The following is a 121,896-nucleotide window of genomic DNA, read 5'->3' as shown; positions in this document are numbered from 1 at the left end:
GTAAGGAAGTCCAGGTACTGTTGAAACTGTACCGCTAGAGTTTTCACTGCCAGGACAAGTAGAAGACTTGATCTTGAAAGAGTTTAGGTGTTTGATTTTGTTAATAAAAATTGTAAATTTTGTGAATAGATAACACTACAGTAACTTTTTGTTCAGTGTTATTTTTAATTTACATAATTTTTTTGTAACTAACCTGTAACTCATTCTATATAGTTTCATTATTTATTTTATTTTAAAATATTTCAACTACATAAAATATTCAATTATAAAATGCAAAATGAATCTAAACTCATTTTACTAACAGCATTAAGTATCAAAAGTACCAAGGGTTCCAATCTGAAAACAGTATTAAGTATTGAGCATCAAAATAATGGTACTGTCCCAACTTTAATGATAAGCAATCAGAAAATACATATTACACAAGCAATAAATAACTTATATTTACTGCTTAAAAAGAAAATATTAGGTAAAAGTAATCAATATTCAGCTGGGCAAAACATAAGTGGTTTCAAAATAAAAATAAATACACATTCATAACTTTTTAAGTTTTTAAAAACAGAATACAATAACAAGTACATTAACAAACTGAAATCAAAATAAAATAAAAAATCTAAACCACTTTCCATTTTGAACAAAGTTATGAAGGATGGGCATGTGACGAATCCTTTTCTTTGAAGGGGTTCATCTTGGAAAACCAAGACTCCGACCTGTGAAAGAATGCAAAACCAAAGCTAAATGCCTTGTTTCTGTCTGGAATACATTATTACATGGAACCTTTTATATAGATATTCTCCTTTTTATATGAGTTACTTCCCCTGCTAAGAAAAAACATTATTTATTCAAACTTTAGTATACATGTTTTGAGGTAATTAGTTTTTAATCATGTAAATGGAACAAAAATATATTACAAAAGTAAAAATCCTCAAAAGAAAGCTACACAATTAGAACAATAGAAAAACAGAGGAAAAGGTCCTGTGAAACCTAAGGAATATATGGATAATTTGATGGAAAAAAGATATATGTTAAGAAGGAAAGGGAGGATAACATAGCAGGAGGGTAGTAAGGGAGTGAGTGAAGACACCTTGTAGTCACGTTCGAAGGAAAACATCTGGTGAGAGATAAGTGCTCCCCTTAAACTGGTACATCAACCTTTCAGATTAGATTACAATTTGTATACATTATATTACTGATAAATTCTTTATAGTCTCCTTAACTAAAATAATAGTTACTGATTAACTGTTTTACATTTTAAAATATGTAGTGTAAGTTTCGTAATTCCGATATTGGTTTACAATTAACAAATTAACAAAAGTTATTGACATGATAACGTCTTATAAATCGATGAACACCGGCTGCACGCACAAAAAAGCATGACTCATTGTCACGTTTCACCTGAGTCGAGCGTGTAAGCAAGAGCGCGGAACAAGCTATAGAGTGGCACGATCGGCTTGTGACGCATCTATCTCTCTTCCACTCCATCGGCGGATGCGTCCGAGTAGAAGAGACACAGCGGCAGCACACAACCTACACGTGAACTGTTTTGTCAACTGTTTATAAAGTGAAGTGAAAAGTTAATGTGGTTTGTATGCAATTTTTCATAAATGTTTTCTTATGACGTTATCATGGAAAATTATCATCTGTAAACCGACTTTACAGACAACCCCCTTTTTTTACAAAATTTGTTGATGATGAGTAAACAATTACATGAATCCATAACTACTTAATACAAGTGTTCCTCTTCCACAGATCTTTATTGCTGTTCTCCTTTCACCACCACATTAAAAAAAATAGGTATAGAACAAACTATACACCTGATAGTTATAAAAGAGCACTATTGCCCTTGGTAGTACAACCAACACGAGGAAGATACACTATCCTACACTATTTTATTGCTACCATTCAACATTCCCTGTCAATGGAATACGTGTTATCACCCCTAGCTTCTGTCTGAACCTTGACGTTATACAGGGCTACGCCCACTTGAGCCCGATGTGCCGCCACCTCCCTCTTTACCCATGATCCCCCGGCTCTATGTACATGTGGCACAAGCCTAGGAGGAGGGTGCAAGTGATTACCGCTAGGAGCAGTGCGACGTTCCCATAAATATGTTTGAATATAACTTTGCAATTTGTTTTCTTTATCTCCCAAGGGCTCTAACTTCTTTTCAGCTACGAGCAACCTTCAATTAAATAATATAATTAATTTTGTTATACTCAAGTAGACTCAGACATTCTGGAACACACACCTGAGAAGCCAGCACTATTATTTGCAAACTATAGATATTCAAATACAGTTATTGTAATGGGTTTTAGAATGTAACTTAATTTATTTTAATCATTTGAAGTGTCTTAATGTACAAATTTCATGACGTAGGCGGAACAGATCTAGTAAATAATAAATGTCATCAGCAAGGCTGGAAGAGTTCTGTCAGTGGCCATTTTCTGATGTCCGACCCAGTCTTCAACCAACACTGCTCGAGGTACAAAGCATCTGTACCACAGGGACTTCGTCACTTGCATCACTGACCCATTACTTCTGTTATTTCAATTTAATTTTCTAAATCACTTTATTATTATCTTAGGGACCAGTCTCGGGAGGCAGACTGTTTAAATAATAGTTTTGAACCCTTTCTAAAGACTTTTAACTTAACTTGTCTGCCACGAGAATGACCGACTAAAATCATACAATTCCTGCCAGGAGGCTTTTACAGTATTATAGAAAGAGATATGTAAGTAAATGATGCCTATAAATCATGTTAACAGTGAGATGCATTCAGTTCTTGATCACGCAAACACTTCTGCTATCAGGTGTGTGTGATGCCTCTAAGAGCCCACTCTTTGTGTAAGTGTGTCCGACACTCCGAGTGAACCAGGTCTGGAAGGGTTGCGGAGGTTTAAGTACGGCAGTTTAAGTGTTGACCTTTTATGGAGTGTCTGCCAGGTCATGCCCATTAAACATCTCGTGGTGCCCAGGCACACACTACCGACATTCTCATGTGTCTCATTATGAATTAAGGAATCTGTAAAGGCTGTTTTTACCCGATAAAAGACAGATTAAGTTCTTATAAATCATGCATTCAGTGAAATCTTACGAAGTACAGTTTGATTCTATGTAGCTGTATGGATGAAAAAAGAACATAAATCAGCCTCTAGTTACAGGAAAAAAAAAGTTTTGGTGTTAGATTTTCCCATACTCCATTAATAACCACCCGTCCCCCACTTAAAACCAGCTTATAAAATCAATTTATCTGAGGTTATATACTTAACTTAGCTTCAGATATTTTAGAGACCCACAACTGAAATCATTTTAGCACATGATAGCTTGCCTCAAATCTAAGTGGCCTTCATATAGGGAGTTTTAGTGCAGACCACGAGCTAGACACCCAATTATTTTGTTGAATATTGCTAAATGCAAAACCATGAGAACTTTATCGAATTGGAATTCATTTGATATTATCTGGAATTTGAAATTAATGACTGCACATTTTATTTAAACATGCCCTCCCTAGTAATTAGGAAATCATTATTGATTTTAATATTTCTATATTATTGGAGGAATTTATGGTTTTAATTAAATGTAATTAACAGAACGTTTTATGTTATGTTTGCTGATTAGTATTTGTAGTGTTTCGTGTACTTGTCTGTCAATCTAATTGTCTATGTGATGTACTATATTCTGTTTATATGTAATTTCATGAATTCAAATCATTATTTCTGAGTAAGGAAAATCTTTAAGGTACTAAACATTGTTTTAATGAAATGATATAGATAAACCATTGTAAATTTATCATTGCAATAAAGTCACAGTAAACTTACTAAAAGCAAAAAAAGAAAACAAATAGTAAGTAAACAGATGATAAGGTTTTGTTTAATATGATATTGTATGTGTACTAAAATCTATATTATAAATATTAATTACAAAAATAAAAAAACATTAAGATAACAATAACAAATATAAACAAAGGTATGCCATCCTGGATTAAAACTTTTCATATTTATCCAAGCAAAACCATGTTATATGATTGCAAAGATAATAACAGAGGGACTAGGTTAAAATCATAAGGTAAATAAAGCATCAACAATGCAATAGCAGATGCCAGGGGATAAAGAAAGCATTAACAATACAATAACAGTTTGCAGGGGATGGAGAAAGAATAAACAATGCAATAGCAGTTTCCAAAAGACAAAGAAATAATCAACAATACAATAGAATTTGTCAAGGGATAAAAAAAAGCAACAATGCATTAGCAGTTGTAAGGGGAAGAACAAAGAATCAACAATACAAAAGTAGTTGCCATGGGCCAAATTAAAAATTAACAATGCAATAGTAGTTGCCAGGGGATGAAGAGAGCATCAACAATAGCATTTTTCAGCGGACTAAGAAAGCAACGATAAAGCAATAACAGTTGGTATAGGAAGAAAAAATAATCAACAATGCAATAGTAGTTGCCACAGGATGAAGAAAGCATCAACAATGCAATAGCAGTTGCCAAGGAATGAAAAAAGCATTAAAATCGCAATAGCAGATGCCAGGGGGACAAATAAAGAATTAACAATACAAGAAATTTCCTAAGGGACAAATAAAGCAACAACAATGCTATAGGAGGTGCCACGGGACAAAGAAAACATTAACAAAACAATGCAGTTTCAAGGGGATGAATAAAGCAACAACAATAGAATAGCAGTTGCCAGGGGATAAAAAAAACCATCAAAAATGCAATAGCATTTGACGGGGGATGAACAACGCATTAACAATGAAATAGCATAGCCAGGGGACGAAGAAAGAATAAACGATGCAATAGCAGTTGTCAGGGTACGAAAAAAGCATCGACAAAGAAATAACAGTTAGTAGGGGAAGAAAAAATAATAAAAAATTCAATAGCAGTTGCCAGAGAACAAAGAAAGCATTAATAATGCAATAGCAGAAGCCAGAGGACAAAGAAAGCTTCAATGATGCAATAGCAGTTGCCAGGAGACGTAGTAAAAATCAACAATACATTAGCAGTTGCCAAGGGACGAAGAAAGAATAAACAATTCAATAACAGTAGATAGGGGACCAAGAAGGAATCAACGATGCAATAGTAATATATAGGCGATGAAGAAAGACTAACAATGCACTAGCAGATGCCAGTTGACCAAGAAAGAATTAACAATACTATAGCAGTTGCTAAGGGACGGAGAAAGAATCAACAATTCAATAGCAGTTGCCAGGTGACAAAGAAAGACTTAACAATACTATAGCAGTTGCCAGGGTACGAAGAAAGAATCAACAATAATAGATTCTTTCTTCGTACCCTGCAACAATGCAATATCAGTTGCCAAGGGGTGATGAAAGCATCAACAATAGAATAGTATTTGCCAGGGGATGAAGAAAGCATCAATGTTGTAATTGATTTTCTAGGAGACAAAGAAGGTACATGCAATGCAATGGCTGTTGTCAAAGGTTATTGGGAAAATATGATTGTTTATAAAAAAAAATCTAAACAAATTTCGAGGGAAAAAAATCATTTTGAGTAGGAAATGAAACCCCCGAAACTCTCCCTCCCCCCCTCAACCCAACAAATGTCACAGCTCTAGGCCTTACAGTCTCCATACTGTGAATTAGACAAACAAAAGATAGACAGCCAAACTTTCTCTTTAATAATTAATTAATATGTTGAAATTGAAAAAACTTCAAGATACAAAAATTGCAGTGTAAAAGTATGTTTGATACAGAATGTCCAATATACATAGGAGATAATATAGCGAATTATCAGTGTGTGTTCCATACCTTCCAACTGCCTACAAGTTTTAACAATAGAATGTTGAAGCATAAGTTTTCTGATCTTTGTAACAAAATGGAATGTAACATATTCATATTTATTTATTATAATGGCAAGCTTGTAAATGCTTAAATATATATTATTCCTAAATATAATGTTTACCTTACTCTATGGTAGATAAGTTAAATAAGCAGAATTTTACAGTGTAATATTTAGGAATATATACAATTACTTAACTGTGATCATGTTCAAAAATGTGACACTTCTATAATTCCAATTCCAAAACAAGAAAAGAGCTTTCTTAAGTAATTACAACCGCAAAGTTGCACAATGCCTAACAGGAAAACATTGCAGCAGGATGCCATGTGCAGCTATGAAGGATTTAGAAAAATGAGTTAGTAAAAGTGATACTATATGAGGGAAAAATATTTTTTTTTTGTATTTCGGTGTTGGGACATCAAAATAAAGGGTTTGCAATCGAGGTTGGCCTGTATTCAGGTAAATACGGTAAAACAGCTGAATGTCTTGTGAGACATATCATCGCTGGTACACAGACTCAGCAAGCTGCCTAACCTGGAAGTGCTTCCCACGGAATCACACTGGCTACTGCTCTCTCTCTCGATTCCTACTGAATTCCAGGTTATCGCGGAACTGGCTTTATCCCCACTCCTGCTAAAACTTTCTCATTTCTTAAAGTCTGTCTCCAGCATGACATAACAGAAGTTATGAACTACTCCCGGGATGTAGAGTCCACTACTTACTGCTCAGGGGTGTCCACAACCTCTGGTATTGTGCCGTCTCGTAGCTTCTGCAGCAGTTGTGCTCTGTACAGGTGCTTCAGAGGCTTTGGCTTGAACAACTCTGCTTCTAGGTTCATTTGCTTCTTGATGGCTTCAAACATGGTCAGGCCATACCACTCTATTTCCTCCTCTGTGTACTGAAACAAACACTCTTCTCTTATCAAATATCAACTTGATGAGCTATAAAGTGGACTGATTTTAATCATCCTTCATAATTTTCAAAGTGCATCAAAATCTTATAGTTATCTTATGGACACAAAGAAATTCCAATCAAAAGAAGCACACTTAAGCAAACATACTTTGCACGTAGTGACTTTCGAGAACTTTTCTACAATTTTTGACTCTTTGGGAAATTCATAGACTTTTATTACCCAGCAGACACACTGTTTAAAATACAGTTTCGAGAATTTAGCTCCAAAATATCTTTTCCCTCTATCTTTATAACACTTTCATAGTTAATATCTGTAAATTAATTAAGGTTAAGCACGTGAGGAAAATAACACTAAATCTACTTCTTACCAGATACTGACAACAAAAAGTCAAGGAATGTAAAACTTTTTAAGATGAGATAATTTTTATTTTTCGGACATACACCATTAGCAGCTTTGCACTGTTTGTCATGGAAAAAAATTAAGAATGCAAATTAAGAAATAAAAATGAAAACATAAACCCACAATTAACATACTTAAAACAGCTATGTCGAACAGATAAACCGAACAAACAGCCTAAACAGGTATTATGGACAACAAAATAATAACATCACAGACAAACACAGTGGGCTAACAAGACAGTTTCAACAATAACAGTAAATGCAGGCAGACAACAAAACCTAGACAACGCAGCAAATATACAAACAAAATGATGAAAATAATACTGTGTTTTATTGCATAATCTAGCACATTTTATACTAAAATCAAGTTTGAAAAGTAGGGGTGCAATTTTTATGTGAAAAAAAATTTTTTTGTTAGGTAAAGTTATTCATAAAAACAAAACCCATTCATGGAAAGTATGTTCGTTTAAAAAGTGGTGTATACAAGAGCACGCCAAACAATTTAAACTAATTAGTCATGCAACAAAAATCTTTCTTCAACTTTAAATAGAAAAACAAAATGTGCATGTGAATGCGAGCCTGAACTAACACATAACTATCACCGTAGTAGACACCACAAAAGAGAGCGGGCCATCAAATGTAGTAAACTCGGCACTCGACAGAGAGCATGCGTTGCATGAAATCGGTGAGATATCAAAATTGATATTCGAATACATGTGTGCGCTCTATACGGGAAGCAACATAACCAAACATGAATGATGCCAAATAGCGCTGACTACATTTTTATAAGCGGTACACCGCGGCGACACAGACAAACAGATAAAGGATATAATGTTTAATCCTTAACTAGTGATGTGCAGCTTTGTAACACAAAGAATATTGTTGGGTCCCTGGGGGCCCGATTTAAAAAAAAAATCTAAATAATATTACTTTATTTTAACAAATTGCAGTTGCATCTCTCAAACATTCTCCACATTCTTAGGGTTGCAAAAAATACAATTGGGTAATTTTTAATTTATGTACACATTACCAATACATATTTTTACTGACCATCATATAAAAAGTTAATGAATTGTTAAGCTAACTATTTAGTTGTGCTAATATAATAATTAGTTGGGCTATACTCGATAGATTCACGATTTGTAGTATGAGAAAGTACTGAAAAGCTAAATTTTAGTAAAATTTAAAAACTAAAAAATTTCAACTATATATGATTAATGTTTTTTTTTTTTTTTCAGCCAAAAAACATTTGATATCACAATTTCCAGTCAAGCCTTAAATTATTTATTCCATGCAAATTTATTTTTTAATGACCGAAATATGTTATAATAAAAGTTTATGAACAAGAATAAACAGTAAATAAATAAAGCTACAGTCACAGATTACAAAAATATTACAAAAACTGAATTTCTATGTGCTCTGTTCATAATTGAAATGTACGTACACTTTTATGTCTGTTCAAATAAACATTCTTGAGTAATAAAAAAATAGGCAGTCTTTATGTGGCAGAAGTGTTGTTGATTCACAAATAAATTTCTTGAAAAGGCTGGAAATATGTGATGCTAATAAACACAGTATCGTTATCTTTCAAAACACAATTGGGTAAGGAAAGAAGGAAGATACTACAGTTCTTGAACAATTCTAGAAGCAAAGAAATATAATGTTTCAGCCTATTCATCACCAGAATCTTCTGCACAGCTTGGGCAGACCTTCTTGGTGCACTGAAGACAAACTGGACTTCTACACGATGCACAAATATATGTTGTCTTCTTTCTCTTAGAAGCAGGGCAGGACTGAGATCTTTTCCGACTTTCTCGTGACAGTCTCTCTTCCCTTTGGCTCTGTTCTGGTAGTGCAGTTCCAAGAGTACGCCCTATTGCTTGCCCCAGTGAACGAGGTAGCCGAGTATTCACAACTCGAAGTTTCAGGTAGGGCTCAATTAGCTTTCATGAAGTACGCTCTTTCCATTACCTTTCTCTTCTTGTAGGATTGGCGAAGAATAAATCCATCGACAGCACTAATATCAAGGTTTCTAAAGAAAACAGCCACTGTCCATCGCCTAGTTCGCCGACTGCTGGAGTAGTTTGCGCACATCTGATCTACTGTATCAACTCCACCTTTAGTGTTATTGTAGAAACTGATAATTTCAGGCTTGTTGGAGGATGTGTCATCTTCTTTGCTGTGACACATAGATGATATTAGTAGCACTGCTTTTCCTTTCTTGGTACGTGTGAAAGTAGTGTCATTTGATTTGTGAACCCATATACGGACGATCCAAATTCCCGCTCTCTTGATGGTAAGAACTGTTTTGGTATTTGAGGTTTGTTTTTCTTCAGAGTGCCAACAAAGTCAACCCATTCTCTAGGAATGTCTCTACTAGTTCAATTGATGAATACCAATTGTCTCTGGTGACATTTCTGTTAGTTTGAATAATAGGCTGGCAGAGATGGAGGGCCGCTTGAGTTAGAATGGAAAGTTTTCTTTCCTCGGCAGAAAGGCCTCTTCCATCACTGCCTTTCCCATAGTATAAATAAGTGTTGTAAACATAATGGTTTCTTTCATCTGTTAGGCACTGAACTTTTAGCCCATATTTCTCTGGCTTGCTGGGCATATACATTTTAAAAAGACATTGACCCCTGAATGAAACTAGTATCTCATCGATTGCAGCATATGCACCAATACAAAAAAGCCGCTTGCGAGTTGCGGTTGTATTGCTCCAACAATGCAGATACAGCACATGCTGGATCATATTTCTTTTTTTCTCTCCTTTCTATGATATCATCAAATCTTAGGCACACCAAAAGAACATGGAATCTTTGAGCTGACATTGCCATTCTAAATATTTCTCTGCCTGTTCCATCAGTTGCAAAAATTGTACTCACATTTTCATGGTTAGACTTGAATACAGCTGTGTATATCAACAGTCCAAGAAGTGCTCTCATTTCAGTAATGTCACAATCTCTCAGTATTTTTCTCGTGCTCCCCGAATTTTTACGTTGGTCCATTTGACTATGTCAGTGACCATATCATCAGTAAAAATGTAACTCCATGCGGTGATCGGGTCAACTTCACTTTCTTTCTGCTGAGGACCTTGCAATCCTGGAAGTTTCACAATGTTATGAGCAAGTACTCTAAATTTCTCTTTGGCTCTTCTGCTGACCATTAAAATTCATTCTTACAATAAAAAGCCTTAACCTGTTTATTTTCACATTCCTTGACATATCCATCACCACTTTCTTGAGAATCAGTGTCATGTTCACTTTCTATAACAGTCGCTTTCCTCGCGAGAGTCTTCAACACTTGAAATGTCACTGTCTATCTGATTCAACCACCCTGTCACTACACTCGAAAAATTTGTGTTATCTGCTCGTATTTTTAAAACTTTAGACCGTTCAGACATCGTAATTTAGAACAAAAACATCCATAAAAAAATTATATCAGTATGGAAAAAAGTCACCTTAATTGTGTTGTGGGGTCCCACGGGGCCAGTGGCACACGGAGCACAAAGGAGGACACCAGTGTTGGACTAGCCACGTCGGGTGAGCATTCGAGAGCAACTGGAGGCCAGCTGCCTCAGCGGAAACAGAGATAAGATAACAGGACACAAACATCTACCCTGCCCACAGGGACCCCACGACAGCAGTTAAGGGTTAAAAATGTCTTTAAAAAAAAATTTACACATCTATCAACTTCGTATTCCCGTTAATTAAATAAATGGTTATTTCCGAATAAATATTAGATTTTTACTTTAAAATACATAGTTTTATACGGAAAAGATACCTACACAAAGCACTTGGAATCTAATAGCGGGACCAAAAACATCATGCGACGTCTACGCGAGAGGTTTTTTTCTATCCAAATTTTGACGCCCTAAAATATTTGTGCGACTATTATGCAATAAAACAGGGCAGATGTTATGGACAATACAACGACTACAACAACAACGAACACAGAAGGTTTCCTATGACAAAATAGTTGCGATGTTTCGGGATCTGAGATCTGTTCCTATCATCAGGCACAAACAGACTGATATCAGCCAGTGGAAAACAGGAGGTTTATATATGATCGACCTAGTGGGTTTGTGCCTGATGATAACAGATGCCAATTGCAGAAACATTGCAACTGTTTTGTCATACGAAATCTACTATGTTCGCCAGTGTTGTTATCTGTTCATCTTCACTGTTGGGTTCGTATATTTGCTGCGTTGTCCAAGGTTTTGTTGCCTGTCTTGTCGTTGTTAGACTACTGTGTCCGTCTGTGTTGTTATTATCTTTTCCATTACTAAAATTCCTTCCACTGAATTTTTGTGATGTCTGATATTTAAAATTGAATGTGTTCATCTGTGCTGTCATTGTCGTGTTGTACAAAATACCTGTTTAGGTTCAATGTTTGTTTATCTGTTTGACATAGCGGATTTAGGCTTGTTGATTGTGGGTTTGTGTTTTAATTTTTATTTCTTAATTTTCATTCCTGAATTTTTTTCCATGACAAACAGCGCAAAACTACAATGGTGTTATGTCCAAAAATTGCAAAATTCATAATTCCCCAGTGCATGAATCATTTAAAGAAAAGTATTATTTGTACTGTTAAAGTTGGTGTTTTATGCACATAAATATAAACACATATATATGTGTGTGTGAAAGAAAGCATAACTAAAAAATAATATAACATTAGTATGACTTTTCTCTTTGAAATATTTTTTTGCAGTGGCAAATATTTAATATAGTACTCTCATATCTCTATGCATTACCTAATCAAGCAAAGCGATTTCGTGGATAATCCGTTAGTTAATATTAGTGGTGGGCAGTGAAATCCATACCAGTTACTTCTTCACCAGAATCAAAATTTCACAGGTATACCTGTGACCAGTTTCTACAGGTAGCAGTGACATTCGGTGAAATCTGCTACCTACAGTGATACCACCAAACAATGAAAAAAAAATCAAAGTTCACCAAATGAAAGTTTAGCAGAATATTTTTAAATAATGAAAATAAAACAAGACCAAATTAAATGTGGAGACCATGACAGAAGAACCAAAAAGAAGAAAAATGAGTAAAATAATTGCAAATATTTTATCAGAGCCATCAAAATCAACAAGTTCAACAAATTAATAAGTTGAAGCCAAGGACATAAAAACTTAAGTAACAAATTTTTAATGTGTTAAAAATCATTATTCTAAGACCATTTATATGGGCTACTGTAAGAATATATGTATAAGACCATTTATATACAATTTAAACTGCTATTGCTTAATCTTAATAATGTCATTTTATTTTAATTTAAATAAATTTTCTAAAATTAACCATCCAAAACTTGGTGTTAATCAAGTTCCCATATATGTTTTAAAATTAAGATGTGCTTGTTACATTATTGAGCTAAAAGAACAATGATATAATAAATAAGGAATCAATATTATTTTATCTATAAAACAAAAATTTAGTATGTAAAATTTTTCAAATTAAACTCAAAATAAATTCCAAACAATATGAAAGGTTTCGTTTAAAAACACTGCAAAGGTTTAATTTCACCCTTCACCGGGAGGCAGTAGCAGCTGTAAGGTCTAGTCAGCAGTGATTTAATTTCACCAGTCGTCAGTGCGAGGAAGCAGTTATGAGCACTAATACACTAGAGTCCCGTTATAGCGAGGTGTCACGGTTTCGGGTTTGATCCTCGCTATAACCGTGTCCTCGCTATAACCGAATTGGACAAATTTTGGCCCCCAAAAAATAAAAAATTAACCGAAAATAGCATAAAAATTGTGTTTAAACCTGTATAATTGGAAAATAGCAGGTTGTCGTCGCCCAGGTTTTTCCCCAGGAAAAGTGCAGCTGCCCGGCTGCTCGTGGTAGAGGGGGTTCAGGCCTCGTGGCCTCCGGGGAACGTCAACCTGGTGCCCGAAATGACTAATACCAAATTCAACGATCGACTCATGATTTATTAGCCCACTAACACGGAATACTTGGGGCTGGCCCCGTTCCTGCCTGCGTCCGTCTGGGGTGAAGCCCGGCTCCGTGGGCTGTGCCACGCCGTTCCGTACCGCACCGAAAGTCCGTGCGACGCTGGCACTGACACGATAACTATTAACTTCCCGATGTTCAGGATAGGTTTTAAGTCTCTGTAGGTTGCAAGCCTTCTCCCGCGTCTCAATCGTGACCGCTTGTTAGGCAACCGCGCCACGAGAATCTCCCGCGATTCACGCGACTCTCCGCGACTACTCCTCGGGGCCGCCTGCCCAGCGACTACTCCGCGACTACTCCTCGGGGCCGTCTGCCCAGCGACTACTCCGCGACTACTCCTCGGGGCCGTCTGCCCAGCGACTACTCCGCGACTACTCCTCGGGGCCGTCTGCCCAGCGACTACTCCGCGACTACTCCTCGGGACCGTCTGCCCAGCGACTACTCCGCGACTACTCCTCGGGGCCGTCTGCCCAGCGACTACTCCGCGACTACTCCTCGGGACCGCCTGCCCAGCGACTACTCCGCGACTACTCCTCGGGGCCGTCTGCCCAGCGACTACTCCGCGACTACTCCTCGGGACCGCCTGCCCAGCGACTACTCCGCGACTACTCCTCGGGGCCGTCTGCCCAGCGACTACTCCGCGACTACTCCTCGGGGCCGTCTGCCCAGCGACTACTCCGCGACTACTCCTCGGGACCGCCTGCCCAGCGACTACTCCGCGACTACTCCTCGGGGCCGTCTGCCCAGCGACTACTCCGCGACTACTCCTCGGGACCGTCTGCCCAGCGACTACTCCGCGACTACTCCTCGGGGCCGTCTGCCCAGCGACTACTCCGCGACTACTCCTCGGGGCCGTCTGCCCAGCGACTACTCCGCGACTACTCCTCGGGACCGCCTGCCCAGCGACTACTCCGCGACTACTCCTCGGGACCGTCTGCCCAGCGACTACTCCGCGACTACTCCTCGGGGCCGTCTGCCCAGCGACTACTCCGCGACTACTCCTCGGGACCGTCTGCCCAGCGACTACTCCGCGACTACTCCTCGGGGCCGTCTGCCCAGCGACTGTGCGACTACTCGCGACCGTGTCTCCCTCGCGACTGACTCGACTGAGCGCTCCGCGCGCGGCGCTTCCCCTCCCGGCGCGTCTCTCCCTCCCGTCAACGTCTCCCACGGAGCACATGACGTTTCGCAGGCAGGGCGGGACCTCAGTCGCCCGGTGTACAAACACAACAATACCCTTCAAAAATATAAAAGATTACAGTCCGCTGAAAAAAAAAACAACACACACTGGTATATCATTATGCCTAACTGGCAGGAGAGGCGTTGCCTCGTCATAACGGCCTGTAGGGAGCTAGGTAGGCACTTGGGTCGACGTCAAATGCCCCCCCTCCCACGAGGCCGCTATGCGCGGCAACGTCTCTCAGTTAGGTATCACTCGACGCACTTGGGGATAATTCAAACACTGTGTGGTCACACTGGGGGTCAACCTCGCACTGCTCCCAGGAGGGTAACAGGCTCATCACGCTGCACCTGGGTATGGGTACGTCGCGGCGCACTGGCATGGTCAGAGTGGGGCACACGTAATCTTTCAGATATTCAGGGGCCCTGCGGGTCCTGGAGGGACGAGATGGTGTAGCGGGTTTGCTTACTACGAGCGCGGCGGGGCCTGCCTGAGGGGGAAAATCTGCGTGCGGACTCGCCTTAGGTGTGGATGCAGCCTGTGGAAACAGGTCGAACAGGGTGGGGGTCGGGTCATCCGAACGGCACTCACCCCCGGTCCACTGCATCTGTTGGCGCAGGCGGCGCTCCTCCTCGTCCCCTGTGTTCGCCTCAACATCTGTTCCCAGACACTCAGAAATGTCGCAACCGCCCCCAGAGATATGGCGGGGAAGGCCCTGCTCCTCACTGACCCCCTCCCCTTCATCATCCGACTCTGGTTCCGTGACAATTTCCCGTGACCCGTCCCGGTACGCCTGCCGCCCCGTGTCAAGGGCGGGCCACCCCTTCCAACCCCTCTCCAGAGAGTCCAACGTTGTCTCCAGGTACTGCCACAGCTCCCGGCTATAAGGCCACTGCTCTGCCTCCTCCCCTTCAGCCCTGCCTGGTGTCCTGTCTCCCGCAGCCGCGGAAGTCACGTCTCGTGTCTCGTCATCCGGGATCACGTCCTCTGTCGCGTCTGTTGGCCTTGTCTCCAGTATGTCCGTGGACGTTGGTGCTGGAGTGATGTCTGTGGGAGTAACGTCTGGCACATTTTCCCTTGCCTCCCCCGGGGCCTGGGGGCCTATCGGACCACGTGGCTCTGACGTCCGGGACGCTCCCTGGGGCGTGTTCGCCGGCAATGCTGGCGGCCAATCCGGACTCCCGGGCTGCTCTGTGTCCGTTTCCACGTCCGTTGCACGTCTGAGGTCGTCCCTATGAATTTTGGTACGCCCTCCATTGGGCGTCCGTACTATGTACGACGTTGGTCCTGCCTGACGTAGAATGGGCCGGGGCCCCGCCCATTTTGGCGCTAACCCAGCGCAGAACTTTTTGGCTCCGGATGACAGGTGGTGTTGGCGCACAAACACCTGCTCCCCCGGCGCTAGCACGGGCGGTGGCCTATCCGTCTGTGGCGTGTGCTTGCGGAGGTAGGTTTCCTGATGTTGCCTTGCCTGCTCCCGTTTCTCCGACAGCTCTGCCCGCAGCGACTCGCCCCACTCCCCTGCTGTAGCGGCCGCCGCCACGCGGCACTCGCCTGGCAGCGCCAAGTTCTGCCCCTGGACTAGTTCTGCCGGTGTGTACCCCGTAACCGCATTCGTCCTTCGTCTCAGACTGTACAGGAGAGCCGGAATATGCAAGTCCCACTTGCTGTGGTCCTCGCCCAACCGGAGACGGAGCTGCGCCTTAATTTCCTGGTTCCGTCTCTCGGTTGGGTTGGCCCTTGGGTGGTATGTGGGGGTAGTATGATGGTCCACCCCCCATCTTCGACATGCCTGCTTCCATCTGGCACCCGTGAACTGGCATCCATTATCACTCAAAACTACTGCCGGGTATCCAAACCGGGGAAAAACCTCCCCGTCCAACAGGGCGATTAGTGTACCCGAACGGACGTTGGAGACAGGGTAGGCCTCCACCCACCTGGTGAACAAGTCTGTGACTACCACGAGGAACCTCCTTCCCTTGCTGCTCCGAGGATAAGGACCCATGATGTCTAGCGCTATGGTGTGGAAGGGGTGTTGGGGCCGCCTCGGTCGCTGCTGCTCCTCACCATCTGTCCTCCTCGCCTTGCAGTGTTGACAGCGGAGACAATTCCTCACATACTCCCGGACGTCCCGGGCCACCCCCGGCCAGTGAAACGTGGTGCGCAGCGCCTCCGCCGTCTGCTCTGCGCCGGGGTGACCCGCGAGCCGGTGGTCATGGAAGTAGGCGAGGATGGCGGATCGGGCTCCCTCCGGGGCGTAAATTCGCCATGACTCCATATCCCCAGGTGCCCTACTCTGCAGGACCCCGTCTACCACCCTCTGGTACGGTGTCACCTGGGCGCCACACGCCTCGACAGCGGCCCTGGCGGCGGCGTCTCCCAGCTGTACCTGCTGGACAGCATTGATGAGGTCGGCTAGTGTGTCTACAGACTCGCGACCGAGTCTCTGGGGCTGGTGAGTCACAGCGTACAGGGCGGCACGCCCGGATGACTCCCCTATAGCTGAGGAGTGACCCTGTGGAGGAAGCAGGTCCTCCCAGGATCCTCCGTCCTCGTAGACGTTTGCCGGGTCAGGGTGCCGGGAAAGCTCGTCCGCGAGCTGGTTCGCTTTCCCCGGCACATGCTCGACTTGGAAGGCATAGTTCTGTAGCGTCATGGCCCACCTGGTAAATTTAGACTTGCGGCCCTGCATCGTGTTTAGCCATTTGAGGCATTGACTGTCTGTCCTAAGAGTGAACTCTTTGCCCTCAAGGTAGTGCCGGTAGCGACTAACCGCCCACACTACCGCCAAGCATTCCTGCTCATTTACGTCATAGTTCCTCGCGGCCGGCCCGAATTTGGAGCTGGCATACTCCAACACTCTCCGCTCGCCGTCGGGGCCGACCTGGTATAGCACCGCCCCCATACCCACCTTGCTGGCATCCGTCTGCAGGTACAGGGGCTCCCCTGGTGCCATACGGGCGAGGACATGACTTCTCCGGAACAGGCGCTTGACGGCCTCCAGGGCGCAGTCTGCCTCGGCTGTCCACCTGTACTTTGTCTTGGGCGAGAGCAAGTCGGTGATAGGAGCAGTCACCGTCGCGAAATCCGGAACGAAGGAGCGTAGCCAATTTAAGAGGCCCATTAAGCGCTGCAACTCCTTCCTCGTGCGTGGTGCTGACTTAGTTTCTATGAGGTCTAAGTGCTTCGGTAGAGGTCGGCAACCCGCGGCATCCACCATATGCCCCAGGTATTCGAGCTCCGCCGCCCCGATGTGACACTTATGTGGTGCGCAGGTGAGGCCGTGCCTGGCCAACCGTTCGAGGACCAAAGCAAGATGTCGTGCATGGTCCTCCCACGATCTGGACCAGACGATCACGTCGTCCAGGTAGGCCGTGACGAATTCGCCCACGAACCCATCCAGGACGCGGACCATCATGGTCTGAAACGTCGTGGGGGCGTCCATCAGCCCGAACGGCATGGCGCAGAACTGGAATCGGCGACCATCCGGGGCGGTAAAGGCTGTTTTGGGGCGGTCCTCGGGTTTGACAGGGACCTGCCAGTACCCGTTCTTTAAGTCTAGTGATGTGAAAATAGTGGCGTCCCCCAATCCCGCTAGGGAATCTGCAATGTTTATGAGGGGTGGGGGTGCAGGGATTGTTACTGAGTTCACTGGCTTAAAGTTCACACAAAAACGAAGAGACCCATCCTTCTTGCTTGCCATAACCACTTGACTATTGTATGGGGACTCGCTCGGCTCGATCACCCCGTCCCTGAGCATTTCTGTAATCTGTTTCTGTATGACTCCCCGCTCGACTGGTCCAAAACCGCGGGGCTTTACAAAAATAGGTTGGTGGGGCCTGGTAGGTATAGAATGTTCTGCCATTGTCGTGCGCCTTAGCATGTCCGTGGCTGCGAAGACTTGGGGGTGCTGTGACAACATGTCCTCGAACAGGGTGACGTACTCAGGGGGCACGTCATTGGCAATGTCCGCCAGTCGGACTAGGTTGGCTGGCGGGGCGGGAACTGCTCGACCCACGCCGTACACCGTGCGACGGCCCCGTCGACCCACGTGCAGCCTACCTTGTCTGATGTCGATGGTGGCGTCCTCCTGGACCAACCAGGGTAGGCCCAGGATCAGGTCATCTCGGAGTCCTTGGACGACTAGGGCGCTCGTCTGACTAGACTGGTCACGTATGCCGATGGTTACCTGGGCGCGCCCAGAGGTGGGCGCGCTGGTCCCCTCGGTGGCCAGTAGGACGGTCCCCTCGTACTGCTCCAGTTCCCCTCCGGCACCAGGTGAGCAGCGACGTACGAGTGGCTCGCCGCCGTGTCCACCAGAGCATGGACGGGGTGCCCGTTCAGGAGCACCGGGACTCGGAGCAGAGCAGCCTCGTCTTCCCCCAGCCGTCCCAGGCAGACAGGTGCGGCCCAGTTCGCTGTGGGGGCTGCCGGGGCGACTGGCGGCCGGGTGGGTTCGGCCGCGCCGGCCGATGACGTGATGCCGGCGACTGCTGGTATCGGCCCGCCGCTGACGTCTGGTGGTGCCAGCTGTGTTGGTACACCCTGATGTGCTGCGGATGACGTCGCGACCTCTGATGACGTTTGCCCGTTCGTCCTGTTCCCCGTGAATCTGGCTGAAGATTCCTGTCGGCGACCCCTCTCTCTGTCCGCCGACAGTGACTGATTCGTGATCGTCGGGCGGGTGCGTTGGGGACAGTGGCCGACTAAATCGCTGCCCCCTACTGGAAGTTTCCCGGCCGGCGTCCCTCGGCCTCCATCTTCCGCCACACTTGTTCCCGTGTCGGACAGTCCACGTGCCAGTGGTATTGCTCAGAGGTGCAATATTGACACCGCGGTGGCCTGCTGCCACTCGCCCTTCTGTCCGCATACCGCCCGTCCCGCCTGGCTGCTTGTTCCGGTCTAGCCTCGAGTTGCGGTCTTGAGTGACGTGGGGGAGGCTGGGCCCCATAGCAGGGTGTCTACTGGTCTTCCTTTCCAAAAATCAGTGACTTTTGGTGACTTTTGGAGCCCACTTTCTGTCATTTTTGGTGACTTTTTTTTACTAAAAATTGTATTAAATTAAAACGGATATTGAATATAGGTCTAGTTTACTTATCAACGGTTAAGCTTATTGTTAAATAAATGGGATCACATGCAGTTTAAAATGCTAAACTTGACCTTAAAAAAGTTTTACTTTAAGCAGCTTTGGAGGGTAATGAAAAATAAATCCAAATAATCGATAATGACTTAATTTACAAATAAATAAATAGGCGAAACTAACAGGTATTTGAAATATAGTCTGTCATTTATAAACATATTTTGTTCCTAAGTTTTTTCAAATCCCTGTCTATTTCTAAGAGTTCTTCTTTCTTTTCTTCCAGCACTTTTTTCTTTTTCAATTCTAAGAGCGTAATTTCATGTGCTGCTCTTTTCCTTGCATTCACAGATTCATCCTCTTTAATCTTCTTCTTCATCAGGTCATCTCTTCTTTTTGATGCAGCATTTCTGAAGTTTAAAATCATCTGTTTAGATATAGTATGAGAAAAAGTTTCAATTCCACCTGTAACATAAAAAATTTGAGATTTAAAATTATTGATAAAGAAATATTTAAGTCTAACTTACATTCAGAAAGCATTTATTTTTAAACCCACCTGGAAGAGAAGACACATGGTCATGAACAAGTCTTTGGGCAACCAAAGATTTCTCTTGAAGATTTTCCACTAAGAACTCCTTATTGAAAGAAAAACTTCTCTCAACTGCTGCATTACCATGAAAGCAAATCAAAAAACGCTGAATGAAAGAAACAAACAGGTTATGGGCATTCTCCATTGCCGAGCTTAGCAGTTGAAACAAAAACTTATCTAGGCTATCCTTTTTCCAGTTAAAGAACTTTGTTGCTTTCAGAACTTCAGGAAGTGCACAAAACTTAGCATATTCTCTTAACACAACATCCCCATCTGCTGGTGACAGGTGATTGAGAGAAATAAGTTCTTCAATGGCAATCTTGGCCCTCGAGGTTCTGACATCTTTGACAATCACTGAAGGAGATAAGCAAGTGGACCCAAGCACAATTCGCTTCCTTAAAGGGCTTTTCTCTTCAAGCTTGGAAAACAACTGTAACAAAAACTGTTTGCAATCTGCTTTAAATCTAAGAGAGTGTAGTTCTTTTACTTTCTTTAGGCAAAATGTTGCTCCAAAACCAATTTCAATAGAATCTGGCATTCTTAGGTCAGTCTCATTTTTGACATTCAAATGTTTTAACTGGGATGCACTAACAACCTTTTCCATTGCAGATTTTGTAAACACTCTACTCGCAATGTTCTTCATCAACTGGAAAACTTCTTGATAAAGAAAAGGCAGTAGGGGATCGTTTCTCTGAAAACATGTCAAAAATTCTTCCAGCTCTTCAGATATCATGGCAGAGAAATGTAGCTTAGCTTCTAGTACTGGGTCTTCCAACAAGGCCTTCTTTACCACATGAAAGTTCTGGGAGTTTGGAGGATTCTTTTCAATCTCTTTGTCTGTAACGTATTTCTTCAGATGTGGAATAATTTCTGAGCACCTTTTCATCACAGATGAGTTTTCAGTCCATCGTATGGCACAGAACTTTTTCGGGAACATTCTGGAGCCAGTGATCTGTTGATAAACTGCACGACGAGATGGGTAGTTCTTGAAAAGACTGTAAAGTGCTCTAAGAAACTCATTAAGTTGCCAACCAACTTTTGCATGAGCTGTTTTGTATGCACCATTTACAATGTGCAATGAACAGGTGCCTAAGTCCAAGATTTCTTTTTCGCTGTCAAGAGTACATCTCATGTAACTTTTCAGGTCGGAAATCAGTTTCAAATTAACATTGGGTCCATCAGTTGCAATTTGCACCAAGCCTCCTAGAGACAGGTCAGCTTCTCCAATGCATACAATAAGATTATTGAGCAAATCTGCAGCTTTTGAATGCTCCAGGAAAGCAGATGTTAGATATTTTGTACAAACACAACTGTTTTCTGCATCCCAATACTTTACAACAATGTCCATTTGCCCCTTTTGGCAAACATCGTTTAAACTTTCGTCAATTGACAAAGCATAAAATGGGCTTTTCTGAACACTATGTGACACACATTTCGCAAAATGGGGTCCAAGTCCATATGTTATGCTGTATGCAATTTTATCCTTATGCATTTTCATTTTAGAGGCTAGAGAGCTATCTGGGAACATAATGGGAAACAGCTTCACTGCTAATTCTCCCGAGCGGGATGAAGCATGTGTGAAAACACAGTGAGTTGCCCACACAATCTCTGCTTTTGTCACACTGTCATTAACTAGGAAAGTTGACAGCCTTGATGGTTCAGCAGTATGTTCTTGGCTAGAAGCAGACGTGCTAGGCTTAGGTTCTGGCAAAGATGGACTGGGTGTATTAGCCTGAGGAACACTCATGGAAGGCCCGTCAGTATCCATGGGTATAGCTCTGAAGGAAGACAAAGTTTTTTGTTTTCCAGATTTCAGGCAACTGGAAAATTCACTATGCTTCTTGCCTTTCTCGTGGCTTTTTATTGCATTCACACCAGAGTGGGACACATCAATTTGTTTTTTACAAAGAGAACAAAAACCAAAAAATTTATCTTTGCCTTTTCTCAGCCAAGTTCTCCATCCTTCTTCTTCCAACCACATCTCTTGGAAGTGGCACTTACCCGGCATCTTGTAAAAAAACTGTTACACAAACACTTCATTCATTAAAAAAAACTGTCAACATAGTGAACCGTGGGGCAGTCTACAACTATTGAGCCTTGTGGGCGGTTAAAACAGATTGGCCTACATGAAAATATACACACTTAACCAACTCACTGTAATTTTAATAAAAAATAAATTACAGATTGTTAATTAGTGAGAATGGGGCCCATTTCTACTTCTTTCACAAAGAAATATCATTACAAAAAACGCCGGCCGTTTACTAATTGTAAATAATGCGTCATAAAACGTAGCGGCCACGAAATCAAAAAAAAATAAACTTAACCTCCCCAAACTGTTGTACGCCGGCATATTATTAATTATAAATTATGTTTGGCTGAAACATAATAAACTATAACTGCAAGGACACCAAAAAATACCGTCCGCGAATAATCCAAACAAACGCAGTTGTTTCATGTGAGAGCAAAGCATATAACATATTGCCAACATTGATCGAAGCGTAGGTGAAAGTGAGAACCAGTCTAGCAGTTACAGCGTCATTATTTAAAAAAAAAAACATATTCCTACATACAAAACCTTACATCCTCACTGAATAAAAAAAAGGGCGGAAACGATATATCTGTTCCTTAAATAAATAATTAACAACGCAACAGCTTTCGAAGTGTGCTTGTCAGCCCTGGGCGTCCCACGATACTCGCACGTGGTACAAACACGATTATTATCCTACACTTAATGTTTGGGTTTGCTCTTGTTGGTAAGATATATGGTCCCATTGTACTAGTACGTACACAATAGTTCTCGTACGTTTGTTACATCATGTAATCGATCGGTATTCTTTTCTCCTCGCTTGCACTTGACAAAGAAAAAACACTACGGACGGCGCAGTGAGATAGATAGCGAGAAAGATGGATATTTCAGCCGTTATCTCTATCGAAGGGAGGGCAAGTAAACAGGTGTTCCAGAGGTTTTTGCGAGTTACATCACATTTATGTTCTCCACAAAAAAAAATCGGTGCCCTCTTTCCAAACTTCGTGACTTTTCGGTGACTTCCGTGACCCTACCCCAAATTCCATGACTTTTCCGTGACTTCCGTGACTTCCGTGACCAGTAGACACCCTGCATAAGGCACCAAGGCCATAGCGTCCCCTGGCGCCACCTGTCCCTGAACACGAGTCTCGCGCCTCGGGCGCAACGGCGTCCTCTCCTCCCGGTTGGCACGCAAGTCGCCTTCCACCTCCCTTGCCCGCTCGACAAACTCGGACAGCTCCAAATCGGTCGCGCCCCGCATGAATGGTCTCAAGTCCGGTGACAGCTGCTCGTAGATGAGTGGGAGGATCTCGCTCGTCGGCCTCCCAGTGTCCAAACGGCGATAGAGTCGCATTTTCATGTGCACAAATGCCTCGAAGCTTTCAATGTCCGCCTGCGTCGTGCAGTACAGCTGCCGATGACAGCTGGCCCGCGCCTGTGGCCCGTTGAAGCGCCTCTCGAATGTCCGCACAAACTCCTCCCATCCTGTGAGGTAATCGCCGGTGTCCGTCCACCAGGTTCGTGCACGGCCCCGTAGCTGCCCGCTGACCTTGGGCACCCAACTGTCCCTCGGCACACTCGCCAATCTGTCCCGGCATGCGGCTAGGAAGGCCCGCGGACATTCGTGTAATTCTCCCGAAAACTCCGGCAACACGACTGCGACCTCTGTCACTCGCATCACTATAGGTGAATGTCCGTGATTCTGTCCGTCACTCTCCCGCGTCACTCCCGGATTCCCTGTCTTGTTCCACGGACAGGTGCACACTTCACTGTCCTCCGTTTTTACGCCGCCCAGTTTCGCGGTAAAAACTAGCCCGCACCACGCGCACCTATCTCCCCCTTCCATCTTTGTTGCGTCGGAGTCCATGCCGCCACTGCGTCCCTCCGACCCGGCTGAACCGGCAGGCCCGTCCATTATCGCTCGCGCGATAAGCTTTGTAAGCGAATACGCGCCGACACTCAACACCGCCGTGCGACACTTCACTCGCAGCTCGCTATCTCACCGCGCGATCAGATCCCTGCGTGAGACGCGACGTGCTATCGTCCGCAGCTCGCTATCTCGCCGCGCGATCTGATCCCGGCGTGAGACGCGACGTGCTTTCGCCCGCTGTCGCGCCGCACTGGCGCGCCTGCTTCCGCTCCCCGTGCCTCTTGCTTCCCTGCGTACTTTCACGGCCCGTCCTACGACTCTGCACGTCACTGAAATTACTCACTACTGTTCGTTGCCCTGTGTAAAGTTCGTAGCCACACAAGTTGAGCGCCACTTGTCGTCGCCCAGGTTTTTCCCCAGGAAAAGTGCAGCTGCCCGGCTGCTCGTGGTAGAGGGGGTTCAGGCCTCGTGGCCTCCGGGGAACGTCAACCTGGTGCCCGAAATGACTAATACCAAATTCAACGATCGACTCATGATTTATTAGCCCACTAACACGGAATACTTGGGGCTGGCCCCGTTCCTGCCTGCGTCCGTCTGGGGTGAAGCCCGGCTCCGTGGGCTGTGCCACGCCGTTCCGTACCGCACCGAAGGTCCGTGCGACGCTGGCACTGACACGATAACTATTAACGTCCCGATGTTCAGGATAGGTTTTAAGTCTCTGTAGGTTGCAAGCCTTCTCCCGCGTCTCAATCGTGACCGCTTGTTAGGCAACCGCGCCACGAGAATCTCCCGCGATTCACGCGACTCTCCGCGACTACTCCTCGGGGCCGCCTGCCCAGCGACTACTCCGCGACTACTCCTCGGGGCCGTCTGCCCAGCGACTACTCCGCGACTACTCCTCGGGGCCGTCTGCCCAGCGACTACTCCGCGACTACTCCTCGGGGCCGTCTGCCCAGCGACTACTCCGCGACTACTCCTCGGGACCGTCTGCCCAGCGACTACTCCGCGACTACTCCTCGGGGCCGTCTGCCCAGCGACTACTCCGCGACTACTCCTCGGGACCGCCTGCCCAGCGACTACTCCGCGACTACTCCTCGGGGCCGTCTGCCCAGCGACTACTCCGCGACTACTCCTCGGGACCGTCTGCCCAGCGACTACTCCGCGACTACTCCTCGGGACCGTCTGCCCAGCGACTACTCCGCGACTACTCCTCGGGGCCGTCTGCCCAGCGACTACTCCGCGACTACTCCTCGGGGCCGTCTGCCCAGCGACTACTCCGCGACTACTCCTCGGGGCCGTCTGCCCAGCGACTACTCCGCGACTACTCCTCGGGGCCGTCTGCCCAGCGACTACTCCGCGACTACTCCTCGGGACCGTCTGCCCAGCGACTACTCCGCGACTACTCCTCGGGGCCGTCTGCCCAGCGACTACTCCGCGACTACTCCTCGGGACCGTCTGCCCAGCGACTACTCCGCGACTACTCCTCGGGACCGTCTGCCCAGCGACTACTCCGCGACTACTCCTCGGGACCGTCTGCCCAGCGACTACTCCGCGACTACTCCTCGGGACCGTCTGCCCAGCGACTACTCCGCGACTACTCCTCGGGGCCGTCTGCCCAGCGACTACTCCGCGACTACTCCTCGGGGCCGTCTGCCCAGCGACTACTCCGCGACTACTCCTCGGGGCCGTCTGCCCAGCGACTACTCCGCGACTACTCCTCGGGGCCGTCTGCCCAGCGACTACTCCGCGACTACTCCTCGGGACCGTCTGCCCAGCGACTACTCCGCGACTACTGCTCGGGACCGTCTGCCCAGCGACTACTCCGCGACTACTCCTCGGGGCCGTCTGCCCAGCGACTACTCCGCGACTACTCCTCGGGACCGTCTGCCCAGCGACTACTCCGCGACTACTCCTCGGGGCCGTCTGCCCAGCGACTACTCCGCGACTACTCCTCGGGGCCGTCTGCCCAGCGACTACTCCGCGACTACTCCTCGGGACCGTCTGCCCAGCGACTACTCCGCGACTACTCCTCGGGACCGTCTGCCCAGCGACTACTCCGCGACTACTCCTCGGGGCCGTCTGCCCAGCGACTACTCCGCGACTACTCCTCGGGACCGTCTGCCCAGCGACTACTCCGCGACTACTCCTCGGGACCGTCTGCCCAGCGACTACTCCGCGACTACTCCTCGGGACCGTCTGCCCAGCGACTACTCCGCGACTACTCCTCGGGACCGTCTGCCCAGCGACTACTCCGCGACTACTCCTCGGGGCCGTCTGCCCAGCGACTACTCCGCGACTACTCCTCGGGGCCGTCTGCCCAGCGACTACTCCGCGACTACTCCTCGGGGCCGTCTGCCCAGCGACTACTCCGCGACTACTCCTCGGGGCCGTCTGCCCAGCGACTACTCCGCGACTACTCCTCGGGGCCGTCTGCCCAGCGACTACTCCGCGACTACTCCTCGGGGCCGTCTGCCCAGCGACTACTCCGCGACTACTCCTCGGGGCCGCCTGCCCAGCGACTACTCCGCGACTACTCCTCGGGGCCGTCTGCCCAGCGACTACTCCGCGACTACTCCTCGGGACCGTCTGCCCAGCGACTACTCCGCGACTACTCCTCGGGACCGTCTGCCCAGCGACTACTCCGCGACTACTCCTCGGGGCCGTCTGCCCAGCGACTACTCCGCGACTACTCCTCGGGGCCGTCTGCCCAGCGACTACTCCGCGACTACTCCTCGGGGCCGTCTGCCCAGCGACTACTCCGCGACTACTCCTCGGGGCCGTCTGCCCAGCGACTACTCCGCGACTACTCCTCGGGACCGTCTGCCCAGCGACTACTCCGCGACTACTCCTCGGGGCCGTCTGCCCAGCGACTACTCCGCGACTACTCCTCGGGGCCGTCTGCCCAGCGACTACTCCGCGACTACTCCTCGGGGCCGTCTGCCCAGCGACTACTCCGCGACTACTCCTCGGGGCCGCCTGCCCAGCGACTACTCCGCGACTACTCCTCGGGGCCGTCTGCCCAGCGACTACTCCGCGACTACTCCTCGGGACCGTCTGCCCAGCGACTACTCCGCGACTACTCCTCGGGACCGTCTGCCCAGCGACTACTCCGCGACTACTCCTCGGGGCCGTCTGCCCAGCGACTACTCCGCGACTACTCCTCGGGGCCGTCTGCCCAGCGACTACTCCGCGACTACTCCTCGGGGCCGTCTGCCCAGCGACTACTCCGCGACTACTCCTCGGGGCCGTCTGCCCAGCGACTACTCCGCGACTACTCCTCGGGACCGTCTGCCCAGCGACTACTCCGCGACTACTCCTCGGGGCCGTCTGCCCAGCGACTACTCCGCGACTACTCCTCGGGGCCGTCTGCCCAGCGACTACTCCGCGACTACTCCTCGGGGCCGTCTGCCCAGCGACTACTCCGCGACTACTCCTCGGGGCCGTCTGCCCAGCGACTACTCCGCGACTACTCCTCGGGGCCGTCTGCCCAGCGACTACTCCGCGACTACTCCTCGGGGCCGTCTGCCCAGCGACTACTCCGCGACTACTCCTCGGGGCCGCCTGCCCAGCGACTACTCCGCGACTACTCCTCGGGGCCGTCTGCCCAGCGACTACTCCGCGACTACTCCTCGGGACCGTCTGCCCAGCGACTACTCCGCGACTACTCCTCGGGACCGTCTGCCCAGCGACTACTCCGCGACTACTCCTCGGGGCCGTCTGCCCAGCGACTACTCCGCGACTACTCCTCGGGACCGTCTGCCCAGCGACTACTCCGCGACTACTCCTCGGGGCCGTCTGCCCAGCGACTACTCCGCGACTACTCCTCGGGGCCGTCTGCCCAGCGACTGTGCGACTACTCGCGACCGTGTCTCCCTCGCGACTGACTCGACTGAGCGCTCCGCGCGCGGCGCTTCCCCTCCCGGCGCGTCTCTCCCTCCCCTCGACGTCTCCCACGGAGCACATGACGTTTCGCAGGCAGGGCGGGACCTCAGTCGCCCGGTGTACAAACACAACAATACCCTTCAAAAATATAAAAGATTACAGTCCGCTGAAAAAAAAAACAACACACACTGGTATATCATTATGCCTAACTGGCAGGAGAGGCGTTGCCTCGTCATAACGGCCTGTAGGGAGCTAGGTAGGCACTTGGGTCGACGTCAAGGTTATATTAACGAAATCTTAATTTCTGTGAGCAGATGTGTGAATTCTCTTTAAAACGATACCTCATAAGTACGGATGCGATCACAGATTACGTAAAAATAACCAGAATACCCTACCAAGCCACGTAAGTATAGCATCTCAGCAAGCGGCCGACGCAGCATTGTCCTGCTATCTATTGTCGACGCGGGCTGTCTGCTGGCGGCCATGTGGGTTCGGGATGTTAAAAACAGGTGGTGCTAGTGTAGCGCGACGATTTAATTCCTTACATAAAAGCAGGAGTGCTGCTGCGGCAACGCACGTACGCCTCAAACGTAATAGTCGCTGGAAAACTATACTTTTCATTTAAAGAAACCTGTCAACTTTTTTAGAAAATAAATTTGGGATTAAACTCAAACCATCACCACCCCTTTCTCGGACAGATACCCCAACAACTGACCGAATAAAAGTTACGAGAAAACTGCCCTAGCGATTCGGAAATAAATACGGTAGTGCCGACTAGAGGTGTAAAAGTAACGAAAAAATGCGTAACCGTATGTATTCGTTACTATAACAATTAGTACTCGTTACTATCGTTACGTTACTCGTTACTTCTGATACCGCATAACATGCTATGTTATGTTGCAGCAACGAATCCAGTCGTATTGCGTACGCGTACAGTATGACGTCGCGTAAATAATAATAAATAGAATATAAACAATTAATATTTGATAATTAATAGTTTCTGTTAACCAAGAAACAAATCTCATTAGAGCGGCTTTTTAATATTATCTCTTTTAAGATAACAAAAAAAAAAACGTGAAAATACGCGATTATAAAAACAAAAACATACATATTTCTAATTTTTAAAAAAATACTTTCTTACGCTTACGTTGTTTCTATTCCAATCTCAAACTTTGTCTACACACGGCACAGATAACTAACGGAAGTTTGATAAAAGAAAGAAAGAATGGGATTCTATTTTTAAGCCACGCACTTAGGTGGCGACTGCACGGCTGAAGAATGTGACGCGTCAACGGCAAGATGTCTAGTGGCGAGCGAGAGGGGTGGAGATAAAGCAGACAAATAACAAAAGCGCGCTACAAGCAATCACGGCGTAAATTCCTCAAAAATACCTCGTTATAGCCGTGTTCTCGCTATTACCGTGCTCGCTATAACGAGATTCTACTGTAGATAGTTATTTCACTGTTCACTGTTTTTCACCGTTAAATTTCACTGGAACCTATATTTCACTGTGGAACCAAATTAACTGATACTCAAAAGTAACAGATAAGCCCACCATTAAATACGAATGCCATACATATGATGGCCTAATAAAGCATTTAGTGAAACATTAGTTAATTAAAAATAGAACATCAATAAATATTGATACTTTAGACCTCTCTTGATGCCAAAGAAAGAATAAACATAGAGCTGTGATAAAATTTTGTTGGTGGCTAGCACAGATCCATTTCTAGTAGACTGTTGCAAGAAAGTAAATGATTTAGTAGTTCAAATTTTGATTAATTTCATTACAGTCACATGACATTCAAACAATTTTATACTAGCATATGATCAACTTATATTAAACAATTTTACTATAGCAAAGAATATTTTACATTTCCTTATTTCCAAAACATCATTTTGACACCAATTAAGCTAAAATGTGGTGAAACGTACATTAAGTAAGTATTCTGTTGCTTCTTACAGATAACGTAAACAATATTTTATACAATAAAATTTTTCTCAATAAATAATACTTAATCTTGGGACTAAGATAATATCATGATAAAGCAAATAAGTGCAACACACATGTAAAAAATAAGCTAAGGGCAAATGCAGAGCTGTGCCTGACCAACTTGGTGTGTATGCAGTAATACTTTTGGACCTCGCCTCACTTAAGTCAGGTGGACTTGCTTGTGGGAATAAAGTCATAAATAAAATAAGCCAGTCAAAAACTGCTGACAGTCAGGTAATTTCTGTTTACAGTGGGGGGAAAATATAAAACACAAAAGCACATTTTGCCATGGTGTCCAGCAGACCTGCCTTCCAGGCAAAGGTCGCTTTCTCCACCACAGCGTGGGGTGGACATGGGCATGAGAGGCTATGCATTCACTTTATACTAGACATCTGCGAATTGTGATTTTTCAGTTCGAATCGAATTTGAATCGAATTTCAAAAAAATTCACGAGTTTCGAAATTTTTTTGAATCGAATTTGAGAATATTTATTAAAATAAAATAGATCATTAAAATTTTTTAACATACCACTTTTGAAAAACTTGTCACATAATTCACAGTTTAAATCAAGTAACTAAAATTAAAGTGAGACTATATCGAAGAAGCACAACCAGATTCTCAAAAATTTAAAAAAAAAAAAATTTAAAATTATATGTCTGTAGCACTAGCATAAATCACTTCGCAAATCATTTCAAATTGTCATGGAGAAAGGTGAGTTCATCGACATGGTGCGGCAACAAGAATTCTTTGCGGCTGGTAACTTGTTGCCTGCTGTAGAGAAAACTCTCTCACTTGCCACCTTATTTAGCATGTTTGACTTTCAAGGATAAAAATATTAATAAAAATATCACAGCATAAGGAAGTGGTACAAAAGAAAAATAACAAATTTACCGTTTTTATCGCTTAAGTATTGCACATTTTATCCTAAAATCAAGTTTATAATTAGGGGTGAGACCGTGGGTTCACTCTTAGCTGAGTTTTGAAATAAACAAACACCGTCGTATCACTGCGCCGCAGCAGCAAGTGATAGGCTGAATTCGTCTTGCGCGCCAAGCACTAGTTGTAACACACACACTTCAGTACAGTCGGTGCTAATAAAATAACGGATAAGTAATATAACAGGAAGCACCGTAGCACTTTGTTCAGCGTAGGTGGTTCATCTGCGAAGAAAAAAACTGCACTTTACGCCTAATAGCCGTCTTCACAAAATCATCACAAGTTTTGATAACAGGATACTCAAGTTTCCTTTTCTTCCCGAGAGTTGTTAATGTCCCAGTGTCTTGTAATTCTTTCCTTGCAAGAAGCACACTGCTCTTCGAAACACTCGAAAATTACGCAGTTAAACTCGCGATATCGTTCACACGACAATCCGGATATTTGTCTGAAAATTTTTAAAAACATTCAACACAATAGTTTTCTGTGCATTTTTCAAAGGCGTTCCCGTTCTGTGCTTTACAAAACTCGGTCCGGCGTCAGCCATAACAAACCGTGCGCGTGCGAATCCAAAATACAACTGTTGCGCTGGGCATCAACTGTACCCCAAATACGGCATCTGCTAACATAATTGTAAGTAAATACTTGCTGACACATTAAACTGTATTGGATATTAATGGTGAAAAGCTATAATGCTATATAACAAAAATTGTTATAAAAAAGGCAGTGTAAAAATACTTACAAATGGTACGTAACCAAGGTATTATTTCTTGCGCACGAATAATGTGCGCGGCGGCCGGCAGCCAATAAAAATGTTTGTTTACAAGAGGCTTTGTTTATTCCAAAACTCAGGTAAGAGTGAACGGAGAATACTCTTATGCAAAAAACAAACTGTAAAGTAATCCATAAAAACAAAACCTATTCATGGAAAGTACGTTTATTTAAAAAGTAGACTTTGTGAAAGAACGCCAAATAATTTAAATTAATGAGTGATGCAATAAAACCATTTTATTCAACGTAAAAACAAAAAGAAACCTGTAACAAGAACGTGATTTGTAACTATGTAAACGCATAACAATTGTGCGGGTTAACTCGGTTCCTGACAGAGCGCGCGCGTGCATGCAGTCTGCGAGCTATCGATATCAATTTTCAACTACGTGCGCGCACTCTATACAGTAATACAGGAATCAACACAACCAAACTGGCGCTGCTTACGTTTTTATAAGCGGAATAAAGCGACTCCCGAGACGTTAAAGATGAAGTTTATAACTTTTAAAAAGTCTTTAAAACACGATTTACACATCAGATTACGTTGTAATAGGATTAATTAATTTATTAGGCAGTTTTATCAGAACCAACGGTGTATACTGCGTAAAGCAATAGGCGCGTTGTAAACAAAGGGAATTTATTGCATTACATCAAATGAGGTTAAAACGGGACAGAAATAAAATGGTTCAAATAACGTGAAAACGTAAATAACAGTAACGTAAATAAGGAGTTTCGCTGTATAATTTTTTGTAAGTGGAAGATGTAATTGTCCATTTACATTTTTTTTAAAAATGGGGGAGGGGAATGTCTTATATTAATGTATCCGGGCCAGATTTTGCAAGTCGAATTATTGTAAAATGAATTTGATTCAAATTGACGAATCGAATATCAAAAAATTCGAACTCGAATTCGGAAATTTCGAATATTCGCAGAACCCTACTTTATACCACTTCTCATGGGAAATGTTCTTTCTAAAGCCTGTAACTATCCCACCACGATGTTCCAGGAGCCATGGTGTACTACACCTTTACACCCACTTCCGGCTGATCACACAACCACCGGCCTGGCCCAGCATGTGTCCCAAGGGATCGATACAAACACAGCACAATTTTTTAAACCCAGTTGGGATTTCATGTAATTCTAGGTAATATAAGCTACCTTACTATGTGATTTTATTTTATTGTTTGGTTTGTCTCAGAATGTCACTGCTTTTACTTTGGGAAGCGTATTTTGTTGCTATAAATTATTTTAAAAGACAAAGAAGTTGAATAAAATATACATAAATGAAAAATTGACAGATTGACGTTAATAACTAAAACTCTTTGTAAACAACTGAGAAATGAAAAACGTGCAAAATAAGAACGAATGAACATGTGTTTAATGTTTCGAAGATAACCAAAGAAACAATGGCTTTGATTATAGTTTCCACTAAATACGTAACTATTTACTATTTTTCTTAAAAAAATAACTCAATCTGGAAGAATGTGATGAATCTAAATCAGAAGGAGAAATTTTGTGCAACCATAGTTTTCTTCATTGATCTTTTTTAGGGACCCATTATCATAGTTTCCTTTACATATTGTAACACAACAGCGATGCAGAAAGTTAACTTAATGTTCTGTACGTAATCGCTGCAAGAACTGACATCTCGCCAGCTATAGACAGCAAGAAACATGTGTGCCAGCTCAGCATGAGTCTTGCGTTCCAGGGAGGCCAGGACCTCTGGCTGATGTCACACACCTCTTTATTCTAGGAATCAGGCCTGGAGCCCAGAGGTGGGGGTAAGAGGGTAGCAGAGTCAAGAGGGTGAATAAGGGAGGGAGGGATGGATGCCCAAGAGAGGGGAAACCCTCACGCCAAATAGCACTAAGAGGTGATCAGTGACTGAAACCAAAACCTGCCAACTCCTTGCTAGTGTCCAATGGAATCTCAAGAGTCCTTGTCTTTTGGGTTAACACTAAATATATATTAATGCACTGCCAAGACAAATAAGACTTTATACCTTAGAAGTTAGATAAACATGTTTTGCAATGCAACAGTATTATTTACAGTCTAATAAGTGGACTCACTTGTTCAAGGTATATTTTGTATTTGTTATAAATTTCTTCTTTCTTCACTGGGTCATTTGGATACAAATTCTTGTCCTTCAGGTCCAACAAGATGAGCCGTTTCAGTTTCAAGGCCAGATCAGATTTTAAGTCACATGCTTTAGTCTGGAAACAAAAAACATTTCAAAAAATGAAAAATTACAGAAAAGCAAGCAGTTGCACATGGAAGAGTTGCTTGCTATAAATTTATATAATTTAACTAATATTTAGTTGTTGTAGGTTTAAAATAACTTATCTCTGATGTGTATTGTCTAATCATTCATATGCCAAATGAGAAGGTTTTAGAAATAACATATCTTTAACCAGCAGAAACTAGGCAGGACTTAACTTCTTACAAAAGAGCACAGCTGGTGAAACTGACAGTATTGTCCCAGAATCAGGCTTAACAAGAAATACTAGTGTAACTACCCAGGCTACACCCTCCCCACTTTCTAAACAGTTCGATTAACAATTTGTTTTGTTGTCTGATCATATTCAGAACTTGGTGAGGTTTTCTTATATCATGTATGTATTTATTCTTCTGAGAAGTATTTGGGCCATTGCAACATGTTTTGTGATTATAAATTATTTAGTTAATTTTGTAAAATATTTTTAACTTTCATTTCACCAAGTTGTTTAAAATCGCTGTTACCTTTATTGCACTGGTTGGTTCATTTTAATGTGTATTCACGTAATTTTATTTTGCATTTTTTTTGCTATGGTTATTTGTTTGAAAACTGGTCAATGCAATAGTTTGCCAGTCATATAAGAATTATAAACAGACAAGAGTCCTGTAAGTGTGGGAAAGACTCGTGATTTAGTCGAAGTGCTCATGTCATGCGCCAGTGGCTGATATTGTTTTATTTTTTTTGTGACAGGTACAAAAAAATTTCACATGAGCATCCTCTTGGAGGACAAAGAGCGGCCATAGAGGCAGTCAGAGTCTGTACGAGGTATCAAAACGTTGTGTGTTGGACGGTAGCTCAGATTGAACACAGAATGTAGTAGAGAGAAAATTTTGTGACATTGGTTAGAGCTCTACCTTCTATATTTAACCTTCTTTTTTGTATTTTAGGAACTTTTAATTAGATATTTTAGCCACTGTTGACGGTAGCAGGGTAGCAGCCTGAAACAATGAATTAGTAATTTCGTCATTGTTTCAAGGACGGAGTCAAACTTGTACCGTGAGTTTTAAGCAGCCATGGGATTTACTTGCAAACAGTACACGATTGTCAACCTTCTGTAACCTCGAATGGGAAATGTGTGTTTGATTCAGTGCAGATGTTTTAAATTACCAGTTCTTAGTTTCAATATGTATTTGTTTTTTTGGTCGAAACGAATAAATATAAAACCGTGACAATCCTTTGTGTTCAAGGTACTATTATTATTTATATCGAAAGTAACAACCTTTTTGAAATTTAAAAATACTTTCAACAACCAAAAAAATTTTTCATTGTCTATGTATGTGAAATTAAGACCAAACGATGAGCTAGCCAGAGGTCTGGAGTATTATCATTGGCTGCCCAAAATGGTGCTAGGCACGAATTTCGAAATGTATTGAGAACTGAAAGCTTAAAAATCATCAAGTGCACTTATTGACAAAATCATCAAAATTCATTCATGTACACCGACTAGCTGTGGACAGTACATATTATCATCATGTGCTGTTTACAAGTCAACAGGAATTCTACACTTCAAAGAGCTGCAAGTAGTTCGAGCAGCGGAATATTGTCGGCAACGAGATCGAGATAAACCCGTAAGTAGAGGCGTCGTCGACACGGTTTGTCACTGGCAGTAAACATCACTGGAGCATGCATCAAAATCATCACGTCACCGGGAAACCACCAGTTAAAACACATCAGGAATTAAGGTTGGTGTCTTGAAATTACTAAAAAATAATATTGGCAAATGGGCAAATTTTTTTTTTCAGAGATTTTTATTTGTATTTAAAAGTCAACTCATAGCCAAGGAGTGACCAAACCGTATACCACCAGCAGTTATTTGCCAGTCAGAGTGTGTGTACTCAAATCATGATTTTGGATGAGGGAAATTACTAGACATCTGCGAATTGTGATTTTTCAGTTCGAATCAAATTTGAATCGAATTTCAAAAAAATTCACGAGTTTCAAATTTTTTTCGAATTGAATTTGAGAATATTTATTAAAATAACATAGATCATTAAAAATTGTTAACATACCACCTTTGAAAAACCTGTTACATAATTCACAGTTTAAATCAAATAACTAAAAGTAAAGTGAGACTATATTGAAGAAGCACAACCAGATAATCAAAAATTAAAAAAAAAATTTAAAATTATATGTCTGTAGCACTAACATAAAATCATACATATACTGTATTTTGTACATTTACAGACTGGCAATCATTAGTGTGTTTGAACGTTTGACAGTTTTGGTTGGTTATTGACAGTTTTAGTTGGTTATTTTATGAAGTGGAACATGGCTACGCACATTATTTACAGTAAAACTTATTTCCACTTTTCATGGGGTCAAAGTAAAAAAGTTTAAAAAGCAGGAAAGTGTAAATAAAGGAAAGACCATAAAAAGTATCACAGCTTAACTCACTTAGCATGTTTGACTTTCAAGGATAAAAATATTAATAAAAATATCACAGCATAAGGAAGTTGTACAAAAGAAAAATAACAAATTTACTTTTTTTTATCGCTTAAGAGTGGGATAAATAGCTACTAGAAATTCCAGCTGCTTGAAGCGTAACATGTGCGCCTGATATTGTGCATTAGACCGATATTGCTCCGAGTCGCTCGCGATAGGCGACACTTCTCAGTCCCACGATAAGGACCGAAAGGGGGATGGCACTGCGAGGCAGTCGGATTTAGTTTTCCTTGCTGTCGCTGTGTTAGCTCGGGATATATGAATGGATGTTCATTTATAAATGGCGAAAACAAACGCACGTTTTGTAGAAGGTAATGCTCGTGGTAAATTGCATTTGTCTGTGCGAAGAAAATGGAATAGAGGTAAAAATCTAGCAAATTGGAGAGAGAAAAATAAGTAAGTACACAAATTATTTATAGTATACATGGGTCGTTTTCAGTGTATAGCTTCAGGCAGTGTTATTAATAAAAACATGTGTTTTTTTTTACCTTGATTTAAGGTTAAAGGAAAGCACAAAGACTGAAGAAAGTACGCCAATTGCAAAAACTACATCTGAGAATGATAAAAGCAAGAAGAAATTACGTTATGAATAGTTTATATTGTGTATTTTATTTTGTAATAAAGGAAAAACCTTTTTACTTCAGTAACTACTATTCATGAAATATACATGTGTTATATATGTGATACATTACATTATTATATATAAAATACATTTTAGTGTTAAATGGGATACAAACAAGAGATCTTAATATATATAAATCCAGTGTCCTGGTGTTTGTTTACAGTCAACTCTTCACCTAGTCAATTGATTTCGATGAAAATTGGCATTTATGTGTAATTTTTTCCAACTTGAGAGATAGGATAGTTTTTATTTCGATTAATGGTCTTAATAATTTATAATTAATAATTAATAATAAATAACCGATCACCATGGGTAAACAAAAAATCATAGGTCATAAACATACAAACAGTAATTGTGTGACATTTCTCTATGTCCAACACACTGTCATATAGCGCTATCCAGTTTGCTTTAACTCGCAGACAATAAAGCTCCATGTGTTTAGCCCGGGCAACTCCGGGTACTGCAGCTAGTACTTTTATATGCTACGTAATGAAATGAAACAACATGATAGCTTTGAAAATTTGTAATATTTTTATGTATATTATCAATTTGTATGTAACCGCGAGGTAAACTATTGTAACTTATGTATTTTGTTTACAAATCAGATTTACAGTTTTGTGTAATTATACGTATTTTCTGCTGTGCTTATAAGTGTTGGAACTGCAAATTCTGTAAAACTTATCCCCCAATAAATGCCTTGCAAAGTAATATCCCACGGTATATTTAGTTCATTTAATTTTTATACAACTATTATTATTTGGTTGAAAATAAGATGTATGCCAAGTAACCTAAAAGCAACTAAAAATTATTAATTGTATATCCACAATCCAGTTAAATATTTGTAAATAAACGGTACTATAAAATATATATGTGCAAAGAATGCTCTAAGAATAATGTAAATGAGGTGGACGCGAATGCAATGACAAGAGAAATGCAGAGTAACCTGACAAGACATGTGTTATCGAAAACCAGACTCAACAAGGCGCAGATAACAGTCGGAACCCGACCACTCTAATGGCGAGGATTATCTACTGCGCTCAGGTCTTGCTGAAGGGATGGAATGAAAGTGTCCTATCTCCAAACAGTGAAGTGGCAAATTTTCGGCTCAAACATAAATGTGCAGTGACTTACGCGTGTGCAAGTAATTCGCAATTGTATGAAGATAATTATTTCCAAAAATCATATACTATAAAAGAATGTTACATGTAAATTGTTCAGTTTTTACTTTATTTTCTGCCAGTTGTCAAATTTGCGCTAATATAAACCTTTTTACTAATTAATTTTGCTTATTAATAACAACAATAACCACATTCTGACAACTGAGATCATTCATTATACATTTCCTCAATGATGTGTAAAAATCTCATTCATCTGCATTAACTGGTTTGACCTCTACTTGCCGTCGCATTGACCACTAAAACAGCTCTAAATGAAGCCCTTTATCGCCCTCTTAAGCATCGCACATTTTATTCTAAAATCAAGTTTGAAAATTAGGGGTGAGACCGGGGGTGCTACTATTATGCAAAAAAAATTGTAAAGTAATCCATAAAAACAAAACCTATTCATGGAAAGTACGTTTATTTAAAAAGTAGACTTTGTGAAACCACGCCAAATAATTTTAATTAATGAGTGATGCAATAAAAACCATTTTATTCAACGTAAAAAAAACAGAAACCCGTAACAAGAACGTGATTTGTAACTATATGCATAACGATCGGGCGGGTTAACTCGGTAACTGACAGAGCGCGCGCGTGCATGCAGTCTGCGAGCTATGGATATCAATCTTCGACTACGCGCGCGCGCTCTATACAGTAATACAGGAATCAACACAACCAAACTGGCGCTGCCTACATTTTTATAAGTGGTATAAAACGACTCCCAAGACATTAAAGATGAAGTATATAACTTTTAAAAACGTCTTTAAAACACGATTTACACATCAGATTACTTTGTAATAATAGGATTAATTAAGTTAGTAAGCAATTTTATCAGAATGAACGGCGTAAACTGCGTAAAGCAATAGGCGCGTTGTAAACAACGGGAATTTATAGCATTACATCAAATGAGGTTAAAACGGGACAGAAATAAAATGGTTCAAATAACGGGAAAACGTAAATAACGGTAACGTAAATAAGGGGTTATGCTGTATAATTTTTGTAAGTGGAAGATGTAATCGTTCATTTACATTTCTTTTAAACAAGGAGGGGGGGGGATGTCTTATATTAGTGTATTTTGGCCAGATTCTGCAAATTGAATTATTGTAAAATGAATTTGATTCGAATTGACGAATCGAATATCAAAAAATTCGAACTCGAATTCGGGAATTTTGAATATTTGCAGAACCCTAGAAATTACATATTGTTGTTTAAGAGTTGTGTAGCTTAAGTGGCAGCTAGTTTGTGCAAGAAGAAGAAACAATGATGTCGGTGGCACCCTGGAGGCATTTATGATGAACTAGAAGTCACAAGAAATATGCGTCCAACATAAGAATTCCATGAAAATGTTACCATCTTGTTTTTAAAATGCACTGTGAACCAAATATCATTTATAAATTTAAGAAATTACCATCGGAACACATTTAAATAAAGGTACACAACACCAAAGCTTTAACATTTTCTGAAGTAACTGATGGAGCATAACAATGCTGAGTGGAGTTGGTTGAAAGGAAGGCTCAAAATGGTGAGTGGATGGGCGGAGAGACGCTGCTAGATGTGACTGTTACAATATGACAGGGAATACTTAGAGGGAATAGTCAACATTCCACCGCATTTTGTTATTTGCATGTGCTGATGATTTGGAGCAGGCCAATTCAATAATCAGTTTTCATAAGTATCCCAACACTGCATGCTCAACCACTTTCTGTGTTTCAGGAGAGTATTTATATACTTTCACAGCACTGTAGTAAAAAAAGACTCTGTTTTATTGGAAAAAGAGTGTTCTTTGTCCAACTTCATTGCACCATTTTTCAAGATATTGATGTGGTCAGGGAATTTGCTTTGAGATAATAAACGACAAATGGGCACCATCGTGTATAAGGGGCACAGACCTGACACAGACTCTGTCCTCTGGGGATGATGTCTCTCATGTGGGAGTGTGACATATCCCCAGTTACTAATGACACCTTCCCCTGGCCCACTCTCAGCATCAGACACACTAGAAGGTGGTAGTGAAGTGGGCTCTGATCGGCATGCCACACGCCAGTCTATAGTAACTCGTGCACACGTTGAGGAAAGTAGAAAACACACACAAAATTCAGTATTGAGATTTAATAAAGATACCCACACCTCATGCCTCTCATACACATAATCAAACAAATAAGTACAACTTTAAAAATGCCTAAAGGCACGACATATTTGCTTAATATCCAGAGCCACATAGAGGTTGGATACTAGATTCATGTTAGTGACCAAACTCCGGCTAGCGGATTATATTTAATTAACTACGCAGTCAAGTCCCCCAGGTAAGCTCCAAGGATGAATTAAATAAAGAAGCCAGGATGAAGGTCAATTGCGATACAAAGGTAAAGTCCTCGAAGTGCTGAAGGCATCTTACCTCGGGTGTGATGTAAAGCGACTGGGGAAGCGATGGCCGCCAAGGCCCCTGGACGGCACGACTGACGCTAGGTTGTATGGCAGTTAGGTCATTCACATTTGTGCTGTTATGTGTTAGCATTAAAACAGAATCACAATCCTAAAATTATGACAGGGTTCTTCCAGCTTCAAGAACATGTAGTGAGTTTATTATTAAGATTACCATTCAAAAAGTTATTAAATAAAGAGATGGACAAGGAGCGAGGACAAACGGTCAGTGAGTTACGAGCGCTGCTAGAGGAAGGAGCTTCATGCACCTGTGGTCGTTCTCAGAGGTTTTGAGTGATACAGGGGAAACGGGCCTCGCCACACATGGGCTACGTCACGGCCCTAGGAACAGAGTAGCCCGGTCCACATGCCCATTATACATGTGGTGGCGCCCTACACTTCGACGAACACTTCAACCCCCATTGTGGTAGCAAATGCTCCCATCAGCGTGTGGCGAGGCAAGTGAATGATCGGTAAACATTTGTGCGATTGTTGCGGAGCCGAGAGCACAGAGCGTGGTAACAAGACTGATAACGTGGCCACTTCGAGCGCGTGGGATTGTTGAGCCGAGTCTTTGTGAACAGTGTGCAAGGAAATGGCGGACAACAATGAAATAAGTGCCGGGGTGGGCAGAGCGAAAACTGAGTTCATGTTAGACATTAATAGCATGTACTGTGTAACGTGTGCGCAACCCAGGTGTGTAGGTGGGATCAAGGGTGCCTCGTGGACAGACACGTGCGTGTGTACGCAAAGCACCGAAACACACAACAATGCCGTTGCTTGGCAAGGAAATGCGGTAGGACTAGAACAGTTCAAATGCACAGTGACCTGCTGTATGGGACTAACATGCGAGGGGGTATGGCGCCGGAACTGCCGGGCCTTTAAGCACGTGCAATGTATGTATGTCCAAAGAAGAACAGAATTCTTTTCGGGATAATTGATAACACTGTGCAGCATGTCAGGACGTAGCACAAGGGAAGCGGGGACCAACATCCCCAGTTTTGGCACGTGCCAATGCGACACCTGTGGGACATGTCGACCTGCCTGAATTTGCGGGACGAACATGTGACGACCCGGGAAAGTTTTAGCGCATGTGTCGTGAGAGACTGGAGCGGTACGGGATGCCACACATGGAGTGCGTTGGGTGTGTCGGGGGCGTGCTACGCGAGGACGCGAAGACATGGTGGAGCATTGTTGGCGAGTTCGACATGCCCTGGGCAGAGTTTACCCGGCGATTCGAGGTACGTTTTGCCGACGTAAAAGCGGAAATGACAGTCAGAGCTGAGCTGTACTGACAGGAGCAGACGTCGGCGGAGTCAGCAGAGACATTCATTGTTAAAAATTCCAATTGCATAAGCGGCTGTTTCCAACAAGCAAGCCAGAGGAGATGCTGGAACACATTATAGAGCTGATGCGCCCAGAGATGCGTCCATATCTACGCCACGCCACCCACCGGACGGCCGAGGAGTTCACTCAGCACGCACGCGCCATGTAATACGACCTGAAGGCGGCACGGACTTCGAAACAGCCGGCACGAATGGAGGCAGTGATGGCAGCTGACGCAAGAGTCGTAGTACCATACGGCACACCAACGAACAACCGTCGGCAGGAACGCTCACACCGGCGTGGCGCAGGCGTGAGATCGCCGTGGGACCGCCACCACAATGCCACACGTGCCCCAACGGCACGTATCACTGGCACGAGCACTGCCCAGTGAGAAACTGATACCGGCCGGCGCCCTAGTGAGACAACAGGGCGGGAAACGGACAGCCGGGGCGGGGCGCTAAATAACTGTGCCACTCTCAGGCAGTCTGGCAACACCGGAGAAGACGCAACAATACCAACAACAACAACAACAACAACAACCACACCAACAACAACCGCAGCAGCGCCGAGTCTGGGGCATGTGAGTGCAGAGGGAGGTGAACTGCTGTGCATACCAGTGGTAGTAAATGGGCGCGCGGTCCACGCACTTATTGACACTGCTGCCAGCCATAGCTGCGTCGCCGCACGGTTCGCCGAGTGGATGGGCTTCGAGGCCCACCCGGGTTTTTGAAATGGTCCTTATGTTCAAAATACAGAAGTAAGGTTTGGTTTTATATATATTGATCTGTTTAAATGAATTTTCTTCAGACCACTCAACAGTTAAATAAAACAATAAAACAGGTGAATGGCCACTAGAGATGTTTGTCCTCGGAAAAGTAGCTCTGGGAAAATTTTACCGTAATTTATGAGAATATTTGTTATTTTCTGAACACTGGAAAATTTTTCAACTAGTTATACCTTCACAGAAATGAACAAATAAATTGTTTCAACTATGTCATACAAACATAACTAAAAACACAAGAAGTAAGCCAACAGATGGTACAGAAAGACAAAATGTACTCTTCAATCAGGCATACAGTTCTATAAATACTTTTTAGAAATAATGTTTTTTTACTTCGACAGTAATAAAATGTTAGCATCAAATTTTACAAGTGATATAAAAATTTCTATGTACATGTACAAACTATAGCATAGAAAGATTGTACTAATATCAAAGTACCTATATAAACCTATCTTTAATTATGTCAACCTGTGTTGACATTGAAAGAAAGGAAAATTACTATCTGGAAATTTTCCCACATTTATCTCTCTAAGTAGTCTAAGTGGCCGATAGACACATTATAAGTGAAACTTCACACGTAGAGGGATGAAAAATTGTAGGGTATACAAATATTTAAATTATGTGTACAAATGTGCAAGTATACAAGCATACATGGGAGTGAACAGGTATCAGAGCGTGGAAGTATGTGAGTACACATAGTATGTAAGTACGCCAAGTTTGTGTGTGTGCAAGTATTAGAGTATACATATGCACAATACAAAAGTGCACATGTATACAACCACTGAAGTATACAAGTGCACATACATGCAAGTACACATTTATGCAAGTTGCACGCATGCTAGTGTTCTATAATGCAAATATGCCCTAGAGCACTGCTGTTGTCACTATGTTTTTGGCAAATAATTTTAAGGCTAAAATATTACACATAAATTTGCACTGCACTTTTCATAGCCCCCCGTGAGCTTTATACATGTCTGTTATACTCTGGTGATATTGCTTCGACTTACCCAAAAAGGTGTAAAGAAATTTCACTTCAAAAATTATGAGTAAAAATCAAAAGGTACAAGGTGAAATAGATGATCCAGCCTAGAGGTTCGAGAGCAGATAGAAAACCAAATAAAACACATGACACCATGCCATCCCAACAGGAGCTGGGAAAGTGTTTGTGCTCGTCAGCAGATCCAACAGAAGGCGCTAAAAGCTAGGCCCTGAACGTGGGAACTAGCGGGCTCGCAAATGCACGCACGGCAATGCCGCCAGGTGTTATCGTGAGCGCTCTCCGGCAGGACCGAGGCAGGCACCTGGAGCAGGTAGTGGTCGAAGCCGCGGTGGCGGTGGATGAGCGAGATGGTGCGGTCGGTGACGGTGACGGCCAGGTGCTGGTCCAGAACCTCGCTGCGGACGACGGAGCGCCTCAGCTGAGGCACCCAGAAGTGAGGGACACGCCGGCGGACCGGGTGTTTCTTTAGGAAGCCCTGAACCACCCCCTCGCCGCCCCACAGGCCCTGGTTGTGCTCCGCGGGGTACCTCACCGGCAGGGGCACGTTCTGCACCCGCGACCTGTCACAACAGTGTCCGAGTGTCACACGGTTCGGTCAGCACACTGCAATTCACACACGTCCAATACTGAATATCAGGTTTAGAATTCCAATACAGGTAGAAATATGTAATAAAAGATATGTGAAAGAATTAGGTTTGGTTTTAAGGGGAAAAAATGCATTACTCCCGAATCTAATACAATTAGAGTTAAAGAACTAAGACTGAACACTACACATATAGTTAAATATTGTGTTTTTTCCACATTCAACTGCTAAGGGGTATCGAGCATAAATTAAAAATGCTCAGATAAAGCTTTCCTTTCATGAAAATATTCCTTGCATTAAAAAACTGAGTTCCTGTAACAAAGAAAAAATTTTAAAATATTATTGCATTTTTTTAACTTTTTAATTTAAATTTGAGCAATGTTTTGCAGAAACTCCAGCATGAAAAGAAATATTTTTTTTTAAAGAAACTTGTTTTTATTTCTGAATAAAGAATATGAAGTGCTCTTATAAAAATTCTTTAAATAGTGTTTTTAAAATGCAACATATTAAGTTTTCAATTGTTGCATATACACTTTTTTAAGCTAAGCTTTAACAACTTCCAAAACTAAATTAAAATGAGTTATATATCAAAATGTCAGAAAATTTTTTAGACAAAGCATTTGTAAACAATTAAATGATGTATATCTTCAACAATGTTTAAGTATAATTGCGTAGATAACTTGCTGGCGAAGCTTATATAAATGCTTGCATTCTTCAAACAGATGTAACATTCAAAGGCCGTCCAGTGCAACCCTCCCGTGGCAAAAGTCGAACTGTTTGGACTCTCTACGCATTCTCTCTCTGCCTCCTTCCCCGGTTGCATGAAGGAGCCAAGCTGTGGTTGGACGTGCTGTCGGCGGTGGCAAATAACGTGGTCTGCTCGTCGGATGGGGAAGGGGAGGGTAGGGATTGCACAGGACAGTGTTGCCTGATGTCCTTGTGGAAGGATCGCTCAGCCACGGAGGACTATGCTGCTAACAGCAAGCGGCAGTTTCGAGCGATACTGGGAAAAGTGTATTGTGTGAATACAATAATTTTAACTAATCTTGAGTGAGGTCATAATTCACAACGGGTATCTGTAAAAGAGATCCCAATAGATTAATTAGGAAGTCAAAGGTGTGTGATATCCCAAAAATGTACAGGTTACACCAAAAAGTTAGGCTAAATGAACATGAAGCAAAATTTTGTATCAGTCAATGCATTCTTTACCTTGATTATTGATTGATGTTCATTAAAAAAAAACAAAATTTTACAACAGAAAAAAAACATTTTCTCGTCTAAACAATTTTATCAACATTATTATTTGCTTATAGCCTTGTCATGATTTATTACTGTAAGATAGACTTAAAAAAATTTTTTTTTAAATATTGCAATATGTATTAATCATGTGTCTGTTATTTAGATATAATTTACACCCGTTTGCATGAGGCCATCTGGAGGTGGAGAGTGAGGGGCGAGAGACCCTGAGAGTTTGCTGGATGGACCCTCCTACTGCAGGAAATTAATAAATGGATTTATTAGTTACTTTGTAAAATATAATGGTAAATAACATCTATAATTTCTTCACCAGATAAACATGGTCATGAGATGAATTAGTTATACTAAAGGTGTAAGGCATTCAATACATAAAAGGTGTAAGCTAGTAAGCAGTTAAATCACACTGTGAAACGACCTTTTCTCTTTGTAGATTTCCGACCGACACGAGTCATCTCGTGCGCCATCTTTAAAAGTGAGATACTATCACAAATCTTAATGCAAAAAAAAATTTGCAGTAAATTTGGTTTGTCTATTCATGAATCTTTATTGTGTACAGTGCAATTAAGGTTTGTTTATGAAAAACATTCCAACACACTAGATGGAGGGGGGGAGGAGGTGGAATTGGGTACATAATGGAAGCCGATGTAACGATTGTGTTAATATAAAATTTGCATTGATAACATTAACATCTGAACCAATGTAAAATCGTACCCAAAAACATTTATTACAAATTTTTTGTTCAAATCATTTGAAAGTACTACAAAAAAAGTAAATTTTGCACCTACTACTTGTGTACACAACAAAAATAATTGGTTAAAATAAAACTAATATCCTTTATAGGTTTTTACAGATTTTTTTAAATTTTGTGCATTATTTTATTTAACAGCCCTCATGTGTGACACAGCTACACTATTATGAGATCACTTCCTCACCTACTGTCAGCAAAGCAGTAATTAGGTGACAAAATTTTAAAATGAAGAAATTATTTACAATTTCACGCAAAGTTGCTGATAAATGTTGAAGTAATCTAAAAGTCTTGTAATAGCAAAATCGCATAAACAACTGTAGCTGTAATACTGTATGTTTTCACTTTGTATTGCAATGAAACCAAGTCTCAAATGCTGGTTTAAAAATTATACAGTAAACCACCACTAGCGAAACAATGAAACAAAAACCTAGAATAAAATTCTGTATTCTCAATGTAAAAGTTATTTTTAAAGGTCATGTCACACTGTCAAATATTTGTCTCAAATATGTTTTAGAACTGAGTTAGAGGGGTAGTACTGGATGGAAAATGGCTTCAAATTTTCTCCATCACATAAAATTGGACAGATTATCTTAAATGTATTTTAAATCATGTCACACTATCAAAAGGTTTTTTTTAAAAAAAAAAAAAAACTACGATCTCAAAATTTTCAATTTTTATCTCAATTTTGAAATTAGTGCATTATAGTGCTGGAAGGAATTTTTGAACTTGTTATTCTATTTGTACATTTTTTTTTCATGTATAAAATTTAATTTACAATAATATTCTATACATAATAAAATAAAAGTTCAGCGATTTTTTTAAGTTGTATTGTTACAGTTTCACGCGAACGTGGCGCGAATCGGTAACTTTCTCGCTTTAGTTAGGGTTTATTTTGTTAAATTGGTAATTATTTTCCTTTGATTTATTTATTTATTTATTGCTACTTCATTTAGATTTTTTCTTTATGTTAAGGATTAATAATTTTATAAATATTTTAGGATGGTTATTTTTTTTTAAATTCGTTCTTTTACGTGCGAGTGCTGTCGGTGCTGGCTCGGGTGTTTCCGGACCGGGCCACGATGTGGGCCGACCGGCCGAATGGAAACAGCTGACAATCGCGCGAGAGCGAGGGCGGGACTGCTGTTCTGACTGCCGACGGGTCAGCATGGAACTCCTGCACTCCTACAAACACCAGCCACCGTCACGGGCCTGACGATGGCGACGGGGCCCCCTCGCCGAATGTCTCAAAGTAAGGAGTATCCTTCCCGTCTTATTATTTGGGGCCTAGAGGCCGAAGAATTGTTAGTACTTTTTGGAAAATAGTACAGAACTGAATAACTTCCTCATTTTGATATTCATCAAAATAGTCAATGAATGGATTGCCGTGCAAGCTAATTGATATTGTGTATGTAGCCCCACGCTAGGGATGGTCGGGTACCCGAAATTTCGGGCAGTGTTTCGGGTATCAAGTATACCCGAAATTCCGGGCGGGTATTTCAGTGCCCGAAAATATCGGGCACTTTGGAAAACGGCAATACCGCACGGCGCAAGTAAACAAAGCTTCTTTTTTTTGGAACGCGCGGCAGCTGCAGGAACATGCCACGCCGCCGCCGTCCCGGCACCAGCCGGTGAAGTGAGTGTGCGTGAGAGATAAGATAAAGAAGGTGCCCGGTCAGCAAGTGTGTTTGTGGGAGGGGGAGACAGATATAAGAGAGCGAGCCCTGTAGCAAGCGGAAGTGGTCAAGGTCAACATTTACCGTTACTCTCGCTGGCTGACTAACGATGCAGCTGGTCGCCCGCCTCTCTCTCTCACACACACACACACACGCGCGCGCGCGTACGCACGGCGGATGCTCACTGCTCAATAGTCACAAAGTAGTGTTCAAGGCCGGTGGAGCTGCTTGCTGTGTGCGAGAAGGATTATATGCTGACTTTAATTGCACACATTGTAGTTGAGTAGCATTTACAGAAAGTGGTTGTGAATTGTTTCTATTTAATTCATGTCATTATTTTACCAAAATGGATACCAGTGGAAGTGTAGATCAAACAATCAACAGTGACAATGAACCTTCAAGCAGCTACCCAAACACAATTTAGTTAATAAACACTTTATTTCCAAGATTAATATGCACTCTATTTTTTAGTTTAATGTTTAACTTTCATATCAGTGCGGTATAGTAAATAAATAAAAACAGTTCAGGTTTGTCAATGCAAACTTAAGTACGACTATTTTATGTTCAGAATTTATTTCATTAACTGATTTTGATGCCCGACCGAGATTGCCCGAGCCCGAAAATTTTGGACAATTACCCGCCCGAGCCCGCCCGAAGTCAAATTTCTCTGCCCGACCATGCCTACCCCACGCATAGTTAAATGAAGAGGCGTGTGAGTATAAATACGTGGTGCAACACTACAGCTAATATTTAAAGGATTTCCTGAAGTGATTTTTGTGCACAGAACTTGTACCTTTTTTTGAGTAACTACTCTTTGGAACTTACCTTGTTGGAGACGTTTACACCCTTTTCGGACTTGTGAAGTGAGAACTGATTGCCAGCACTCGAACTATTGATTTTTATTTAATATTTTATGGGGACACCTTTACCTATTTATGAACTTTAAAGAAATCTATATATTTATATAGGCTAGCTTTTCTATATGTATTTATTTTTAGAAAATATTTTCTTTTTGTATTTACAATATCAGCTTTTGGTAGTTGGTTATTTAGCTGGAATGAGCTATGATCCATATTTTAACTATTTTGCACAATAAATAAGACAGTATGTTTACGTTTCTACTCTATTATTTTTGGTCTGCTAATTTTCTTTTGCCTTCAGCATGCACCGCTGGTAAAGAGGGGGGTTGGTTTACTGACAGTACAGGTTTTGATGTTTTTGATATAATATTATATTCGCAGACCTGCCAACATTCAAATTTAAAAAATCATGAAGTCCTCGATAAAAATTTTCAGACCCATAAATACAAGTTAGAAATAAAAAACAACAAATGAGAATCTTTAAATTTAAGTGACATACTTACCTGTACATATGTTACATGGTCTCTGCTTCAAAATTTATTTCAACAAATTATAGGTTGCAGATTTAATTTAGTTGAACATAATTTAGCGCTGTCGTGTAGAGATCATGCAGGACCGCAACTAAAAAAGATGTAAAATAACATTCTGCTCGTGTAACACTATTATCACTGTTCACAGCAAAATTAATTTTTTTATTGGAAGCAATACACTTCATGTGTTGGTTGTGTTTTTTTGTAGCAACATGTTTCACAATGTCTCCTCTTCCACTATGCGAGATAGAAAAATCAGCACGGCACATGCTACAAAACGCAAAATTGCTTCCTTTACGTGACTCGAGTATTGATGAAAACTCGTTACTGTAAGCTTTCATAAAACTTGTTTTGTAACTTTTAACAAACAAAATCTTGGGGCCCCAAAAAATCGTGAGGAAACACTATTTTGGCGTGAGGGCGTGAGATGGACCTTAAAATCGTGAGCCTCACACCAAAATCGTGAGAGTTGGCAGGTCCTCTCTGGCGAGCGTGTGCACGGTTGTCAGCCCTGGTCTTGAACGTAGAGGCCAGCCGGTGACAATAGAAACATTACCTTTTTATAACATAAAAGTTTCTCACACACCACATTCATATTAACTTTATTTTAGGTATTTCAATTTTATAACCTCTTTAATCTCATAGTTTTAAAGAATCGTTGTGATGGAAGCAGATCTCATTTCTGTTTTCGCTTTGCATGTTTTTGATTGGTCAATTGCACCCAACATCCAAGATATTTTAGAACACATCCTATACGCAAATATTTGATGTAAACTAAAGTTATCCAACTTGTCAAACAAACATGGCTGCACTAGTAATTGGAAGCAAAAATTTGTCAATGTGACAGGGCTTAAACAGTATAATTCAAGCAATACACAGACTAATGATAAAAAGAAAAATTTTACATAAGTAAATGTGAAATAAGTATACTCTTGTTTCCATAAAACAATAAAAATTTGGCAAAATAATTACAATTTCTAAACACTTTAATATATATAGTGTTTTTATCAAAATAATTTTATCAAACAAATAGAAAATTTTTATAAAAATGGCACAATTGAAATTTCAAAACACTGAACTCGTAGAATGATAATTTTGTAATTTCTTAATACTCAAACAAAAATTACAGTAATATCATAATATGTAGTTACATATACAAACATAACTTGTAGAACATTAAAGACTAAATTCACAAGCCCTACATTCTTCTTAACATAATAAAAAACACACAAAAAAAACACACACTTTATGTTTATAATAATTTTATGATACTATTATGTAAGGTCTTTGGTGCACCTAGTGGGTCGCCCGTGTAGCCCCACCCGGTAGCTCCCTGCACGCCATTGGCTAGTGGTCGCCGCGTAGCACAAAACTGTGGCGTCGGCGAGGTGCCGGGGGAAGTCTGGAGGAGGCAGCCACTGAGGGAGGACGGACTTGCGCTCATGATGCCTCGCTCGCGCGTGAACCCACAGTTGCACGACACGCGGTGTTTATGTGTAGGAGAAATCCTAATAAAGGGTTTAAAAGCACATTAGGCCCATTATTACTAACTCCCCTTCGGTAATTCCCGATAAAGGGCACACCCCCCTCCCTTTGCCCGTTGGGGGCGGGCGGTACACCAGGGGCGGTAGCACTGTGCCGAGGCACAGTGACCAGGACCCGTCAACGGCAGCGAAGATCAGCCGTTACAATTACATATTTTGCTACATATTACCCAGGACATAATCTCACATTGTGAAAATAATCCTCAGTACACTGGTTATTACTTTTCTTTATTTTTCTTAGCAGCCACAGTAATGACTGGTTCTCAAACTTGCATGCCTCTCAGAATGAGATTGTCTACAATTTCAGGTAACAAACACCACATGAAAAATCTGTGTAGTTTTGACAGTAGTTTTTCTTCCCAAAACTTTTCATCTGGTTTTTCTCGTAACACTTCAATTCCACTATCACTAAACAAAATGAGATCGAAATACTGTTTCCAACTAATCAAAACTGTCTTTGTATCTGATACTAATACTTATGATTTTTCTTTAGTTTCAGCGACTCATTTTCGTATTGAACACAAATTGTACCAGTTTTTGCTGCTTCGAAGTATTTTTTTCCCCCGATTAATAGCAAACATTTCACCTCCACGAGTCCAGTTTCGCCTACCAATCCATCTGGACTAGCTCCCAAGTAAGGCAAATCCATTCCAACAAACAGACAACATTCCTTTACATTTACTCTGTCCTCCTCTATGTATAAAGAAATCACTTTCTTTTCATTCACAGGGCCATAAGTAACAATTGCTGCAAGCTTCGATCCATAAGAGACTATCGTGAAGCCCTACAGTATTCCTTCCTAGTTTTGTGCAGTTATCTTCACTTGATGCTTCTTTCTGCAGTTTTTCTAACACAGCCTTGCATGTGCAGGACGTGTAAGGCCCTACGATATGGAGAAACGAAACTAAACTTCTAGACCTGGTCACGTGGGACTCTGGTCCAAACCTAAGTTGATAGTGTGTGCCTGGGCACCACTGTACGAGAAATTATATGTGTGGAATACTGCGTAAATAAAAACCATCATTTACTACGGTCCAGAAGCAGCGGAAGTAGACGTAGATGGTCACGAAGTTTACCTATATCATCTTACCGGAAACTGTGAATACTTTGCCCAATGATCGTGCAGATAGATACCTAATAAATAAAACCTGGTTTACTGAGCCATTTGTGGTAACCCATAGTAAAAGTAAGTTCTATTTTCAGAAATTTATTTTAGTAAAGTCATAATATCCAATGAAATTACTAATCCCTTAGATACATCCTCAGCATTACAAAGCAATCTGCAATTTACAAAGTATGATGCAAACTGCTGGTAGCCTGGAGTGCCCCAGAATCAAACCTCTGGATTTGACAATGTTTTATTAGTATTACAAGACTGGTCGTAGAGTGCACTCACACTTCACCTGTCTCCGGATTCCTCTTCCACCGGCTCGGTTCGGGCACATAATGGACCGGGGCTGGATCTGTGTTCCATCGCTCACGCCAGAACTTCCGATACGCCTCGGGCAGGCGCGCTGCCACTCCTTGGTCGAACACAGATTTCTTCTTCACGTACAACGCCCTCAGCCCCTGGTCCACACACATACATTCCTGAGGAAAAGGACTCTAGTTTTCCACTTGTACTATTGTACAGTAGTGTCTCCCTAACCCGGACCCCGCTAGTCCGGACATCCGGTTAATCCAGACGGATCTAAAAAAAATTATGAAAAAGAATGTTGTGACAAAGGTAAATAAGAAAATACATTTCTAAGAGACGGTCCTCTTGCACTCAGTTGCGGGGAGTCTTACCACTAGTTTTCCGCTCATCGTCTGTTTTCCAAGAAGTGACTCACTTTATACCTGCGAGTTGTTTTGTTTTCTTCCCTTCAGTCGATGGTTACTCATGCTGGTGATAGGTGCTCATGACAGTTATTTTTATTCAGTGCAAATGTTGTATTGTGTGAGCAACGTAATGGCTACTAAACGTAAGAAAGTTAAGTACTGCAACAATGGAGCAAAAACACCAAGCCTTATTTCGTAGTGATGCGGGTGAAACATTAACTAGAATCGCGCAAGATTTAGGAGTGGGAAAACAAACTGTTCCTGATTGGAGAAAAAACGGGAAAGAAATTGAAGATTTTTGTGCCAAAATGGTGAGTTAGGACAGTCTGGGTAACAGAAGCACGTTAAAAAAAATAAAATAAAATTTTAGACGAGGCTTTGTACATTTGGTTTTGCCAACAACGTGAACAAGGCGTTCCGCTGTCGGGCGTAACATTACAAGCATTCACGCTCAAACTCAACGAAAAATTAAATGTAAATTAATTGTAAATTTAATGCATTTTATTATTTATAAGTTACATACATATGTACATAGTTTCTTAAGTACTTTATAATAAAACACAGTTGATTTTTAAGCATGAAGATTTTTCTTTAGCCTATAGAAGTAAAACATGTTTTTGATACATTTTAAAGTTGATTACGGTTAATCCGGACTTTGGGTGATCCAGACAGGGTCCGGTCCGGACAAGTCCGGATTAGCGAGACTCTACTGTACTATTAAGCATGGTGAACTAGGATGGATACTTAGTGATATGATAATATGTATCAGTAGCTTTACTGACTGGATGAAGGTAAAATCAAACTGAATACTGATTATAATTTGTGATACTTCGGTATTTTAATACACAATATACAATCACAAAGACAGCCACCACTCTCAGTCAGAATGTTCACAACTTAAACACTAAGTATTTGAAAAAAAAAAATGCTAATAAAGTAAATTATTGTAATATTGTTTTAGGTAGTGATATTTATCATGTTATTACAACATAAATGTTCTTCATTTAATAGTAACTTTTTTTTCAGAACTTGCAATGTGTAAAATTACCACTTTTGATAGTCTTCTATGCTTCACCAAGCGCAAGGAAAGTAAATAAGTAGGCTTAAGAAGCCCTATAATTTCTAGTTTAGGTTTCAAAAATGAAATTGTAAATTTCCATTTAAATTCCTCTGAGTTAATAATTAGCAAATAATCCGTGGCTTCACTCATGCCAATTTCCAGATACTGCTGATACTGTAACACTGCACAATAAATTTATATGAATAAACCAAATGTTTTACTAAAGAAATAGACAAAATAAATTGTCAGGCATATATTTAACTCATAACAAAAACATTTATGTAAATTTCTAAATTAGAAATGTTTAATTTTTAATATATAATGCACTGATTTCATAACTACGTTTAAGAGTAATCAAGGATACATTTTACCTTGAAAAAATCACACTAAATTCTTTATATTTTATGAGGGAGCCTGTTTTAAAATTTGTGACACATGAGCCTATTTTATTTTATTTTAGATTAGATTATGCCATCTTTAACAAATCGAATTTCATTTAAATTTATTACATACACAGAGTAATTAAAATCAAATGTACCCCTGTTTCACCACATAACATAAAAATAAATAAATATATTAGTATTTTAGAAACAAATGATGACATTTTATTTTAAATGTATAATGCAAGTGTAAAAATTTGTATCTTGTGTGTTAGCAGATCAGTAGTTAATTCAGTAAAATTGAAGAAAAATATACTAAATTTTCATTATGAAAGCTATATGCTCAGATTCTTACCACCAACTTAAATTGCTTGGAGGTATGGTTTTATTACTATAAAAATTACCTTCCCCCATTTTCCCTACCTTAGGAATCAAATTTTGAATAATCAAAAAAATTAAACCATGCATATTGTTCAATTCAATTTACTTACTTCTAAGTCTTGTACATTTAGAAGGTTGCCTTTTTCTTTTTAAAATCTAACCTACCTATTTAACAACTCTTATGGGTAGAATCTTACAAAAAATTAATATTATAATTAGTTTAATAAATGCTTCATATTCTTAGTCAAATTTTAACATATTTCTTTATTATTTTTTTTAATTAAACAAAACCTTAATGGACAAAATTTGAAAAATGAAAAAAATACAAATCGTAACTCTATATGCATGATGCTCTCTCTCAGTTTTTCACCTCTTGTCCCAGTATATTCAAAAGTATGCAATTTCATTCTTAAGGGTGTTGCCTACCTAGGTACACACACAGCGTGCAGAACTTCAGAAGAAACCATGCAATTTGAAAACTGCTCAAGATATCCAAGTGGGAACTGTTTAAGAAAAGCATTTAAGAATGTGCTGAGGGTGAATGGGTAGTTCTGTATCAGTAATTAATTTTTAAGGGTGCGGTTCAGTGACTGTAAATCCCTACTCCCACTAATCTTTTTCTCTTTTTTAAAATGGGAACAAAACCTTCGAAATCAACTACCCGACCACTTCGCCCAGTCAGTGTTAAGTATCTGCACAGCTGCAAACAGCAGTCATTTAAGTCAGGCTCTTCTAACAAAGAGGGTGTGTTTCTCTTCCCTCCTGGCTGGCTTTACACACACGGAGGCAGTGAAACTGTCCCCTGCCCCTGAATGTGTGGATTCCACCCACGCATGTCTAGGACAAGGCTGAGAACTGCAGTGTTGCCAGTTCTGCTCGACCCTTCCACTTATCCCTTACCAGGTCAAGACCCTCGGCAGCTGGTTGAGACGAGTGTGACGGCCTGCCAGGAAATACCTTCTCACACACGCCACAGTTCAGACATTGTTAAGACATTACCATGTTATATGTAATAACTGGGGTTAATTTATTTTCAAAATAAATAGTAGTACACAATATTATGCACACATTTATTTAAAAACAGTTTAATAAAGTTTAACCAACACATGCATCATACGCACTAAAATCGTAAAAAACAAGTGCATTATACCATAATTTTTAATTTTCTCCAGGTAACCTAATTTTGGGAAGTCTTGAAGTTACATTTTATTTATAAACCATATGCAAGAATCCAAACAAACCAGAAACATAAAATTAGAAGAAATTGATAAACATTAATGAGCATAAACGTGAGACATATTATACCTAATCTTCATTATGTCACACAGATGCAATTAGTACAAAGTAAAATGTAAAATTAGAGGTAAGACAATTAATAATCTTGTCAGGTAAATTGTACATTTTTGATACCTACCTAAATAATTAAAAATGCTATAGGTTTTCCTTATCAAAATCCACAAAGAACATGGATAATATATCATCTAATTTTGTTATTATTTACAGGGGAGACAAAGAGACCAATATTTACAACTTTCAATTGTTTAAATATATACATATATGTACAAATCTGTGTGTGCATGTATGTTTAATGTCCGCATTCAGCGTTGTCAATAAAGTAATTTGAAAATTCATTATTTATAACTTTCTAGTAACCATTGCCTTTTATACTTTTATACTTTTATATTTTTTACTTTTTATACTTTCATACTTTGTACTTTTGGATTTAGTTTTTGGGATGTTTTATCTGTTTTTTTGTTTGTTTATTGTGATGGTCCTGTATTGTCCTTATTGTTAATGTATTCGTCCAATATGTTTATCTGTCTTTAAAATGTTATTTGGTTGTTTATAATTTTTTTGTATTCATGCCTACCAACCAAGGCTTTATACCATAGGTTGGCATGGAACAAATTGTTACAAATAAATAAATAATTTGCATTGGAAAAGTCTTAATACATAGAACGTCCCAGGACTAAAAGCTGAGCCGAGAACAGTTTAAAGCTATGGAAATTAACATGGGGGCAGGACAGACTATCAGAAGCTGGAGCATGTTCAAACAGTTGTGGCCTGAGAAGCGAACATTACAAGATACAAACATGATATTGCACACTAAGTCTCAGGAAAAGTTGCAAGTGTTGGTATCTATCTCTGAAGGTAAATGTGAGAACTAAGTCTGCAGACGTTCCATTGACCCCACTGGTGGCATAAGGCAGAGGCCCTAGTTTGTTGGGCAGAAACTGGTTGGCACCTCTAGGAATATCAGCGCAAGAGGAAAAAGCAAATCAGATATTCAACAAATATTCTAAGGTATTTTCCAATGTGGTTCTAGGCTAGTATATGGAACCACCTGTTATGTTAGAGATACAAACAGATGCGAAACCTAACTTCAGGAAAAGCTGGTCTGTAGCATTTGCACTTAGGGACAGATTATTGGAACGTGGGGTGTTAAACCAGTTGCATTTTCTACATGGACTACACCAAATGTGCCCCTTCAGAAGGCAAATGGTTCAGTATGTGCATGTGGAGATTACAATTGCCACTTCAACACTATATGAGACTAGCACTTATCCACTGCCTACAGTCAACGAGGCATTTTCTAAGCTAGCAGGTGGAACATGGTTCACTAACTTGGACTTGGAAGAGGTCTATTCACAGTTGTCAGTTGATGAAAAAATGGCAATTATCCTGATTGTAAATACGATGAAGGGCTTGTTTCTGGTTTTAAGACACAGAAGAGCACTGGCATAGAGTGGATCAGGTACCAGAAACCGGTAGGGAAAATAGGGTTGCGACTGAAAAGAGCCACAAGTGTTGCATTGCCAGGAGGTATGTGATCTCTTTGGGCTACAGGACAAATAAGGAAAGAGTGCACCCAAATAAGGATGAGACAGAGGCAATCCACAATGCTATAACACCGACATCAAGGAAGGAACTTCAAGCGTTCCTGGGATTGTTGAATTTTTACGAACGATTCCTTCCCAACAAAACACTGGTTCTGGAACCACTTACTTATATGGTTACTGGATTTTGGGCAACTATGGTAGTGGACAAGCAAACATTATTAGGCATTTTGGGAAGCCAAACAGTTACTGCAAATCAAGAGAGTTCTTGCACATTATGACCCTGGCAAGCCATTTTTTTCACATGTATGCCTCTGAGTATGGAGTAGGAGCAGTGTTGGCTCGTGGGTTAGAAGATGGAAATGAAGCACTGGTAGCTTTTGGATCACATAAACTGCAAAAGTCTGAGCGCAATTATCCACAAGTGGACAAGGAAGCACTGGCAATAATCTTCGGGGTATGTAAATTAAGATAGTTGTGGTATCTGATGCCAAAAAATTGGATGTCTGCAATAATGGCTACTTTGTGGATGTATAAATTGAGTAAGGAGGACTTGGTCACCAACTTAAAGGCAGCTGGCTTCATGGATATGGAAAATGATACAGTAGAGATTTTGAGGGGCAGTGATGAGGTGGCGGAAAAAGTTAATAGGGGTAGAGGCGTCCAAGACCAAGTCGAAGTAGTTTTCTCAATGTGAGATGAATTATCATGGGAGAGTTTAAACAACCTACCTCAATTAGGCACTACTGAGCCTGCGAAAAAAATGTTGACCTTTTTCCTGGCGGTTGATAAGTTTCGACAGTTGAGGCTGTTTGTCGATGAGGGCGAATTAATCCAGGGTATCACCAGTAAATGTTCAGGATTAGTGCTGGAGGTTATCCTGAGTTGTTTGTATGAGGTGTCACCATGAGAAGCTGTGAAAATGGCAGTAGGGAGAAGGTTTGCCCCAAACCAGTGAAGGAGGAATTCGTGATACTGTATGTGTACCGATTTCAGAAAGAGGGGGAAACTCTTATAGACCGTAATAGTCACACAAAGAAATAATAAAGTAACTTTAAAAATACATTATAATTTTGGGACTAAACCATTAATAACCAAAAATTTTAACTATATTAAAGAATTTGTATATTTAGCATTGTAGTATTATGTTTAGCTGATAAAAGCTCATGGGATCAAATCCCAGTCAACCACAACTTTTTTTTTTTTTTTTTTTAACATTTTCTTATATGTATCCATTATTATATTTTAACACCATATTTAAAGAAAACAATGTTATTACTTTTTATTTGTTCAAGAAAATGTTATAATACCTTTAAATACACATATCAGTCCATTAGATTGGTTATTTTACACGAATTAGGCATATAACATTAATTTTTTACTGACAATAAAAATAAATCTTATTTTAGTCAAAATAATATTCGAAATTATTCATTGGGTGTACATGAATATGTGAATATACATACATTTAAAAAAAGAGTTTGACGACAGTCGTCGTACCCTCCCAGATACAGAGGCCGTACCTGGCCACCGACGCGAGCCTGAGGGAGTCTGTCCCCCCCAGTGCACCATCAGTGTAGTGCGACAGCCAGGGACGCACCCGCGTGCGCCCTAGCATGCCAGTGGGCCACTGTTAGTGTGCAAATGATTCTGTGTTGTATATATTTTTCTCAAATGACCGTGACTTTTAATAAGCGTGTAAATAATGTTACCGTAATGTATTAATTATTGTGTAAATAATCTTGTAATTTTCGCAAATGTCTCCCAGTGTTAATATGTAATCGCGGCCTGGCGCTCGTCCGCGTCGCGAGGGGTGGCGCTCTCCCACGCCGGCCGATTTCTCCTCCCCTCCCCCGCAGCCCGCGCGTGACGGCCCGCGGGCGGGCGGGGAATGGCAGTGTTGCTCAGGACTAGTTCAGCGGCGGACGTGCACGCCGCTCCGCGCTGATCGCGAGACGTGTCTACCGAGCTCGCGGTCCGGCGACAGCGCCACAGTACGGGTTTTTGCGGCAGCTGAGCTGCCCTCGTTGTACCGCTCACACGATTGAGCGTACGAGTTACGAGTTACGTCACGAGTCGGACCTTATAGGACGCGTAAGCATAGTTACGCACCGCCGAACTGTCGCCGTCGTTACGAGACTGTACGTAAAGAACCGCGCACGTGTCACGCGCCCTTGTGGAGCAATTAGCAATCAGGCACTTTGTTACGTGGGAGGATTTCTAGTTCGTATCGAGACGAGTGGGTTGCACGAGACGGTCTTCGGGAGTCCAGGTCTTCGTGGGAAGGGCGCTCATCCCGCGACGGATCCGCCAGGCCGCGGCAGGCTCTCAGGATTACAATAAAGGGGCTCGTGGAACTGTTAACATCGAGTGGTCCTTTAAATCTGCCTATCATTCTTCCTCACCTCCTCTCCCTCCCTCCAGGTCCCGTATTCCCCGGTCCCGGCCACGTTGGCCTGGACCCACACCTCTCCGACGAGAGCAGTACGGGCACAACAGGAATTTCTAGTAAACAGGGAAATAGGGACCAGAAGCCAAGGGACGTCAAGTTTATGATTGTTTGTTTGCTATTTTTGTACAAATTCAAAGTTTTATTCATATTCCTAAAAAACACCAACATTAACCTTTCCAACCCCTTTAAAGTGGAATTTTGGTACTTCTTGGTGAAATGTTGTACAAATAACTTTTAAAAAAAAGAATTTAGGTAGGTACATACCTGCAATTTTTAATCATTTTAACTAATTATTTTTTATATATAATACTACTTTAGTCATTTTTTAAATATTAAATAACTTACTAATTTTCTAGAATAGGTGTTCTGCTAAAAAAAAAAAAATTAAATTCAGAAAATTGTATTTTTAAATTCCTCTCACTCTATTTAATGACTATCTAAACAGCATTGAGACATTTTAAGTAGTACAATAGTTCATTGATTTAAACTGATGCGGTGATTCGGTTAGGTTAGCTAATTTTCAAAAGCTGTGCTGCAAACGTTGTTACTTTAAGTTAGTTAGCAACATTAAACTCACTTAATGATGTTTTCTGGGACATTAGAATTCAAAAATACCACTTTTGGAGTTTTAATAAAAATAAATTAATAAGTGTGTGTATATATATATATATATATATATATATATATATATATATATATATATATATATATATATATATATATATAGACAGTTATAAGCATATATATATATATATATATATATGCTTATAAATATTATTATGTTTCACGAAATTATTACTAACATAATAATTGATTTACAAAAATTCCATTTTAAAGTAAAGTATGTTTCATTGTTAAAAGTTCTGTGATCTGTCTCATGTTCAAAGTTACATCATTTTTCATGATCGTTAAATCAATATTTTTTTGTAGATTACAAACACTTGTTTCGTTTATGAATACACTGCTTTTACACAAACATATTAAGTGTAAATTCATTAATCTATGACAAAAAAGATTTCAATATCGCCCATTGTAATACATGGGAATTTGAATTTTGCGTATGCGTTCTTCAGGCTTAGCCACTAGGATCGCTGCAGTCCGGTATCGCCAGCATTCGCCATATTAAAAGGCCCGAGTTTTCTATATTGTCCTACTACAATATTTGTTTATAGTTTGTAATAGGTAACAGTAAAAGAATGAATATAGGTGTAAAAATAATTACCAATTCCGTTGGTGATATATATCTTCTGAGTCATGTTCTATAGGTACTACAATAGGTAGCACTCTAGTATATACTATACTACCCAAAAGTTATTTTGATGAACTTTTAAGAGGAAAACAACCATTTTTCATGCTTGTTCCTTACGAATGTAGAGGTGGTCTAATGACTTCAGTGCTGCCATGTTGGTGATGCCATCAATATTGTTAGGCATTGATATTGCGTTATTAACAACTCCCTACTATTTCAAAGTGTGTTAAATGTAGATGATCTAACTCAACTGCCTATTCTAACAATTTCATCAAACTGTAAATTACTTGTGAAAAATTACGCTTTATTAGAAAATGATTAGGAAGCATGTAAGGAAATAATTAAAAAAAAAAAGCATTTTGAAAATTTATTTTGGAAAAGTGGGTTTCTTTAAGAATGACCTTACAGTTCCCACAACGTTCATACAATTATGACCATTTTGTTCAATTAAAAAGAGAGCTATACAGATTTCACAGACTCATTTGAGTAGCTGTATATCGTAGGGGTTCCGATCTAAAAAAAAATTGGGGGGAAAAACCCAAATAGGATTTATTTTATTCCTGGCTTTATTTATAATGATTATATTGAAAATAAATCAAATATTTTTAACAACTTCACATGTAATTAACTAATTTATGTTAGCCTGTGTAGTAACTGTGCCACCTCTATGCTTGAATCATGGTAAATATTGAATTTCTACTGTTTCCTACCACATGTGAAAAATGCTATTTTTGGTTTAAGGGTTAATGTAACATTACTGTAAATATTACCTGTAATGTAAATATAGTGACGCAAAATTGTGTCAGGATTTATAGTGAAGGTGAGACTCTTTTGAAATATAGATATCCCTGATCCTGTTATTGCCGCCCTATTGTTTACTTGACACTCCCTCCACCTGATCCTACGGTTCTCTAGAGATCCTTAAGAATACAGCGTAGCCACTGCTGTTTTCAAAAAGACCGTGATTTTTAATTTCAGCACATTACAGCTGGGACAAAGAGTATTTTTTGTCAAATTCTAACGTCGCTGCTTATACGTAATTAAAATAATAAAATTCTGAAAATTATGGTTTTAGTACTACAGACGTTCCTTGTTTTACCCTGATAACAGTGTTTATAAATTCCCACTAGTTTCTGAAAAATTATGGTTCGTAAGTTACATTTGGTAGACTGTGCACTGAAATGGCTGCCGCAATATTGTGCTTCAACTGCATTGCCAATCATGTGGTTTTCCATAAAAACGTGTATATTTGGATTTGGATTTTATAACACTGTGGAAGGTAATTACAATTTAAAAAATACGAGTATCAATACTGTGCTTCCAAACTAAAGCATCAACCCTTCACAGTATGTTTTCTTTGCAGTGCGGAGGAGACCAGCTTATTTATGCACGATAGCACGTAACATAATAAATCTTTTTTTACATCAGGTTATGTGCTATCGCACATGTTATGTGCTTCGCTACTCCATACTGCTAAAACAAATCCCTGTCAAGGATGCTTTAGTTTGATCCAGTTATGACTTTAAATAAAAAAGATAAAATTGGCTGTGTTTGTGATGGAAAGCTGTATAATTATTGTAATATATTTTATTTTTAAAATATGTACAAAAGTTTGAGGAACATTGTTCCCAAGAGCAATTTCTTTATGTAACACATAAAATAATCCAATTATATGTTAACGTAAAATATTGAAGTATGCAGTTAAATTTGATAATGCAAAAATGTACCATAACCAAAAATACACAATAAAGAACAATTTCCACTAACTATACACTTTCTCATGTATGGAGAATCACAGAATCAGTTAAGCTGGACTCTCAATAATCTGCCTCATCCAACTGTCGCCCGCCCGTCCATCAATCACGTGACCTGTAGCCAATTGGATGGCATGAAAATTCCATCCGTCCGTTCACCAAAAACCTTACCAAGCTTTAACTTTCATTGGATGAGCAGATGAAATAACTTCCAAAATGTTAGCAAGATGCCTATTGCCGGGAACGTTTACTATCTTACAAGGTATGCTTTTTTGTTCAATCCTTTGTTTAGCTGCTTCCACTAAATGTTTTTAATTAATGTTTGAACACTTTTCAACAATGGAAGATATTTTAATAAACATCAGAATGCAAATATTAAGTTAGGTAAGTTATATATTAAGTGCTTAACCTTCATAATCGTTAATACAATATAAATATACGAGAAAAGTTTTCACCACTATTTAAGCCTAATAGTCAGCTGACAGCATCAAAATGGAAAAGTACTTGACCGGCATGCGTATCATTATGAATCACTCGGCTTGTTGATGAACAGGATGGTGGACTAACGGGCGACAAACGGGCGCGATGGATCATTTTGAGTCCACCTTAATGCAATAAAAGCACAAAACAGCAGCGGACACATCAATGCTCAGGCTACTTAACGTAACCTACAAACTGTAGTTTCTCAGAAACCGGTAAGAATTCATGAATCCTGTTTTCAGGGTAAAACAAGGAACGTCTGTAATAGGTACTTAAATAATTAAACAAATATATAAAATATAACTTTAATCAATATTACCTTCTGAGAATTAAAAGTTGCCATATTGTTGCAATAAGGGCATCAAATTTTTAAAATTCTCCGTAAACAAATAACGAGCAGCCTATAGTACTAATATTAAATATTATGGTGTTTTGTAGTATTTTCTAATTGCAGCTTGATACAAATTCTAAAAGTAAAATACAAACATACACAACCAAACAATCGCAGCCATGACACCTTTTTTACATAATAAAGGCGTTACAAAAACATTCAGGAAAAGTAAATTATGTGTGTATATTTATTTTTTATATATTAATTCTTAATATATTTTTTAATGTGTGTACGAGTGTGTGTGAAATAATTTATTAACATGAATGAAGAATTATTGATATTTTTGGAACAATCGTATACAATTATTTTAAGTTCGTGTTATTAAATAATTTATTTCCTACATTTACTAACTACATCCAAATATATTCTAAATTCAATAAATAATTAAGATCATATTCCATTCACAACTAGCACCAAAATACACAAAAATTTAACACAGATGTACTGCCCTAGGCAGTAATAAAAGCACCAGTACCATCCATCGCTCGTGGCAGCTATCGGTATGCACCTGGTCAAAAGGACCACTGGAAATTTTTTTATTTTATTTTTATTTATAGTTACGTTCCGTCGACCATGAATGAGCAATTTCTCAATGGTGTAGAACATGTCAGTATATACAATACAATACAAAATAAAAAATAAATCCATAACATAGTAAGATAAAAGTTATAAACAATATCATGATTATATACACATATCACAATTAAAGGGGTATAGCATACATGTATTGTACACATATAATATTAAGGTGTCCGTACACAAAGATATTTTATACATAAAAACACAAATATACACATAACATAACTATTATATATATATATATATATATATATATATATATATATATATATATATTTATATATACACAATTCAGATGTTAACACACAAGTTATGATTATCAATACAATTTAAAAATTCATCAACAGAATAAAATGTTTTTGAGATGAGATATTCTTTTAATTTATATTTAAAATTTTTACTTTTACTTTTACATAGTTGTTTTAAAGTTAATGGAAGATTATTAAATAACTTCAAAGCAGTATTATATATGCCTTTCTGCTGTAAAGTAGTTCTTGCCCGAGTTATATGCAAGTCATCACATTTTTTAGTTTCGTATGGATGTATTGCTGAATTTGGCTTAAAAATATTCAGATTTTTATTTAAAAACACTAAAACTGAAAAGATATATTGACTTGGCAATGGGAGAATACATAATTTATTAAAAAGTGGTTTGCATGAATCTCTTTGCTTGCTATTACAAATAATCCTTATGGCTTTTTTTTTGTATTATAAAGACTTTAATAGCTTCCGAGCTATTTCCCCATGAAATTATACCATATTGCATTAGTGAGTGAAAATACCCGAAGTACATTAATTTCATAACCTCAACATCAACTTTCCCAACCATACAGCGAAGAGCAAAACATGCAGATGTTAGTTTATTACATAATACCTCTATGTTCTTTTTCCAATTTATTTTTTCATCAATTATTAATCCCAGAAATTTCGCATAATGAGACTGATGTAGAAAAAACACTCGAAGTGTGCAGTGTGTTTTTCCCAGCTATGTCCTTTCACATTTAGCCATCCAGGATAAATAAAAATCTTAGGTTTTACAGCTCTCAAATACAGACTAGCAGTTCATCATTTATTAAGTGTTCCGCCACCTCCTGCACAGAATAGGCGAAGTAGGTATCGATTTTTATGTCATATGACAGTCCCAATCGGGAACACGCCAATGTCGGGCGTTCCTCGCGAAACCGCCACTGTGCTTTCGTGAGTCTTATGCTATCTTGTGCTTTATCATTCAAGTCATGTAACCACTTTTGTCATTTCATTCTATTTGACTACCTACCAGTATGAATGTGTGCTGGCCTTAGCATCTGGAAGTGCTCATGAAGTGTACTTGCTAGCACACACTTACACCATAATTCAAGCTACATGCTGTTGTGGTAATACCTGTAATGACCTATTTATCTTTCTAGCCTTCTCTAGTCCCTATAAATGACATAGTAAGAGAATTAATCTGGATGGGAGTCCACAGACCTGATCACATACCAAACTAGTTCCACCTATCCTGCAAATCAATGTTCTCTAGTAGGGGTGACATTTCTTGGTAAACCACACAGGCCACACTGTCTGTGATATGTTGACGCCGCCTGTCAGTGCTCATACTGGTCGCACAGGCCGTTGTGTGTCCTCAACACGCCTTACTAGGACATGTGCAACGAACACGCCGACATGTGCCATGTAGGGTGAGTTAGGGCAGTGCACCGAATGGCATGACACTAGTCACGGCCGGCTGTGTTGTGCGACGCGCTCGGCCAGGTGTGGCGCTGCGCCATCAAAACATAGTGCACATGTAATTGTATTTCAGAGAAAAAATAAAACTTTTTATTTTCTTAAAAACTCTAACTAATGAATTCATGTTGATCCAGGTGCTTTTGTGTTACAATGCTGGCCGTCACCATCTTCCTGCGCTCTGTAACTTTCCACGGGAAGACGAGCCCTCCCTGGCTGGGTTACCAGGGAGCGGAGTCAGTCGCAGTCAAGCACTCATTAGGGCCGGCAGCCCTGCACATGTGGAGCCTTCATCTTCACGCCAAAACTAACATGTAGTATTCAATTGGGAAAATTTTCTTAATCCGTTTTCATCTGTTCCACGGCCAGCCCTAACCGACCATGCGAGATTTCGCGCGGTCCTTAACTAGTTCATTATGGCTCAGCCATGAGAATTTTTCTCATTTTATGTAATAATTTCTCTATGTAAGGGTACCACACCGATGGGCCCGCGCTTCATGCCTTAGTAGTAATTCTGCTAGGAGTTTGGACTTTGCCCACACGGGGCTGCTCTGTAGCTAAACGCATTCACCGAGATTTAATAACGACTGAGTTTCTGGGATGTGTAGCAGCTGCGTGTGAGTTTTCTGTTGCACCCATACTGTCTCGTCCGCGTCCAGCACTCATGACCTCTACACCACAGCGAGGACGGAACTCTGGTAACTATTCCCAATCCAACCCAAACTCTACATCTTAACGGGTTCATTTTGCTCCTAAGAGCGCTTCCCTGTCAGGATTAGTCATACTGTGGTAATCCTAGGGTTAGTTTCGGTCATCAGCTGCATGTGGTGTCCGCCTGTGTCAAGGGCGTGCTAAGTGCGGAAATATCCGCCATGTGTACTTGTAACTTCATAATACTTTAGGGTAAATTTTAATTATTTAGACTTGTACTCAACTGCTCCGCCGTCCGGCGAGCTGTTAAGATTATTCCCCCGACGCATCACGTGCCGCCAACTTACGTATCACAAGTTTCAGGATAGCCTGCACCACCCTGGTTGGGTATTTCGCTGTTTCCACAAGACACTAACCAGTGCCGCCATTCGAGGGCTGCGTGTGCGGAGATGAAAAGGTGGACGATGATACGGCCAGTGGCGTGACAGCACCATGTACCATGTGACGTGTTAATAATTTCAGTAGGACTCAAGAGTTTCCTTTTAATCGTCAAGGTATCCTAGGTGGCCTAAACAGCCCAGGGAGTCCTTTGTCGATGTGTCACTGCCTGCAGCCATGAGGCAAAGAACCCCGCCATTGAGTTAAAATTCTAAATTCATTAATTCAGAAATCAGGCAGTGGGTACAGCGTCAAATTGGCGGCCAAATTGTGTGGCCAAAATTTCAACGGACTACTTCAACGGACAAACTACGAAAAGCAAAAGTGTAATTAGCAGACAAAGGGCTCGCGTAGGATCCAGCGCAATAGTGCACGGCTTGGCAACACCGCGCGACAGAGCAGCACCGCACCAAAAAGATTAGCCAGGCAAGGACCTGCAAACCCCCTCCACCCACCACTGACAGCAGAGACACATCATTCATCCACGCTGCCACGGGCTTCCGCGATGCAAGAAGCGAGCGAGCATGGGTACCAACTCGCTGGTGTGGAGAGGCGAACCCCTACCTGCTTGCAACCTGCCAGTGACGTCACCACCTTTCGACTGGGTCGGCCTGCCGCGATTGCGATGCAGAGGGTAGATGTAGCGATTGACATGGACGATTTGTGGGACATGGGTCTACTGTCAGGCAGGGCAGAGAAGAAAGCACAGGCTGACACACACGCAACATGCCAGTGTGGTGTGAGGGAGAAACCAGTCCAAGTCAAGGAGGAAGGCAGAGTCATGTTGGCACGCCGTTGCCACGCCGTGGGATGTCACTGTCAGGCGGACGAAGTGGTCTACTACCACCAGTGCGGCACCACGAGACAACACAAATGTACAGAGGCATGAGAGTTCCTAAACTTCCATAACGGCCTATTTATTTGCACAGCCTGCGAAGACAGAGTGAACATGCCAGCACAAGTGACAGTAATGAGCCAAACACGGCGGGACAGCATCAGTGTCAAACTGCCTGAGTTCTCAGGGCACGCTTGTGAGAACCCGGAAAAGTTCACCTGTACATGCCGGGACCGTCTGGCCAAGTATGGCGTCCCAATAGAGGAGTGGACAGAGCACATCAGCGAGCAACTCAGGGGACCCGCTATGGACTGGTGGGCCATGACCGGCGAGTATGACTTGGAATAGAATGACTTTTGTGCCACGCCTTGAAGGCTGCTTCAATGCCACCTGTACGCGCGATCAATGCCAGTGCTCACTGTTCTGCGAGCCTCAAAGAGCAGAGGAGGACATAGAGGCACTCATCAGGTCCAAAGTGCGACTACACCAGGATCTCGACGCAGGCAGACAGACCAATGCTGCGCTGGGCATCGCGGTAGATCTGATGAGAGGGGAGCTGCGACCGCACCTGAGAGGAGCTGTTGACAGGGAGCTCGATAACTTCGTGAAGCTGGCGAAGGAGATAGAGAGGGACCAGCACCTGTCACCGCGCCCTCAAGACACCCAAGCCCGACGGTGGCCCCCCCCCCCCCCCCCACGAATAGCGGCACCAGAGGAGGCCTGGGCAGTGGTGCCCTATGTGAACCCTCATCCCCCCAGCACCACTTGTTGGGGGTGGGAGGCGAGATGCGGGTCCGTGGAGACACGACACAACCCACCTCGAGTCCGACCAATGCCATCAACCAATGGGGCGAGTGCTCCAATCCACAAACAGACGGGCATCAGGACAGGGCCCCGCGATGCTGGTACTGCTGAGAAGAGGTGTACCACTGGCATGACGTGTGTCCCAACTGGGCCGCGCTGTGGCAGAACCGCCGGGCGGGCGGGCCGCCGCCAGGAAATGCCAACTAGGAAGCAGGATATCGGCAGGCTACTGCTCCTGGATTATGGCCTCTGCACCACCCGCAATGTCAGCCCACATGCCACCGTCACCTACCTGACCAGGCGGTGGTGCCACGCCCTGCACCTGGTCATCATCGTGTGACACTACGCCACCAGCACCCCAATGCCCCTGGCACCACCTGCGAGGCCCAACCACGCACCACCTCCACCTGTCAGACGAGGCGGTGGTGCAACATACCACCCGTTTACGCCCCACACCGGGTCGTCGGCGTTTGACACTGTGCCACTGGCACCTCCGATGCCCCCGGCACCACCTGTGGGGCCCGACCGCACACCACCGCCACCTTTCAGACCAGGCAGTGGTGCCACGTAACACCTGTCAACGCCCCGCACCGGGTCGTCGGCGTATGATGCTCCACCACCGGCGCCCCCAGCCGCCCCAGTTCCACCTGTGGGGGCTAACCAGGCACCACCGTGGCTGGGGCGAGCTGGTGACGATGTGGGAATGCTGATGTGGGTGCCTGTCCTGCTCAACAGCCACCCAGTCCACGCCCTGGTGGACACAGCGGTGAGCCACACTTACATCGCGGCCCACCTGGTGCCCGAGGTTGGATATGGAGCGGGGAGAGGAAATTGTCCCGCTAGCCATCCAAGGAGGTTGCGCGCTCACGTCTGGGTGCGCCCGGGTAAGAATCACCATCAGGGATACGTGCAGTCAGACAACAGCCCTGGTGATGCCGGAGCTGAGGGAAGACTTCATCCTGGGCCTGCTGTGGCTCGCCCAGGAGGATGCCACCATAGACATAAGTGAGGGCAGGCTACATGTCAGGTGCCAGGGATGGAGAACTCGATACAGCATCGATCAGGGAGGGTCACCACCGCTGACCCCTGCCATCACCCTAGCTGACCTATGTAATGAGGTTCCCCCAGAGTTCGCGAGCCTGTTCAATGAGGTTTTGGCCCAACAACCACAGGTGTTCGCCACTGCAGACAGGCTGTGCCATACCACAGTGACACAGCACACTATCCCGACACAGCCCCACGATCTCAGCTTTGTCAAGCCCTTCGTCTTTGGGCCCAGAGAGCAGGAGGCGATCCAAGTCCAGATCGCAGAGATGCTGCGGGACGGGGTCATCGAGCCGAGTGAGTTTCCCTACAATTGCCTGGTGGTAATGGCCAAAAAAAGGACGGCTCACTGAGGTTCTGTGTGAATTTCAAATCCGTCAACGCAGTCACCATCCCCACACCTCCCCCACTCAACAACATTACTGATGCCCTGGCCGGGTTGGGGGAGGCCTGTATCTTCACTTCTCTGGACCTCAAATCCGGATATTGACAGGTGCCCGTCTGCTCTGAGGACCGGCTGAAGACAGCTTTCACCGCGCCCGACGGCCGCAGGTTCCAGTTCTGCGCCCTTCCATTCGGTCTGATGGACGCTTCTGCGACCTTCCAAGCCATGATGGTGCGCATCCTGGACTGGTTTGTGGGCAAGTTTGCCACAGCCTACCTGGTTGCGAATGTGGGAGGAACATGCGCACCACCTTGCCATGGTCCTCGAACGGCTGGCCCGCCATGGACTGACCTGCGCGCCCCGCAAGTGTCATGTCGGCACGGTGGAGCTTGCTTACCTGGGGCCCATGGTGAGCGCAGACGGATGCTGCCCCCTGCCAGCCCAACTCGACCTGATGGAGACCAAACCTCCTCCATGCAAGTGGAAACAGCTACAACAGTTGGTGGGTCTGCTCAATTGGCTCCGGAGTTTCATTCCCAACTTTGCCATCGTCACTGCACCCATGATGGACCTCCTGTCACCGAAGTTCAGGTTCTGGTGGACCCCCGAGGCCGACCACGCCCTAGAAACCATCAAGCGCCTATTAAGGGAATGCCACAACCTTGCCTGCCTGCAGCCAGCAGAACATATCTATCTCCAGATATACCAGCCAGGAGGGCATGGGTGCAGTCTTGAACCAGCTGGGGCCCGATGGGGAGCGGTGCATCATGAAGTATGCCAGTGCAAAGTTTGGGCCGGCAGCATGCCGCTACCACTTAAATAAACATGATTGTCTGGCGGTTGTGTGGGCCGTGGGGAGATACCGGCACCACCTGGAGGGCAGGTCATTCACCCTCAGGACAGACAGCCAGTGTCTCAAGTGGTTGGACTCGATGCAGGGTTGCAAGTTCAAATCAACCCGATGGGCACTCACCCTACAAACATTTGATTTCCATGTAGAACACGTGCCGGTTCGGGAAAACCAGCTGGCAGACGAGCTATCGCATCACCGTGACCCGAACACCGAATTTGATTACGAGGGCACTTGGGAGGAGCTGTTGCAACCACCGGGGAACCCCTGATAACTTCGATGGGGGAGGGGAACAGCCACCCTGTACGCCACCCAACCCGTCACGAGGCCCGAGGCCGACAGGCCGGACAACCTGGCCAGTCTCGTCCAGGTCATGCATCGCACGCAGCAGGTGGACGCAGCGTTGCGCCCGGACATGGCCGCGTGCGGGACGGGGCACTGTCCGTTTTAGCGATGTCTGGAGGGGGGGTTACAAACCCGATCTCCAGGTGATATGGAGACCTAGCGGACACGTGTGCCTGCCGCCGCCCATCCAGCCGTGCTGCTATTTTTCAACGACCATGACTTGGCCAAACACCTGGGGGCGGAGCAAACACAGGAGGCACTGTGCCACACTTTTCACTGGCCAGATGTCACTCGCGACGTGCGAGACTACGTGAGGGAGTGCTAGTCTTGCCAGCAGCACAAGGCCCGACGGGCCAACAGTGTAGAACAATAACAACTCTGCAGACCTCACGAGCCCTTTCATACCCTGGCACTGGACATCATGGGGCCCTACCCATGGACACCCAGGGGAAAACAATTTCTCGGGGTCATCACCGACCTTTTCAGGTGCTGGGTGTAAACCTTTCCTGTATCCAAATTCAGGGCCGAGACAATCACCAGATTGCTGAAAGGGGAAATATATTCATGCTACGGATTCCCGAAGGTCCTTCTAATGGACAACGGAAGCCAATTTATGGGGAAGCGGTGGCGAGCTGACTGCCGTCACTGGGGCATTATCCACCACACCACACCCACATACCACCCCCGCACAAATCCCACAGGAAGATGGAATCAAGAGATCAATGTCCAACTCCGGCTGCCTCTGGGGGATGACCACACCAAGTGGGATGTCCACCTGCCCAAAATTCTCTACTGCATGCGGCGGCGCACAAACGCCATCACCGGAAAATCTCCCGCGGACCTCTTGCAGGGACAGAATCTGGCACTTCCGGGGGAGTGTCGAGTAGCGAACACAGCTACGGAGGACCTATGGGGGAACGAGCTACATCCGCAAATCGAGGCCATGCGGGAGGCGCGCACGAAACAGGCTCAGTTCCTCACGAACAAAACACCACAAACCACACAAACACCAACCCCCCTCATGGGTTTACATGCACCAGCACCACCTCTCTGCAGGGGCCCGTAATTTCTGCGCTGGGTTTGCCCCCAAGTGGTCACCACCTCGACAGATTCTCTGGAAGATTGGGCCATCCACCTAAGCTGTCCGCACCCCGAGCGGCTGCCTGGCCAAAGTCCATCGGGACGACCTATGGATGGTAACCACACCCCCTAATCCGCCTCCAGTTCACAATCCCGGACTCAGTGGGGACCTAACCAGGGATGCGGGGCCCCCTACTCCAGTCATCAATCTAGCACCAATGGTGGCGCCGCCCCCTACCACACCAGCCAGCAAGTCAGGGGAAGGGCGCCCGTACGACTCGCCCCATCGTGGGTCCACGAACAACGACTTCCACCTGACTATACCGGACAGAACACTAAAGAACAATCAATCCGAAATGTCATTAGAGGCGCCACCTCTCCACCACGACCCTAGTCTAACCCTTCCTTAGTAGGTGAGGACCACCCATTCGTTTGGCAGCCGGACGACGAGATACCTACACCTGAGTCCGACGAATACGACGAACCTTGGTGGCCGCTGGACATGGACCTTAGCGCGTCCACATTCAAGGTGGTAGTAGAGGAACCTGAGACAGAAGGAGGGAGGGGGTAGCCACAGGAAGATACCCACGCCGGAAGCGGCGGCTGATGAGACACACGTGCTGCACAGGGGTTCCTGACCCGGGAGGGGAAAGTACGGGACCGTCATCAGAGGAAGGGGAGAGCGGGGCAGCCGACCCTCAGGACCAGACACACGGGAACGACGGGGACACAGGAGCCCCGGACGGGCATACCAACATGGGGACGGCCCGGCCCATACGAGACCATCGCCCTCCCACCTATCTACACGACTACGTCACAAGTGCCACCCAGCCCCCCAGGGGGACAGGCAGTGACAGGGAGGCCAGTGTTCCCAAGAGGAGTCGCCCACACGAGGCGGACCCCTGTTCCACCCGCGACCGGCCCAGCCGCACCCGTCAGACCCCGAACCACCTACGGGACTACTTCCTGGGTATGATCACATCGCCTTCCAATTACATATGGCCCGGAACCATCACGACTCACATGGGGGAGGGCCGATCAGGACAGCCATCACCACCCCAAACACGGGAAGGGGAGTCACTTGAGGAGCCTCTTTTTTCATGGGCCGACCACACCGATTCCAGGTACTTCGCCCACAACTCAAGCTTGCCCTCAGGTGCGCGGTGCGACGACCGAGTGCGACTATACAGTGTGTATGAAGGTGTTGAGGCACAGACTGGCCTGGGGGAGGGGGGCTTTTGACACCGCCCGTCGGTGCTCTTTCTGATGGCACAGGCTGTTGTGTGTCCTCAACACCCGATTAGGACGAGTGCAATGAACATGCCCGTGCGTGCCATGAAGGGTGAGTTAGGGCAGTGCGCGAGTGAGTTGCGCTGAATTCTACAAGAGCAAGGCAATTATTTCCCATTACATGAATGTTTAGAAATTAAAAAAATACTGGGAAGGCTTTCCATTATTTATGATTGCGATGGTTGCCCCTATACACACTCAAGGTCCATTTTCCGGACAGTCCTAATGTTAATAATCTGGCTGCTTACACCGGTAACACTTATATGCCAATTCATTTCTACATGCGCACACTCGGACACGAGGTGACCAACTCATAGGAGTTAACATATCTGCATAATGCTTCAGGGTGGCAGAGACGAAGCTATTGCCAAGTCTGTTCGAGATTTTTCTGAAGTTTTCACGAAATGTATTGGCAGGTGCGACGTATTGCCCTATAAATTTTATTTGCAAAACAAGATGTCATAGCACTAGAGTAGGAGCAGAAGGGTGGACAAGAGAGGAGGTGAGCCGCCCACTCCACTAAATACATATTTCTAGCAGTGTCCTCTTCAACCATTTTATTTATCTGACTAAAAAGGCATGGCATGGCTTCACTTACATTTTCATTGGAATTCACAATAAGATAACATACATTTTTGTTTGTTTTATGTAAATTTAACACAGTCTGCTCAGTGTGAATGACTCATCACCAATTCTACAGGTCTTAACCTTAACTGCAATAGCGTAAATTACAGAATATTTGTGCCTCAGGCCCAATGTTTGTTTTGCTCGGCCGACTTGAAAATATGGGCCATGTAACGTAAATATGTGTGCCCACGACTGAGATCTTTTGCACTCTACATAATTTTATATTTTAGTCAGGGCTTTGGTCGTCTCGTGGATCTCATATAACAAGAATCATCGCGGCATTTTAACCTTCGCCTACACAGGGCCGTAGTTTTGGCGATATGCGCACCAACATGTTAAGGTCCGAGAATTTTTGGGGCTCACCCTTTGTTTATCTCACATGGATTATTTCTAGTTTGAGGCCAGATATCACCATTATTTACTGTTTACTACATTATTCTTAACCATATATGGTGGTGGATGGCCGCTACTCGTAATATGTAAGTGTAATTGTAATTTTATTCAGTCATGCATAGCTTACAGCACTCCATGTATACCAAGAGCTTGTCTGCAATTCAATACAGGATGCCGAGAATGTCTACCTCAATGCCTCTTGACTAAAAATCTGATACACCTTAATCATTTACTGTGAAACCCATCCATACTTGCAACCATGTGTTCTATTCGTGTTGCATCGAGATTTGCCTCTTACTGATATAACAATAGCCATGTCAGCAATAATGCGATGTATAAGGTGCTGTACCAATAAAACAATCTTATTAGAGCTTCAGGCCTCTCATTAAGTAGGTAACTAAAAACCAGCCATGAGCATGTTCTCTCCATAACTAGTTAGACAGTTTATTGATTAATGTCTCTGGTGGCTGTAACAGCTGAAGTGTTTCCGCGGAAACATTTCCTGTCGTCTGCTCGCCACATGGCTACATCATGATATGAACCAGCATCAGTGCTCTTCCTGCGAACTAGCATACAGGCCCCACATAAATTGTTAGTTGGTGCCTATGGCAGCATTCATCATCTTTGCCAATGGCGGATGTTGACATGATGTCATATGGTGCCCAACTAAAGTGGTTGTCAAATTCCACTTCAAACCCATCAAAATCAAAATATTCACAAAAAAACAGCACCAAAAATCGTGTAAGGTCAAAGCAGGTTAACACAAGGGATAGGGGCTGGCCAGGCAGATGCCGAGTAATGAGATTCTCTCGCAAAAGAGAAACGAGTTCACGTCGCTCTCATCCCTGCAGCGGGCGCGACAGGAGAGAGTGTCATGACACCACCCACACCACCCGCATACCGTGCTTGCATAAGCGCATCCTAAGACAGCCGAACAGTCACATTCTACCACCCGCCTTCCCTGCATGTGCTTGAGGGTAGGGCTTCTCGGCCGGAAGTAAGGGGGAGCGATCTTCTCTACCTGTCCGCGTCAAACACTAATGCCATCATGCATTGCCTGGATCGGACCGCCACAACTGCGATATGAACACGGGCACCGACGTCACCATCGAAACCAAAGGGTACTGCAAGGACTGCTACAGGCCACATGTAACAAGCAATATCACTGGTGAGTACCAGCAACAGTACTGCATGTGCCATGTCCCACATGTAAAACTGAACACGACCAAGGGACCTGCCAGGTGCTTTGGGCACTGCAAACCGGTGTCGATAGTGCTGAGGTGAGGCAGTGCAGTGTCAATATGCGGTGTGTTCACAAGCACCATAGATGTGTAGATTTGCTAGAATTAAATTATTTCTGCAACTGATTTTTTCCTGTGTATTGCATGTGAGGAGAGAGCGAGCAATTATCAGTGCGGCCAGCTGTCAGTTGTGCATCGCCAACTCAGCGGGCCTATCATCCTTCCAGAATTCACAGCCTATGCCCAGAAGGACCCAGGTTTATTATTGCATATGTGTAAGGACATACTAACGAGCCATAACATAGTGGCCGTTGAGTTGGCAGAATGCTTGAGCTGACAGCTGCAAGGTGAAGCACACACGTGGTTTTTTCAGACCAGGAAATGTGAAGCAGACTGGGGAAGCTTTGTCTGCAGACTCGGAGCCTGCTTCAATGACTCAAGCGTGCAGATGTGGTGTCAAGGTCGAGCTGTTTTGCTGCGCACAGGCAGGTGGTGAAAGTGTAGAGGGATTTGCAATGGCAAACTCTGGCTATGCTGTCGCCTTATACCCATAGGCAATGTTGAGGACATACTCTCATGCATTATAGAGCAATTGACACCTGGGCTACGACAATTCTTGCACTGACCTGCCGCGCGCAGACTGGAGGCCTTCCTAGACCTGACTAGAGACATGGCACAGGATCAGAAGGTGCCCCCTAAATTCCAAAAACATTGTGATGTCCCCTACCATCGCCAGCACAAGGGGTTGTGTGGCCCAGGAAGGGCTGCTGCCACCAAGAGTCAACTATCGTTAACCTCCCACAGGTCAGGGAGGGAGATCATTGCAAGCAGGCCTGCCCAACCAGGCTGCGAGACAACCGCACCAGGAAAACCACCGTACTAGGCCACCGAACATGCAGGACATCCGTCCACCCTGCTTCAACGACTGTCCCACCACAGAACATTACTAGCACAATATTTTTCCAACCTGCTTTCAGGTCTCGCCTTTTTTGTATATTATTTATAAATAGAGTGTTGAAAAACTCTCTGAGTTTCAGGGATTGAGAGACATCTGACAATTATTAAAAATTAATTTATTAAACATTATTAACACTCAGTAGATCCGAGTCTGTGGTTGAGACCAGAGTCTACAAATAAAGAAAATAAACAACATATACGATTGTACGCCTATACTTGACTGGTCAAGAGAGTTATCTTTTTTTCATATTTTAGGAGAACAGGATTATCATTAACAACGGCATCTTTCGTTACATCCAGGCTCCTGTTACCATTGCATCAGACATGCATGGCACCTTGCATAATCTCTGTAAGCACTGTTCCCAGCATCGCCTGGCATTTTATTCCCCTCTTCCGCCTAACATTGTCTCGCCACTATGTTGGAATGATTTTTCTCTTCTCTCCTCCATCCTATTCTTGTCCAACATATTTTCGCCAGCAAAACGTTTTCCCTACTGACAGAACTTACCACTACACCCTGCCATGAACCCCTGGACACCTGTTGTACTGTCCTCGAACTAAATAAAAGCTTATGGTAGTCCTGGTTTTTGGCCACTAGGGAGCACCACCTCTTGGCACCTCCTCTAATTATATTTAAACGCCCCCCCCTCCCCCGGTTAACTTATTTTATGCTGCGTTGCGCCGCTATTCAGCGCAACACTCAATCTGTCGACCAAAGTTGAAACTATTAAGCCCCATGTCCTTCCTGGATCTGGAACGATATTTAACTATGCGAGTCACCACCTCCTTCTAGAGAGACTCTCGGTAACCTCTCGCAAGGCCGGATCTACATTTCTTGTTTGCAGTTTTCTTTTGCATCGGAAATCTATCAGAAGTGAACAAGGGATGTAGTCCAAAGAGAAAAGGGAAGCTATTTTTTTATTTTTATTTTATTTCACTTCAATATGTAGTGTTTTAGACTAATTTTCTGTGATGTTGTCTTTCATCTTGTTGCCTACAATACAGTTCTTTCTCGGCCTTCCAGGGATCTAGCTTCTGGATTTTCATGACATCAGTAAGTGGAACCTTACTCTCCATGCTAAACCATACATTTCTAGCTTGTTTGACTCATTTTGCCGCTCCTGTTTATTCGTTAATTTCCATGTTTTCTATCGGTTTGGTTTTAGGCAGTGGGGTTCCCCGGTTTGGGGGATGGCAGCCTCTTTTCATGTTAGCTTGCTTCCCTTTTGGACTGTCTTTCCCATGCCTTCTTCGCGGACTCCTGTTAAGCACCCTTTCGCTAATGGCCGCGGTTGTCTGGGCACTGCTTTGAGGCCCCCGCTGAGGACGCCCTCATATCGGTTGGCGCGCAGCAGCTAAGTCCCAAAGGAATGTGATTACTCTACAAACTTAAAGAACTTTTAAAATCAATTTAGAACTCTCTACTTACAAAAATTATAGTCTGATTACATAAACCAAGTAATTCGTTAAGTGCATTTTAAAATTATTATATACTGTAGCTGGCCAGATTTGATAGATAGTAAGTACCAAAGTAGCTGGGCTTCTGGTTTGTAGCTGTATCCAAGGTGAATATATCAGAATGTAGCTACAACCCAGAAGCCAAGCTACTTCAGACAATGGCCGCGAAAACCTGTTATCTTTATTAAATAAGAACTAAAATACATTCTCTTTTTTATGTAATTAACTTAAACAATTTACCTAACTACTATAACATTGTGATACCTCAAAGCTACTTGCAAAACATCAAATGTTTCAAAACCAAAATTATTAAAAGGTAACAGAGGAACCATCATATAACAGGTTGTTGATTAGGTACTTTTAATTATTTTCTCCTCCTTGTGTTACAATGATTATCAGTCGTTAGCGGTAAACTTTATTTTGTTTTATTACTTCCACCTCTGAGATTTTCCCCAAAAATTATAGTTTTATTTGTAGATTATAACCAGCATGTATTTCCTGTAATTTTATACATATATATATATATATATATATAGAATTAGTGGGATATTGCGGTGGTACTTGTACTCAAAATGATGTGGGTAGCCAACGAGTGATCAAGACATGATGAGAAGATAAAGAAACACAAGAGCTTCCATGCGCAGCCCTGTAGCACGACACACAGGCAGAATATAAAAAAAATTACAAAGACCAGTAAAGGAAACTGTATGTTAACATAGACTAATATTTTAGGAGTCAATCCCATAGTTTTCTGGCTACAGTCTGTATCAAAACTTGTCACTGAACACTCATACATGAAGAGCGATTCAGACGAGAGCGACAGTCATGTGCTGTTACTATGAAGGCTCGGAGGATTCTCTCCAAAATCATGGTTAAGGCCGAGAGGATTAACATACATTGTGTATTATTCCACCAGTGAAAGAATTTAATGCCGAAGGGCGGGGTGTACACGCATTATCAGTATGTAGGCGATAAAAAATGGGGAGGGGCAAAGTTACTTAGAAGATAAACCGAGGAGGGATAAAAGTGTACCGGCCAGGATACTCTCGAGTAGCTGAAAGTTAATGAGGAGGAGACCTGGGTAAGGGAGGGTGGATTCGTGGCACCAAGGCCCTCTGTAGAGCATTTTTAGGGGGGTTACTGGAGGGCCTTCTATCCAATTGCGCTCAGTGGCAAAGAAGTCGAACTTAACATAGTAGCATCGACCATAGTTGGCTAAAGTGCTTCTAGGTGGTACTCAGAGTTGTCGGGGTATAACCTACCACTGGAAGATAGGGTCTAGGGGAGGGTGCTGCCTGGTGGAACAAAAAGAGTTAAGGGGCTTCACTTTAGTCCCGCGGGAGCCCGAGAGATATTGCAGGATGGTGCTGTGCTCGGGGCCAAACTGAGCGAAGGAAGATACACCATTGGAGGGAGAAGTTAGGGAGGGGATACGGTCATTAGCCGGATCTGGGTTCCCAGAAGCACAGCAAAAATAGAGGTGGGGATAGGGTGTGGGGAAAATACTGGCACAGACCGACTTGATATGCTTGATGTGCTCTAGCAGGCCAACTCTTAGCGGCGCCAATGCTTCGGGTGCGCTGAATGTCGCAGGTGCTTGAGTACAGGAGAATGCTGCTGGTGTTTTTGTTGGATAAATTACATGCCTGGATGTGCAGAAAGATGGAAGGAGCAGGAAATGGGCTGCTAACACAGCTTAGGAAGAGGAAAGCCCGGTTGGCCCCTGTGGTCAGACCCACAGGCTGAAGATTAAATTATAATGTCCCGTTAGAATACAGAAGTTAGAAAAATTTAAGTATGAGTCTCTGTATACTGAACGACATACAAAAGTTATGATTTTTCATGGTACCGAGTAAAATGCTTAATTTGCGGCACTTAATTCCCGCTGAAATGTGTTGCCTAGGGTCAGTTACTGTACTCCGGATCACTTAGTAACGTAGTTAACCATTAACATAGCAACAAAACAAGATAACCATCATTCATATGGAAAAATTTAAAAAGCATTTTCATACAAACTTATTAACTAGAGTGGCACCACTTGAAACTAAGAAAATACATGCTAGCATACTTATAATTAGTACCATGGGTTTATATGAACTTAACTCTATGACCTAGGAATTTTGTTTGGGGTAAACATCGTCTTGATGTTCAGGTCTGCCAAAGCATAGTAAGACTTCAATGGGAAGGAGTGGTGATAAACGCTCCTACTTCATGTTCGGATGCATCTTCTTTAGGTAGGAGATGTGAGATCTTGTCACATATTTCCCATAACCTGGGTATGCTAATGCCAAAGTACCTGACGATAAAAAATGCTGACCTTTAACTACCTGACGATAAGAAATGCTAACGTTTAACCCTTTAGCTGCTATCGACGAGATAACTCGTCCTTCGTTACAACAGAACCAAGTGCTTAAGACGAGTTATCTCGTCCTGTGTCTGGCGTACATACGGTGCTAGATACGAGATAACTCGTTCACGCATCTAGCCAGTCGGTGCTGTTGACAGCTTAACTCGGTGGTGCTGCCAACGCGCTATGTGATTTCTTTTAAAGTGCAGGAAAACTACAGGGTTAACACAACTTTGATAATTTAAACCAGTAGGTAGTTTAAACTTCAGTGATCACCGCAATGTGGAACATCAAATAAATAATTTTATTTCACCATCGACGATGGACATCGCTGCAAGTTGCTGGACCACATATTCTTTTGAAATTCAAGACACTGGACGTTGCACAGAAACAGTGTCACTTTGATGGTACTCACTCGAGTCTTTGACGTGCGAAGCTAACTTGCAAGACTGCGAGGCTGGAGTGCAGAACTTGGCGAGGTCGGGGCTCTGCGAGGCCGGGGAGCCGGTGTCTACATGACCGTGGTGATACAGCTCTGACCGCTTCTTGTCGCTCCCTGCACCAGGACCTCATGTGTGGTGTGTCGGGCTGGTAGACATGCCTCCGTCGCACACGGTGCATGGCAAGCAGCCTTGAATGTCCTTGTCCTGCTGGAGGTACACTGGCAGGGATTCGTAGACTTATATTATCTCTTGTGGCGCATAAACTAGTAGAAACTCTTTCGGTAAATAGGTCCACTCTGTCTCCTTCCTCGAGTATGCAGGGCGAGGAACTGCAGCAAACTGAAGGGATCTCGGGCTAGCGGTCCGGTATTTATAACATAAACAATGGACGTTTTACAGGTAAATCATAATAGATAGGTACCACTTGGCGAAATCTGCATTTGGTGGAATATTGAAAGACTTTTACTATCTAAATACATTTAATGAGTCAAAAGACAGTTTTACTTTTCTTGGTCCAGTAGAACATAATTAATCCGATTATTTTTGAAGTAGCAACAAACGGATGTTTAAAATATAACTTGTGGTTGGATTTATTAAATGACAAACCATATCCCTTTAATGACCTAGTGTAAAATTGCGCTTTCAAAACTATGAATAGTCCCATTTACAGTTCTGAAGATGTGAAGTAGTCTGTTGAACACAAGATCGACAAATTCTGTCGGGAAGAGGAATACTATGTCAACAAAGGATCTGTTTTTTTCATTAAACTGAATGGACCTGAGAATTAATCATTTCAAGCCCATGTAGAATTAAATGTGTACCTATTAGATTGCTATATTTTGCAAGTAGTCCAGTAATATTTTTGATTCTATGTAATAATGTTTTTGCCGTTGTTTTATTTATTGTGCCCGTGACCTAGACTTTCAACATGAAACTTTAAATGGGTAAGATTTTAATTAAATAAATATGTTTATACCAAGCATATACAGTAGTATGTGAATGTATGTCCGAGATCAGGATGCAGGTAGTGGATTGTGATTGTCGGTCCGCCACCTCTGATTCTGAAGTCGCGGCGGCCATAAAAATAAAAACGAAAAAATACATAGGATTCTGCCAGCTTGTGAATTTCTCATTGTTGTGCAATGTTAGAGTTCTAGTACAAGCCAGAAGAGTCCATTGTATTTTTTCGTTTTTATTTTTAGTTTTTTATTTATTTTTTCTGTAATTTCATGTCATTAAAGAAAACTTGAGGCGGTTTTCTCCGTGTGCTTCCGATTACTCTTGTCAATGTTATGGTGGTTTTCTCCGCCTGCTACTGATTATTCTTGTCAATATTATGGTGGTTTTCTCCGTGTGCTCCTGATTATTCTTGTCAATATAATGGTGGTTTTCTCCGTGTGCTCCTGATTATTCTTGACAATATTTTGATGGTTTTCTCCGTGTGCTACCGATTATTCTTGTCAATGTTATGGTGGTTTTTTCCGTGTGCTACTGATTATTCTTGTCAATATTATGGTGGTTTTCTCCGTGTGCTCCTGATTATTCTTGTCAATATAATGGTGGTTTTCTCCGTGTGCTCCTGATTATTCTTGACAATATTTTGATGGTTTTCTGCATGTGCTACTGATTATTCTTGTCAATATAATGGTGGTTCTCTTTTAGTGCTTCTCATTATTCCTGACTAGACATCTGATGGTTTTTTCCGAGTGCTTCTGGTTACAGATGAGAAATTGATCTCCGCATGAAGGACTTTTTACCTAATGAGTGATGTCATTTTATCCTGTGATGCAAATAAATTGTTAATTTCTGGTACTTAATCAGAACTGATATTTTTTTTATAAGGTGGATTTCAAAAAAATAAAAAAACATTACTCAGTCCAAAAATATCTGATAAGACGGAAGAGAAACACTATCACGAAGGACGGAGCTTTCTTCTCCTTGATGTCTAGCGGGGCCTTCCTTCTTTTGCGATCATTAGTGAGCATCCCGCATACCACATAAAATAAATAATATTTACCTGCAAGCAAAAAAAAAAGTGTCGTCATCTGTTGTTGACAAGCAGAACTACTTGCATCAATTTGCTTTGCATTAGATAACTTAACTCTCGCTGATGAAATATTAAAAAAAAAAAACTATTTAAAAAAATTGTTCCAATTGTAAATCTGTCAGTTTGTATCTAGCATTAGTCACAGAAGCTACCATGGATCATGGTTTGTTATCTGCAGCTGAATCGGAAGGAATCCGCTGTAGATACTGTGGCAAGGATTTTGTCATAAGAAGGAATGCTAAACGTCATGAGAGGAATGATTGTGCTAAAAACCCACTACGCAAAATGTTAAGCTGTAATCGGTGTAGCAGGTTGTTAACACGAATTGACAGCTTAAACAGACATGATAGAACATGTAAAGCCAAGCCTACTTACGGCATAGAGGACATCGATGGATCCACTAGACTAAAGTAGAGTGATCTGCATTACGACAATAATTTTCCTTGTCCTGAGAGTGATGGTATTAGCTCACCCGATCGCGACGAAGAACATAAATTGAAGGATGCTGATGGCTTCGGGAAGACTGAAACTAATGGAAGTATCAACACCGTGAAAAGTGAGAATACATTCAAGCCTATATTCAGTAGATCCTCCAATCTTTGTAAAAATGATGGACTCCTAAAAAGGAAGCAAGAAGACGATGAAGACACTTCGACATCATCGATATCGAATTCATACGGTAATTTGGGTGAAGAGGATGTCTTCTACAGTGACTCTGAGGCTGTTGACAAAGGCATAGACTGTGATGAAGCACCTAAAGTTGACAAGATCGAAGATTGTGGCAGTGTCCTGAGACCGAAACGAAGAAAAAGACGTGTTATAATAAATAAATCTGATAATGCTTATTATGATCACTGGGACGATTGTGATATTAAAAGTATGTATAATAAACAAGCAAGTAAGATGATGGTAGAATAGATTGATTACACATCATGGAAAGATCCAAACATATTGGTTGACCCGCTAAGACTTCTACATGGCTCGCTTTGTGCAGGAAACTATTCGTGCATCATAGAAATATCCGTCATACTCAAAGAACTGAGGAAAGCTGGCTACATACAATAATGGCTTCTTTTACTTGTATTTGTGTAATGTTGAGAAATAAATTAAATATTTAATGTAAAAAATTTAATGTTTTTATTTCTTGTATTCTGATTGCCAGCTATAAGCCTGTGTTTCCGCTACTGTATTTGTGTACGTTCCGTTTCCTGTGTGTACTGTGTGTACGTTCCGTTTCCTGTGTGTACGGTGTACGTTCCGTTTCCTGTGTGTACTGTGTGTACATTCCGTTTCCTGTGTGTAGGCCTACTGTGTGTACGTTCAGTTTCCTGTGTGTACTGTGTGTACATTCCGTTTTTTTCTCGTGTGTGTATTATTACTTCATTTCGTTTCCTGTGTGTACTGTGTAATCATTAAATTTATTGCGTGTTGGAGCCGAGTAGACTTGTATCCTTGTAGCTTCATAGACATGTAGTTTCGTAGCCATGCGGTCTTTTAGTCATGCAGTCTCGCAGCCATGTATAACTCGGAACCAGCTAGATCCTTTTAGACTCGTACCCTTGTAGCCTCGTAGTCTCTTAGACTCGTAGCATTGTAGCCCAATATCATTGGAGCTGTTGAAAGAAAAGGCAGTTAGAGCATTTGGAGCTGTTGGAGCTAAGAAGTAGTCGTTGCACGTCTATGCAGGGCTAAATGTTTATAAGATTGCTGGCTTTCGCAAGTGATCCTGTAGTAGGATAGAAATTGTGTAATAAATATTATGTTTGTAAAAGAATTTGTGGTGTTTTATTTCTCGAACCTTACACTTTTCTGGTATTTAAATTAAATTTATTTTAGCTTCGTCCAGGATCGTGCCAAGGACCTTAATCGACCTAATTAAACAGTTTATTGTTTGCAAATTTATTTAATGTATTTTTAACTTTTTCCTGAATTTCTAGGTTAATTATTATGAATTTTCCAAGATGTTGGTCTTGATGTCTGATAGGATGATGTTAGTAGAGGATTTAAAGTCTCTTTAAGAATATTGAACATGGTTGATTGAAATTATTATTTTTTCATAAAATTAAACATTATTGTATCGATCGAGTATCGAACCAAGGACAGGAGCGGATCGAACCAATATGTAAATTAATGAGTGTTTTTTTTTGATGAATTTTGGATTTTTCCTGCTTTTCTAGCTACATTATTACACGATTTCAAGATGGCGCCCAAATTTCAATATGGCGGGGGCACCTCGGTAATAAATGATTACTGCACTGTAGCGGGTTAGAATAATATTATCAAGATGGAAATGTACTCTATAATACGAGTACACACACACAGGGGCGTAGCCAGGGGGGGGTTTTAGGGGTTCGAACCCCCCCCTTAGCTCCAAATCTTTAATTAATTTCTTATTCATCACTCAAACAAATTTCATATTAAAATTAATAAAATTTTTACCATTACAATATTTAAATTTAAGTACCGAAAACTGCTAAAATAGCACTATTATACACCTTAAAATCCAAATTTTTCCGGGGGAGGACCCCCGGACCCCCCGCTTTAATACGGGGGGGGGGGGCATGCTTCTTAACACCCCCCATACGCAAATCCTGGCTACGCCACTGCACACACAAGATGGTGTACTCCAGCAGGTGGTAGCTCCTGGTAGTATGTACTGAACATAAAATGTCGGATCCATGATGGTCGACAAGGACAAAGTCAAATTTCAAGGACAAAGTCAAATTTCAGGTACAAGGTAAAATTTCAAGGTCAAATACAAATTTCAAGGTTTAGGGCAAATTTTAAGGTCAAGATCAAAGATCAAGGTCAAGGTCAAAGTTCAAAGTAAAGGTCAAATTTCAAGGTCAAGGTCGTAGTTCTAGGTCGAGGACAAAGTTCAATGTCAGCAGTTGAGGACAAAGGTGTGGTGACCAGATAATTATACTAACATGGTATCAGCACACTCTAGCAGACGAAAACAAGATGGTGATCTCCAGCAGGTGATTTCAAGATGGCGGCCGTCACGAAAAGAGCAACGGTGGTTTTAAGGATTTTTTTATTATTTAATTAGGTTGATTAATTTATTTAATGATTTTTAGATTTTTCCTTGAATCTCTAGCATTAAAATTACGGATTTTCAAGATGGCGGACATGACGTCATGCTCACTGGCGATATATATGCTTTGAAAAAAGTTGTGGGAGTCAGTCTGCCAGCAGCCACCACGGGGGGAAGGTTCGGTCGCCATTTTTATTTTTTTGCACTCGTCGGGTTCGAACCGAGGACTCTGAGTTCCGTGCCGTAAAAGTTTGTTTTTTAACTATTTTTATTAAAATTTTATTATTTAAAATTTATATTTTTTTAAATTTTTTTTTCTCTAAAATTTGATAGTAAATAAAGATTTTAAAGATGGCGACCGTAACGTAAATTGCAACGGTGACGTCATAATTCAAAATGGCGGAAAACACAATGCCGGAATGTTCGAGAAAACAAAATGACGTAATCCAATATGGCGGATCCAAGATGGCGGCCGTGATCAACTTGTCCCGTTTCGCTGTGTCCCGTTACGCTCATCCAAGATGGCCGCCGTGACGTCAGAATCAGAGATGGCGGACTGACAATCACAATCCACTACCTGCATCCTGATCTCGGACATACATTCACATACTACTATATACCAAGGACAGGAATCGATCGAATCTATCAGTAAATGTATAGGTTTTTTGTTGTTGTTTTGTTTTCATAGGTTAATGATTTAATTTGGTGTAGTTGGTTTGACAAGATGGTAGATACTAAGACAACAAACAATCTGGTGATTGTCACTACTGTTATTTAGTGGGTAAAAAATAAGCTTATATGGCGGCACTGATCTCTAGCAAACGAAAACAAGTTTGGTGGATCCAAAATGGCTTGCATGATGTCATACTGGTTAACATTATAAATGCTTTTGAAAAAATGGTGGGGGTCTGTCTGCCAGCTGCCACCACAGTAGGAGGATAAATTATATTTTCTTTCACTGGGTTCGTACCGAGGACTGTGAATTCCATGGTGTAAATGTCTTTATTTATTAAAATATTTGGTTATTGTAATATATATTTTTAATTTTAAAATATTTTCCAATTTTTTTATAATAATTACGAATTTTCAATGGTGTGTGTGACATAATTTAAAATGACGGCCAAAACATTATCCTAATGGTAAACATGACCTGAGGGTCTTAGAGCGGATTGCCGATTGAGAATTTAAGTCGCTTCAAGCCTCTGACATTTTTAGGGGAATAATACGGAAAATTTACCTCAAGAAATTATTTTACCTTAAAAAAGAAATTTTTTTATTTCGGATAATTTTGTAGATTTTTAATGGAATTATGTTTCTAAAAACTGAACATTTTGGTACATTTTCGCAAATTTTACGACAATTTTGACGAATTTTGAGTAAGTTTAGGCATTTTTGACAATATTTCAGCATATTTATTGAAAATTCTAGAATTTGAAATTCAAAGGTCAAGGCCAAGGTCATCCATGATGGCCGCCATGACGTGAGATGGCGATCTGTCATTGACCTCATTTCAATCCTCACTCTGATTCGAGTAGACTGAAAATATAACCTATTAATATCTTTTAAATATACAAATATTATTGCACCTACATGTCACAAAATCAAAATCAAATATATTGTTTTACATAATACATTACTCCACCAGGGCTAAATCAAATATTAAATTAGGAACGTTCTAATAACCAGTATTATAACATTGGCAACAACAAGCATTGTTTTGAGATCCATGAACAGCCCACAGGACCTCGGCCGCTCGGGCGAAAGGGCGTGGCAGCGCCAGTGACAGCAGTGTACTGTAGGGGGCGCGATAATGATCGCTAGTCCCCAGCCCGTCGCGTGCCTGCAGTGCGCATTGCCGGCCATCAGCTGCGTGTGACAGATAGCGCTGTTTGCCCACTTTGTCCCGCCGCAGCACGCAAACTTCATGTCTTCCGCTTCGTAAACACTTCATCTGACAGCTTGCCACTGGGCCGACAGCAAATAACAGTACTTCAGCCTGTCCCATGTGTAATGCACACTGAGAAACAAATGTCAATACCCATACCCCATGTACGCTGTTTATAGACAATTATCTAAAGAATTTTTGGTATGATACAACAGTGCCTACAGAATACCGAAAGCATGTCTAGAGTAGCGTACACCGCACTGAGGCACAAGCACAGAAAGGACTGGAATAGGATCAGGTTTAGACCCCGTGACGAGCAGGAGTGCTGTGTTAGGCTGTGATCACCACGATCAGAGATAAGTTAGCTTTTCAAAAATTGTGAATATGCTTTACTAGTTACAAAAATATTCCTATTACGAGACTAGAGTAGACTATGTATCGGTACACTCTTTCAATATTAATAAGAATAATACTGTTGCAAGCTATGTGTAAAAATTACAGACAAAAAACCCCTTAGTAAAATGTAACACCTCCGAGGTAAAAATAAATCCATTTCCGCACAGCCTACAGGATAGACAGATTTCGAAGTACCTATTTTCCTTCTGGAAATGTTTTGTAAACTTCTTATAAGCTCCTGGAACCTTTTAAGAAAGAAATGTGCACAACAACCTGTATGTACGCCAATATTAAAAAAAATACTAAGATCGATTTAACATTTTCTTATATTCCATTCAGCAAAAAAAAAAAAAAAAAAAAATTGAATTTATTAAATGTAAGCAACGACATTGAATGTCTTAACGAATATCATATTATAACTACTTATGTAGTTATGCAATTATTCTTGTCAGCCAAACACCATTTTTCCTCCTTTGCACAAATACATGGTCGTATAATTTTTTTTTGGTCAAAGGTTTAACGTAATATTAAGAGAGTTATTAATAAATGCTGATGAATTTGATACTAAGGAAGTGGTATATATATATATATATATATATATATATATATATATATATATATATAATTCCGACCCCTATTTTTACGGCAATAGTTCGTTTCTTCAAAAATTGTTTGAGCCAAAAGATTCAGATAAGTTTAGGAGTTTTACAATAAACAATAATGGATTTTAAAGTATATCTATAAAAAAATTAATGACTATTTTTTATCTTTCTATCCTTGTTATTTCAACCACGTGCAGTAATGATATGTAACATAAAATTTACATCAGATAAAAGTTTTAAACAATATTTAAAAAGTAAAACAAAAATAAACATTAATTAGATAGAATGCATGTTTGGGAAGATGTACTTATTTTCTTATTTCAAGCTCAAGTTTTTTTCAAACCCCTGCAGTAATGGTTTGTATTATCAAAAATTGTTTCAGACAAAAGAATTCATTAAAAAATTTAAGATTTACGAACAATTTGAACGGATATAAGAGGGAGATAGGGATTTTTTAAAATTATATACTTTCTAATTTTTAACCATTTGCAGCAATGTTTTGTCTAATTAAAAATTTTTGCAAACAAAAGTTTAAGGTAAAAATAATGATTTACAAACAATTTGAAAAGTTTTGATAGTGTTCTTACTAAGGGAGTTGTGACTTTTTTTCTTTAATTCTACCCCTTATTTTTTCAACCCTTAGCAGCAACTAATAAAAAATTGTTTCAGACAAAAGATTCAAACAAAAATTATAAGATTTATAAAATATACAAACGAATTCCATGTTGCGCCTACGAATGGAGTTAGTTTTTTTTTGTCCTCCAACCCTTGTTTATTCTATCCCCTGCAGTAATGGTTGGTCGTATAAAAAATTATTTCAGACAAGAGTTGTAGATAATAATTTAAGGTTTTACAATAAAACAGAACAGATTTAACAGTGTACATGTTATGTAAATTGTGAATTTTTTAAAATTCTACCAGTAGTATAGGTTAGCCGGAACTGGCACAGGCGCCAGGCGCTGGATTGAAGATTGTCGGTCCGCCATATTGGATTGTGACGTCACGGCGGCCATCTTGGAGGAGTGTAACTGGACATAGCGTAACGGGACAAGTTTGACCTTGAATTTGATCCTCAAAATTTTCCAAAATTGGGCAAAAATTGCCCAAAATTCCTCAAAAATCGCCAAAATTTCAATTTTTTTGAAAAAAATTTCCGCCAAAAAATCTCAATTAATTCCACAATTCATAAATTCGGATTTCGAAAATCCTCAAAAGTCGCTTTGCCCTAGAAAAAACGAAAACTCCTAAAAGCGGCTTAAAACTCCTAAGAGCTAGCCGCTTATAAGCCGCCGACCTTGAAAATAAGGATGTCATGGCAGCCATATTGGATGATGACGTCACCGTTGCAATTTCCGTTATGGCCGCCATCTTTAACTTTTTTATTTATTATCTGATTTTAATGATTTTTTTTTTAAAAATTATAAAAAAATTCAAGTAATAAAATTTTAATAAAAAATATTTAAAAATTGTACTTTTACGACACGGAGTTCGGAGGCCTCGGTTCGAACCCGACGAGAGCAAAAAAATTAAAAATAGCGACCGATCCTTCCCCTGTGGTAGATGTAGGCAGACTGACTCCCACCACATGTTTCATAGCATATATATAATCCGGCAGTATGACATCATGTCCGCCATCTTGAAATTTGGACGCCACCTTGAAAATCTTTATTTATTATCCGATTTTAATGAAAAAAAATTCCAAAATTCATCAAAAAATTAACATATTTGAATTCTGTTTGATTATATCGTTGTACGTCCTTGGTTCGATTCCCGACGAGAGTAAACGGTCGATCCTTCCTCCATGAAAGCTACCTTGACTGATCTACCACCACCAGTACCAAGGTATATATCATCAACTGATATGACATCATGTCCGCCATCTTGTCTCCATCCGCTGGAGACCACCATCTTGTTTTCGTCTGCTAGAGTGTGCCGATACCATGTAGTATAATTATCTGGTCACCACACCTTTGACCTTGACCTTGAAATTTGACTTTGACCTTGAAATTTGACCTTGACCTTGAAATTCGACTTTGACCTTGAAATTTGACTTTGACCTTGAACTTTTACCTTGACCTTAAAATTTGACTTTGTCCTTGAAATTTGACTTTTTCCTTGTCGACCATCATGGATCCGACATTTTATGTTCAGTACATGCTACCAGGAGCTACCACATGCTGGAGTACGCCATATTGTGTGTGTACCTGTATTATAGAGTAAATTTCCATCTGGATAATTTTATTCTAACCCGCTACAGCGCAGTAATCATTTATTACCGAGGTGCACCGGCCATATTGAAATTCGGCCACCATCTTGAAATCATGTAATAATGTAGCTAGAAAAGCGGGAAAAAATCCAAAATTCATTAAATAAATTAGTAATCCATATAATGATTGATTGGATCGACTAAGGTCCTTGGTTCGATCCCTGGCCGATACAAAACAACTTTAATTTAAAAAAAAAATACTAAAAACGTGTTAGGTTTGAGAAAATAAAAACACCACAAGTCCTTTTAAAAAAAATGTATTACATAAATTCAATACACTACTACAAGTACAAAAAAACACTGACAAATTACCAAAGCCTTTTGGATTCCTCGATTCAAACAGTCTTCTTATTGTACGGACTAAGCCTTTTACATGACTTTAAAGGTCTATCCAATCCGTTCATCACCACAGCCAGAGACGGACTGAAGTTCATAGCACTTATATATAGTCTCATTAGCCGGTACAACACATGAGTCAAATCAATAACCATGTTCATTATACGTCTCGGAGCATTTTATATAATGACGATGTAAGCTGTCGAGGCGTGAAATTAGTTTATTACACTTATTGCACTGAAATTGTATTGGTTTCAGTAAATTATTCGGACAAATGCTTCTTTCATGTCTGCGAGCATTTGAGGTGATAGTAAATGATGCGCCACAGTATTTGCACTGATGCGAAGTACGCTCTTCATTAATTGAAGTATTCAATGCTGATGAAACTTCAGCTGATGGTGGAACAGCACATATCGAAGTCTCCTCCAGTGTTGTCAGAGGCGTTGCCAACGGGATCTGCTCCAACATCGTCGGCGTCGACGTCATGATTCCCGTAGTCGATGGTACATCCTCCTTCGAGTACGACGTTAAAGTCGGTAAAGATGCCATCGAAGTCTCAAGAACAGGCAATTACGCGACTTATGCACCAGAAGAAACAAACTAGGTGATCCGTACACCGTCGACGGCAGTAACAAACTGAGCGTCCTGCTGTCTAGGACTCGTTTATATACATTAACCGGTTTGAATAATACGCTAGTCAAATCAAGAACAATTTACTAAAATACTAGAGTCAAAACAACATTAAAAAAATAGAAGCACCATCAAAAAAAAAAGGAAGCACATTTGGAAGCACCTTCAAAAAGGGAAAAACAATAGGAAGCACCGACTACGAAAAAACAGCACATTTGGAAGCATCGTCATCGAAAAGGAAGCACATTTGGAAGCACCTTCAAAAAAGGAAAAACAATAGGAAGCACCGACTACGAAAAAACAGCACATTTGGAAGCATCGTCATCGAAAAGGCAGCACATTTGGAAGCACCGACTACGAAAAGGCAGCACATTTGGCAGCACCGACAACGAAAAGACAGCACATTTGGAAGCACCGACTACGAAAAAGGCAGCACATTTGGCAGCACCTTCAAAAAAGGATAAAACAATAGGAAGCACCGACTACGAAAAAACAGCACATTTGGAAGCATCGTCATCGAAAAGGCAGCACATTTGGAAGCTCCGACTACGAAAAGGCAGCACATTTGGCAGCACCGACAACGAAAAGGCAGCACATTTGGCAGCACCGACAACGAAAAGGCAGCACATTTGGCAGCACCGACAACGAAAAGGCAGCACATTTGGAAGCACCGACTACAAAAAGACAGCACATTTGACAGCACCGACAACGAAAAGGCAGCACATTTGGAAGCACCGACAACGAAAAGGCAGCACATTTGGAAGCACCACCATCGAAAAGGCAGCACATTTGGAAGCACCGACTACGAAAAGGCAGCACATTTGACAGCACCGACAACGAAAAGGATGCACATTTGGAAGCACCGACTACGAAAAGACAGCACATTTGGAAGCACCGACTACGAAAAGGCAGCACATTTGACAGCACCGAAAACGAATAGGCAGCACATTTGGAAGCACCGACAACGAAAAGGCAGCACATTTGGAAGCACCACCATCGAAAAGGCAGCACATTTGGAAGCACCGACTACGAAAAGGCAGCACATTTGGAAGCACCGGCAACGAAAAGGCAGCACATTTGGAATCACCGACTACGAAAAGGCAGCACATTTGGTAGCACCGGCAACGAAAAGGCAGCACATTTGGAAGCACCGACAACGAAAAGGCAGCACATTTGGAAGCACCGATAACGAAAAGGCAGCACATTTGGAAGCACCACCATCGAAAAGGCAGCACATTTGGAAGCTCCATCAACAAAAAAAAAAAAGGCAAAAAGGAAGCACAAGTTAGAAATCAGAATACACGAAATAAAAACATTAAATTCTTATAATTTAAATTATTTAATTTATTGCTTTACATTATACAAATGCAAGTAAAACAAGCCATTATTGTATGTAGCCAGCATTCCTCAGTTCCTTGAGTATGAAGGATATTTCTTTGATGCACGAATAGTTTCCTGCACAAAGCGAACCATGTAGAAGTCTTAGCCGGTCAACCAATATGTTTGGATCTTTCCATGTTGTGTAATCATTCTCTTCTACCACAATCTTCCTTGCACCTTTATAATAAATATTATGATCTCTGGTGTCTTCCGTTTTACCACCAACCTCAGGGTAACTTTCATGTTTGAGACGGTGATCATCACAAGCTTGATCAGATTTATTTAATATATCACGTCGTTTCCATCGTTTCGGTCTCAGGACACCGCCACATTCTTCGATCTTGGCAGCTTTAGGTGCTTCATCATAGTCTATGTCTTTGTCAACAGCCTCAGAGTCACTGTAACAATAACCGTAGAAGGAATCGTCTTCACCCAATTTACCGTAATAATTCGATGTTGATGATGTTGAAGTGTCTTCATCGTCTTCATGCTTCCTTTTTAGGAGTCCATCATTTTTACAAAGTAGGAAAGATCTACTTGAATTCGGCTGGAATATATTCTCACTTTTCACGTTAAGGATTCTTCCATTGTCTTCATTCTTCCGTAAATCATCAACCTCCTTCAATTTAAGTTCTTTGTCGAGATCGGAAGAGCCAAGAAAATTATTGTCGTAATGCAGATCACTCTTCCTTAGGCTAGTAGATTCATCGTTGTCCTCTAGCTTGTACGCAGGCTTGGCGTTACAAGTTCTGCCATGTCTTTTTAGGCTCTCTCTCCGCGTAAACGACTTGCTACATCGAACACAACTTATCATATTGCGCAGTGGATTTTTAACACAGTCATTCTTCTCGTGTTGTCTTCTATTTTTTCTCAAGATAAACTCTTTACTGCAAAACTTACACCTATGTTCTTTCGATACAGCGTCAGATCCCGAATCGGAATTCATATTAGTTACTGAGACTAATGCCAGATACCAATTGAGTGTTTTAAATTAGATCCAATACTTAAATATAAATTTTTTCATATTTCATCAGCGAGAATTAATATATCTCATGCAAAAGTACTTTATGCATGTAGTTCTGCTTTTCAACAACAGATGTCGCCACATGTTGCTTGCAGGTAAATAATATTTAGTTCTTTTATGCGGGATGCGGGATGCTCACTAACGATCGCAAAAAAAAAAAAGGATGGCTTCGCTAGACTCCAAGGAAAAGGAAGTTCGTCTTGCATGTTGGTGCTCCACAGATGTCTCATGACGTAATATTAATTTGACTGAGTAATGATATTTTTTAATTCCACCTGATGAAATTATTGCAAGTTTTGATTTAGTAGTAGAAATTATCGAATTAAATGTAACTCCAAATAAAATGACATGTCTCATTAGTCAAAAAAAAATCCATGCGGAGAGCGGTTTCTCAGAATAGTCAGAAACACTTGAAGAAACCACAGGAATGATTGCAAGAACACGGGAAAAACCATCAAAATATTGACAAGAATAATCAGGAGCACACGGAGAAAACCATCATAATATTGGCAAGAATAATCAGGAGCACACGGAGAAAACCATCATAATATTGGCAAGAATAATCAGGAGCACACGGAGAAAACAATCATAATATTGGCAAGAATAATCAGGAGCACACGGAGAAAACCATCATAATATTGACCAGATTAATCAGAAGTACTCGGAGAAATCCACCACATGTTTTCTTTGATATCATAAAATTACGGGAAAAAATATTTAAATATAAAAATAAATAAATAAAAAAAATTTAAAAAAAATTAAAAAAAATGCATAAACAGTTTCTGCTAGCTTGTAAACTTATCATTGTTGAGCAAAGATAGAGTTCTTGTACAAGCCAGAAATTTATGCATTTTTTTTAATTTTTTTTAAATTTTTTTTATTTATTTATTTTTATATTTAAATATTTTTTCCCGTAATTTTATGATATCAAAGAAAACATGTGGTGGATTTCTCCGAGTACTTCTGATTAATCTGGTCAATATTATGATGGTTTTCTCCGTGTGCTCCTGATTATTCTTGCCAATATTATGATGGTTTTCTCCGTGTGCTCCTGATTATTCTTGACAATATTATGATGGTTTTCTCCGTGTGCTCCTGATTATTCTTGCCAATATTATGATGGTTTTCTCCGTGTGCTCCTGATTATTCTTGTCAATATTTTGATGGTTTTTCCCGTGTTCTTGCAATCATTCCTGTGGTTTCTTCAAGTGTTTCTGACTATTCTGAGAAACCGCTCTCCGCATGGATTTTTTTTTGACTAATGAGACATGTCATTTTATTTGGAGTTACATTTAATTCGATAATTTCTACTACTAAATTAAAACTTGCAATAATTTCATCAGGTGGAATTAAAAAATATCATTACTCAGTCAAATTAATATTACGTCATGAGACATCTGTGGAGCACCAACATGCAAGACGAACTTCCTTTTCCTTGGAGTCTAGCGAAGCCATCCTTTTTTTTTTTTTTTGCGATCGTTAGTGAGCATCCCGCATCCCGCATAAAAGAACTAAATATTATTTACCTGCAAGCAACATGTGGCGACATCTGTTGTTGAAAAGCAGAACTACATGCATAAAGTACTTTTGCATGAGATATATTAATTCTCGCTGATAAAATATGAAAAAATTTATATTTAAGTATTGGATCTAATTTAAAACACTCAATTGGTATCTGGCATTAGTCTCAGTAACTAATATGAATTCCGATTCGGGATCTGACGCTGTATCGAAAGAACATAGGTGTAAGTTTTGCAGTAAAGAGTTTATCTTGAGAAAAAATAGAAGACAACACGAGAAGAATGACTGTGTTAAAAATCCACTGCGCAATATGATAAGTTGTGTTCGATGTAGCAAGTCGTTTACGCGGAGAGAGAGCCTAAAAAGACATGGCAGAACTTGTAACGCCAAGCCTGCGTACAAGCTAGAGGACAACGATGAATCTACTAGCCTAAGGAAGAGTGATCTGCATTACGACAATAATTTTCTTGGCTCTTCCGATCTCGACAAAGAACTTAAATTGAAGGAGGTTGATGATTTACGGAAGAATGAAGACAATGGAAGAATCCTTAACGTGAAAAGTGAGAATATATTCCAGCCGAATTCAAGTAGATCTTTCCTACTTTGTAAAAATGATGGACTCCTAAAAAGGAAGCATGAAGACGATGAAGACACTTCAACATCATCAACATCGAATTATTACGGTAAATTGGGTGAAGACGATTCCTTCTACGGTTATTGTTACAGTGACTCTGAGGCTGTTGACAAAGACATAGACTATGATGAAGCACCTAAAGCTGCCAAGATCGAAGAATGTGGCGGTGTCCTGAGACCGAAACGATGGAAACGACGTGATATATTAAATAAATCTGATCAAGCTTGTGATGATCACCGTCTCAAACATGAAAGTTACCCTGAGGTTGGTGGTAAAACGGAAGACACCAGAGATCATAATATTTATTATAAAGGTGCAAGGAAGATTGTGGTAGAAGAGAATGATTACACAACATGGAAAGATCCAAACATATTGGTTGACCGGCTAAGACTTCTACATGGTTCGCTTTGTGCAGGAAACTATTCGTGCATCAAAGAAATATCCTTCATACTCAAGGAACTGAGGAATGCTGGCTACATACAATAATGGCTTGTTTTACTTGCATTTGTATAATGTAAAGCAATAAATTAAATAATTTAAATTATAAGAATTTAATGTTTTTATTTCGTGTATTCTGATTTCTAACTTGTGCTTCCTTTTTGCCTTTTTTTTTTTGTTGATGGAGCTTCCAAATGTGCTGCCTTTTCGATGGTGGTGCTTCCAAATGTGCTGCCTTTTCGTTATCGGTGCTTCCAAATGTGCTGCCTTTTCGTTGTCGGTGCTTCCAAATGTGCTGCCTTTTCGTTGCCGGTGCTACCAAATGTGCTGCCTTTTCGTAGTCGGTGATTCCAAATGTGCTGCCTTTTCGTTGCCGGTGCTTCCAAATGTGCTGCCTTTTCGTAGTCGGTGCTTCCAAATGTGCTGCCTTTTCGATGGTGGTGCTTCCAAATGTGCTGCCTTTTCGTTGTCGGTGCTTCCAAATGTGCTGCCTTTTCGTTGTCGGTGCTGTCAAATGTGCTGCCTTTTCGTAGTCGGTGCTTCCAAATGTGCTGTCTTTTCGTAGTCGGTGCTTCCAAATGTGCTGCCTTTTCGTTGTCGGTGCTGTCAAATGTGCTGCCTTTTCGTAGTCGGTGCTTCCAAATGTGCTGCCTTTTCGATGGTGGTGCTTCCAAATGTGCTGCCTTTTCGTTGTCGGTGCTTCCAAATGTGCTGCCTTTTCGTTGTCGGTGCTGTCAAATGTGCTGTCTTTTTGTAGTCGGTGCTTCCAAATGTGCTGCCTTTTCGTTGTCGGTGCTGCCAAATGTGCTGCCTTTTCGTTGTCGGTGCTGCCAAATGTGCTGCCTTTTCGTTGTCGGTGCTGCCAAATGTGCTGCCTTTTCGTAGTCGGAGCTTCCAAATGTGCTGCCTTTTCGATGACGATGCTTCCAAATGTGCTGTTTTTTCGTAGTCGGTGCTTCCTATTGTTTTATCCTTTTTTGAAGGTGCTGCCAAATGTGCTGCCTTTTCGTAGTCGGTGCTTCCAAATGTGCTGTCTTTTCGTTGTCGGTGCTGCCAAATGTGCTGCCTTTTCGTAGTCGGTGCTTCCAAATGTGCTGCCTTTTCGATGACGATGCTTCCAAATGTGCTGTTTTTTCGTAGTCGGTGCTTCCTATTGTTTTTCCTTTTTTGAAGGTGCTTCCAAATGTGCTTCCTTTTCGATGACGATGCTTCCAAATGTGCTGTTTTTTCGTAGTCGGTGCTTCCTATTGTTTTTCCCTTTTTGAAGGTGCTTCCAAATGTGCTTCCTTTTTTTTTTGATGGTGCTTCTATTTATTTAATGTTGTTTTGACTCTAGTATTTTAGTAAATTGTTCTTGATTTGACTAGCGTATTATTCAAACCGGTTAATGTATATAAACGAGTCCTAGACAGCAGGACGCTCAGTTTGTTACTGCCGTCGACGGTGTACGGATCACCTAGTTTGTTTCTTCTGGTGCATAAGTCGCGTAATTGCCTGTTCTTGAGACTTCGATGGCATCTTTACCGACTTTAACGTCGTACTCGAAGGAGGATGTACCATCGACTACGGGAATCATGACGTCGACGCCGACGATGTTGGAGCAGATCCCGTTGGCAACGCCTCTGACAACACTGGAGGAGACTTCGATATGTGCTGTTCCACCATCAGCTGAAGTTTCATCAGCATTGAATACTTCAATTAATGAAGAGCGTACTTCGCATCAGTGCAAATACTGTGGCGCATCATTTACTATCACCTCAAATGCTCGCAGACATGAAAGAAGCAGTTGTCCGAATAATTTACTGAAACCAATACAATTTCAGTGCAATAAGTGTAATAAACTAATTTCACGCCTCGACAGCTTACATCGTCATTATATAAAATGCTCCGAGACGTATAATGAACATGGTTATTGATTTGACTCATGTGTTGTACCGGCTAATGAGACTATATATAAGTGCTATGAACTTCAGTCCGTCTCTGGCTGTGGTGATGAACGGATCGGATAGACCTTTAAAGTCATGTAAAAGGCTTAGTCCGTACAATAAGAAGACTGTTTGAATCGAGGAATCCAAAAGGCTTTGGTAATTTGTCAGTGTTTTTTTGTACTTGTAGTAGTGTATTGAATTTATGTAATAAATTTTTTTTAAAAGGACTTGTGGTGTTTTTATTTTCTCAAACCTAACACGTTTTTAGTATTTTTTTTTAAATTAAAGTTGTTTTGTATCGGCCAGGGATCGAACCAAGGACCTTAGTCGATCCAATCAATCATTATATGGATTACTAATTTATTTAATGAATTTTGGATTTTTTCCCGCTTTTCTAGCTACATTATTACATGATTTCAAGATGGTGGCCGAATTTCAAGATGGCGGGTGCACCTCGGTAATAAATGATTACTGCGCTGTAGCGGGTTAGAATAAAATTATCCAGATGGAAATTTACTCTATAATACAGGTACACACACAATATGGCGTACTCCAGCATGTGGTAGCTCCTGGTAGCATGTACTGAACATAAAATGTCGGATCCATGATGGTCGACAAGGAAAAAGTCAAATTTCAAGGACAAAGTCAAATTTTAAGGTCAAGGTAAAAGTTCAAGGTCAAAGTCAAATTTCAAGGTCAAAGTCAAATTTCAAGGTCAAGGTCAAATGTCAAGGTCAAAGTCAAATTTCAAGGTCAAGGTCAAAGGTGTGGTGACCAGATAATTATACTACATGGTATCGGCACACTCTAGCAGACGAAAACAAGATGGTGGTCTCCAGCGGATGGAGACAAGATGGCGGACATGATGTCATATCAGTTGATGATATATACCTTGGTACTGGTGGTGGTAGATCAGTCAAGGTAGCTTTCATGGAGGAAGGATCGACCGTTTACTCTCGTCGGGAATCGAACCAAGGACGTACAACGATATAATCAAACAGAATTCAAATATGTTAATTTTTTGATGAATTTTGGAATTTTTTTTCATTAAAATCGGATAATAAATAAAGATTTTCAAGGTGGCGTCCAAATTTCAAGATGGCGGACATGATGTCATACTGCCGGATTATATATATGCTATGAAACATGTGGTGGGAGTCAGTCTGCCTACATCTACCACAGGGGAAGGATCGGTCGCTATTTTTAATTTTTTTGCTCTCGTCGGGTTCGAACCGAGGCCTCCGAACTCCGTGTCGTAAAAGTACAATTTTTAAATATTTTTTATTAAAATTTTATTACTTGAATTTTTTTATAATTTTTAAAAAAAAAATCATTAAAATCAGATAATAAATAAAAAAGTTAAAGATGGCGGCCATAACGGAAATTGCAACGGTGACGTCATCATCCAATATGGCTGCCATGACATCCTTATTTTCAAGGTCGGCGGCTTATAAGCGGCTAGCTCTTAGGAGTTTTAAGCCGCTTTTAGGAGTTTTCGTTTTTTCTAGGGCAAAGCGACTTTTGAGGATTTTCGAAATCCGAATTTATGAATTGTGGAATTAATTGAGATTTTTTGGCGGAAATTTTTTTCAAAAAAATTGAAATTTTGGCGATTTTTGAGGAATTTTGGGCAATTTTTGCCCAATTTTGGAAAATTTTGAGGATCAAATTCAAGGTCAAACTTGTCCCGTTACGCTATGTCCAGTTACACTCCTCCAAGATGGCCGCCGTGACGTCACAATCCAATATGGCGGACCGACAATCTTCAATCCAGCGCCTGGCGCCTGTGCCAGTTCCGGCTAACCTATACTACTTCTACCCCTTTATTTTTTCAACCCCCTGCAACAATGGTTTATCTTAACAAAAATTGTAGTAGTATATGATAGCCAATACTGGTCTGGTGCCGGTGCCGGTGCGAGGATTGAGGACGGGACAATGACTGCCGCCCTGATGTCACAATGGCCATTTTGGATGACCTTGACCTTTGGCCTTATCCTTGACCCGGATAATGTCATTAGACAATGTCTTGCGAAACACAACAAACCAAATTATTACAAAACAAAACAAATATAAATTGGTGGCCAGAAAAAAATAATTGTGCCACCAAACTCATCAAACTTCGGAATATTTTCCTAAACCCAATCGTGTCAATCAGTTATCCAGCCTAAACAACAATACATTTCCCGATCCAAAGATCAACATCCAGAAAATACAAAAACAAAAAATTGAGGAAATCATCAAAAATACAAAATTGTAAAACAACACATTTTGGAAAACAGTTACACATTCTGCAGTCACTAAGAACCCAGTAACATCCATTGGACAGTGTAAAACATGCATAAGTCTCAAGACTCCAGGTAAATGGAAATGTCACAATATTTCTGGAAGCATCCCAACATTCTTAACTTATGCAACCACACCAATAGGAACACACGAAATTCGAGTATTAATTGTTATTGAATTAATTTATAGTTTTATTTCAGGAAACCTTGTTCAAAGATAGCAGGAAAATGATTTAATTAAGAAAACAGAACCCACAAATCTAAAATGTTTCACTGCCTCAGAGCACCCTTTGAAAATTACCACAATGTATTGTAATCAAGGTGATAATTGAAATATTTTCATGGATTTTTCCCTTTTCAGTGAGTGAACTTTAAATTTAAATTTAATGGGCAAGTTTCTATTCCTTTTGTGGTGCCGGAAAAGCTCTGAGCAAAGTCGCCACGAGAGTAACAAGTACTTAAGATGAAGATGCCTTAGTTTTGGACTATCTCAGCCAAGAAAAAAAAATTTACAATCAAATAACTGTTTAGCGAATTTTCTTTTTCAACAAAATAACTAGTTGGTACTCACTTATTTGAATATGACATGAAACCTTTGGACCCAACCCCAGTAAAATGTCAACCATGCCGGTTGCTAGGCCCTAAGATGGAAATTATGCGAAAGCATATACAAAACCTGTTAGATAAGGACATAATAGAACTATCCACCTATTTTAACAGCTCACTCGCATTTTTGATCCCAAAAGGAAAATACCAATGTATAGTAGTTTTCTGGAAAACCTACCTGCAGATCGACATAGAATCATTATCCCTCCCAGATGTCAATTCGGCTCTTCATTGGTTTATTAAGGATAAATGTTTTACCATTTTGACCTTAATTCAGCATATCACCAAATTCAACTCACTCAAGCATCAAAACATATCAATCACTTTAATGAGCTGAAAATCTAAAATGGTTAAATTTGCAGTCCAAGAAATATTTTTCTTAGGCAATTTAGTTTCCAGAAATATAGTTAAAATGGATCCCAATCGTACTCAGGCGATCATGGAATTCAAGCCTCCTAAAGATGCGAAAGTCATTTCCCACTTCATCAGCATGGTTATTTTCTATTCCAAATACATACCAAATTTTGCTGAACATACAGCCCCACAGAATGCTTTGTGCAAGAAAAATGTGGACCTGAATGGGAAGAGGCTTTTAAATTTTTTAAGCAAGCCATAGTTAGTCCCCAGTTCTCAGAATTGCAGATTTCACTAAACAATTTATTCTGCAGACTGATGCACCTAGCATAGTGGTAGGGGCTGTCTTGTCCCAGGAATTCGATGTTTGTCATCAACCAATCGCATTCACTTTTCGTTCACTAACCTACCAAGCAAGGAAGGTATTCTCATTATATGAGTTAGAATGCTTGGCAGTTCTATTTGGCATAGGTAAACTCAGGCAATTCTTTGAACATAAGGAATGTCTTCTAGAAATGAATAACCAAGCACATCATGGCTTTTTTCGCAGCCTAAAAAACTAGGAAACTCGAATGTTAGATTGCTAAAATTTCTTTACTCCACACTTTGCACATGAGAGGCTCTAAAATATTGTGGCAGACACACTTTCTCGAATGTTCTAGAACCCCTCTGAAGAAAGTTCTCCAGAGGACCCTCCAAACTGATGACATGTTCTGCTAACTGAGTTTCCTTTAACATCTTAAAATTTTCTGTCGCACCAGCAATCGGGCCTCCACATTACGCATATTATCGATAAACTTAAATCCGGATCTGCTCCAAAATTTTACAAAATATCCAAATGACTGTTTTATCGTCATACAAATTACTCAAAATCCTTCAAAATTGTCTTACCTCAAAATTTAAGAGGTATGATTTTCCAATATTTTAACACCTCTCCCCCTGGTGTTTATTTAGACACCTACAAAAAGATTCGCTGATATTTCATTTGGGATGGCATGCATTGGGATATTGATGGACGAGTTAAGCTTTGCAAACTCTGTGCTCTCAGCAAACCAGCCCAGAAAACCCAATGTGGTTTCTTTATAATCTGATGTGGATCGCCCCATGCAAAAACTTATCATTGCTTTTGTTGGTCCATTTACAAGTCAAAACAGGGCTACACAATGCTCCTGGTATGCATAGACTTTTTTAAATTTTGTTTGGATCACTCCTTAAGGAAAGCGGCTGAAAACATTGCCATTTCAGCTCTGCAAAATCATATCTTTAAGAATGTAAGCCTTCCATCCATAATCATCTTGGATAATGGTGCACAATTCACCTTTAATCATTCATAAACGTGTCTCTCGCATGGTATCCAACATGTCACCACATCTCCCTTTTACTTTAAGCTGTCGCATGCAGAGTGTTTCCTCAGAACCCTCTGTTCTGTGCTCATAGCCTATCATGCGAATGTACAGGATACATTTAATTCCAACCAGGTGTGGCACAGATGGCATTCAACTATACTCGCTATGAAGGACACAAAACAACCCCATTTCAAATAACGTTCACATACCGACCCAAGACTCTGCAAGACCTTTTACTAGATTATACCAAGGACATATGGGAAGTCTGGAAAAAATTTAACAGAAATCTCAAATTGCTCACAATGTAAATAAGAAAAGGTATGATAAAATTCATTCCTTAACCCTTACAGGGTAGGCGACCTTATGATGTGCAAGGTCATAGACTTTAAGTGCGCCAAGCTCTCATATCGCTAGATTGCCCCCTTAAAACATCTGATGTATTCTTTTGCAAGTCTAAGTATCAATAAATAAAATGCCCGGTAAGGTAAAATATTACTGATAAGAAATTACTGTTTTGGCAAATTAATCACTGAACTGGATTAGCGCCACATTAATGTAGTTGTATTTCCAAAAAACTTCAAATTAAGTAGCCTAATACAATATTGAAACATGTACGTATTCTTTTCAGATCAAATCACTGATAACCAACTTTACCTATTAACTCAATGGTATTCTAAAATTCATCAATAAAAAGCAAAATATTTCAAAAAAATCCTTACATTTTAAGTAAATTACAACCTATCAATTAATTGCATCCAAACCTAGTTACTGATAAATACTTAAATAATATTAAAATCCAAAGGAAAATAAATTATCTTTGCAAAACAGTAATTCGCCTCAGTAAAAAAAAAATATTTTACCTTTATCAAACACGCTTCTTTTAATAGCACAAAGAATCTTTTAAAATCTCTTTAGACTATTGAGGAAAAATGATAAACTTATCTGGAATAGTTAAGAAGTATACGAAATTAATCAAAGTTAACTTTAAATTATTAATTACCCAAACTTAACAGAAATTAATGAAAGGAGTAGAATTTTGGATACAACTAAATATTCCACAATATTACTCTATTACAAACTAAAACATACATATACCTGTAGCAAAACTATAACATTATCATACATACATACATTTGAAGAAATATCTCGTCAATACAATATCTTCAAGAAATTATATATGTAGTCTTTCAGAGTAGTTAGATGAAGCTGGTGTACTCGAAGAATGATGATACTGCTACTGAAGAAAACTATCACAGTCCAGATAGTACGCAGCGAAGTGTCGGATGCAGTCTTGTAGTAGTATGTGGTAGAATTAGTTTAAAATTAGCGACTCTTCATTTAACTAATAGCTTATTAATGTCTTTACTAGGGTCAACTTCACATTCACTAATCTTGCTGGAACACAAGTCTTTACAATCGAAGAAAGTTGTTTCAAATTTCAGTAGTATATTAAGAAATTATGAGGTCTTATTTAAAATAATTTTAGTTCATGAAGATACCTCTTAATTTCCATAATTTCAGTAGTTCATACGAAGATTCAACAGAGAAACAACATACATCATTCCATTATCACTGAAAGTGATCAATAATCTTGATTTTAAAATATTTAAAAAAATCCTGAATATTGTTAAAAATAAGACTTTACCTTCGTCGATAGGGTTTAAAACTTCAGGGTAGGACTCAAATTAGTAAATATATTAACACATACAAAGTGACAGTCCTTTTCAGTCTTGTTCATCCAAAGATTTTAACAGCAAATGTTCTTAATAAAACCATCACTTTTTTTTGTCCCCCTGCGCTTGTTTTAAAATTTAAAAAATTGATTACAAAGAGTATTTAGTCTATTGAACAAAGCATAAAAGTTTCCACAGAGATGTTATGAACAAGCATAGAGTAATGCTGTAATTTAGATTCAAAATAATATATATAACTGGTGTTATCAAAAAAATACACTAATTAAATTCTCTATTAACAAAATTCAGTACAATTTCATTACAATGGTGACGTAGTAAGGACCTACCGATATTTAAAACACCTTGTGACTGGTTGGAACTCGATAGATAATCCCAAAATGAGAATCGTAAACTTACAATAGCATGGAACGATGGTGATGTGGACAGTGACCAAGTCAACTTAGTGCTTCGGGGCTTCGACGACCCAGAATAAGACATGAACATAAACTTATATTGAGTGAACTGAGCAGTGCCAACATTGTTAGTAGTAAGTAAATGTTCCTTAGGGCACAGGGTTCAGGTTGAGGTGCCAAAGTGCCGACCGCCATCATGGATTGTGACGTCAAGCAGCCACCTTAGATGACCTTGACCTTGGCGGCCATCTTGGATCCACCATCTTAATTGACGTCATCGCCGCCATTTTTTAACATTCCGCCAATTTTAATTATGACGTCGCCGTTGCACTTTCATTACGGCCACCATCTTGAAAATCTTTATTTACTATCCGATTTTAATGGAAAAAAGTTCAAAATTCACCAAAAAAATATCTTATTAATATACTGATTGATTAGAACGATTTCCGTCCTCGGTTCGAAACCGGTAAGATAAAAAAAAATGACAGATCCTTCCTCCATGGAAGCCACCTGCAGACTGACCTGCCACCATCAATACCAAGGTATATATCTTCAGCTCGTATGACGTCATGTCCGCCATCTTGTCTTCGTTCGCTGGAGGCCACCATCTGGTTTTCGTCTGCTAGAGTGCGCTGATGCCACGTTACTTTAATTCTTTGTTCACCATACCTTTGACCTGGACTGTTGACATAGAACTTTGACCTTGTCATTGACCTTGACATTTGACCTTCAAAATTAGCCAAATTTTCAAAATTTACTACAAATTCGGCAAAATTCACCCAAACTTCCAGTTTTTAAAAAAAAAAAATCCCATCAAAAATTCTCAAAAAATTTTACAATTCGAAAATTAGGATTCCGAAAAAACTCAGTTTAAAAAAAAAGAGTTGTTACCAAGTAAAGTTTTAGCGTTAAATCTTTGGTATAAGTAAACTTTATTTGGATTTCACTATAAATAAAATTCGATTAGGTTTTGTAATTTATTAGGTACTTACATAAAAATATTTAAAAGCTAATGTTGGTATATTTCTTTACATTTATGTCTTAAAGTGACAAAATCTTATAGTAGTGTACAGATGTATGTCCGGGGACTGGCTTCTGGCTGTGGTGTCAGTATCGGTAAACTACAAGTTGGATTGTTTTGTCATGGCGGCCATGTTGGATGACCTTGACCTTTGACATTGACCTTTACCTTGGCGGGCATCTTGGATACTCCTTTTTTGAATTCCGCTCTTCTGCACTTGCTGCTGTGGTGCTTCCCTATCCATCGGGCAAACCATGCTGGGCACATTCCCATTATGGGTATCTCCATTTAACATGCCATTGTCAGCACGCAGAACACTGTAGGCGACTTCCTGTTCCTTTAACCGGCGTGTTGTCACCCTTAATCCCACTGTAGCATCGATGTCCTTCCTCCTTCGGTTTCCTCACACAATGCGGGCAGCCATGCTGGACATGCCTTCTTTCTCGACATTTGAAACACTGTGGCTGACCTCTTCTTCGTCGGACTAGTAGATTCTTCTCTTGTTCGATTTCTGCATCCCAGCCTGTCCTTCTCTGTGGGATTTCCTACCACGATTCGTACACTCTCACCAAATGTGTCCTACTTCTTTGCAGATGAAGCACCGTTGTCGTCCTATTGTTCTCTGAAACTGCGATCCATTCAATAGCTTCCTTAGTGTCCCGAGTGTAATCTCTTCGTTAGTACTCCAGCGGCCATTCACTTGGTGGTAAGGTTCTATCACAGTCTGTCACACTCTGATACTCATTTTTCTTGAGGCCAAGCAGACACCTTCAATATCCAGGGCCTGAACAAGAGCATCGCGGATATTTTTGTGGCATGCCAAACGAAGAGTCTGCTTAACGTTCGCAACTGTGAGTCCGTCTATAAACCCATTGGTGGCTAGCTGCTGGCGGAACTGTGTTGGTGCTTCTGGGTTGGCAAGGTGCACGTATTGCTCAATGTCGGCTTCGAAATTTTTGGAGTGAATTTGAAGATCTCTGTTGATGTGTCTTCATGGCTGTTCTATATATCTCGCCCATGAATCGGTCGCCATATCTCAGCTCCAGGGCTTCTACTAATACTTCATAGTCTTTCTGGTCTGGGACTGGAGTGGTCTGCAGCAGCTCTATTGGAGATCCTCTCAGGGCCAAGACAAATATTGTAGCCTGTTCTTCCTCACTCCAAACATTTACTTCTGCAGATGCCTCGAACTGTTGCCTGTAGACAGCCCACGAGAGTAGACAGTTTGTTTGGCATGTGCGAAAGGTGTTATGCCTACATCTCTCGTCTGGTCTACCTCAATACCATTGAGTAGGGGAGGACGGGGCAAGTTGGCGATGTTAAGAGTTTGCCATTTTGTATGATTTTAATTTGGTAAATACGATTTCCTTCTTTCCAGACACGATTAGAATAGTCTTTTGTCGTGGTGTAACTACATTCAAAAATCTATATTTCTATATTAGCTCAAAAATTCTGCCCTTTTAAAAATATAATGCCATGCCTCATTAACGGGGCAAGATGACTTTGACTATGGGGTAAGATGACATTTTTGACACAAGTTTAAACATATTTATCCTTAGAATGCAAACTACTGTAAACTAACTAATTTAACATTGTTACATGCTTTTTTGCATATATGGCATGTTATTAAAGGGTTAGTTTGTTGAAAATTACAATTAATAGTTAACTTACATAACTAATTCAGAGTTGGTGTTTTTATAAACAATAATCGCACACAAATTTTCCTCCTTCAAAGTTCGAGCAGTCCTCATGCCACCATGTTTGGCATTTGCAACACTCGATCCAGTCTTCTGATGGAGTGATAACATAAATCTCATCACACACAGGACACTGCACTTCGGATATTTGAGCTGAAGTCATGGCTGTGGAAAGTTGGAGCTTCTTGGATTTTTCTCGAGAATCGAACTTCAGTTTCTTAGTAACAGTTCCTTTTTTGGCATCTCAAGACTCTTGTCTTTGTTGCTTCAAACATTCTTGTTCTATCCTCTGAGCTTTTCTCTGAACCAGCATCGCTTTCATGGGTGAGCTTGTGATGACACTTGCACATTGCTTATGACTTATCCTATTTCTCACATATGGTCTTTCTTTAGGCAATGGTTTGAAATCGAAAACACTTCGGCACAGTTTTGGCTCAACATGAGTAGCATTTCTTATAGGCCCTATCTTAATGACAGTAGCATTTCTTGAAAATCCTGGCTCAACGGGAGTAGAATTTCTTGAAGGTCCTGGCTCAACAGGAGTAGCATTTCTTGAAAGTCCTCCCTCACCAGGAGTAACATTTCTTGGAGGTCTTGGCTCAATGGGAGTAGCATTTCTTGAAGGTCCTATCTCAACATGTGTAGAATATTCTGAAGGTCCTGGCTCAATCAGAGAAAGATTTCTTGAAGATCCTGGCTCAATGGAAATGTCATTTCTTGAAGATCCTGGCTCAATGGGAGTAGCATTTCTTAATTGTCCTGGCTCAATGGAAGTAGCATTTTTTGAAGGTCCTAGGTCTTCAGTTTTCTCTGCCTGATGTTCATTAACTGCTTTTTCCATAGCAAAATCATGATCGGTGGGGTTCACTGCAGCAAAATCATGCTCGGCAAACACAAGGGATCATAAAGCTCGATTCCATATTCTCGGAACCCATTGACTGCATTACCGACTGTAGCTGCTTTTAAATAAGCAGTGCTCAGTAGCTCACCAATTTTTTTTGTCAGTTATGGCTTGCCCTGGATTAGTGACCATAAAGTTGTCACAAGCTTGACTGTAATAGGTTTTTAATGGCCCAAAAAAGTAAACATCTAGTGGTCGAAGACGATGGGTAGTGTGGGGTGGAAATCCAATCATAACGATATGATTTTCCCGGCAAAAGTTTATAGCCTCCAGTGTTACGTGTGTTTTATGGTTGCAAAAAAGCAACAGGACATAAAATTCACTGGTTGGTTTCACATGTAGCTTGAAATGTTAAAAAAAACACAAATATTTCTCCATTGCTCCAAACATTATCACTGCAATGCCCAACGGTTCCCGGAGGGGCTCTTTCCACAAGTTCAGGTCGCATCCATTTTCTTGCGAAAACCAAAAAAGGGGGCAGGTAATATCCGCAAGCATTAATGCAACAAATAATATAACATATCTTCCTCTCTCTGCCGAAACGATCTTGGAAACTCTCTTACTTCCTGTGGGTGAAATAACCTTTGGTAGTCTATTAGGTACAGTGGAAAGTGCAGATTCATCTGTATTGTAAATGGCAGAAGCTGGAAATCTATGTTTTTCCCGCACTTCTTTCAAATTAAGAAAAACTTGTCAACATTTGGCTTGTTAAAGCCCATTGCTCTGGCAATGGATGTTGCCTCTGGTCTCCGAAAACTGAACTTACATTTTTTTTCATAAAACTAGCCAACCAATCCTCACCTGCCATCCTGGTCTCCACATTTAACGGATGCGAAATTCCACTATATTCTGCTAAGTCAAACACAAGTCTTCTACATTGCTGCTTTGTAATCCCAAAAAAACATGTTATCCGTAGCTGTCAAGTAGTTCCTTAAATCTTCTAGCTGCTCTTCCGTGAAAACTTCTCGAAATCTTCCATCATGAATTGGAATTTCATAGAAAAAAATACATTTAGGTAGGCTAAATACTTTTTAATTAGAATTTATGTTTAATGAAGGCCTGTAGGACATGAACAATTAAGACACAAAGACATGCATTCGCAGAAACACCAACGCACACACAGATTTATGTTTTAAATAAAAATAACCCAATTCTTACATCTTCGTTTTTCTTCAAACGGCGACACAGTGTTGCTTCAGGAATGTGATAAGCATTTGCTGCACACAAGCAACTCATTCTTCCCTCTTTAACATCTAACAAAGCCGCAGACATATTATTTTTGTCCCATTCTCCTCTAGAGGACTTTTTTTTATAATTTCTCACCATATCTGAAATATAATTTTCCAGAAATTATAAAAATATTGCAGAAGACAGATTATAATATTTATCATTAAAAAAATAAAAATATTTAATTTTGAACCCTGAATTTTGTAGATTATAAAGCTCAGAAAATCAAACAAAAGTTATAAAAGAGTTGCACGTGGATACCAAAAAATAAACTGTAAAAAGTACTTGGGGCAAGATGACGAGTCGTCATCTTGCCCCAGTCAACTCGCCCCGATCAACAATGTTATTAGTATTGGATTTTTTCGTTAGGAAAAAAATAAAAGGTTAACAATATATAGTGGTTAAGAAAAGTATATTGTCTAAGGTAATAATGTGTGGCATTGAATAACCAAATATCTTATCTGTTTGTCCATGAGATATTACTTCGAAGTTTTTGAAAATTACAATATGTCAGACCAAATGTACGAACATCATCTAACAAACAACTAAATGGTGGCAGTGGCTTCACTGTGCGATTCTTTAGTGCCAACCAGTGTGGAGCGCTAGTAGTGTCTGTTAGGTGGTGCTATCTAGTAACATGACGTGGAACTAAGTCATTCGTCATCTTGCCCTGCTCGTCAACTTGCCCCGTCCTCCCCTACATATTAAATGCGCTTGATTAGGTGAAGAATACCATTGCAGGATATGGTCGTCGTAGTCGGATGCATGCCATCTGGCTTTGTCAGCATGCCTCTTGTACGTAGAAATGATTGTGAACGCAAAGTACAGATGTCCTGCTGCTGTACAGCAATGCATACTTCTGAAGGTAGTGCGTACTGCCTTAGCAGGAAAGGCTGGTACTCGTGCAGTTCCATTTTCGTAATGCTTTAATCAAAAATTACTGGATCTTCCATGTTGAGGATTTCATCTTCCATATTTATTCTGTACTTGTCCAATACAAGAAGAATCTTTATGCTATCAGGTGTTATTGCACCGATTTCTGGTAGAGAACTAATCTTATTCACACCAATGTGATTTATTTTATAATGATTTGATGCCACATACTATATGCCCATCGTTTTAAATGCAGACCTAATGTAAAATATTCGTCTTGAAAATTCACCAAGCGACCTCGCTGGTCAACGATTTGGACGACGACTTCGTATGCACACTTCACGACAACTGGAACGTAAATGATACTTTGCGGTACTTCGACCAGTTTATATCCTGGTAGTACCATTGACGAAAACTCTTGCAGCACGTTGTTTAGTCTTCCATTGAAATACATTCCACTTGCCAAATAATTACAGTTTATTCATATGACTTTCACAAACAATATGTTTACTGCACGCATAGATTTATAAGTTCTTACTGCAGCATACACATTTAGTTTGAATCTGAGAATCGTACTTATTGTCCCAGATTTTGTAAAGTCGACATTTTCACTGCATGTTAGAATTATTTTTTGAGTGTTTGGATTTCCGCGCAGTTGATAGTCTACATCCTGTGGTAACATTTGTTTGATGTATTTTGCAATGTCGTCAATTTTTAAAGAGCCAACAGGTAACTGTATTTCATGAGCGGTCGCATCATTTTGCAGTTTGTTTGGTTACGCAACTGATCGGTTTCTTAATTGAAGCACAATGTAGTGGTCCGGCCCAGGTACCGTTCCAAGTTCTGGCGGAGGTCGTATATTTCCAAAACTGTAGTAGTACTCGACCATTTTCCTAGAATTTTTGTATGCTACCCAGTGCGTGCTACGACCTGTAGTCAAATCTAAATTAATAATGGCACACTCACAAGTCTTTGGCTTGCTAGGTAAACTGTCTCGCATAAACATAACTCGGAAATTTGGTATTTTTAGTTTTCGGTAGTATTTGATTAAATCTATATTGGTGAGCGAATGTTTCAGCAAAGAACTTAGGATTATTCGCTCGTTTCTTTCACATGCCTCGTCCTTATTTGTGAGGGTGCATGTAGAGTCCTTTGTCGTTTTTTTTACCCATGTCAATGGCTTCCATGCGGGTGTTGTGTCATTTAGCTTCCTTTAACTGCTTGCGCTCATTCTTCGAAGTTTTTACTGCCAACACTATACCACTCATACACCCGAAGAGGCCACCGAGAGCACCCAGTGAAGGCAAAAGCAAAGGAAGAAATACATCAGTAATCTTCTTGTCGAGAGTCTGTATTTTTTCCTTGGATTTTAGCACGCCTACACCAGTCTTGCGTTTGGTTTTGCGTGAATTAGTCTTTGATTTGTTGGAGCTGGCTCTACGAGCACCCAGTCATAATTTCGTCTTTGCCTTTTGGATACGCGCCAGGCCACGATTTTTTCTTCTAGTCCTGCGTTTGACGATTTACTTATATCTTCGGCTTCGTACAAAGCAAGTCTTCAAGCAAGAAGTGTGTTTTCCCGTGCGCATTACGCATGATGACGTATTTAGTGCGCACGAATAGCGGCAATGCTCATTATTGCCTTCTACCTTGCTCAGAATACTTACTTAATGAAGCGATCCCCAGCAGTCATTTCTGACTGGCTGACAGGGATCTCATCATCGCCATAGCGGGCCTGGGCTTAGTATCGAACCCCGAGGCCTCGCGATGCATGATGGCGGGCTCGTCCAATTGTGGGAAAACTTGCGTTCTAATGAGTTTTCTGTAAAAACCAAACAGCCTTACGTTCGAAAATGTGTACCTCTATTCCAAATCGTTGGAACAGCAAAAGTACCAGCGTCTAGCTACGGTTCTACAATCAGTGGGCGGCCTAGAGTATTTTCCATTTGATGATAATACAGATGTGGTGTCTTCAATCAAAGCAGAAGCCAATTCCGTGTTTGTTTTCAATGATGTCATATGCGAGAATCAAGGTATAATACAAGAGTCCTTTTTCATGGGCCGACACGCTAAAGTAGACTGCATTTACCTATGTCAGATGTACAGTCCTACGAGACAACACGACTGTCATAATACTTTTTCGCATGAACGAACATAATTTAAATCATGCTTATGACGATCACGTAAACACTGACATGACTTTCAAGGAATTCAAAGACATGTGCTCCTTGTGTTGGAGAAACGAACGTGGATTCCTAGTTATAGTCAAAGATTGGCCTCTATATAGGGGAAGTTACAGACAAGGTTTCAATCAGTTTATCGTCAAACATGAGTCATATCATTTCGAAATTCGGTCGTAGCAGTCGAGACTTACGCACTGCTCTCAAATCTCACAACGCCGATATCAAGAAAAACCTTTTCCTACTGGCTCAAAAAAATAAATTTATGGAATACCTGCCAGCCATCGACCAACACGTGAAATCCTCGGTTTCTCAAATTCGCGACATGATCGAAGTATCCAACGCACAAAGACGATATATTTTGAGAACTTTCCAAAGTAGTCTGAATGCCTCACTTACTCACTTGGCAAAAAATATCAGATTTTGCTTAACACAAGAAAAAAGATTCTGTGGAAGGATAAAAAGTATAAAAGCTGGTCTTGCAAAAATTTTCAGCCAGAACAATGTCGGACTTGGCTAGTGACTTTCATCAAGCTAAACAGTCTGTTTGTGAAAAATATCTTCTTGTTAGAAGAACCAGACTTGCACGTGAGATGGAAAATGAAGAGATATTTATACAAATTACTAATCGTCTCAACGAACTTAAAAATAAGAAAGAACAGAATTTGATGATGAAATTCCAACTATAAAGAAGAGTGAAAATGAGCCAGATCGAGAAGAAGAGGACTTTGCGAGTACAGAGTCAATGCACAAGAAAATATTGTCACGATCCACCTTCAGAGGGGGGAGAGAATCGTAGCTCTTTACATAGAAACAACTCGCTTGGCATCAACTAGTCTTAACTTCATAAAATACTTTACTGTACCTAGGATCATAGGTTCGTCATCCCGTACAGGATGTCTGGTGAGAGCTGAACTAAGGAGATTTTGCAAAATAACATAATACTTAATTAAAATTATTTTATTCTTAAAGTCAAATACTCAACATCATTTTAAAGAACATTTAAATAGCGGGATTACAATTTAAAACAATAATCTCTTTACTTCCTTAACGATTGAACGACCTTACAAGAGAGAGAATGAGAGAACTTCACTAAACACTTCCCTAGTCCTTCCGAATACCTCAAATCATAATTAATACTTAAAATTAAAACAAAGATAAGTCCATACTCACATTTTCCGAAAAGCCTTTCTTGATCGATTACTTTAAAAAAATAACGTAGGGGCCTCTCCTGCCCTTGAAATCCCGAACGAACATTACATTTTAAAAACTATGACGCGTGACCCCTGACGAGGGCCATAGCCTCCGCCCGAAAGCTTGACGACTACATTATGACCTAACTTAAATTAAACGACTCGTGGCCTCTGGCGTCGACCATTGCCTCCGCCCGAAAGCTTGAAGATGACTACATTATGACCTAACTTAAATTAAACGACTCGTGGCCTCTGGCGTCGGCCATAGCTTCCGCCCGAAAGCTTGAATTCCTACATCACGAACGAACTAACAACTCGTGACCACAGGTGAGACGCATAGCCTCCGCCTGAGTGAGCCTGAATTCCTACATCACGAACGAACTAACAACTCGTGACCACAGGTGAGACGCATAGCCTCCGCCTGAGTGAGCTTGAATTCCTACATCACGAACGAACTAACAACTCGTGACCACAGGTGAGACGCATAGCCTCCGCCTGAGTGAGCTTGAATTCCTACATCACGAACGAACTAACAACTCGTGACCACAGGTGAGACGCATAGCCTCCGCCTGAGTGAGCCTGAATTCCTACATCACGAACGAACTAACAACTCGTGACCACAGGTGAGACGCATAGCCTCCGCCTGAGTGAGCCCCGAGTCACCACTCACTTGCGCTTAAATTCGCGCGCCCTGCCGCGCCTACCATAACAAAAGCTCGTTATTGAAGTCAAATTTACTAAACAACTAACTAGAACATCTGGGAAGACTACCCCCCCTCTACCCCAATGTGCAGGCCACACCGCGCGGCTTGTTACGACAGCGCGCCCCAGTAACTGCGGCCCGTGGCTGCGCCAGCGCGCGGCCAAACAAACAAACAAAATTCTGCAAGCCCGCAGCGCGCCGCGCCGCCCCGTGCCCTAATTACATGGTCACGCCACTTGTGCTGACGAGTGAACAGAGCAGCCAGCCCAGAGTCCCGTCAGTAAAGTCCCTAAATTTGATTTCAACAACCCTGCAAAATTTCAACCCGCGACATAACCCTCCCCTCACAGAGCTCGAGCCCCATCGAGCTACCTCAAAATTACAAATTGTCTTTTTCCATTAAACCATAACTATAAATTCCTCATTTCACAAAAATAATAATTTTCTTAGTTCCTTGCTGTCTGAACATACATCTAGATTCTGCATAAGATTTATTTTAAAACAACAAGTATTCATAAAATTAAATGTAAAACTTTTATCTGGTTTGTTCTCACAGGAACCTTCAGAGGCTCGAGTTCTCAATTCTAAAAAAATTGTTCTGTTAGTGAAGCTCTCTTTACAAATTAAATTACTGTTCTTAGTTTCTCAGTATTCGTTAAACAATGTGCAAATTCTTGATAATTATTATTATTATTTTTTTTTCGGTTTCCGTTTATTACCATACTTCTTTCGTTCTTCAAAAAAAATTAAGTGTCCTTACAGTGTTTCAATTAATTAAACTCTTATCTCGTGAAGGTTGGTGCAACTCCTCGAAGTCAGTGTTGTCGAGAAGAGTAGCTCCCTGGGCTGGCCATCAGCAAACACCACTCAACTCCAACAGCTACTGGACTGGCTTCCAGGGCAGCTCACAACTTCTCCCCACATCTGCTTCGGAGTTGTGCCATCCTCATCACGAACAGATTACAATTCTGAAACATCATCAACAGGCATTACCATCACGCCTGACAAATACAAAACTAACTACTAAACTGCAATCGATGGGCAAGGATGCAAACACACAAAAAAATAAAATTAATTAATTCAACTGCTAACATAAAGTATCCCACCCTTAGCATAATCTAATCAGGCAAATAATTTGATAGGAAAAACTTAAGGAAGGGAAACATGACCTCCAATGATTTTCCCTAACTCTTGAGTCTTGATCTTCTCTATACAGCAAATAGTCCCCACGAAGTAACTGGGTTGAAGGTCAGTTCACATGACCCACCCATAACCTCTTCTACTCTTCTTTTCTTCTGGGGGCAACCACAATGCCCACCAATCTCTCTCCATGGTGCCGAACCAGCTATCCCATGAGAGTAAACAACGTAGTCAATAGGAGCGCAGAGGGGAAACACCAATCTCTGGCTTGTCGAGTCATAAAACTGCTTTATCTTCTTCTTCTTCTGAGTAAAAATATCTGACTAACCTTGCTTCTATTCTTCCAAACAGTAAAAGTTCATCAGGTATCTTCATGAAAGAAACATTCTAACTAATAATTCTTCATTTTTCTTCTTCTTTATTTCTGTTAGTTGTAATAGAAGGCCATGTTAGGGAGGTTATAGGGAAAAAGAGTGGCCAATTCCCACCCCATCACCCACCTAGATCATGACTAATTAACTTTTAAACTTTCTATTTCAAACAAATTAAAAAAAAAAACATTTTTTTTTATTCAAACTTTTAAACTATAATTACTTTTACTTCATAACCTCAAAAGCTAATCAATAATTCTAAATGAAATTGTGATTTACTGCATCCTTGTTCCATCCGATCTGTTTGTTTATAACCTTTCTTGTAAAGTATAAAATTTTCAAACATTACTAATTAAAAAAAAATTAAATTCTGGTGTCCTTTGAGTTACAATTAACTTTACTATTTCTTAGCTTGAAATAATTTAAGTTTTCAGAACTATTTCATTGTCTAATTCACAACACTTAAAAATCAACTCAAAACAACAAATCATCAAAATCAATAAGATCATCTGACCTACCTATCAGTACTGTGAACTTGAACTGTTCGTACACATTTATAATAAGCTATTGTATTTAAATTCCAACCTAAATAAGGTTTAAAAAAAACTACTAATCCCTCTGTAAATTAAGAAAATTAACTTTAAAAATTAAACTTAAGGTATTAGTTCTTTTTGACAGCTACCACAACTCACTAGTTCCATTACATTACTATAACCTAAAAAGTTCTGTAAATAATGTTTATAACAAAAAAAAACTCCAGTTACTGTCTTCCATAAAAAAAAAATAAAACTTTACATGACCTTATTAATCTCCACTTGTAAGTCCATGGCTGCCAGCTTTCTCTTCTCTTGAATCTTCAGTCTTGGCTCTTGTTTCAGTGATCTTGTATCTTGTCTCTCGAACTCTTGTCATCTTGTAAACTGGACTGCTGCTCAGCTCATCTTAAGGAATCTGTAACAGTTTCAAAAATACATGTTAATTTAAATTACATAATTCCTGTTCTTTGGTCCTAAAAAAAAATTGTATTATTAGTACACATTACCCTGAAACAACATTATTATTCATTGTTTATTACTTAAAAAAAATGCTTTACCATAAAATCCTTTTTTGTTCTTTTCATTAGGCCTATTTATTTTCCTTCTTCTTAATTAAATTCTGCTTCAAATGTTAATCCTAACTTAAGACCTACCATCTATTTATTATTCATTACCTACATTATTTATGTTACCCTAAAATTCCCATAAGTTTCTAATACTTCCTATCAAAGACATTCTCACTAAAAAAAAAATTTACTTGTGACTCTTAACTTAACAAACTTAAAAAAAACTTTTACACTAGACTTAACTTATTATTCATTCTTAGTTACTAAATTTCTATATGTAAACTTTAGTACTTACAAACAAAAACTGCCTATTTCTCTCTACCTCTTAATCTCTTTCAATTATTACAATAATAATGTTACCTTGCATCTTTAAACTTTCTTCTTTTCAATTAAATTAGACATCTCATAACAATAAAAATTCTGCCTATACTCTTCTTATGGGTGTACAAACCAACAACAAAATTTCAAATTCTCAAGTTTCCTTATATTTAAATTATGCAATGCACATAACCTCTGTGGTGCCTGTACCCTTTTAGGCCTACCACCTTCTCCTCTCACAGCATGACAACTCTTATTCCTCGGGGTCTGTATTCACTGTTACAAATCAAATATCTCAAAAAAAATTAAAAACAAATTTATTATTTTAAGAAAACAAAAATTTACATTGAATTTACTATGGAGCCTGGAAATCTTAATGTCTCACAGCAGCTAACATGACTAAATCCCATGGAACCCCAGGTTTACATAACCTGTGCCCAAAAATTTAAGCATACCAGGCTTTCCCTGCACTGGTTTTACAGCATCACACACTATTTAGGGCCCCTGATCTGCCATCAGTCCCAAGGAGTTTTCCCACAACCCCTCTCTACACAAGCGCCTACAGCATTCCTCTCAATTGGCTATCGGTTTTACGGCATTCTTTTGGGATCCGACCATCAAGTTAGGGCTAATCGAACAATAAACCTCCATACTTCCAAACTAATGTAAATCAATTAAATTTTCTCTGTAAATTCTAAAAATCAAAAAAAAATTATTCCAACATGCCAAAGAAACTTCCAAAAAAAATTCATAATCTTATCTTCAAACCATTAAAATAAAAATAAATAGATTACTCTGTTTTCTCCTTAATAACTGTAAACTGTCAACAAATATCATGTCGTAAATTTTAACTATGCTTACTGACTCTTAATCATAAAATCTCATTTGTCCTAATTAATAAACAACCGATTTCCTTAAAATCTCACTGTATCTCTCATACTCAAACTCCACTGGCTGAATATCTCAATAAATTCAAAAACAATTATCTAAACTCTTAAAGAAACTCCTCCCCAATTATTCAAATTACTTCACCTTATTTTATTTCATTACTTAAAACACCTTACTCAAAAAAAATTAATTAATTATCTAGCTATCTTCCATTATTATTTATTTACCGAACAAAACTTTCTCCTAAATTAATTTAGTAAAATTCAATTTCACATTAGGCAAGTACACTAACTCTCTACAGCAATGTTTCTCATTTCCCTCCTTCCTAACTGAATCCAATCTTACTTAACCTCCAGGGAATTTACCTCACAAAATAACCAAAAATTTCACTGTAGTGCCTATCTGCTATAGGCCCACTACACAGGGGGCTCTAACCCCACCAACAAACTTCATTGAAATGGTACCCTATCCCATACAGGATAGCCACTTCGGTACTACCATGGGGAACTCCTGCCCCAAACTACTCACAACTCTCAGGATTCTCCTGACCCTTAATTCCGTAGTCAGCCCATCTCCTATGGTCTGCGCTACAATTCCCTTTCTTCCCAGGGACACAACGCCTCACCTTAGGGTCCCTCGCCCTAATGAAAACATTAATTTTGTCTCTCTGTTCCCTTGGAGTAAATTCCCTCTACACACAAAAACTATCCTTCCCACTTTTCTCAATGCTTATCGATTTTATAGTGTACCTCCTTAATAATGTTTACAAATCCCAAAAAAATATTTTTAAAACCGAGGTAGAATTTAACTAACAAAAACATAAACAACTTACAACGAAACACTTCTAGCCTATACATCATACACTTCTTAAAATAAATTACTTACATACTGAAAGTTCCTCTTCTCCTAAAACACACTTAAATTTAAATTTATTTAACCAATAGTCTATTTTCTTATCGCTAAGTTACCGTACAGCTGATCAAAACAAGGTCACGGCCTGTCCACGTCTCCGTATGAGCCCGTGACGTCACCGAATTCCATCAGGTGCGCCAACCCTCGCTTGCGGTTCCTCCGTTCTCCGCTAGGTCTCAGCACCTCCCCGTCACGTGTTCACTCTGCCACGTCCACTGACGTGTCGTTCTGAAACAACTCTCAACATTTTTCTAATTAAAACAAAACATCACTATAAATTCTATAACTCTCTTTTACATAAACTCTCGTTTTCTCTTTAATTCCTTTCTAACGTTTATCCTTCCCTCGACTGATTTAATTCGTACGTCTCGTCTCCTACGCGCACGAAAACAAAACAAACTTCTCTTGAAAATAATTCCTATTTACGACAAAAAACTTTATTTTAAATTATAATTCTCTTAACCTACAATCTTAAAATGAACTTCAATTAAATTAAACCACTTGCATTATCTCTAATAAGCATTTAACTTATAACGTATTCTCCTCACGTAATAATCCCCGATATAAATCTACAATAAATTCAACGACTTAAAACAACTTATCACTATAAACTTTATCCTTACAAGTATACTCAAATAAACATCTGTTACGTCAAAAAAAAATCTCAAAGACTTCCTCCACTTAGATTAAATTCCGTAATCCTCTCCTCAAGTAAACTCTTAATAACCTGCTATCAGAAGCTGAAACTAACTTAATAATAAACATAAAAATCTACCTCTCTCTCTCTCCAGAAATAGAACCTATCCGGCGAACTCTACCATTTCTGTCACGTGCACCTAGCCGGTGCCACCGCCATTTCTGTCACGATCCACCTTCAGAGGGGGGAGAGAATCGTAGCTCTTTACATAGAAACAACTCGCTTGGCATCAACTAGTCTTAACTTCATAAAATACTTTACTGTACCTAGGATCATAGGTTCGTCATCCCGTACAGGATGTCTGGTGAGAGCTGAACTAAGGAGATTTTGCAAAATAACATAATACTTAATTAAAATTATTTTATTCTTAAAGTCAAATACTCAACATCATTTTAAAGAACATTTAAATAGCGGGATTACAATTTAAAACAATAATCTCTTTACTTCCTTAACGATTGAACGACCTTACAAGAGAGAGAATGAGAGAACTTCACTAAACACTTCCCTAGTCCTTCCGAATACCTCAAATCATAATTAATACTTAAAATTAAAACAAAGATAAGTCCATACTCACATTTTCCGAAAAGCCTTTCTTGATCGATTACTTTAAAAAAATAACGTAGGGGCCTCTCCTGCCCTTGAAATCCCGAACGAACATTACATTTTAAAAACTATGACGCGTGACCCCTGACGAGGGCCATAGCCTCCGCCCGAAAGCTTGACGACTACATTATGACCTAACTTAAATTAAACGACTCGTGGCCTCTGGCGTCGACCATTGCCTCCGCCCGAAAGCTTGAAGATGACTACATTATGACCTAACTTAAATTAAACGACTCGTGGCCTCTGGCGTCGGCCATAGCTTCCGCCCGAAAGCTTGAATTCCTACATCACGAACGAACTAACAACTCGTGACCACAGGTGAGACGCATAGCCTCCGCCTGAGTGAGCCTGAATTCCTACATCACGAACGAAC

At 41.0% G+C, this 121,896-nt stretch overlaps 2 protein-coding genes across 4 annotated transcripts; both read right to left on the bottom strand.

Annotated features, from left to right (window-relative positions):
- Positions 1-368: 368 nt before the first annotated feature.
- LOC134531613 (large ribosomal subunit protein bL28m) lies at positions 369-63,560 on the bottom strand. 3 transcript variants are annotated; one of them, XM_063367364.1, is made up of 6 exons: positions 63,339-63,560; positions 52,002-52,174; positions 43,712-43,970; positions 33,456-33,599; positions 6,523-6,698; positions 369-707 (listed from the first exon to the last, which is right to left on the bottom strand). In XM_063367364.1, exons 1-6 carry the CDS (start codon positions 63,360-63,362, stop codon positions 638-640), a joined length of 846 nt encoding a protein of 281 aa, XP_063223434.1. In that variant the 5' UTR covers positions 63,363-63,560; the 3' UTR covers positions 369-637. The 3 variants fall into 3 exon arrangements, with proteins under 3 accessions (XP_063223434.1, XP_063223435.1, XP_063223433.1); XM_063367365.1 differs by having other exon boundaries at positions 52,009-52,174; positions 63,339-63,537; XM_063367363.1 differs by lacking the exons at positions 33,456-33,599; positions 43,712-43,970; positions 52,002-52,174; positions 63,339-63,560 and adding an exon at positions 18,438-19,417.
- Positions 19,522-21,922, bottom strand: LOC134531611 (uncharacterized). Its single transcript, XM_063367362.1, has 2 exons — positions 19,882-21,922; positions 19,522-19,790 (listed from the first exon to the last, which is right to left on the bottom strand). Exons 1-2 carry the CDS (start codon positions 21,920-21,922, stop codon positions 19,537-19,539), a joined length of 2,295 nt encoding a protein of 764 aa, XP_063223432.1. The 3' UTR covers positions 19,522-19,536.
- Positions 63,561-121,896: the final 58,336 nt, after the last annotated feature.

The sequence above is a fragment of the Bacillus rossius genome, chromosome 5, assembly GCF_032445375.1.
Source record: "Bacillus rossius redtenbacheri isolate Brsri chromosome 5, Brsri_v3, whole genome shotgun sequence".
Taxonomy (NCBI): Eukaryota; Metazoa; Arthropoda; class Insecta; order Phasmatodea; family Bacillidae; genus Bacillus; species Bacillus rossius.
Note: the sequence above shows the minus strand (reverse complement) of the source record. Positions and strands in the feature narration are given on the sequence as shown.

Excerpts from the sequence above, each read along its gene's own strand:
- LOC134531613 (XM_063367363.1), bottom strand. The coding sequence starts at position 19,199 with ATGGGGCCCAGCCTCCCCCACGTCACTCAAGACCGCAACTCGAGGCTA. Across the intron at positions 6,699-18,437 it reads CCACCTCTGGGCGCGCCCAG|TACACAGAGGAGGAAATAGA; the intron begins GTAACCATCGGC and ends TGTTTGTTTCAG. Across the intron at positions 708-6,522 it reads GTTGTGGACACCCCTGAGCA|GTCGGAGTCTTGGTTTTCCA; the intron begins GTAAGTAGTGGA and ends ATTCTTTCACAG.
- LOC134531611 (XM_063367362.1), bottom strand. The coding sequence starts at position 21,922 with ATGCCGGGTAAGTGCCACTTCCAAGAGATGTGGTTGGAAGAAGAAGGA. Across the intron at positions 19,791-19,881 it reads CCATGTGTCTTCTCTTCCAG|GTGGAATTGAAACTTTTTCT; the intron begins GTGGGTTTAAAA and ends TTTATGTTACAG.